The sequence below is a fragment of the Haliotis cracherodii genome, unplaced genomic scaffold (assembly GCF_022045235.1).
Source record: "Haliotis cracherodii isolate W230 unplaced genomic scaffold, xgHalCrac1.p SCAF_2, whole genome shotgun sequence".
NCBI classification, from domain to species: Eukaryota; Metazoa; Mollusca; class Gastropoda; order Lepetellida; family Haliotidae; genus Haliotis; species Haliotis cracherodii.
In genome coordinates this window covers 74,948,883-75,093,061 of record NW_027266275.1, presented here as the reverse complement: position 1 = coordinate 75,093,061, position 144,179 = coordinate 74,948,883, and the positions used below count along the sequence as shown (strand labels likewise).

At 40.1% G+C, this 144,179-nt stretch overlaps 7 protein-coding genes and 1 pseudogene across 9 annotated transcripts; 7 read left to right on the top strand and 1 right to left on the bottom strand.

Moving 5' to 3' along the window:
- Positions 1 to 1,848: 1,848 nt before the first annotated feature.
- On the top strand, positions 1,849 to 17,810 carry LOC139469640 (papilin-like). Its single transcript, XM_071251866.1, has 3 exons — positions 1,849 to 1,930; positions 10,084 to 11,094; positions 17,145 to 17,810. The coding sequence occupies exons 2-3, from the start codon at positions 10,205 to 10,207 to the stop codon at positions 17,725 to 17,727; spliced, it is 1,473 nt and encodes a 490-aa protein (XP_071107967.1). The 5' UTR covers positions 1,849 to 1,930; positions 10,084 to 10,204; the 3' UTR covers positions 17,728 to 17,810.
- A 5,165-nt stretch (positions 17,811 to 22,975) lies between these two features.
- Positions 22,976 to 45,872, top strand: LOC139469639 (high-affinity choline transporter 1-like). The gene is made up of 9 exons (XM_071251865.1): positions 22,976 to 23,042; positions 30,129 to 30,337; positions 31,560 to 31,667; positions 34,491 to 34,646; positions 38,069 to 38,217; positions 38,443 to 38,589; positions 39,526 to 39,655; positions 40,806 to 41,023; positions 44,527 to 45,872. Exons 2-9 carry the CDS (start codon positions 30,175 to 30,177, stop codon positions 45,079 to 45,081), a joined length of 1,626 nt encoding a protein of 541 aa, XP_071107966.1. The 5' UTR covers positions 22,976 to 23,042; positions 30,129 to 30,174; the 3' UTR covers positions 45,082 to 45,872.
- A 570-nt stretch (positions 45,873 to 46,442) lies between these two features.
- Positions 46,443 to 53,218, top strand: LOC139467801 (uncharacterized). The gene is made up of 2 exons (XM_071249308.1): positions 46,443 to 46,511; positions 52,433 to 53,218. The coding sequence occupies exons 1-2, from the start codon at positions 46,443 to 46,445 to the stop codon at positions 53,216 to 53,218; spliced, it is 855 nt and encodes a 284-aa protein (XP_071105409.1).
- A 1,256-nt stretch (positions 53,219 to 54,474) lies between these two features.
- Positions 54,475 to 62,220, top strand: LOC139469638 (high-affinity choline transporter 1-like). Its single transcript, XM_071251864.1, has 8 exons — positions 54,475 to 54,637; positions 55,180 to 55,287; positions 55,483 to 55,638; positions 56,038 to 56,186; positions 57,709 to 57,855; positions 60,938 to 61,067; positions 61,251 to 61,468; positions 61,666 to 62,220. Exons 1-8 carry the CDS (start codon positions 54,475 to 54,477, stop codon positions 62,218 to 62,220), a joined length of 1,626 nt encoding a protein of 541 aa, XP_071107965.1.
- Positions 62,221 to 64,910: 2,690 nt separating this feature from the next.
- LOC139469636 (high-affinity choline transporter 1-like) lies at positions 64,911 to 74,037 on the top strand. Its single transcript, XM_071251863.1, has 8 exons — positions 64,911 to 65,073; positions 66,769 to 66,876; positions 67,365 to 67,520; positions 68,273 to 68,421; positions 70,990 to 71,136; positions 72,739 to 72,868; positions 73,032 to 73,249; positions 73,477 to 74,037. Exons 1-8 carry the CDS (start codon positions 64,911 to 64,913, stop codon positions 74,035 to 74,037), a joined length of 1,632 nt encoding a protein of 543 aa, XP_071107964.1.
- A 7,664-nt stretch (positions 74,038 to 81,701) lies between these two features.
- Positions 81,702 to 86,967, bottom strand: LOC139469635 (high-affinity choline transporter 1-like). Its single transcript, XM_071251861.1, has 7 exons — positions 86,760 to 86,967; positions 85,406 to 85,513; positions 84,717 to 84,872; positions 84,277 to 84,425; positions 83,555 to 83,705; positions 82,883 to 83,172; positions 81,702 to 82,689 (listed from the first exon to the last, which is right to left on the bottom strand). Exons 1-7 carry the CDS (start codon positions 86,920 to 86,922, stop codon positions 82,129 to 82,131), a joined length of 1,578 nt encoding a protein of 525 aa, XP_071107962.1. The 5' UTR covers positions 86,923 to 86,967; the 3' UTR covers positions 81,702 to 82,128.
- A 3,215-nt stretch (positions 86,968 to 90,182) lies between these two features.
- On the top strand, positions 90,183 to 102,994 carry LOC139468516 (high-affinity choline transporter 1-like). Of its 3 annotated transcripts, none has more exons than XM_071250516.1 (10): positions 90,183 to 90,446; positions 95,430 to 95,520; positions 96,505 to 96,719; positions 97,525 to 97,632; positions 97,933 to 98,088; positions 98,527 to 98,675; positions 99,300 to 99,446; positions 99,661 to 99,790; positions 99,947 to 100,164; positions 100,360 to 102,994. In XM_071250516.1, the coding sequence occupies exons 3-10, from the start codon at positions 96,557 to 96,559 to the stop codon at positions 100,873 to 100,875; spliced, it is 1,587 nt and encodes a 528-aa protein (XP_071106617.1). In that variant the 5' UTR covers positions 90,183 to 90,446; positions 95,430 to 95,520; positions 96,505 to 96,556; the 3' UTR covers positions 100,876 to 102,994. The 3 variants fall into 3 exon arrangements, with proteins under 3 accessions (XP_071106617.1, XP_071106619.1, XP_071106620.1); XM_071250518.1 differs by lacking the exon at positions 90,183 to 90,446 and adding an exon at positions 92,647 to 92,924; XM_071250519.1 differs by lacking the exons at positions 90,183 to 90,446; positions 95,430 to 95,520; positions 96,505 to 96,719 and having other exon boundaries at positions 97,550 to 97,632; positions 97,956 to 98,088.
- A 34,605-nt stretch (positions 102,995 to 137,599) lies between these two features.
- Positions 137,600 to 142,347, top strand: LOC139469634 (high-affinity choline transporter 1-like; annotated as a pseudogene).
- The last annotated feature ends 1,832 nt before the right edge of the window (positions 142,348 to 144,179 follow it).

Below are 144,179 nucleotides of genomic sequence, written 5' to 3'. Positions count from 1 at the left end.
CTAACCCTGTGACCTAAGGCATTTGTCGCCGATGATGTCACTGTCAGGAAACGATTTCGGAGGTGAAAGGTACGCAAGTACCGGTCATCATGGGGCGTGGTCACCCTGGGTCTGCCTGTTCTTGGCCTGTCAGCGGTCCGCCCTGTCTGTCTGTAACGTTGCATCAAGTTGGTAACGGCAACACGGGAGCAACCGAAGGTTCGTGCAATATGGGCGTGGGTGGCTCCCATCTGTACCATACCCATGGCTCGTTCACGTTGTTCAACTGTGAGTCGTGGCATTTCTTTCGTGTTTTTTTTATCACTGTGGATGTCTGACTTGCCGTTGCAATCGTTTTATACCCTTACCCGCACGTGCATTTGCAGTTGTCCGTTGTGCACGGGTTTTTCACTTTTTCGCAAACATGTAACGGACGATTAACATTTTCTGCCTACACTATTGTTGTATTCAGGTTATGTGTTTTAGATAGACTTCATCGAAAAATAATTTATACTTTGTCTGAAATTTATATTTTCAGTTGGTAAAGTTTCTTTTGGACGTCAGTTTATATGAATACAATGAAGTCCTCTCAACAGAAACACTAGGGTGTGGGAGAAGATGGATCCGTTCACTCAAGTCGAATACCCGACCGTTGTGCATACCCATATTGCTTCACCTAGCAATATTCCAGCTATATAACAACGGCCTGTGCATAGTCGCGTCCGTACCAGACAATCAAGTCGTTAACATGTGTTTCGATCCAGCGATTGTGATACCACGACAAGCAACCAACCAATCTGTCGCCTCTTACGACAAACACAGGTTTGTCCTACCTCGAATCCCAACAGGCGTCGCATGATTGTAAATATACCATAAACTCAGCCAATCGATCTACACAAGTGCCTGGAATACAAACTTAAGAATGTGTCATTAATACTCCTATCCACCAACGTCCCTCTGGGGTATGTGTGAATTGTGATGTGAGTTGAGGGTTAGCGTTGCGGGTGAAAACGAATTGAATAACCTGGTTATATTAACATAGTTCTCCGCTCTTCAGGGCTGTACCAAGCACGTCACGCTACAACCATACATTCGAAATTTCAAAAGGGAGAAAGCGTGTGCTATGGTTACAAATTAAGATGATTGAACACTTATGGGACGTATAACTTTCTAAGAAGAAAAATTAAAACCTCATTTCATCTTCAGTAGGCATGAGCGTGACGGGGATAATTCTGATCACGAGTACAACTAAAACAGTTTTTATGGATTTTTTTTGTCAAAGGAAATACTGAAAATTAGAAAAAAAGCAATAAATAAATAATTCTTAGGCCTCCGTAGTATTCGTTTGAGCTGTTTGTAACCATTGAAGTTATATCGACTTCAAATGACTTCTCTCTCCACAAAGTGCTCAGCTGAAATTGAAAGTCTGTAACGAGCTTGAAATAATTACCCGATGTTAAGTCCGTCTAGTACACCCATTTCAGAGCCTAACAAACATAAGGGCAGTTCAGATTTCAAGCACAAAGCTTAATGATTCACCCATAACGCCATCTAACCAATAGCTACACCCCGTGCTTGTATTTAATCGCAGCTATAGATAACTGGGTTCTGTGAAAGGAAGGTCGGTAAGAAGAGAGCAACCAGTCACAAAGAGTTGTAGAAATGAGACTGTGCAATGACACAAGAAGAGATCCTTGCGCTGTGTGTTGATACGCCTCCATGACGACACTGTTTGGTGGGAGTCCACCCATGCCATCACAGGCCGTTCCCAGTGCACCGTGCCCCACTATGCTGGTCGGTAAAGGCACGGCCGATCAATACAAAGGTAAACAATCACCAGGTGATTGAACAACAACTCACACAGAACATCATGGGGAATAACAACGCTTGTGGTGGGGAGAGCTGTGCCGGGAGACCACGAGGAAATACCTGGTTCTGAGACACAGAAAACGTAAGTTGAATAAGAACCGTAAAGATTTATTATTCATATCAATTGATATTTTCCTCAAACTGTCAATCACACTAAAATCAGACATTGATTTTCAATTTTCTAACATCTTACTTGACGTATGCCCACAATGAACAGATACAACCGACTGACGCAGAAGGGTTTAGTAGAGGGTTGGGATCACTCGATAAAGGTTCCATAGAAGCCGACTTTGGTAACCGGCATCCCTGGCAAACTACTCTCATTTCATGCCACTACTTATCAAATATTCACGAGTTCTGGTTATATTTGCTGGGGTATCGGTTTTCGCCGCTTCAGTCAGTGACGACAGCAAATGCCAACACTGTTAGCAAGGCGCGACGTGTGGTACTTCCTCAGGCACTGGGGCTGTGCCTCATCCTCCTCTCCTAATTATCTTCATCAACCAGAATCGCGGATCATTGAAGTCTTTCACGTGTACACGGAGCCGGTTGAGTTGTGTTGGTGACCCCAATGCCCGATTGCACTCACGCAGAGGTCGGGTAGACATTGTACAAAGACATGTTGGGATTTATGTTTACCCTGTCATGGTCTGAGTGGACGCTAGCCGCGGCTGTAGGTTGGAACGCCACCAAAAGGACTAATCTTGTGCGTTGACTGCCACGCTGTGATTCTTCAGGAATGGAGGGTATGTTACTGGTTATTAAATGTTGTGCTGATTGGCATTTGTTGTGGGTATTTGAGTTGAGGACATTGCTGTTGGGGCGACGGAAATTGCCATAGGCAGTATTTCGTTATTCCTATTAGCGTTTTTACCGCTGTGGGTGTGACGGAAGAGAGGACAGATGGTATACCTATAATGCATACATAAGGCGAGTAAAATGAAAGATGATATTACACAATGCAAACATGCGATCATTATAAGAATAGATGGTGTGACATAATGCACACATGACGTCAATATAAGGATAGATTGTGTGAAACAAAGCACAAATGACGTCAATATAAAGGAGAGATGGTGTGAAATAATGCACACATGACGGCACTATGAGGATAGATAGTGTGACATAATGCACACATGACGTCAATATAAGGATAGATAGTGTAACATAATGCACAGATGACGTCAATAAGGATAGATGGTGTGACATGATGTACACATGACGTCAATATATGGATAGATGGTGTGACATAATGCACACATGACGTCAATATAAGGATAGATAGTGTAACATAATGCACAGATGACGTCAATAAGGATAGATAGTGTGACATAATGTACACATGAGGTCAATATATGGATAGATGGTGTGACATAATGCACACATGACATCAATATAAGGATAGATAGTGTGACATAATGTACACATGATGTCAATATAAGGATAGATAGTGTGACATAATGTACACATGACGTCAATATATGGATAGATGGTGTGACATAATGTACACATGACGTCAATATAAGGATAGATAGTGTGACATAATGTACACATGATGTCAATATATGGATAGATGGTGTGACATAATGCACACATGACATCAATATAAGGATAGATAGTGTGACATAATGTACACATGATGTCAATATAAGGATAGATAGTGTGACATAATGTACACATGACGTCAATATAAGGATAGATGGTGTGACATAATGTACACATGACGTCAATATATGGATAGATGGTGTGACATAATGTACACATGATGTCAATATAAGGATAGATAGTGTGACATAATGTACACATGACGTCAATATATGGATAGATAGTGTAACATAATGCACAGATGACGTCAATATATGGATAGATGGTGTGACATAATGTACACATGACGTCAATATAAGGATAGATAGTGTAACATAATGCACAGATGACGTCAATATATGAATAGATGGTGTGACATAATGCACAGATGACGTCAATAAGGATAGATGGTGTAACATAATGCACACGTACGTTCATTATAAGGATAGATGGTGTGACAAAAGGCACGAATGAGGTCAATATAAGGACAGATGTAAAACACAATGCACACATAAGGTGAGTATAAGGATATATGATGATACAATGCACACATAAGGTGAATATAAGTACAGATGCTACAACAAAGCACCCACGAGGTCAATATCAGGACAGATGATAGAACATAATGCATACATAAGGTGAGTATAAGGAGATATCATATAACACAATACAAACATAAAGCCAGTTTAAGGATAGACGCTATATAACACAATTCGCACATAACGTCAGTATAAGGATAGATGGTATAGCCCAATGCAGCCAAGGTCAGTATCAAGATAGATGAAACAATATAATGCATATAAAAGGTGACTATGAGGACAGACGATATAGGTCAGTATACACGTAAGGTAATTATGCATATAGCTGACGTACATAATGCACACTCAAGATCACCACAATGAGAGAATATATAACATCATGCACACATCAGGTCAGAATAAAACTATGTAATGTAACAAACAGATTTACTGAAGGAAAAACCGAATATCTAATATGACGTGACGTCATCATACAGTTATAGCATCCATAAAACTCAATACACGTACGAATGTGGCCTTTTCCGTCGAGACACAAGTTGATATGTTGCGCTGCAGCCGCGCCTGCAGGTGGAAACTCGATCTCTTCATCAGACGATTTTTTGTTTTACAACTGTGTTGTAATTCGTGTTTACCTTTCTTCTCTTTTTGAAAAAGAAAAGAAGACATAGACAAATATATAGATGACAGATACTAACATTGAGACAAATAGTATTTCACTTATAAATACAATTATTTAATAGAAACAATTTTTCTTTTAAAGTCTATTTTAGAAGAAAAAAAACAAAAGAGTAAATATAAAACGTTAACGCCAGAGAGTAATCAGCCTCGATTATCTGCCGAAACTGATTCCATTTGGCTTAAGAGGCAAAATAGTGGTGAAAATTACATGAATGGATCACTGAAAATCAGTGATGTCATCAGGTGTTCGCGAAAAGAGTAAGCATGTCCTACCCGCTCTTCTGGTAGTGAGTGAGTGAGTGAGTTGGGTTTAACGCCGCTTTTAACAGTATTCCAGTTATATCGCGGCGTGTCAGCTTAATGTGGGAGGAAAGCCCGAAGTGATGCAGGTCTTAGACGTTTACCACTTCGGTGAAACCCACAGGCACGGGTATGGTGCTGACAAACCTAGAAACATAATCGGGGCGAACCGGGATTCGAGCCCACAATAATAGGTTTCTGGCGTGCCCAAGGGACGCAACTCTGCACAGCGAATCGCGGCGCCTTAGACGACTGGGCCACCCGTGCCCCCTCTACTGGTAGCACCCGCATGAAAAGTAAGTGTATGTTCTCTTATGCCGCACAGCAGTACTCTTGCCATACAACGGCGTCCAGTACACAGTCGAGTAAGCCTGTTTAAAACAACACACCCTTGGATAAATACAGAATAGAAAATATATGGTTTGCCGTTAGGACATAGCGCAGTGTGACCAGCCGAAAATCCTCATATCAGCATGAACATACAATGGAAATGGATGTGCCATACATTGACACAGAATCCATGGCTGCCCTAAGGTTTTACCTACTTGTGGATTTCTGGGCATGCACTACCAAGGTCCCGTGTTGTGTAGCTATCACAGACGTCAAATCCCACGTCATACCCTTACGTCAATGTTTGTGTAATCGTCTTGTGTGCCAAATTAGGCGTATTCTTCGAATCTTAAAGGAAGACCTTCTCGGGCATATTGGACATCCTGGGAAGTTCGATTCTAGTCGATCAAAACACTTCCCTATATCTATCTGTCCGCTAGCTCAATCCTGCAAAACCCGCGGGGACTCCGAGTAAGAGTAGAAGTTTCCGGAAACTTATTGCGACAGGAACCTATTGCTTGTAGTAAAACACCATAAATAACTTTGGTGATAAGATTCGCTTACTTGGTTGGTTGAATGTTGAATATTGCGTGGACCTATGCTCATGATGTCAATCACTGGATTGTCTCGTTCAGAATATAATATATACATACCGCTGTCATATAGCTGGAATGTAGTTGAGTGCGGCGTTAAAGAACAAACAAACAATTCTTTAATTTGCATCAATCTAGTAGAAAGGTTACACCAATTAAACAAAGACCAAGTATAAATATATAAAGTCTAGATAAATGACCTAGAGATGATATTGAGGGCATGTTTGAAAGGTAGTAAACAAATCAGGCAAAGTTAAACCAGTCAGTCCACTGTCCACATACCTGACACTGAAGGGTTTCCCAGCCTGGCGTGGTCTCACATTGAAACCCAGATTTAATATCTCCGTGATCGAAAGTAAAATGCATCTTTCTATCACCGGTGACTTTGTACCAACAGTCAGTTAGGATTGCATCCACCCCAGGGAGCTGAGAATACACTGTACACTAGTCCATTTAGCGGGAAATAAAAGAGGTACTTTTTAAACATGCCTGGCCAGTGTTGGGTTTTCCCTTCATGACCAGATTGATGTAATTACATTGTCACATTAAAAAAATGCTTGTTGGGTAGCCTAGTAGTTATAGCGTTCGCTCGTCACCCCGAGCGCTCGGGTTCGGTTCCCCACATGAGTGCAATGTGTGAAGCACATTTTCGGTTCCCTCGCCGTACCGATACCCATTCAAAATTTAATAATAAAAGTAAATACGTAGTCCTGAAATTAGTCGTGACATAGCTGTCAGTGCCCCTGTGTTAGTCGGGGTCAGATTGGTAAAGGTGCACTTGTCCGCTTCTATCAGACGCGTAGGTGATTCTCGGCTATCTCAAACTCTTCCTGCATATGGCATTCTAAGAATGATCAAGATAGAGGCCTGAATTTCCTTCAGAATTACTGCGAAAAGGCAATCGCTGTGAAACCTCTTTTGTATGAATGATTCATAACTTCCTTTACTACGTTTCAGTAAATTCCCGTCGGGAACAGAACATGATTCGTTCTCCATCTGGAATGTACACGTTCTGACGACAAAGCTCCGGCAGGAAACTGATAGCCACCGGTAATGGAGATGTATATGGAGATTATCACATGGTGTGTGGTTCAGGACATCCGAGTATTGTGACAAACCCGTGGATGTAGCAGCCTCTTTATTGTAGACACTTGATGAAATGAAGCTAAGAAAAATATTCTGTACTTGAAACCGTATCGAGTATCTCGTGGTGGGTGTCATGAATAATTGACACAGCGATAGAGGGTGGTGGCCAAATTTATCACAACTATAAAATAACTTTGATCCAGTGGATCAACACGGCACAAAGACATGTAGCATACCTACTTATTGATGCAACTACCTATACTGTTACAAAGCGGGCATGTGTTATCCACAAGGTAAAACAATTTGTAATTTGCATGTCATACCCATGGTACCCTCAGAATCAGGAATGAGAATATGCCAAATTTTAGTTTAAATATTTATGTCATATAAAAGAAGAAAAGAAACGTATTATGAAAACAAAATTTATAATCTGTTTAAAAAAACATTTGACTTCCTGGAACATGGGGTATAAAGTTGACTCAATCATAGCGGTATACATGATACTGTTGACGTTGATACATCGACAGTGGTAAAGTTATTAATGTTGTTTTCATCCACGGTGACATTCAGATGTTGGGCACATGACACCATGAGAGTTCTGGTCCAGACGATCCAGTGATTGCTATTATGTGCAACGAACCACGCCTTCGTTACTTTGTAATACAGTAAACTACGGTTATAACGAACTAACGGATATAACGAACTAACTTTTTAGTCCCGACTACATGCTGTAATTATGCTGTATATATGCTTATAACGAATTACGGTTGTAACGAACTATAATTAGTAGTCCCTTTGAGTTCGTTATAACTGTACCATGACGAGCTTGTCCAAACGATCCATTTTGTCACCCCTTACGACCAGCAGAGGTTGCTGCGGGCCCTCGAGGTACATATGACACTAATGATGCTAAAACAACGTTTAGCGGATGTGACCGCCTCCGTGGTCTAGTGGTAGTGCGTCCGCCCGGAGAGCGGAAGGTCCGGGGTTCGATCCCCACCCGCGTCATACCAAAAGACGTTAAAAGTGGTACTTGTTGTTACCCTGTCTGGTGTTCGGCATTAAGGTGCTAAAACAAGGACTTGTCAGCTCGGAGTCAGTAAACTGTGTCTGAGTGGGGTATTCATGTTAAACTGCGGCATGGTATCTCAGTGGGCTAGCACTATAAATCGGCATCAGTCCGGACTAGTGCAAGCAGCCACACACACTCACACACAAATACACGTGCATGCACGTGCAATAATCTTGGACGCGACGTTAAAACCCATTTCACCTCACCTTATGCGGATGCCTTCGTCCATATTAGACATGTAAAATATATATTATTATATTTATTTCGATTGCTAACGTGTTTTCTCTGCGATATCAGGAGTATAGTCTCCCTGGTAATGTCTACAACACTTTAAACTGGCTAGGTGAGTTATCTCCCGCCCTGCCTTATGTAAATGTTTTTTTATCAATATTTATTGTGCTGTGTTGGGGCGACCCTGGGCAACACATACAGTATTGAAGCCTGGGTTGGCAGGCAACATCACACGTAGCCATTGTATGATGAGCAAAACAGTTCGACAATGGATTGAAGTAACCTTTTTTGTAGGTGCTACCATGGAGATGATGTAATACCTGTCCCACGGATCCGCTCAATAACAGTCGTGCAAATACACATGACGTAATTCCTTATATCTCTGGCAGAAATAGGAATCGAGTGATTTCAATGTCTACTCTCTCGTGACAGTAATAGCATCCATTTCGCGAACACCTGGTAACATGACCGTGAGTGTAGTTTCTTGAAAGTATTACACCAAAGGCCGACCCAGAGGTGGTGGTGGTGTGTATGGGGGTTGGTGCGGTGCGGTGCGGTGCGGTGCGGGGCGGGGCGGGGCGGGGCGGGGCGTGGCGGGGCGGGGCGTAGCGGGGCGGGGCGGGGCGGGGCGGGGCGGGGCGGGGCGATTCGGAGTGGGATGTGGTGGTGTGGTGGCTCCAGCGGCTTTGCAACTGCCCATTTTGAAAAGCAGATATAGTACGTTGTAGGCAGTAAAAATATCCGAGAGATGATTTCGATATTTTGGACTTTTAAAAATGCTGGATTCGCCCTTGTAACTTATTGCTTCCACTTTGTGTGTACAGTGAAATGGTAGAGTTAATATATGTGTATAGTAAAATGGTAGAGTTAATATATGTGTATAGTGAAATGGTAGAGTTAATATATGTGTAAAGTGAAATGCTAGAATTAATATATGTGTAAAGTGAAATGCTAGAGTTACTCTATGTGCACATGGAAATGCTGGAGAAACTATTTGTATAGAGAAATACTAGAATTAACATATGTGTTTATAGTGAAGTGCTTGACACATACATGAACATACCAACAGTCTACATATTAAAGTAGCCATGGGAACGGTAGTTAAACATAATTTATGTCCATGGCTCCGATGTGCAATGCAGTCAGAAATGTAAATACGATATTCCTGCGACTCCCTTAATCTCCGAGCCGATACTAGCCCACCCCCGACCCCCACCCCTCACCTCGCACCGCATCACTGCCCAACCCCTCACTTCCTCAATCGCTGCTACTACCTATCAACCATCCACCATCATTGCCGCACCATGAAGACTATGCTACCTGGTGAACAATAATTTTTATTTGCATTAATGTGTATATCCATCTATGTCTCAGTGGTCGTAAAATGTTGAATTTGAATAAGGTAGACAGAAACAATTTTTTGTCGTAAAATATTTGAAAGAGTTAGTAACATATAGTTAACTTCCGACTCGTCATTTGTCCGAAAATTCCCTATTTTCCATCGTTATCTTACATAAATTGATATTTCACGATGACTTAATAGCGTTACAATTCTATTTATTTATAATTAATGAACAATAAAATACATTTTTGTCAATGCTGGGCTGAAGCATACGTACATAGTTTATGATGTCTCGTATGAATATATAATATATATCTGTTCTACATTTGCGTTCATCGTTCACACATTGTGTAATAAGATGTGGTTAGACACAGCCAATGCAGCTCCCAGGCTTGCAATACCAAGCGCAGCGGGGAACTGTGGTGTGAAGGCGATGCTTAATGAAACCATCCTATTAATGATTGATGCCTTTATTTTCAGGGAGGTCATGCAACGCGAAACCGGCGATGCCATTCCTCGGCCATGTTCAGAACCTAATCAGCCTACATTTCTCAACATGTGAAGAAGAGACACTTTAGAGATACTTCTTCCTTGTTTCAACATGGCGTCCAATAGAGACCATTTGAGCTTGAAAAAGAAACGTAATGAAGAGATTAAATCTCTGTTGGGTCCCTGTATGATAAGCTTCGCCATCCCCCTGTTCATACCTGGATTGACCATTACCCTCGTGGCCTTTAGTGATGAGACTGGATTTTCGAAATATGGAACTTTACATGTCGTAGGCATCCTTATATTATCAGCAGCGTGTGTTTTATTGGTGGTAGGGTGTGTTATCAAGTGTACGTGTAAGTCTAAAGTGTTTCCTATGATGCAAGTTGCTTCTCATAAAGTAACGACTCATGAAAAACCAAAACAAATGATAGGCGTGACCTTAACCAGAGATCGATTACCTCCCTTGAATCATGGTCCACTTCCAGGAGGGTCTTCCATACCACGTGACCATGTATCCAGAGCCCCAGCAAGGAGATTACCTACAACCGATTCAGGGAGTGATTCTGGAGACATGACAGTTTCTGCCTCGGAGGACGATGAAGACTCTCCTCATTTGGAACCGACTAATTTCGATGGGCTTCCTGCTAACAATTTCATGTTGGAACCGTCCAAAAACAACATTGATAAAACAAAATCTGGGCGAAAAGAAACAACTATATTGATAGAAAATACAGACTCCAGTAAGTCTTATGGTGTAACGAACACTACAAGTGCTCTGCAAGTTCAAAATGCAGCGTTTCTAATGGAAGATGAGAGACAATCAACCAAGGCGAACCTTGCATGTCCTTCCTACACAGACTTACGGCATAATGGCCGAGAACACAGGACATCAGATGACGGGGACACCCCATCGGAGCAAGGCCGTCAGGTATCTCCAGAGATGGAGACGCGATTGCGGAAACCAGCGAGTGGCTGGCTTTCCAGGCAGTCCGACGACAGGTATGTATACAGTTCTTATTTTCTTCACATTATCATGATCAGAATATATAAACGGCAAAAGTCATTCTACTATCGTAAGAAATCTCTATCTAAAGCAGAGCTTATTGTATGATTCTGACTATATCGAAAGCATTGTGTTTATGAATAACTATGAAATAGTGATGACACCATACGAAAAGTTGAGCGTTTCCCGCCCTACCGGCTGAACCCGATAAACAAGACATGCAAGACAATTCACCCGATAAAAAACGGAAACATATGGTAACGTCAATATAAGGAGCTGCATCGGACATAATATTTGTCACTGATGCGTCAAATTTGGAGTTGTCCTCCACGTATCTACCATAATTATGTTTGAAAGCTTTACTGATGCTTTGAATGTTGTATCCCTTATCAAACAACCTTGGAGCCAAAATCGTATGACGGTCTTTGAAATCTTGGTAGAAAGAGAATGATCGATTGGACCTCAAAAGTTGTGAAATGAGGTCACCAAGGGCGGGAGCTGGTGGAATATTGCTCCACATGAAAGGAAACATAAAGTCATTGCTCTTAGTCTTGTGGGTATGTTTTTGTCACTCTGAATCTTTATGCATAGAACGAAATATAAATATGAAACAGACAGATGAGGCGGTTTCTAGTTCAGGTTTGTTAATCAAACAGTGGTGGTGGGGATTGGCTTTTTTACCATTATTGATCGATATGAAGATAATCGAAGTGCCTGAACTACAAACTTCTTGGCCATGTTTCTTTGTTTATATTTTGCCATTCCGAGCAGAAATTCCGATTCAGAAACAATTGGTACCCTACTTGTTGCCTGGGTGTTTATTCCGAAATTTCACATAGATGAGGAAGTCAAGAATTTTTCACATTGTATTGTTAGTCTTTCATCTCTCAAAATTTTCCCGAACCTCTGAAGATATGAAACTGTATATGTGGTCACCTTGTTGAGTAACACGTGTCCCATGCATCAAGAGATAAAGTCTTTAAGTTTGTCGTGTGGGATAGTGGTGCAAAAAGTTGAAAAATCAAATGTTTTAACATAATTAAACTCTTCCCTGAGGTTGCAAAAATTCAAGAAAATCCTTTGAGTTTTTGAGAATCCACCTGCTAGTCATTCCCCTTGCCACAAGTACTTTCTGTGAATATAAAGAAAATCTTTCCTCAATTGCATTAAGGAGTATGGTTAATCTTTGAGACAGGGATTTGATGGTACATTTGCTGGACCCAGCAATATCTCTCTCTTTGTATTGAGTTTTATGGAACTTTGGAAAAGAAATTGTGTTCAGGTTTTAGAGTCAAGTCAAAAGTTGATGAGAGTACTGATGCGTGGTTTTGGCAGATAACATATTTCCCACTTTAACATATTGACCTTACATGATGCACTATAATGTCACGTGAAAGACCAAGCTCTTTGTCTGAACACTAAATGTGGTGATTCCATGCAGTGAAACATGTACATATTATCTTAATGAACTTTCGGTTAGTACTGTCATCTATGTCGATTCAATTGGCTGTGAAGAGATGCGTCCTTCAGGCGTGTCAGAATCCCATACTACAAATTCGCCCTGATTGTGTTTTTTTTGTGTGTCAGCACCGCGAGCGTGCTCGTGGGCTTATGCAAATTGGTTAACGTCTAAGACTAGCCTCAATTTATTTGGGTATTGAAATGTCTGCAATAGATTTACTACCAAATAATTTTAATGAGTGACTGAGTCAAACGTAGTGCGTCACCCATTTTATTTCAAGTGGCATTATTATGTTCGTGTAAATATTTATGTTATTGAAACATTCCAAAACAAGTTAAAAATTCCATAGAGTCTCGTGGTAAAATATACTTCAGTTTAACTGTTAATCATTACAGTACTAACGAGCCAGTGGTCACCGGCAGTTTCTATCTCATACCGGGATTCTTTAGTTTATTTGGTTCAGTGTCAACAATTTGCTACTAATATTTCCTAGGCATCAAATACACCCCAACAATTACAGAGGCATATCACCGATAGACTCCATGTGTAAGATATCCATGTCACAGTGGTGTGATGAAAGTGATATTATTCATGAGACACAAGCAGGATTTAGATCAAATCATTTCACTGCTGATCATATATTTTCCCTCCATGCAATGATCCAGAAATATCACTGTAAACAGAACGGGAGATTCTACTGTTTGTTTATTGATTTTTCAAAAGCTTTTGATACTGTTAAACATGATGTATTACTGCCACACCTTAAAAATGTGGGTATAAATGGCAAAATCTTCAATATTCTTTCATCAACGTATTCACAGCTATCAGCCTGTGTGAGAACTTCAAATGGACTTTCTAGTTACTAAAATAGTAAATACTGTAAACATATGTGAGAGCACGTTTCAGGTTGCACCAAGCACATAGATGGTAGGGGTAGTTCCTATTGTAAATATGGACATATAATGAGCTGTTCTTTTGAAAAACAAAGTTTCTTTTTATCAGTAGGAGGGGCGGTGGGGTAGCCAAGTGGTTAAAGCGTGCGTTTGTCACGCCAAAGACCCGGGTTCGATTCCCCACATGGGTACAATGTGTGAAGCTCATATAACAAAAAGCCTACGCCACCACCCTCTCTGACTTACGAGCATACGAGTTCTCTTAATGTCCCAGGTAGCTTTATGATCATGCAGTTGAAGTCTTTGTCTGAAGATTTCATTACAACTGAAATGAATTAATTCTATTTTTAAATGGTTTGAAACACATAAAATAGACAATATTTGATATGCAGGTCCGATTAACAGGCAACTCTACATGTCTGTACATCTCTAATTAAATATTTACACAATACTCATTTTATTTGTACTCATATCCTCACAAAGCCTATTTAGTTACCGTTTACCATATTCATGCTAAATGATATTGTGTCGCTATCTATTAACAGACTGTATATATAAGGCGCTAGGCAGAAAAGTTGTAAATCTACAACCCCATGTCTGAATGGAAGCCGGGTATGGACACTTAATATAAGATTATGTTGTGCTAATAAATCTGATTTATGCAGGAATAATTCCAGGATTTTGGGTGAAATACATAATTTACATAATTTATACTACTGCCCCATTATGTCGACAATGACGTCAAAAACTGGTAACACTTGAAATAACTGTCTCCAAAAGCAGAGTAAATTGTTCGATTCCGACACTATCATGAGCGTGATGGTACCAAGTGTTCTCGAAAAAATGACCGTAATATCATCCTGCAACACCAGTGGCAGCCGTCACAAGCATGCAAAAGCAAGTCAACATCTATCCAGAAAAAAACAAAACAAAACACGTGAACACACGGAACAAGTCAAAACAGGGAATTGCATCGGACATCACCTTTGTCACTATGCGTCAAATTTGGAAATATCCTCCACACCTCTGCAATGGATGTTGTAACCTTGATCAAATAAAGTTGAAGTCACCCCCCTTGTCATACAGGCTTGTCATACAGTCCTGGAAGGTAATTGGCCATTTGATGGAAATTGAATATATCAAATCATTGACATACCTGAAGCTAACATTAAACTTTTAAACCAAAATACCTTGTTTTGACTTTGCCAATCCAAACAGAAATCCGATTTATGTGCATAAACTGCATAAATTCTGGGCCATTAGAGATGGAATTAGATGAATTAAAAGCGACAAGGATCAAACAGGTAATGGGTTCAGAAGAAGGAATGGCAAAAGGCATGAAAGAGGACATAAAATCCCTGAAATCGGCGAAAGAAGGAAAATCAAGCACAGAAAAACAGGTGATAATAAGACTTAATATTGACGAACTTAACGAAAGAACGGAGAGAAAGGGTGGCTTTAGGGAAGATTAAGAAGCACATATAGAAGATCAAGAAAGGAGAAATCAGCGCAACAACGTGGTGCTTTATAGTATACCGGGTTGCCCGGATGAAACCTAAACAAAGAGTGAAAAACTAGGAATTGCCAACGGCAGTGACACGACCTTTTGAAAGAGCGCATAGGATCTCCTGAAAAAAACCCTAACAAAACAAAAATAACTATCGTTCGAATGTGTCACTTGGAAGACCAATGGTTATCGGTGAAACTGAGAGACATATTGAAACAGCACGGAGTAGAGATAGCAAATGAGACGAGCTGTATTCACTACGTATTTAAAATCCCAGTACCAGATATTATGACAAAGGAAACAAACTTGTACAAGAGGAAAGGGACGACAGCAGCCTGGGGGAAGATGCCAGGACACCGGGTGCTGATACAGACCAGGAGCTGAGACCAGGCATCTGGCAAGGGACAGTCGACGTCATATTAGTGATGTGGCCAGGGCAAGTGGAAGACAGTGATTATACGACGCACCAGGATGATTCCTCTGACACAGCGGGTCACACTGATGTGAATTGTGACAGTTATGTGAAATGTTTTTGTAAGAATTTCTGAAATCTGAAAAGCAGAGATGAGATTCTGAAAAGTATACAATATTTTAAATGTAGCAAATGACATTGAATAGACACTATTCTCCCCGAACGTTTCAAACATTCAGCAGATCTATTACTCCCTTCATTATCCGACACACTTGTGAGAAAACGGAAATATCCCAGAATCCTGGTCAGTTGGCATGCTTAAACAAGGTGACACGGTGACCTGAACATTTTGGATAATTATAGAGGTATTACTCTTCTGAGCATTTGATGCAAAATATTTACCAACATAATAAACAAAAGATTAGTACATTTGGCAGATACAATTAAAAAAATAAAAACAACAGCCGATAAATTCACTTGCCCAAGGTGACACCACACGTTTTGACACTTGTGTTTCGGGTGTACGAAAGCATTCGTTTTTCCACCATCTGGTCATCTACCATCGGACGAGTGTGTTCTTTTGAATGCAAAGGGTGTATGTACTGTACGCTAGGGGTAGTGACAACACTGTAAAGACCTGTTGGTCCCAAGGCTGAATAACAACCCGGTCACTAGCGAGATACGATCTCAGCACCTGGCGCTTGCTAGCCTGGCACTTTGACCGATTGTCCATTTAGCTCTGCAAATCCACGATAATTAGGCACAAGGCATTCAGTTACATCCTGTTATTACTCAGCTGTTCTTGTTCTTATTTGCATATAATTTTATATTATTTTCCAGTATTATTAATGGTTTACAGAGTCAGAGCTTGAACGTTATTGTTATGAATGGAAACTAGGAGTCAACAGAGATCAAACTGAAGACATTGTCTTCACAAGCGGAGGGCAGGGAAAAGAAATGGAAAAGAAAAATGGTTTTACAAAGGGAAATCTTTAGACATAACATTTTAATGAATACCTGGGTGTTTTCTTTATTTACTATCGTCCATGGTATAAACATGCAAAACAAACATCATTACAATGTAAAAAGTGTTAATTAGTATACACAAACATATCAATGTCTTGGAATACATTACCTACAGGGGCGTTCGGGGAGCCTAGTGGTTAAAGCGTTCGCTTGTCACGCCGAAGCCCCGGGTTCTATTCCCGACATAGGTACAATTTGTGAAGCCCATTGCTGGTATCACCCGTCGTGATATTGCTGGAATATTGCTATAAGCGGCGTAAAACCAGACTCACTCACTCATCACCTACAACTCCTGGTACCAAATATTTGATGATAACGTAAGCCCAATACTGCTATATGGATCAGTGGGGTTTAAAATGTTCGATAGAGGAAGTTCCTTTACATGCTTGTATGAAATTCCTAGGTGGTATTATGACATAAGGTGAATGTGGTGGACTCCCATTATATATAAACTCCTAAATCAAGGTTATCAAATATCGGCTAAATTTATTGAACATGCCTTCCCAATTTTTTTTCTCAGCAACCCATGCTTGCTGTAAGAGGCGACTACCGGGATCGGGTGATTAGGCTGGCTGACTGGGTTCATGCATATCCCGTATCACAATTTCGTTGATCGATGATTATGATGTCAGTCACTGGACCGCCGTCATATAACTGAAATATTGCTGAGTGCGGCGTTAAACAACGAACGAACAAGCAAACAAACAACAAACAAATAGTTTTTAATCACCACATTGTCTTTCTAGGTTGATGGTGGCTTCGAAGATTTCATCTGAAACTCTCTCCCACTCGGAATCATCAGAGGTTACCGACGACCGTGATGCTGATGACGATGACGACGACGACGCAACGCTCACTGAAGCGTCACGAAACTGCAGCACTGTGCCGGAGATAGCTGATCTAGACCGGGATGATACTGTGGAGGTCGATAGGTTTAATAATGTATGGAGGGGAGAGAGTCAGAACTCTGTTGAAATATCCAGCGTGTTGTCGCAGGAAGAGTACTCCGAAGAGTCTCTGTCTGTTGTGTCCAAGGAACAGCTTGAGATCGCCGAGCCGAGCGGGTCACGGGGTCGAGCGTCCACTGACAGTGCTATGGAGAGCGGGGGTGACCACTCCAGAGCTCTGTCACGCAGGATCAGTGACAGACCAGAGGCAAACGGTCGGTTGATGGAGGATCTTGAGGGTGGGAGCGAACTACCTAGATCCCCGTCCCGCAGAGTTAGTGACAGAATTGAGCCCACAAATCGGCTTGGGGACGGTCTGGACTGGAGGAGTGCTCATCCCCGGGCTCTGCCCCGCAGGGTCAGTGACACCAGCTTCCGGTGATACTTGTGGAGCAGGAAGACTTTATCCAAAATGTTCTTATGTACTTTCATGCTACGTATAAATGCCCCTATCTCAGGGCAGGGCAGGGCAGGGCAGGGCAGGGCAGGGCAGGGCAGGGCAGGGCAGGGCAGGGCAGGGCAGGGCAGGGCAGGGCAGGGCAGGGCAGGGCAGGGCAATGTTACGATGCTGCATTTAGTTGCCTATCTCAAGGTGTGGTTTCGAGATTACAATGTACTGTAATGCTTCATTTGGTTGTCTATCTCAGGGCATAGCTCCAAGTGGACACTGTGTTCTGATGACATGTACGGGTGCCTGTCTCAGGGCAGAGTTCCGTGTTTTTTATATATGTTCCTGCTCCAGGACACTCCGTTGACATGAGGGTGTGCTTGCTGTGCCCTCACAAACCAGCAGTATTACTTACAACGACACCGCTGTGATACGTAAATTGTATGATAGAGAAACACGTTTGCCGCAGTCTTTTTCTGACTATCTGTAGATACATGTCAACGGATCGTTATGTTTCTGTATACCTCGCATGCTTTGTTCATTTAGAGTCTTGTGAAACCAGTGCTTATTTGTGAATACAAGGTTTCATTCAAAGCATATTTTTTTGTAATGATATGTATACATATTTTTAACATTCCCGCAAATCAAAACTATTTATCTCAGGTCAAAATGATAATGACTCCCCAGAATCTCCATATTTCCCTCCACATTAAACCTGAAACGGCTCAACAGAAGGGGGCGTATACTTTGTGTTATCGCTATTAGATAAACTATCTGCAACGAGAACTTATCAGATTTCAGTAAGTGAACATAATGTCTTTGGTTTCCTCACGTTGAGAAAAAGAAAAGTGTAGAGAACAATGTTCAACAGATCGTAAAGAAATATTCCACCTTAATATTCCCCGTCGCATTAACAAGGATTGAAAGTTAAATGTTTTCTCGACGTGTAGGACTCGAAACAACATCGAGATAGCCAGACATGGAGATGAAGCTATCAATATGTAACCACAAATACAATGATGGAAATTGAGTAATTGGAGATTTGGTTTTACTGCCGTGTTAAGTTAAATGTAAATGGAATAGTCTTTTTGTGAAATATTAATAACTGCTACATCCTCGTTCACTTCTGTTCCACCCAAATCTCCGGAACATACATGAAATATCATATATCAAATACACGTTTAACTTAGTAGATGCTCAGTTCTGTCAATGAGTATAATTCCCCCAAACCCGAATCACCTCTCTCTGCTGGGGTTACCAGGGTTTTATATTTTACCTCGTGGAGGAGCATGCATTTGTGGATCCCCTGCCATTTCACGTCTGGCATTGACATACAACGGACGCATTCAAAGACACTTGTAATTTGTCAGGCTGATTATCATTGCTTATGTGGCAGTTGTGCGTGTTTCTTTCCTTGTGACAATTCCATGTTATACATTGAGATTATGAGTCGGGTGTGTCATAGATAAGGAATTGTATTGTGCTAGTCTTTCATATGTCAACATATATTCGTTGAAGAAGAGAATTTATAGATGTCAACTTCATTATTATGAGGAACACAATGTTTCGGAGTACATGCATATGATTACTCTTTCATCAGGTGATTAATGTCAACTTCTTCATCATGAGGAACACGACGTTTCAGAGTATATGCTTTCTCCTTCATCGGGTGAATAAAGGTGATGAAGGAGTAAGCATTGTGTTTTCCATAATAAAGAAGTTGACATCTATAACTTCTCTTCCTTATGTGTATCACTTCTAAATGCCATCAAAGACTTCATATATTTGTTATTCTTAATGTAAGATACTTATCATACAGAATAACATGAGGGTAAACATGCCTTTTCATAAGATGTCATTGTTGATAGGCGTTACATTGAAGTGACTATAGAAACTGTGTATGAATACAATGTTTGAGTGAACCGTCCAATCTTTCATATAGTGCCAAATGATTTGCAACCGGGTTTGTCTACATCAGGAAACCCTAAACATTTTGGGAACCGTAGCCAATAGTTAATTGACATTGCATCGCTGTATGGAGCTAAAAGTAATCTTAGAGAGATGAGCTTATTTGGATATTTATCGAATCGTGATTTTAATTTTATCGAATGGGTTTATCTTATCGATGACATTATGAATTATGTGATAAATGGTTCATATCCGTATCATTATTTCCAAACGGTCAGTCTACTGCAGCAGCTTCGTGCACCTGACCACAGACATATATCATAAACTACTAATGAATGCACGTTTGTTTCTAAAAATATCAGAATATAATGACATAAATTTGTTTTTGAATGTTTATATGTGCGATGAATTGGTATGCATATGAAGAGATTGTTTTTTGTACTTTATGAATTTACCGCTATTGTGATTTCTCACAAATATCACAAGGTTATTGGGGAGAAGGTTGTCTGAATAGTGAGTAGTCGAGAAAAGTCTAGTGTACTAGTGGACGTCTACTCCACATATCTATGAATTCCAAGTGACTCTGTACATTCATAGGTCATTTACGCAATTACCAGTAACGTCAAATAAAGCGACAAAACCCTTTCCATATCCAATAGAAATCTCTGCACTAAGCAGAGTCGATTGTACGATTCCGACTATATCATGAGCATGTGTTTATGAATCACTATCAAATAGTTATGATACCAGGTGTTCGCGAAAAGGTGAGCGTATCCTGGCCCTAGGGTGGCATCCGTCACAAACACATGCAAGGACAAGGCAATTGTTCAACCGAAACACGGAAACATATAGTACAAGTCAAAAAAGGGAATTGCAATGGACATAATTTTGGTCACTAATGCATTAAATTAAATGTCCTCCACATCTCTACCAAAAAACATTTTGAAAACTTTACCGAGCCCTTGAATGTAACCTAGATCAAACAACTTCTGAACACTTATACCTAGATACCATCGATGCCAATGGATGTCATCCATAAAGGATGCTTATGTTCTAAGAACTCTCGCACTTTGTTAATATAAATGTCAAAAGAAATCATACGTCAAAAATGCAAATATCCAAATACAGCTTATACATTAATAAGCATACTGTTTGTAGGGAACCCGTACGCCAATACTATTAATGACCAAAAGAGCATTTATGCAAATGTTGTTAGTGTCCTTAGAACTTATAGGTGTATACTCTAAATGTAAATGATATACATGTCCATACACATATCATACGTAACAGCTGTTAATGTCAAAAGCGCTCAAACGCAAGCCAACTGTCAATGTCAATAACGCTTATACGTATCTTTTGTTTTTGTCCATTGACCAAAACGTAAGCATTGCTAACATCCAAAGAGCTTTTACATTTATATTGTTTATGTCCAAAAACTCACACCTAAATACTGTTAATGTCAAAGGATATCCTACCCAAATGCTGTAATGTTCAAAGAGCTCATACCTAAATGCTGTAATGTTCAAAGAGGTCATACTTACATACTATTACTGTCCATGGAGCTCATACTTAAATACTGTTTATGTTCAAAGAGCTCTCACCCAAACACTGTTAATGTTCAAAGAGATCGTATTTAAATTGTGTTAATATCCAAAGAGTCCATACCTAAATACTGATAATGTCCATGGAGCTCATACTTAAATACGGTTATTGCCCAAAGAGATCATATTAAAATCATGTTAATGTCTAAAGAGTTCATACCTTAATGCTGTTAATTTCCAAAGAGATCATATTTAAATTATGTTAATATCCAAAGAGTCCATACCTAAATACTGTTAACGTCCATGGAGCTCATACCTAAATGCTGTTAATTTCCAAAGAGTTCATACCTAAATATTGTTAATGTCCAAAGAGCTCCTATTAAATACTGTCAATGTCCAAAGAGCTCTTGCCTGAATACTGTTGATGTCCATGGAGCTCATACCCAAATACTGTTATTGCTCAAAGAGATCATATTTAAATCATGTTTATGTCAAAAGAGCTCCTACTTAAATACTGTCAATGTCCAAAGACCTCTTGCCTGAATACTGTTGATATCCAAATGAGCTCATACCTAAATTCTGTTAATGTCAAAGTGGCTACTACCTAAATACTGTTAGTGTCGAAAGAGCTCATTCCCTAAATACTGTTAATGTCCACCTAGCTAATACCTAAATTCTGTTAATGTCCAAAGAGCTCATATGTCAGTAGTGTTAAAAAACGATTATATTTGTTATGAAATTTACCATATTCACTGTAATGATAAATGTTGTTACATCTTTGTATAATCACGTGTTTTATTGGTTCAGAGAAGTAATCAACAGTAACCTGCTTCAGGTTTGTTATGGAACTAGACTCTATTTTCTGCTTATGGCGTAGGTACGTAATACAAGGACTATTTTCGAATAAAAACTGTAAACACATATTATAGAGGGTGTTATGTGTTCATAATTGCAGCATACTAAAGTACTTTGTCCTTCATGAAAAACACAAGGCAGAGGAACTATGTACATCGTAACTGTATACACCAGACAGAAGAACTATATACACTGTAACTGTATACACCAGACAGAAGAACTATGTACATTGTAACTGTATACACGAGACAGAAGAACTATATACACTGTAACCGTATACACGAGACAGAAGAACTGTATACACTGTAACTGTATACACCAGACAGAAGAACTATATACATTGTAACTGTATACACCAGCCAGAGAAACGATATACATTGTAACTGTATACACCAGGCAGAGAAACGATATACATTGTAACTGTATACACGAGACAGAAGAACTATATACATTGTAACTGTATACACGAGACAGAAGAACTATATACATTGTAACTGTATACATGAGACAGAAGGACTATATACACTGTAACTGTATACACGAGACAGAAGAACTGTATACACTGTAACTGTATACACGAGACAAACAAACAATATACATTGTAACTGTATACTTAAGACAGAAGAACTATATACACTGTAACTGCATACACCAGACAGAAGAACTATATACATTGTAACTGTATACACCAGGCAGAGAAACGATATACATTGTAACTGTATACACGAGACAGAAGTAACTATATACATTGTAACCGTATACACGAGATAGGGAAGTATGTACATTGTAACTGTATAAACCAGACAGGTGAACTATAGACCATGTAGAATAATCACATTGCAACACAACGTGGGCGATTTCCGCACAGATTACAATATGCAACGTGAGGGCAATGTGTTTAGATAGCCTACTTCTCACCCTCGCGCACTAAGATATAGGCCCGGCGGAGCGTTGTGACATCCTGACGTGCCCTAGTTTGGCCCAGTCTTCAGATACGACAACCTTGTAAGTACTGCTTCGTCAATATGTATCTGCAAGGTACAAATCATGAAATGGGCCTGTTTCTGCGATTGTAAACTGTGTTTGGAGTTGTCTAGTTGCCCAAATACTGTGCTATTTGACGTTGACTATTCCGCGCATTGCGATCTTCTGGCTATAGCTGTAGGAGTAGATGAATACTACATAACATAGTTCAACATAGCAACACACCCATCATGAAACATGCAGGCGTGTTAATCACATTCGGGTGTGTGCACGTATATAACAGTGACAAGATAGATTTATTCCTGCGGCGGAGCAGACAGTGTCCTCGTTAGGTACATAGGCATTGCAGATTGAATTCATTTTGTTTGTGTTTGTGGATATGGCTATGGAGTGTTTGTCACACTCATGACGATACACGTGTTTGTGTCTGTATGTATCTGTGTGTGCGTGCGTGCGTGAGTGCGTGCGTGCGTGTGTTTATGTGCGTGTGCGTGCGCGCGCGTGCGTGTGTGTGTGTGTGTGTGTGTGTGTGTGTGTGTGTGTGTGTGTGTGTGTGTGTGTGTGTATTTGTGTGTGTGTGTGTGTTTGTGTGTCTATGCTGATGAGGCCCAAGTATCGCAGCAACAGTATGATTTGGTTTCTTAGATACTTACTAGTCTTTTCATCAGAATTTTAACAAAGTATGATAATATCACTACAGTGATTGTTGTTTGTTGGAATTATTTTAATCCTTTTAAACCCCCAGAGAAGATTATCCTCTGAGGTAATTTTTGTCCGTATATATGTCACAAATTAGTGATAACTTATGAAAAACGTAATTATCTGTTTCGAAAATTATGTACCGCATTATACGCGAGGTACCAAAAATACATGACAGTCTAACATTAGAATGACGTCATGGATGTGTTCAAACCATTGTAATGAAAATATCAATTAGAAATTATAGTATTTCAAGAAGTAGGTATCCATGGGCACCGATTGTGTTAACCTTCTTGATTATCCATTTCTTAATGCATATGAATCGCAATTTCTACTCGCATTGGGAAAGTAAAAACAAGGTATTTTGGTCAAGAAGTTTCACTTAAGCTGATGATCTGATGATCTGATATCGTTCAATAACCACCAAATAGCCAATGTACATTACATACATACATACATACATACATACATACATACGCACGCACGCACGCACGCACGCACGCACGCACGCACGCACGCACGCACGCACGCACATACATACATACATACATACATACACACATACATTACATACATACACACACACACACACGTACGTACCTACGTACGTACGTACGTACATACATACATACATACATACATACATACATGCATACATACATACATACATACATATACATACATACATACATACATACATACATACATACATACATACATACATACATACATACATACATACATACATACATACATACATACATACACATACATACATACACACACACACAAATACACACACACATACATACATACATACATACATACATACATACATACGCACGCACGCACGCACGCACGCACGCACGCACGCACGCACGCACGCACGCACGCACGCACGCACGCACGCACATACATACATACATACATACATACACACATACATTACATACATACACACACACACACACGTACGTACCTACGTACGTACGTACGTACATACATACATACATACATACATACATGCATACATACATACATACATACATATACATACATACATACATACATACATACATGTACATACATACATACATACATACATACATACATACATACATACATACATACATACATACATACATACATACATACATACATACATACATACATACATACATACATACACATACATTACATACACACACACACAAATACACACACACATACATACATACATACATACATACATACATACATACATACATACATACATACATACATACATACATACATACATACATACATACATACATACATACATACATACATACATACATTACATACACACACACACACAAATACACACACATACATATAATATGTTGATATAATACCACAGTTGTTAATAAACTAATAGACATTTTAAATTTAAGTGAAGGGAGGAAAATACAAAATAGAACTAAGCTATGATAATTTCATTGAATGACATTGTTTTATATCAAAATCAAAGTAAAATCGAATACCAAAACTAATAAATGAATGAAATGAAATATAACTATGACTTTTTGAACTGAAACAAGCATGTATTAAATGTGCAAGTCACATATAAAACAAGATCATTTAGAAGCAGCTAGTGATAAATATCTTGTTGCATAATGAGAAATTTAAAATCTGTTTGTTTCTACAATAAATTGATGGACATATTAAAAAGTGGAAGGAATTTGTTTGTTCCTCGGACAGAATTTTGTTACCACTTAGAATTGTTTCTAAATTGATGTTGATAAACAAAGATTGTCTTATTAAAGTCTATTTTTTACATTCGAGAAAATAGTGAAAAGCATTTTCGCATGGGGAACCGCAAGAGCAAAAAATAGTGTCTGACAAATTAACCCTAAATAAATCATCATTTAGATTGCTACATCTATGTCTAAGTCTTGTGTGTATAACATTAGTTGCACGTTTTCCATAACTGAAATAATAAGGAGTTTTAATAACATTTGGATATGTTTTTTGTTTTCAATTCAGCTACAGAGAAACTATTTTTTATTTTTTCATTTTGGGAATTCCATTGTTTTAAGCAGTCTATAATAAATTATTTCTGAAACGTACTTGTTCTCGTAAAAGGTACAGTTATGTTCTGTTTGTTACGTAGCTTATAATTTGAAGCAGCTGATCTATTGTGGGAAAACAAATCATTTAGATAAAAGGGACATTAGTTCATTATTATTTTGTGCACTGTCGTAAGGTGTTTAATTTTTCGTCTCTCTTTTCGTGGTAGCTTGCCGGTTTCGAAATATAAACTTTTTCTCGAGGCAAATTTGGTCAAACCTGTGACAATTCTGGCAGCGTCAAGCTGTAATAATTCAAGTTTATTTTCGTTTCAGGCATAAAATTGTTTAGCCTTTCTTCAATCCCAGCCGTATCAGTTGATGAAGTACATATACATGTGTCGTCGGCGAATAACCTAGTAACTCTTTTAAGCTGATCAGTAATATCATTTATGTAAACTAGAAACAGGAACGGCCCCAGTAGTGAACTCTGTGGGACCCCTGCTTTGGTGAATTCTTTACTTGATAAACTACTATTAATGAATACTCTATGGCATGTAGCTAACAGATAACTACGATACCAAGTTAATAATTTACCAAACAGTTGAAGTTTATGCAATATTCCTTTGTGCCATACCCCGTCAAATGTAACAAATGTACGGATTCACGTACTTTTTTGGGTTGAGTCCCGTCCGGGATTCGAACCCACACCGTCAGAGTGATGCACGATGTGTTCATACCTGTCGAATGCCTAAGAAATATCACAAAGTATCATACAAAAATATTTATGATCATAAAGCGAATTACAAATGTGATGATAAACTTTAATTAGTTGATATGTAGTACGATTTTTTGCCAATAATCCCGATTGTTATTTGTAAAGTAGCTTATTCTCCAGAAAGTAATTATACATTGTTTTAAATATACGTCTTTCAAATATTTTTTCCAGACAAGATAACAGTGAATTTGAGGTTTAACTATTCAACATTTTTTCGATGTCAGTTGTGTTTTTTAGCATGAGTCGTTTGCCACCTTTTTCTTTGCAAGCAAAGATTCAAAGATTCTCCCATCAAGGGTCTAAAATGAATACAATGAAGTGGCAGTGTTTAGGTTCAGAGGTTTTCTCAATAAGTTATGGCGATACTGTATAAGGTCTTCCGTTACAAATATTCTGGAGGAGGGACCCTTTAATTTCCCTTTTGCCATGTAGACCTGTCAGCGAGCGAGGTACAACATCGAAACTAATGTTACAACGGATTCTTCATCATCTGTTACATCCATATTACGTGTGTATGAAGCACTGGTAGAGCCAATAGCAACATGTGGTTCAGAGGTGTGGGGCACCCAACTCATCAAACTCCAAGACATTCTACAAAACTGGCCTAAACAGCAAGTAAATTCATTAAGCATCAAGATTGCAAAGAGTATTTTAGAAGGTCCTCGGAATATTGGCTGTCTGTCAGAATTCGGACTCTATCCCTTTAACATTTCAATATTCATACAATATACAATCATTAGATGTAAAAATGACAGATTACTCACTTCCGCCTTCAATAAAGGTAAAAAATTGAACTCATGGACCTCTTCAATAAACATTCTACTCAACTATGTTTTCCCTGATCTGGCTCACAATAACATCTCTTCGGGAAAATTAAAGGAACATGTTCATGAAGAGTTCATTGCCATCTACCTCGGTGAAACTGACCATGCCCCATCCACTAAACCACATAAGCTCAGACACCTCGGGAAAATTCGAAAGTGAACCATATCTGAAAGTAACAACCTCCTTAGAACAGCTCACGACCTTCAAATTGAGAGAGGAAGATACGCGAACACCCCATTAGCAGGAAGAATATGTACCTTCTGTAAAACCAACGAAATAGAAGATGAGGAACACTTTCTGTTGCCATGCCCTCTCTACAAAGATCTGAGACTGGAACCAAAATCACCACCCACCTTAGCTATGTAACCAATATCACTTAATCCACCAGCGCCTTCTGCAAAAGTTATCTCATATTTCATTGGAGAGAGAGAGAGAGAGAGAGAGAGAGAGAGAGAGAGAGAGAGAGAGAGAGAGAGAGAGAGAGAGAGAGAGAGAGAGAGAGAGAGAGAGAGAGAGAGAGAGCACTTCAAGTATAACGGCGTGTTGTACCCAGCTAAGATCCACTCTTCAGGTACATAAACGTAAGTATTTTCAAGATTTATGTGTATGCAATACGTCAGCGAAGTTCATACATGCGCTTGGAGTGTAATTATGATGCGATTAATTTTGAGATAGTGAATCGTATATCGTTGTATGAGCGCAATGAGTACATTTACATACTTAGCAAGTTATAAAACCAGTGGCTTTGGGTTTATGCATTGTGTGAGAAACTAAATAGTGTCCATAGTTTGTGACAACTTGACATTTTCACGGTTTCACGTAACAAGTGACCAGTCAGTGCATTACAGTGTACACACATCATGTTTTTGTAGTGTTACATCATGCTCGTCGTGGGGACACTTGTACATGTGTTTATTTATGTTTTGTCACGAGTTCATGAGGGAACAATGGGTATTTACATTGTATCATTCTGTGATTTTCAGAACCTGAATACATGTTCTTTTTTGGAAGAATATTCGATATTTTGCTCGATCAATGATTCTTTTGATATCATTCCTACCATTTATGATTGAATCAAGTAAGTTCATTGTCATTCATGGCATACAATATTCATAACTTTTTCCTTTCAACTGTAATCGGGTCTTGAATAGTAAGACTATATATTGAACATACAAACTCACTTCTCAATAATGCAAATAAGCATCTTTTGCTTTTCAAAATGTTTTCCGATGTATTCCGGGTCATACGCCTGAGAACCGTGAAGATCCAAGGTAGAATAGGTCCAGCTTCAGCAACCCATGCTTGCCGTAACAGGCGACGATGCTTGTCGTAAGAGGGTGGTCAGGCTCGCTGACTTGGTCGATGCATGTCATTGTATCCCATTTGCGTGGATGTCAATCATGATGTCAATCACTGGATTGTCTGGTCCAGATTCGATTATTTACAGACCGCCGTCATACAGCTGGAATATTGCTGAATGCTGCGTTAAACAACAAACAGACATTCATACACCTGAATCTAATTCAGCCCCAGCCATCACCTCCCAAACTATGATGCTAATTCGTATAACTCCATCGTATGGACAACTTGTAGGCAGCCAAACACCAGAATCAATCTATTTTCATCTTGTATATGGAATCCCAGATTTTTATCAAAATTAACCAAAGTGGGAAATCACTACAACGCAATATTCGTACCCATGGTCGCAATGTCTGCGTCGAAAAATACGTTTTGTTTTCATGAAAGGGCGACAGTGCGAGAGCGCGACATTTTTAAAGGTCAAAATATATGGTATTATCACGCACTTAAACGCAATTGTTATACAAAATAGTTAGGACGACACGTATTGACCATAAAAATGTCATTTTGTCGCCTGTACCTCATTTGCGTGGGATCGACGCTCATGATGGATAGTCGATCTCGCGGTATTAAACACCAAACCAACAAAACAAATCGGATCAGTAGAAAGTTTGACGGGTCTCGAGCACAACGCTGTGAGTTGTACGATATCAATTGCACTGCAGTTACACTGGCAGCTTGACTGAAACAAAACGCAAACCTGTTAACCTGTCTTGTATATTGCTGGAGCTTATATTTGCAGTTAAAACGATTCATCCTTATTGTAAATAGAAATTTAAACACATATCGAGAATCTAACCTTCTTGTTTCTTAAAGTGTTAAATCAAGTTGTTTTATTAGCTAAAAACTACTAGGACTGCTAATGGCGTCATGCTGCTTTAGATCTACAAACAGTGCAATGGCATTATAAAGCAAGAGAAATGAAAGGTTGACAGTGGAATATGCACCATTCTCTACAAATTGCCTTGGAATCAATTTTTTAGAACATCATTACACGATGGACTCTATTTTCTTCTAAATGTATGCGTGGGACATCATCGACCTTTATACCATCAGGTAACTCGAGAGAGTGATTAATCATAACCAGTCGTGAGGCAATTGCAAAATGAGGGCATTATCACGTTACAGTGGCCCACACTTCCGGGCTGTTTATGATAATTATATACATTTAGCTGTTAATGTAATTTAATCATCAAAGGTTGTGTGATTGTTCATGACGTCAAAACGTTTTGGTCCAACAAACAGCGCAAACGCAGTATAACACAAGGGTTGTCGGTGAAATGCACCCCTCTATCAAACAAGTCTTGGTACTAATTAATCAGACTCTAGACATTGGTTACACGTAGAGTGTGTACAATTAATGTTGGTGAAAATTCTCTACTTCTTTGTTTCCAGTTTCATCAGTTGATGCTAATACCGCACAACTATATTAAGCCTCATCATGGCTGTGAACGTTCCCGGGCTCATCTCCGTCATCGTGTTCTACATCCTCATCCTCGTCATCGGAATCATCGCTGCAAGGAAAAGCAGAAATAAGAGTGCTGAAGACTCATTTGTGGCCAACAGGAGCATCGGAATGTGGCTGTCTTTCTTTACACTGACTGGTTGGTACCGATATATTACGCCCAGGTGCAGACTTCTGATGTTCTGAAATCACCAAGGACCAGGTTCCTTTGGTAAAGTAGTGTGATCATGAAGTCTGATAGTTACCCTTAACGTCACTGTTCTCATTATCTAAATTATACTATTCCACTTTTGGTAGGGATATTTTTTATCTTTCAAAGAAAAATCCTTCTCATAATATGCCAAGTGTATATACTGAGTATACTACCGACAAAAATAAGGGAACTGGTGAAAGGAAAGGAAAGGTGTAATGGAGATAAATGTCGGTAAATGATCCTCGGGCGTGTAGATCATTATCTGATGTGTTCACTATGGTGGGTGATATAAACACGATTTCTTGCTGGTATACTATTGATTAACTTGAATATGGTTGCCCTTGGTATTGCCCGCTATTCCATATGAGAAGCTTCCTCAGACTGGGCCACGGTGTCAGGTGCTAGGTGTCTGGCGAACACTCTCCGCCCGAGAACATCTCATAGATGGTCTATTGGGGGACATGTCAAGGGACCTATCCGGCTAGTCCCATGTCCGTATCTTTCTCGTAGGAGATAGTAGGTGACGGCCTGGGCACGACAGTAAGTACTGTTTCGGAGGCATTTTTTTTATCATGTGCTTAGATCAACTGCATTCGTGATTGTGAGTTCCCCCATAGGCGCACCCAATGTGGCTGCTGTGTATACGTGCATCATATGCTGTTCATGCATGATATGATATTTCATTGTGATTAGATGTTGTGCTCAGATGCATCTCCACGGTATTGTAAATGTGCACTTCAACCTCATCAGCCTAAGTCAGTAGTTTATAAATAGAATGACATATATGATTATCCCTATCAAAAGTTGAGTAGTATATATCTAGGCGTGTCAGTTTCATGCTGGAGGAAAGACTGAAGTGAATTCAACAATCAGGGAATGGTGTCACAAATTAAAGATCATAATCTGATTCGGATCCTGGTACGCATAAGGGACGCAACTTCAACACAGCGAATGGCAGCACTTTGTCCACTTGGCTCCACTGCCGCCTCAAATAGCACAGTCGGAACTGGAAATACATTTGTATACAGATTATTTGTATTGTTACAAATGATAACATTACAAATGTAACTGTCAAACATGATATTGTACATAATAATGCTGTGATTTTATCTTCTGGATCTTCCCTTTGTTATCTCGAGACTGATGATATACATACACGCTTCTTCAGCAACTAACGTCGGGGGAGGCTACCTCAACGGTACAGCGGAAGCCATGGCATACAGCGGCCTCATCTGGACTAATGTGCCCATTCTTTATTGCATTTCCATCATCATTGGTAAGATAAATTTAATGAAACACAGGCGACAAAGGGGATTGAAGATAAATAAAATTTACCCCAAACGTCGTCATTTCTCTTCAGGAAGCCAAACATAGGTGTCCCATTTGATAGCATAATAACATTTAAGAGATTGTAGAGTACATTTTCCGCTTCTAGTACTGATGCTATTCGTAGTGGTCCTCACACGGGTGTCTGTCTTATCAATGGTGGGTAAATATATGACAATGTTTATCTCTTCAGTCTTTGTTCGAGGTTCGTCTGTGTTGCTACCACTTTAACACACTTAGTACGTTGTCAATGACTTTTCTCGAACTCTTGATTTTCAATGATCCATTCCTATAATTTTCATCACTTTTGTGTGGTTTACGCCCAATGGAATCTGTTTCAGCAGATGATCGAGACTGATTATTCTCTGACGTTGGCATGTTATATTTCAACGTCTTCAAAATAATATTTACTGATCAATGAAGAACGTTTTCTCCATGTCTTCCATTCTCTACGAATATTCCGTTAGCTAAAAGGCAGTCTGGTATCTCTGCAACAAGATGTTGTTCTCCTTATTTTGTTCTCTATATTTTAACAAGTAGGAGATGAAGAACAGTTCTTGCATTTTAGGCCTCCGGTCCACATACAAAAGTTACAGAGTAAACACAATATACAGTAACTTACACATATAAACATAATATGCAGTATTACGATGTTTTTTCTTAAGATAATTGCATGCTTTGAATAAAGTCACATGTGTAGAATATCAGTATCATTTCTAGAGGTCATAAAAGAAGGGAATGTTAATTCAGAAGGTTCACGTAAATACTTTTTTGGTATATATTGAACTCTAAAATCACCAAAAGTTGGATATGTAAAGATAAAGTGAATTTCATTTCTATACCTTTTTCACTTAACATACAAGTTCTCTCATTTTTATTGTTACCTATTTTTCTATCTGCATTGATAATAAATTTTGACAAACCACAATCTAAATCTGAAAAGAAAACCACGATATTTTCGAGACATTAGTACGAAAAGGTATTGTTCAGGTTCAAGGAAACGTTTAAACGATCTGTAGGATTCAATATCGTGTTCAATATTGAATGCAAATTTTTAAAGAAATATATTTATGGAGCATTCCCGGAAATCTTTCAAAAGCATAGTAACATTACTCACTGTTATCAGACAATGCCATAACCGCATGGAAATAAAAGGTTTCTAATGTGTGAAGCCCATGTAATCTTACCTATACAATCTAAATGTAAAAACGTATTGCATGCTAGTTTCGGTTAACGTTGTTTGTGTTTATCTTAAAAATGTGTCCAGAATTTATGATAATACGTGTAGAGGATACCTACTATATTCACCGAAAACTGTAGAATTCGGCGTATATAAGATATTTTTAATGCGCCAAAAGATTTTTTTCCCAGACATTCATATCTTTGGAATCTACATACTTCTGAACCACGAAGTACAATTGGTCGTATTTGTGTATCGAAAAGTTTTAAAACGACATTTAGGGAAGTTTAAAAGTTTAAAACAGAACTGGAAGTTCTAATAAATTAGGGAACATGTACACCATGTATACCAGAAGTAAGAATTTCAAAATACAATTCATTGAAAAAAAGGAGAAATGAATAGGACTCAGGATAGATCCCTGACCCAAACCATTCCGACAATCAAAATAGTCTGTGACATCATATCCACTACCAACACATGATTTAACCTCTGCAAACATACCTTTCAAGACGGAATACATTTTCCCACCCAGGTCAAATGTTTTTTTTAAAAATCTACAAATACTACATATAATTTATGTTTTCTTAATGACAACTTTTACCTCAATACCTCATCTACATCATCATAAAGTACACGGGACATATTATTTAACATCAACGTTTAAATTTGGAACACCGTAGATTTCTTCAATTGAAAAATTATTTAAAATGCAAAAAAACAGTGACGACACCAGGCACTGGCAAAATGGCGAGCGCACCCCGTCCTACCGGCGGCACCCACCACAACCACAGGAAATGACAGGCTATCTACTCATCCGAAAAATAAATAAGTGAACGTGTGGCACAAGCCAAAACAGTGAATTGCATCTGACATAATTTTTGTCACAGGTGCGTCAAATTCGGAAATGTCCGTTATCCTCAAATTGACTATTGGAAAGTTGAAGTTATCCCTCTTGTAATACATACATGTGGAGGAGAATGTTTTATCACTCTGAATATTTATGAAAAATGTGAGGCGGCCTCACTGGTCTCCATTATTTCTAGCTTAGGTGTGTAAATCAGTCGAAGAGAATTGGCTATTTGGTGGTTATTGAACGATTATCAGATCATCGACATACCTGAAGCTTCTTGACCAAAATACCTTGTTTTTACTTTCCCAATGCGAGTAGAAATTGCGATTCATATGCATTAAGAAATGGATAATCAAGAAGGTTAACACAATCGGTGCCCATGGATACCTACTTCTTGAAATACTATAATTTCTAATTGATATTTTCATTACAATGGTTTGAAACGTATCTATGACGTCATTCTAATGTTAGACTGTCATGTATTTTTCAGTAATGAACAGTTGGGTGATATTCATTATCTTGAACAATATTTCAGCTAATGTGCATTTGGAATTGACGGATCATATGTAGTTGCCATATTGTTCACCATGTTATGCAGGAAGATGAATCTTGAAATAAAATGGTCAAAACTATTTCCATAATGAAAATAAAAGTTCATGTACGATTCCAACTCTGGTTAGTGTTATTTTAGATCCGCAATCTGTTTGAGTTCAATACATCAACTGTATACTATAAATCCTCAGCTGGGGTGTTTTACGCGCCTAAGATGAGGAGAGGAGGATATATCACCATGTTCGACCCCATCCAGGCAAAGGTGGGGGGTCGTGCCGGAAGTCTGCTCTTCTTCCCCCAGCTTATGGGAGATGTCTTCTGGACAGCCGCCATCTTGTCAGCTTTGGGTAAGATGATGCTAGTATAACTTAAAAGAATTAAAATGCAAACCCGAAAAAGCAGCGTGTAAGTGGTGAGGGTCTCGGACGTTTGCATCGGTATTTTCAAAACACAGCAAAGGATCCATGGTTGTAAAGCTGGTATTTGTTTAATACAACAAAGGATCCATGCTGGTAGAGCTGGTATTTGTGTAACACAGAAAAAGATCTATACTTGTAGAGTTGGTATGTGTGTAACACTGCAAAGGCTCCATACATGTAGAGTTGGTATGAGTGTAACACTGCAAAGGCTCCATACTTGCAGAGCTGGTATGTGTGTAACACTACAAAGGCTCCATACATGTAGAGTTGGTATGTGTGAAACACTGCAAAGGCTCCATACATGTAGAGTTGGTATGTGTGTAACACTACAAAGGCTCCATACATGTAGAGTTGGTATGTGTGTAACACTACAAAGGCTCCATACATGTAGAGTTGGTATGTGTGAAACACAGCAAAGGTTCCATGTTTGAGTTGTAGCTGGTATATAAGTAACACAACACAGGATCCATGCTTGTAGAGCTGGCATGTTTGTAACACAACATGGGCTGTGTTACGACGTAAATTGTAATAAAAAGGTAAATTGTAATACTTGCAGAAAATTGTAATAATTATCACGTAAATTGTAATAACAACGTAAATTGTAATAATATTTGACGTAAATTGTATTACGCAAATTGTAATAAAAATTACGTAAATTGTAATAATCTCAACTTGCGGTAAAATGTCATAAATTCTTACGTAAATTGTATTAACATTACTACCGTAGTTACCAATACGCCAATTGACTAGAAATTATCTTTGTCAGTTGAGCTTACGTTTCACATGTACAATTCGAGAAATACTGTGTATGATGACAAACGTACAAAACTGTTAAGTTAGGGATGGTTGGCATAGGCTTTATCGTACAGTCGTCATTAAAGGGTGGTGTCAACATAGTGAAAGACATTTATTGGATGTGATGTGATGTTTGTGGCATGCTATCATCTACGTAGAAGATACTACTATCTGCGTAGAAAATACTATCATCTACGTAGAAGATACTTTCATCTGCGTATATGATAGTATCTTCTACGTAGATGATAGTACGCCATCTCGATACTATCGTCCACTTACATACTTTCATCTACGTTCATGATACTGTCATCTAGAGTATGTAAATGTGCAGTCATATATGTGATACCAATGACATAGAGCTCACATTTACATACACACCTACATGCACACACACACACACATCTGTGTGTGTGTGCGTGTGCGTGTCCGTGTGCGTGTCCGTGTGCGTGTGTATATGTGAATGTATGTGTGTTTATGTGTGTGTGCGTGCGTGCGTGCGTGTGTGTGTGTTTGTGTGTGTTTGTGTGTTTGTTTTTACTTAAATTGTAATAACCTTATAAGTTTAGGGTCAAAGGCGTTAAATTACTAGAACCTATCCTTGTTAGGGTTGGTACAGGGGTTATCGTACAATCGTAATTAAAGTATGAGTGTTGGGGAGGATTGAGGTCGTTATCATACATTGTTGTATAATTATATGTATATATAAACGCATTGGAATTTCATTTCTATGGTTGTCCAGAAGAGGATTAATTACTAGAATGAACTTAGTTTTCTTATTTATTTGAGAAATATTCTGTGTGTTTTGTATTATATTTTGACGAAGAATTCAAATACAACAAATGAGTGACAGATCTCCTGTGCAATGTCAAATGAAAAAAACCAGTCGTCAGCAAATGCAGCATAGATTTCCCATGCATGGGAAAGGAGAATACTTAATACATAACATTATATACAATGTTTTTTTTTAATATCCAAAGAGGGACGTGGATATTCTTTACCTACATTGCATATACTATTAGATATTATGTATTCTCGATCTCTGTGAACTTCTCACAGATAAAGAAAAATGCAAACCATGTTAACTTATGCAATATGTGTATGTATGATTAACATATGGATTAACATATGGATCATATGGATCATTAATATAACATAAAATATTTCCTTTCATAGGAAGAAGTATATTTAATGAAATAAATGAATAAATGAATAAATGTAACTGTCTGGATTCTTTTCATATGTCATGAAGAACTAACAACAACTTACTGACAATTTTTGCTTGGATAATTACTCCTTGCCCCAACAACAAAAACAGAATCCATCATGATAACGGCACGAAATCATAATTCAAAGAATACACAAATAATATACGGTATCTTTGGGCATGTCTTGTTGAGTTTCAAAGCGCATCAGAATGTATAATAAATTTGTTGCAATCAATTATTGCTGAAATAGATATGTTTTGATCAAAATTGAAAGGATTGAAAATCTATAATGAAAAGGGTTTTGTCACTAACGTAAATATTCTCTTTGACCTTATACGAAGAGTATTCTAAGATCATTAAACTCGGCAATCGTTGGTGGATTGCGCCAAGCAACCTTGATACCAAATTTGGTACCTCGCGTATAATGCGGCACATAATTTTCGAAACAGATAATTACGTTTTTCATAAGTTATCACTAATTTGTGACATATATACGGACAAAAATTACCTCAGAGGATAATCTTCTCTGGGGGTTTAAAAGGATTAAAATAATTCCAACAAACAACAATCACTGTAGTGATGTAATCATACTTTGTTAAAATTCTGATGAAAAAGTTAGTAAGTATCTAAGAAACCAAATCATACTGTTGCTGCGATACTTGGGCCTCATCAGCATAGACACACACACACACACACACACACACACACACACACACACACACACACACACACGCACGCACGCACGCACGCACGCACGCACGCACGCACGCACGCACGCACGCACGCACGAAGAAGATACTATCATATACGCAGATGAAAGTATCTTCTACGTAGATGATAGTATTTTCTACGCAGATAGTAGTATCTTCTACGTAGATGATAGCATGCCACAAACATCACATCACTTCCAATAAATGTCTTTCACTATGTTGACACCACCCTTTAATGACGACTGTACGATAAAGCCTATGCCAACCATCCCTAACTTAACAGTTTTGTACGTTTGTCATCATACACAGTATTTCTCGAATTGTACATGTGAAACGTAAGCTCAACTGACAAAGATAATTTCTAGTCAATTGGCGTATTGGTAACTACGGTAGTAATGTTAATACAATTTACGTAAGAATTTATGACATTTTACCGCAAGTTGAGATTATTACAATTTACGTCAATTTTTATTGCAATTTGCGTAATACAATTTACGTCAAATATTATTACAATTTACGTTGTTATTACAATTTACGTCAAAATTATTACAATTTACCTTTTTATTACAATTTACGTCGCAACAGGCTGCATTAAGTAACATTTTCTATTACTGAAATCACAACTTCCCATGTGCAACAGGGTCCACCATGTCCCTTATCCTGGATCTGGATCCCGTCTTGTCCATCATCGTGTCTAGCTGTGTGGCCGTGTTCTACACCTTCATAGGAGGGCTGTACTCTGTGGCCTACACTGATGTCGTCCAGCTCATTTGTCTTTGCGTGGGACTGGTAAGGGTATTTCACTGTGATAGGGTTCTAACTAAATTTCCAAACCGAAATCATAGCTCTCCTTGAAGTGGAAGAACCTTTGAATGCTAAAACCCCATGCTACCCTGCTTTCGTACCATCCCAAACAAATCAGCGTTTTCAATGTCATCTTACGTTATACTTGATTGAAGTGATTACGATGTCACAACGCAGCTGTCCTCTATGTATTTACAATTTCTTTTTCAGATCGTGGCATGTCCGTTTTCCTTCTTCCACCCTAGTGTGGACCTCTCACGGGTCCAGGACACGTGGCTGGGAGAGCTGCCCACAAACATGATTGGTTTATATGCAGACCTTTGTTGCCAAATCATATTTGGAGGCCTACCATGGCAGGTATGGTATATGCATGATATTACACATGTTCATCATACCCGAGTATTAATTTTGGAAAGTATGATTTAAATGCTAAAATTATTTTATCAGTCACTTATGTCCCACATGGAGACCTGTAGGCTGAAAGAGCTCTGTATACTTTGCAACAAAGTGCAAATCTTTAAACACATGTTATACCTCATGTCTTAATCATGATACTCCTTTGTGTGATATGCCTTCAAGAGTAGGTACATTGTGAGAGTCGTTGATGCCTACGTGGACTTAGCATGGGACATAATGTTTGTTCCCATGACATTAAGTGCTATTTCACTGCAAACGGTTCTGAGTCCAACTTGAGTTCATTAGAATCTAAGCTTCATGGACCGACAAAGTGAACATTTCATCATTTGACATAGGATGTTTCGGTACGTGTGAGTTCAAGGTGTTCACTAATAATACCTTTATATACATTTCGAAACTCAGAGACAATATTAGCGCATGTATATAGGTTCTGGAAATAGTATCACAGGGGAGTAACAGTACCATCGACTTCAAGTACACACGATCTTCGCGACGGGATCTTTTTCCAATGTGTTGAGTTCGGTCGAGTAGCCCAGTGGTTAAAGCGTTCGCTCGTCACGACGAAAGCCTGGGTCCTATCACCTTGTAAGTACATTATCGGAAGCTCATTTCTGGGCCGTGATATTACTCACACTCACTAACTTACCCAAAGTGTTATCTGTTCTCAGTGTGATCTGTTCGATTAGCTTTTTATTGAGCGATTATTTATGCTGAAAGAACACAGTTTACTGCAAGATGACCTTGACCTTTACTGCCAGTGTAGTCACTGAAGTGGAACGGGCCCGTGATAAGATATTTCATCTCGTCCATAAGTTTGGACAGTGGTTGACTATATATTGTGTCTGTTAATTCGAGTAATGAACATTTGTTTTACAGGTGTTCTACCAGAGAGTGTTGGCTTGCAAGACACCAAGCATTGCCCGCACAAGTTCGATTCTAGCAGCATTTTGTAGCTTGCTTCTTGCCATACCCCCAGCAGCCATTGGAATTGTTGGAGCCGCAGCAGGTTTGGATATAAATATACCAAATGAGTTAACCTCTTTAAGGAGGACTTTGTGGTGCATGAGCAAATCGAACTGTCGTGTATATGGTGCTGTAAGGACAAAAGTCGATCGACATGATATCGCCGAGATATAATGAAATTATCGATCATGCGGCGTTTCATGTCAAATGTGTTCCCATTTTACGGCAGGTCGCTGATTACCGTATGTCTTGCGTCAAAGGCGAATGTAAGTATCATCACACCGTTCTAAATCTGTGATGACACTGCACTGTGACGACACTGCACTGTGACGACACTGCACTTTGACGTCACTGCACTGTGATGACACTGCACTGTGACGACACTGCACTGTGATGACACTGCACTTTGACGACACTGCACTGTGATGACACTACACTTTGACGTCACTGCACTGTGACGACACTGCACTGTGATGACACTGCACTGTGACGACACTGCGAGACGTGTAATGTACAGAAGATATATGTATGCACACCCGTTTAAAAAGGGATTCGTCTATACGTCCAGTTAGTAAAGTGCGAATTCGGGGAGGTAGTTAACAAGTGCTTAGGACAAAAATGCACAGTGACCTCCAACACATATAAATGCGACAGTGCAATCATTTAGATTTCAATAACAGCTATCGAAGTAAGTAGTGAGTGTGTTGGGCTTAACACCGCCTTGAACAGTATTCCAGTTATATCATGGCGTGTTAGCTTAATATGTGAAGAAAGCCCGAAGTGATGCAGATCTCAGACCTTTACCACTTTGGTGAAACCCAAAAGCACAGGTATGGTGCTGACAAACTTAAAAACATAATCGAGGCGAACGTAGAAAGTAGAGCCCAGCAGATGTTCTTGAGAACATCTCACATCACAAGGAAAGTTCGTGAAATATTTCAGGACATCGATATAGATTTATTAAGTATTCAGGACCATGCTTTATAAAGGCCAACTTCACAATGAGTTTGTTCAGACGTCGTGTAACATCAGTTGAAAGCGAGGGTAATGTTCTAGTTACGAAGGCGAGTACAATGTTTCAGATTTGACATAATTTGTGTCATTTAAAGTTTTTCGATATTTCAAATATACAAACGGCTTTTTCTTGTAGCCTTGGAATTTGATCTTAAAGCACAAGCATGTTGTTTTCCCAGACTGGAATGCCACATCCTACACAGGCGATATACCAATACCAACTGAATACCACAGTTTTATCCTTCCCATGGTGCTCAACTACCTGTGTCCACTTCCGGTGGCAGTGTTGGGACTTGGCGTGGTGGCTGCTGCTGTTATGTCATCAGCCGACTCCTCTGTCCTCTCAAGTGGAACCATCTTTGCTAAGAATATCTACAAAGATGTCATACGTCCACAGGTACATCGAGAAGGGTTTGAAAAGTGCCTAGAATGAATACTTACCATATATTTATATGCATTTGTGATAATAACACTTCCACATGTATATGGGCAGCCATTCGAAAAGAAAATACATCAGTTGAAATAAAGGATACAAGTACGCATCAGTAGTCAAATGTTACGAATAAAGTATTAAATGTTTCTGACAAAAGTCAAAAGAAAGAACAATGCGTGGGATAGGATATGTTTTATTCCATACTGAAAGGCCAAAGGCCCATAGTACAATTCTGTTTTTGGGAGTTGTTGCAGAATATGTTTAACATATTCATATTCTAATTAACATAACATGATCAATTAACATTGATAGTTGTTTCATGGCTATCTTTATCAGTTGGTGACATGTTCGATGCATTCTTTTGTAGAATCGGATGTACATAAAAAGGCAGTTCTATATAAACTGACGGCCAAAATAAACGTTACCAACGATATTTCTAGGATAAAATATGACCAACACAATTTGAAGCAGCAATAACAATTGTATTGTAGAAACTCATCATTCAGAAAAGTAAAATGCGAATTTACTACAAGTAATTCAACAACAAAGTCCTTGACTTCCAACAGGGACATTTCTTGACAAGGGGTCATTCGTCAAGTATTCGATCAACAACATTGGTTACAACTTTAAGGTGACGACGGTCCAGACCGTTCAATACGGGATATGACCTCCATGAGCGGCAATGCATATTCGAATGCGGCGACAAGCGTCCTCACATCGACTGCAGGTATCTGATTCCAATCCTTACGGAGGGCAACGATCAACGCTTGTCTCGTGAAGGGAGGATGTTGACGTTTCCGAAGACGACGCCCCTGCTGGTCCCAGAGATGTTCTATGGGTGACAGATCAGGTGATCGAGCTGGCCACGGCAGGACAGTCACGTTGTTGGCGTTGAGGAGGTCTCTAGTAATACGGGCTTTATGGGGTGTGGAGTTATCTTGTTGGAACACCGGCCGTTGTTGACGCTGGATGAAAGGAAGAACCACTGGCCGTAAGATATTGTCAATGTAGCGTTGTGCTGTCAGATTGCCTTCGATGCTGACAAGTTCCATCTTCTCGTCCCCGCAAATGCCCCCCCAGACCATCAGACTTCCGCCCCCGTAAAGTTCTACCTCCTGGACACAACAAGGAGCCGTACGTCCACAACGTCGTCGATAAACTCGCGTCCGCCCATCAGGTTTGAAGAGTTGGAACCTGCTCTCGTCACTAAACAGCACTCGCCGCCATTCCCTTTGTTGCCATCGCTGAGTTTGCCTGCACCACGTCAATCTGGCACGTCGATGTTGACGGGTCAAGGTCATGCCCTTGAAAGGGCGATAAGCCCGGAGAACATAATGTCGTAGTCGTCTGGTCACTGTTTGTCTGCTGACCGGATGTCCTAAGCTGTTGGCAGCTGATCACGTCACAGTAAGAAATCTGTTCCTCAGATGAAGTACCCGTAAAAAGCGGTCATCCTGCGGGGTCGTGACCTTTGGTCTGCCACTCCGTGCTCTGTCTGCGGTTCTGCCAGTCTGTCGGAGACGTGCGACCAGTCTGGTAATGGTCATCTTGGACCAATTCATGTTAATGGAAACCTCTCTCTGTGTCGCTCCGATCTGCAGCATACCTATGGCTCTCTCCCTCTGGATAGCGGTCAGTCTTGGCATGTTCGTTGGTGTTAATTTATACCCGGAAATTGCACGATAAATTGGGAAAGAATGTTTTAAAAAAATGCTGAAAAAAACCTATATCTCCCAAAATCCGCAAAGCACGTGCAAAGAACGACAGAGAACATGAAGGCTGTATTCGTGAGATGTGTTCTTTACTGTTTTTTAACAGGTTGGCATCTTTGTTTCAAAGTGGCAAATCAGTTAATGTTGGTAACGTTTCTTTTGGCCCTCAGTTTATTTACTTCTTAGATGGTCGTATTGTGGACAGACTAACAGAAAATGAAACTCATCTTCAATCACATTTAGATCACATTGCTCGCATATTCTCAATTCTCTAACTATGTTTCTATGTCTGCCTACTTTGATCCTAAGTCTATGAGAACTGCATCTAAATTTTGCTAAAGATAGCTTTTTGAATTTCATCTCTTGTCATTGGCGAATCAAGAATTGCAGGAGTTATGTCATAGTCACATTTTCCCTGATCTGATAATTCAATGTATATATCGTGCGTAACACCATCACAACTCAACATATTTTTAAAATAATCACACCATATATAAATTTTATTATTATTTTTATACTTATAATGTGGATTTAGCGTTTTGAGAGTTGTCCAAAATTCTTTTGATAACTTAATATTATCTTCCAAGTATTATTTTTCCTTTTAAAGAAATATAAGTTTCATTTTCCCTGCACGTGCTTTGGTACAGATTTCTAATTCTTGTATATTCCCTTAACGACCACATATCTTTATCTCTTCTCAATTTGTTGAGGCATGTGCATCTCCCTTTTGTGTAACTGACATTCCCAATCAAACCATTGTTGGGGTTTCTTATCAGTGTGAACTACTTTCGTCATTTCTTCATTTCACGGGAGAGTGCCTCTCTCATAAACTCAATATTTGAGAATACGGCATCAACTGCTTTTTCAACATGTGGTAAAAACTTATCAGAAAATAAGTTACAAAAACATATTTCTTCTTTATCAATTCTTCATTTAAAACTCAATGGACTTGCATTATTGATATCATCACTATTGATGCAAGAATGAAGCGTATGTAAAGACATTGCTAATGGAAAATGTTGCGACTCGATGTTGGATGCTTTACATAGGTAGAACATATGGACTGTAGAAATAATATAGTTATTTACACATGCCCCTGTACTACTAATGAATGTATGGTCCCCAATACCAGCGTCACTGCCACAACGACCATTCCTAATATGAATATTTAAGACAGAACAGGTTTAATAAATCATATACCATACGTATTCAAAATATTATCAGCAGAGTATCTCTGTAAATGAAAATGATGTATCAGGAAATCCCAAGACGAATATCACAACCTTCACGATTATCCAAAATGTCGCCTTCCACAAAATCGGGTTCTGTCTCAGTTCTAAAGTTACAGTACGAGTTTACTCCCGAACGTCAGCGTGTACAAGGGACATCAAACAAACAACGTTGACAATAAAGAACGCTAGATGACGCTGCAATTTTTCAACATTCTGATTTTAATTGGCTTGTTCCGCTGTGTATATGATAGATGTATGCAATGTGTAACACGACACCGAGATGCACAATGCATATACATGTATAACGCCATTCCCCGTGCACCCAGTGAGACGTTATATGCATAATACAATTATTTCAAGCGTTTCAGTCACCGTCACATATAGAACGATACGAACAGAGCCTAGAATTAAATACCCAGAACATGTGTGATCTGCCATTTTGAAAATGAGTCTTTAAAAACGTATAATGGACCAGAAAATACTTTCGTTTAACTATATCACATATTTCTTTTCTTCTCTTTAGGCCAGCGATCGGGAATTGATGTGGGTGTTGAGAGGTGGAATACTGGTGACCGGTACATTGTCATGCATCATTGCCATCCTGGTGAAGTCAGTTTACGGACTGTACTACATGTGTTCAGACCTCATGTACGTCATCCTCTTCCCCCAACTCACCTGTGTTCTCTGGATCGGGTTCACCAACACCTACGGCGCTCTCACGGGATACGTCCTCAGTCTCTTTCTGAGAGTCGCTTCTGGGGACACCCTGCTAGGAATCCCAGCTCTTATTCATTTCCCCTTTTACACAGAAGCCGATGGCCAACTGTTCCCAGTCAAGACCCTGGCGATGATAGTCAACTTTGTGGCCATAGTATCTGTGTCAGCGTTCACAAGTCTTGTCTTCCGGCGAGGGTGGCTGTCAACCAGATGGGACGTGCTTAATGTAATGAAGAGAGAAGAGGACGCCAAAAGGGCCGAAGAGCGAGGAGAAAGTCTGATGATGAAGGAACGACATGATGGAAACAGAGACCTGGATTACGCACAGAATGAAAAGATGAAACTTCAGGATAACTACTAGTTTATACAATAATCCTCCATTTATTCATGACGCATGTCCTATCTGATCCACTATCGCTGTTGTATCTGTTTTCAGTTCTATGTGGATTATATTGACATGTGACAAATAGGAATAGTTATTAGTAGTTCCACATGCTAAGCACCACACCACGAAGAAGTACGGCATATACCGGCTGTCCAATGGCGACTAAAAGAGAAATTATACCACGCACTTTCAGTGGACAATTTCTCATAATGAACTAAACGAGATATTCGAGAAATGAGGATGCTACAAGGAGATTAGCATCACCGTGCCATTGAGTCTCACCAAGGAACCACGACGATCAAAATAGAGAATGAGCGAGAAAAAGTACTTGTTCGATCCACAGATATGGGATCGATGACATGCGAGCCTGACCACCCGATCCCGTTAGTCGCCTCTTACGACAAGCACAGTCGCCTTTTACGGCAAGCATGGGTTGCTGAAGACCTATTCTACCCCGGATCTTCACGGATCTCAAGGGGTTTTAAAAAGATATAGCAATATTACTGTAAGAAGGAAACGATCGGTAAGTCAAAAATAACAAAAACCAAACAAATACTCTACAGCCCAAGAGCATTTTTTAATGGAAAACGAAGACTGATTATTAATCATACCATATAACCCATAAATATATTAGTTACGAAGGAAACACAGCGAAAGCTGTTGTCATTATTTTCTTTCATGTGTTCTGCTTCATGTACAGAGGCAGGTTAACGTTATCCGCATTTTACTTTCTGTCCATAAAGTCATAGATAAGCGTGAACGATTTGTTTTACTGAACACTTCTCATCCTTTCTTAGGGACAGACCATTAAATATGCGCGCGCGCGTGTGTGTGTGTGTGCGTGTGTGTGTGTGTGTGCGTGTGCGTGTGTGTGTGTGTGTGTGTGTGTGTGACACATTAGATGACAAACATTACTAGTACATGGTAATATGAAACTAATTCGCATCACATTTATCCCAGGGTACTATATTCAAGCTAAATAGGTTTTGGAATTAATTAGTTTTATATAATATTGACATGAAATAGCAAATGTTAGCCTTAGAACATTGGGCAATAAGAACAACACCCATGAACTATTACATTCATTGTTGCCATAGAGATAACCAGAATGGCCTGAACAAGAAAAATATAAACATGAGTAGTAAAAAACCCACCAGCCAATAAGTCAAGCTATGTTTAAAAACAAGTTAACGATGAACTGTTCAACAATGTACGCCTATTAAGGTACACAAATAAAAGCGACAAAACTCTTTCCATAGTCACAAGAAAAAGTGGATACGATTCCGACTCTATCAGGAGCATGTGTTAATAAATCACTATCAAATAGTTATGATACCATGTGTTTGCGTAAAGGTGAGCGTATCCTGCTCACCGGTAGCATCCGTCACAAACACAGGCAAAGACAAGTCAGTCGTTTTCCTGAAAATGTCAACAACACTGAAACATATGGTACAAGTAAAAAAAGTGAATTGCATCGGACATTATTCTTGTCACTGACTTTTTGAAAGCTTAACTGATGCCTTGATTGTTGTAACCTTTGATCAAACAACTTCTGAGCAAGAATCGTATGACACTCTTTGTAGTCGTCGTGGGAAGAACATGTTCGGCTGTACCTCAAAGATTGTGAAATGTATATAGACTCCAAGGACTGGAGCTGCATGAACATTGCTCGACATAAAGGTCAAGTTGACTATTGGAAGGTTGAAGTCATTCCTCTTGTCATTCAGTCTTGTGTCTTCAGGCACAGATCCAAATATGAAACAAATAAGACGGTGCCATTTGTTTCCTTTATTTCTCATTCAAGTGGGTAAATCGGTGGAAGGCAGTTGACTATTTGATGATTATTGAACGATATCATATCAAATCATCGATATGCCTGATGCTTAAGTAAAACCTCATGGCCAAATTACCTTGTTTTGACTTGGCCAATCCGATCACAAATTCCGATTCATGTACACAAAGAACAGATCAGGAAACAGGGGAGCACAATTGGTGCCCATGGGGATGCCTACTTCTTAATATCTTACCGAACATTTTACATAGATGTCAATGTTTTCTCAGTAAATTTTAGATGGCATTTGCTTTCATTTCTGAGAAATTGACCTGAACCTCTGAAGATAGATATGTATGGTATCCACGTTTTGCAACCAAAGCCCCGTGGATCAAGGAATGAAGCTTTCCCATACGTTTATCATTTGGAAAAGGGGTGTACAATGTTGAAAAAGAAAAGGAGTGACAGAATTGAATCTGGTTCTTTTCTGAGATTGTAAAAAGTCAAGCAAATCCTCTGAATTTTGAGAATCCACTCGGTATTAATTCCACTTATCTTAAATACTATCTGGAAAAATAAGGAAAATCCTTCCTTGATTGTCTTAAAGATTATAGTTAATCTTTGAGACAGGGATTCGGTTGTACATTTGCTGGACCCATCCATGTATCTCTCTTTGTTCGGAGGTTTACGGAGCTTTGGAAGCCATCCCAAAAGAGGAATGGACCTGTCCTCGGGTTTCAAGTACAACCTTCTAAATGTACTTTCCAAACAGAAACAATGCCACAATTTACATTACTTCATAACATAACTTTAAAACACACGTTATACACATTACCAACAAAAGCAATACATAAACATTAAATCTTATTTCATTGTAATGAACTATAAACTTCATGTGACCACAGCAGAAATGTTCTCGAAAAAAGCTGACGAAGAAATGAATCTACTGGGAGGGAACAGCACAGTCATCAGAAGGCCACACTACCAAACTATATATTCACTATACCAACCAATCAAATGAACCCTTGAAAACCTCGTGCAAAGCAAGCTTGTTGTGTTCATGAGATACATTTCAGTGCCAGAAACACTGTTAAAGTTGTGTTTGTGAGGTCTGTTCCATGTTCATCATCATTAGGAAGCCTGAAATACATGTGGTTAGCTGTACTTGACAAGGGCTTCCGTCACACTACCATACTTACAGACAAGGACTCCCGTCACACTGTCGCACTGACAGACAAGGATTCTCGTCACACTACCACACCGACAGACAAGGACTTCCCTCACACTACAACACTGACAGACAAGGGCCCCCGTCACACTGTCACACTGATAGAGAAGGGCCCCGTCACACTACCACAATGACAGACAAGGGACCCCGTCACACTGACAGACAAGGGCTTCCGTCAAACTGTCACACTAATAGAGAAGGGCCCCGTCACACTAACACACTGCCTGACAACGACCCCCGTCACACTTGCAGACAAAGGCCACGTCGCACTACAACACTTACAGACAAGGGACCCGTCACAGTATCACACTGACAAACAAGGGCCCCTGTCACACTACCACACTGACAGTTAATGACTCTCGTCGTAGCACTGATAGACAAGGGCTCCCGTCATACTGATAGACAAGGGCTCCCATCACACTGATAGACAAGGGCTCCCATCACAGTGATAGACAAGGGCTCCCGTCACACTACCACACCGACAGTAAATGACTCGTCGTAGCACTGATAGACAAGGGCTCCCGTCATACTGATAGACAAGGGCTCCCATCACACTGATAGACAAGGGCTCCCATCACACTGATAGACAAGGGCTCCCATCACACTGATAGACAAGGGCTCCCGTCACACTGATAGACAAGGGCTCCCGTCACACTGCCACACCGACAGTAAATGACTCTCGTCGTAGCACTGATAGACAAGGGCTCCCATCACACTGATAGACAAGGACTCCCATCACACTGATAGACAATGGCTCCCATCACACTGATTGACAAGGCCCCCATCACACTGTCAAACTGATAGACATGGGCTCCCGTCACACTACGTCACTGAGAGAGAAATCCCAAAGATTCCCGTGACGTCACATTGTCACAATGACAGACTAGGACTCCCCTCACACTACCACACTTACAGACAAGGACCGTACTTACAGACAGGGGCCCCCGTCACACGAACACACTGATAGACAAGGGCTCCCTTCATACTGCCATACTGACAGAAAAACACTCTCCTTGTACCACCGCGCTGACAGACAAGGGCTCCCGTCACACTAACAAACTCACAGACAAGGGCTCCCGTCACACTACTACACTGACAGACAAATACTCTCGTCGTACCACCACACAGGGCTACCGTCACACTGTCACATTGACAGACAAGGGTCACCCCGTCACACTACCACACTGACAGACAAGGGCTCCCGTCACACCACCGCACTGACAGACAAGGGCCGCCGTCACACTACCACACTGACAGACAGATCTCCCGTCACACTACCACACTGACAGACAGGGCTCCCGTCACACTACTACACGGACAGACAAGGGCTCCCGCCACACTACTACACTGGCAGATAAGGGCTACCGTCACACTGTCACATTGACAGACAAGGGTCACCCCGTCACACTACCACACTGACAGATAAGGACTCCCGTCACAATAACACACTGACAGACAAGGACTCCCGTCACACCACCACACTGACAGATAAGGACTCCCGTCACAATAACACACTGACAGACAAGGGTCCCGTCACACCACCACACTGACAGACAAGGACTTCCGTCACACCACCACACTGACAGATAAGGACTCCCGTCACAATAACACACTGACAGACAAGGACTTCCGTCACACCACCACACTGACAGACAAGTGCTCCCGTTACACTAACACATTGACAGACAAGGGTCCCGTCACACTACCACACTGATAGATAGGGGCTACCGTCACACTACTATACTGACAGACAAGGACTCCCGTCACACCACCACGCTGACAGATAAGGACTCCCGTCACACTACCACACTGACAGATAAGGACTTCCGTCACACTACCGCACTGACAGACAAGGGCTCCCGTCACACTACTACACTGGCAGATAAGGGCTCCCTTCACACTACCACACTGACAGACAAAGGTCCCCCCGTCACACTACCACACTGACAGATAAGGGCTCCCTTCACACTACTACACTGGCAGACAAGTGCTCCCATCACACTACCACACTGACAGAAAAGGATCCCCGTCACACTGACAGACAAGGGCTCCCGTCACATTGTCACACTGACAGAAAAGGATCCCCGTCACACTGACAGAGAAGGACTCCCGTCACACTGTCACACTGGCAGACAATGACTCCCGTCACACCACCACACTGACAGACAAGGGCCGCCGTCACACTATCCCACTGACAGACAGGGCTCCCGTCACACTACCACACGGACAGACAAGGGTCCCGTCACACCACCACGCTGACAGATAAGGACTCCCGTCACACTACCACACTGACAGATAAGGACTTCCGTCACACTACTACACTGGCAGATAAGGGCTCCCTTCACACTACCACACTGACAGACAAGGATCCCCCCGTCACACTACCACACTGACAGATAAGGGCTCCCTTCACACTACTACACTGGCAGACAAGTGCTCCCATCACACTACCACACTGACAGACAGGGCTCCCGTCACACTATCACACTGACAGACAAGGGCTCCCGTCACACTACTACACTGACAGATAAGGGCTCCCTTCACACTACTACACTGGCAGACAAGTGCTCCCATCACACTACCACACTGACAGACAGGGCTCCCGTCACACTACCGCACTGACAGACAAGGACTCCCGTCACACTACCACACTGACAGACAAGGGCTCCCGTCACACTACCACACTGACAGACAAGGGCTCCCGTCACACTACCGCACTGACAGACAAGGACTCCCATCACACTACCACACTGACAGACAGGGCTCCCGTCACACTACCACACTGGCAGATAAGGGCTCCCTTCACACTACCACACTGACAGACAAGGATCCCCCCGTCACACTACCACACTGACAGACAAGGATCCCCCCGTCACACTACTACACTGGCAGACAAGTGCTCCCATCACACTACCACACTGACAGAAAAGGATCCCCGTCACACTACCACACTGACAGACAAGGACTCCCGTCACACTACCACACTGACAGACAAGGGCTCCCTTCACACTACCACACTGACAGACAAGGGCTCCCGTCACACTACTACACTGGCAGATAAGGGCTCCCTTCACACTACCACACTGACAGACAAGGATCCCCCCGTCACACTACCACACTGACAGATAAGGACTCCCGTCACACTACTACACTGACAGACAAGGGCTCCCTTCACACTACTACACTGACAGACAAGGGCTCCCGTCACACTACTACACTGGCAGATAAGGGCTCCCTTCACACTACCACACTGACAGACAAAGGTCCCCCCGTCACACTACCACACTGACAGATAAGGGCTCCCTTCACACTACTACACTGGCAGACAAGTGCTCCCATCACACTACCACACTGACAGACAAGGATCCCCGTCACACTGACAGACAAGGGCTCCCGTCACATTGTCACACTGACAGAAAAGGATCCCCGTCACACTGACAGAGAAGGACTCCCGTCACACTGTCACACTGGCAGACAATGACTCCCGTCACACCACCACACTGACAGACAAGGGCCGCCGTCACACTATCCCACTGACAGACAGGGCTCCCGTCACACTATCATACTGACAGACAGGGCTCCCGTCACACTACCACACGGACAGACAAGGGTCCCGTCACACCACCACGCTGACAGATAAGGACTCCCGTCACACTACCACACTGACAGATAAGGACTTCCGTCACACTACTACACTGGCAGATAAGGGCTCCCTTCACACTACCACACTGACAGACAAGGATCCCCCCGTCACACTACCACACTGACAGATAAGGGCTCCCTTCACACTACTACACTGGCAGACAAGTGCTCCCATCACACTACCACACTGACAGACAGGGCTCCCGTCACACTATCACACTGACAGACAAGGGCTCCCGTCACACTACTACACTGACAGATAAGGGCTCCCTTCACACTACTACACTGGCAGACAAGTGCTCCCATCACACTACCACACTGACAGACAGGGCTCCCGTCACACTACCGCACTGACAGACAAGGACTCCCGTCACACTACCACACTGACAGACAAGGGCTCCCGTCACACTACCGCACTGACAGACAAGGACTCCCGTCACACTACCACACTGACAGACAAGGGCTCCCGTCACACTACCGCACTGACAGACAAGGACTCCCATCACACTACCACACTGACAGACAGGGCTCCCGTCACACTACCGCACTGACAGACAAGGACTCCCGTCACACTACCACACTGACAGACAAGGGCTCCCGCCACACTACTACACTGGCAGATAAGGGCTCCCTTCACACTACCACACTGACAGACAAGGGCTCCCGTCACACTGTCACACTGACAGAAAAGGATCCCCGTCACACTGACAGACAAGGGCTCCCGTCACACTGTCACACTGGCAGACAAGGACTTCCGTCACACCACCACACTGGCAGATAAGGGCTCCCGTCACACTACTACACTGACAGATAAGGACTCCCGTCACACCACCACACTGACAGATAAGGACTCCCGTCACAATAACACACTGACAGATAAGGACTTCCGTCACAATAACACACTGACAGACAAGGACTTCCGTCACACCACCACACTGACAGATAAGGACTCCCGTCACAATAACACACTGACAGATAAGGACTTCCGTCACACCACCACACTGACAGATAAGGGCTCCCGTCACACCACCACACTGACAGATAAGGACTCCCGTCACAATAACACACTGACAGATAAGGACTCCCGTCACAATAACACACTGACAGATAAGGACTTCCGTCACACCACCACACTGACAGATAAGGACTTCCGTCACACCACCACACTGACAGATAAGGACTCCCGTCACAATAACACACTGACAGATAAGGACTCCCGTCACAATAACACACTGACAGATAAGGACTCCCGTCACACCACCACACTGACAGATAAGGACTCCCGTCACAATAACACACTGACAGATAAGGACTCCCGTCACAATAACACACTGACAGATAAGGACTTCCGTCACACCACCACACTGACAGATAAGGACTCCCGTCACACTAACACATTGACAGACAAGGGTCCCGTCACACTACCACACCGACAGACAAGGGACCGGTCACACTACCACACTGACAGATAGGGGCTCCCGTCACACTACTATACTGACAGACAAGGACTCCCGCCACACCACCACACTGACAGATAAGGACTCCCGTCACAATAACACACTGACAGATAACGACTTCCGTCACACTACCGCACTGACAGATAAGGACTCCCGTCACACTACCACACTGACATACAAGGACTCCCGTCACACTACCACACTGACAGACAAGGGTCCCCGTCACACTAACACACCGACAGACAAATACTCTTGTCGTTCCACCACAATGACAGACAAGGATACCACATCGAGTGCCAAGGGGTACTGTAGACATATTATTCCAACTATGTTCAACTATGGTCAGCGTCTGCGGTCTACTATTGTCAACATATGACATCTACTGTTGTCATCTCAGACTCGAATGTCAAAAACATATATGCGACACCGTCGTCAAATTCTCAGACCAAATATGTCTCGTAAATATCACAAGCCAATATTGTCGTTATATCAAACCGGATGCTGACAACATATCTCACACCCACTACTGTCAACATGATATGATGATATAGTGAATGAATACTTGTGTGAGTGAGTTAATAAAAATAAATGAGTAAGTGAGTTGGGTTTAAAAGAAATAATACATTTAGAATATATGAAACCTGTCGACAAAGGACAGGTTATCTCAGAATTGTAATTAAAAAATGCAAGTGTGGTAAACCATAAAAAGACATAGCTAAACAATGCAATACGTTATAAAAACGGACAAAAGATCACCGGCAACCAACACAACCCAAATCAGCTACAACTACAGCAATTATATCGTGAGAAATAGAAGCAGATGTCAATGGAATAGGTCACCTATCCTGTGCTATACAGCAGATACTTCCTGTCGCAATGTCCCAATCTGTCACTCAGCCTTCGTTGCTTGTTCAGCAACTACTGAGGGAACCATTCTGATATATGCAGCTATATTTGGAAAGACTCGGACTCGAACATCTGAGCATCGTATCCGAAAACATTGGTTAGACTATGAATGTAAACTTATATGCAATAAGCATGCACCAGTTCGGACTGTGTATGAGGGTGTTGTGCTGATGCTTATGCAAAGTTGCATTCAAAGGGTGCATTGACTGATTGATAAGATTCGGTTAATGATCTTATTACCACATTGGATTGGCACATCAATAATGCTGGGATTAAACAGTTTGAAAGTTTGCTTGTTTGAGATCCTGATTTTATGATTTTGCTAAAAAACAGTTTGTTTCAATAGGTAAACTAAGTGCACTATCATGGCCGTGAACATTCCCGGACTTATCTCCGTCATCGTGTTCTATATCCTCATCCTCGTCATCGGAATCATCGCTGCCAGGAAAAGCAGAAATAACAGTGCTGAAGACTCATTCGTGGCCAATAGAAGCATGGGGCTATGGCTGACGTTCTTTACCCTGTCAGGTGAGAACAATTTATCCAAAACATATATATTTTGAGTAAACCACATACCTTTACAAAAACCAAGGCAACTATGGTTGATGTAAGAGGCGACTTACGGGATCGATGCATTCAGAGACTGCCGTCAAAAAGCTGGATTATTGCTGGGTGCGGCGCTAAACAAAAAACAATCAAACGAAAATGAAGTATCCTATAGTGCAGGTTCACACATTCACATGTTATTCATCCGCATTTCTAATGTAATTATTTCCAAACCCAAAACCTTTCACTAGACACCGGACGAATTGGAATTTGTGGTACAAAATTAGCCAGCTATTGTTAATTCATTGGTGAAGCCATTTAACCAGTGCTCACCAAGGAAGGCTGAATGTCAGATTAATGCCTAATATTCAAAAATATTTATTATCGATGTCATTACCAATTATGACATTGCAATAAGGGTTTTTTTCAGGCTGGATGAAAGAGATCTCGTTCTTTTATCAACATTTGATAATTTATATTTTCTTGGCTATATGAAATATAATAACACGGAGACACTTCTTCAGCTACCAACATCGGGGGAGGCTACATCAATGGTACAGCGGAAGCCATGGCATTCAGCGGCCTCATCTGGACCAACGCTCCTATACTGTATTGTGTATCATATGTCATTGGTAAGATAAATTCAACTAAATCAATGTATAGAGAGATGGTTGTAGACACCAAGGGTTCATTGTCGCCTCATATTTAATTTTTATCTGAAAACTGAAACTTAGATCCTGACAGCACAATTTACCGTTTAAGACGAGATTATAGAACAGCGCCATCAATTTCACTTACAAAAATCAACTATTCAAATAAATCCTCAGCTGCAGTTTTCTTCGCGCCTAAAATGAGGAGAGGAGGATATATCACCATGTTCGATCCCATCCAGGCAAAGTTAGGAGATCGTGCCGGAAGTCTGCTCTTCTTCCCCCAGCTGATGGGAGATGTCTTCTGGACAGCCGCCATCTTGTCTGCTCTGGGTGAGACTTTGACAGTCCTATCGATATTGCATTTATTCTTCATCGTATTGGAGGTCAAAATTCATGTCATACATGTCATATAGTCTTACCGTCTTGGTTCTGACAAACGAAGATAATGAGCAAATATAAATCTTGCATGACTGGGACATTCTGTTATCCTATCAATGATAAACATCCGTCGCAAGAAAGTATACACCCATGTATGTTTGATAGTGACTAAAACAAGAAATGGTTATTCGATGGTGATGTATTTGATAGGGTGTCATAGGCTATATAACATACATTATATATCAGCCTAGTAACGTTTGTAATCTTTTGGTAAACTCAAATTCCCAAGTGTATACATTGTCTTGCCCGGCAGTTTATTTATTTTGACTTCCGGACGGTGCAATATTACAGGATCCACCATGTCCATCATTCTGGACTTAGATCCTGTCTTGTCCGTCATCGTGTCCACCTGTGTGGCCGTGTTCTACACCTTCATCGGAGGACTGTACTCTGTGGCCTACACTGATGTCATCCAGCTCATATGTCTTTGCGTGGGACTGGTAAGGATATCATTATAAAGTAGAATAGTTGTCTAACGTGAAACATTGTTTTTAAGATGTGTCGGATGATAGATGCCTGTGTCAGGAACACTTGATGGATCTACACTGTTGTCATACAATACATTTCTCTGTTGGACCAGTCAGGATAATAACCTATGACAGGGCGCAAAGGTGAGGATTAAGACAAAAATTATCACACTGTAAGAATATAAAATTACACAACATTATCCCGTGATATGCCAAGGAGAGGCACGGGCCACCGAGCCGTGGATGCCCGTGCCTATAATAAAAACAGAAGATGAGATTGGGTTAAATGGCCGAGGGTGTGCAGGTACCAGTGGGCTACTTAGCTGCTAATTGTGTATACCAAAATGCTACCGTTGCCATGGCCACGCGCGTGGCCAACGGCGATTGCAGCTAGCGCTGCTGGCCTGAGACTGCTACCGCTGTCCGGCCCCCACGGTAGCATATTTAAACGCTACCATTGCTTGGGAACTCCCACGCTGCCAAAAGCAGCTCCACGCTGCTGGCTTAAGTCAGACTACCGCTGCCCGGCCCCAGGTAGCCGGCCAAAGCAGATCCCACTGCCTGGCCCCATTAGCAAAACCATTATGCGGCTCCCGCCGCGGACCCAACTGTCAGCTACCGCTTGACAAGACGACTTCCGCCGCCGGGCCCATATACGTGGCAATTGTTTGCCCCAACGTATGTTATTTTTAGATTCCCCGGCTGAAAAGTCGGGAAAGACAAGGTTCCCACTGAGAAGCAGGTAACCCCGGAAAGGTTCCCGCTGAAAAGCAGGTAGCCTTAAGCACGAGTATTAATTTGGAAGCAAGTTAATTTGTTACTAGCAGTGTAGCCCACAAGAACCCCGCACACCTCGACATAGCTTATTGTTGAGACAGGTATTGCATATATACATATATACAGCTATTAAGAAGTCATGTTAGTTTACATATATCAGAATCGTTTAAAAGTATGTACATATATACAAGGGCCCTGAAAACCAATTTTACATATGTACAGGTTTATTTACATATATACAATCCGCTCTGCTGGTACCTGGAATAGAATAAATGCTGAAGAAAAGAAGTGATTAGCATTCATGGTGAAGAGGACACGTCAGGCTGAAAAAGAAATAAAATGAGTGGCAAGCTGGGTGGGTGGGTGGGAAAGCGATTAGATACAGTGACACACGTGTGTACTTGGAGAAGGGTTGTTCGCGAATGACGGACTAACAAAGGGCGGGATGATGCTTGCGCGGGATTATTCCCCGGGCACGGTGCCGAGTGGTGGCCCGGGGTGATTGAGTTACGAGGGGTGATTGGGTTACAGACGTAATTAGCCCATGGTTTGGATACGCGCGATAAAGTCATTTAGTAGTTAGTACTAAATGTAAATATTCAGTGATTATGAATGTATACATGTTTTACTATGGCGGTTCTCTTCATCATGTGGCTTATAAAGCGTTATAATGTTCCATTTTCTACATGCTATGCCCGAGGATTCTCTTTCCTTTCAGATTGTGTCATTTCCGTTTGCCTTCTTCCACCCATCTGTTGACCTCTCCCGCATCAAGGACACGTGGTTGGGTGAGCTGCCCACAAACCAGATTGGTGTATATGCAGATGTGTCTTGTCAGGTGGTCTTTGGGGGTTTATCGTGGCAGGTATGTGGTTCATACGTTGTAGTTCATATCCACAGATGTATGTCCCAAAGATTTGCCACCCATGAACTCAATTGAGTTCGAAATTATAAGGCATTAAACACCTTTGAACCACTAAAAATAGCAAAGAAAAAGTAACAGAACATTTACTGGTATATTTATATTGTTTATCGCACATGTATATGCAACGTGTTTTTCCATGTATCGCCATGCAACCGCCTCCGTGGCCTAGTGGTAGAGCGTCCGCCCGGAGAGCGGAAGGTCCGGGGTTCGATCCCTGGCCGCGTCATACCAAAAGACGTTAAAAGATGGTACTTGTTGTTGCCCTGTCTGGCGCTCGGTATTACGGGGCTAAAACAAGGACTGGTCGGCTCGGAGTCAGTATACTGTGTCTGAGTGGGATATTCATGTTAAACTGCGGCATGGTATCTCAGCGAGCTAGCACTATAAATCGTCATCAGAACAAACAGCCACACAAACACACACATGTACATGCACGTCGCTGTATAAGTGCAATAATCTTGGACGCGACGTTAAACCCCATGTCAGCTCACCTCACCTATCGCCATGCAAGGCAGGATCAATCTCAGAGGTGCTATAATCAGTGATACAACCAGCAATTCGCGATGAGGGTCAGCATATGCATTCCCTGCTCTATCGTGTGTCTGCCCTTCATATATATGAGACAGCATCGCACTTCACGTTGACAAGTGAAGAGTCGTAGTAAATGACTCTGAATAATCAGTCGTGCCTCGTTTATACGGACACTTGCGTCATTTCACAATTCGTCCGTATAAACGAATTTCCGTATAACTGAAACCAGCTTCTTACTGGAAGAGTTACTTCCCTTCAATTATGCAACTCATGACAAAATTCCTTATACATATTGTTTTTATTAATTTCGGCGAAATCGTGCGTGAAGCGATCGGAAGATCGCACAACTCACCGTTATTAACAGCAACCACGGTCAGAATACCGCTATTGACGCCTTGAAACGAACTTTAGTTGACAGAGAATGGATACATATATCATAAATGACATACTTTGACTCGTTAAAAGTCATATTTGTTTTTGTTTGACGATTCTATGTCAACATGAAATTCTCGCGATCACGCGATCACGTGCGCGTGAGCCTTGACGGTGACTGGTCAGACTGGTTCCATGTAAAAAATAATACCCGAGAATAGCGATCAGCTGCTTCGCTTAGGGTTATTATTATTTTAAATATGTTTAGTAAAGGCTGCATATAATTATTTCGTTTTGAATGAAAATCGTCCGGGAACCGAGGTTTCCGGATATCTGAAGTCCGTATAAGCGGGGCACGACTGTATAAACATTTCGGGAATTAATCAGGTTTCGATGGTAAAACCTTGATTTGTAAGCAAGGTGATGGTGAAGTGAAAGCAAAACGTGTCTTCCCGTTACATTTGACTAAAAGGTTCATGCTCTAATGACAAAGCAATCGAAAAATATAGACACGATCAGCTGCAACTGATGGTATATTGTCAATGGAAATGACAATGGCAATCGTTTATTGTTCTTAAGGCCAATATTTACATTAATGACATAATGTGCACATACGTGCTTGCTATAACTTATTGTTCTATATTTCCATGGATCTTGAACATATTGCACACGCAGTTGTCATGCATAAATATTGTTTTCTTATTATTTGATAATCAAAATGATTTTATGTCATAACAGTTGATCATACTGCTCAACATGAATTGTGAAATCAACCATTGGGAAATTGAAATAATCCATTTTGTCGCACAGCTTTGTGCAGAGGTTGCCATGCATCATTTTAATTTCTATGCCCAAACCTAGAAACTTATTTGGGGCGAACCGGGATTCGAACCCACAATCATCGGTTCTGGCGTGCCAAGGGGACGCAACTATGCACAACCCTGAATAATTCTTATAAGATCATATCTATATCTGAAGCTGATGTATAACTTCTTGACATTGTGTTCTTTCTCTTATTTAAGAATTCGTATGCAAAATGAAACAGATCAGCAAAGAAAAGGACACGGTTTGTAGCAACGGCGATACCAACAACTTTTGTCTATGCTATTTCCTTACGTTGGACAAAGATATTGTCAAACAGGAATTTCTTTCAGTTTTAAGAAATTGACCAGATCCATTAAATTGTGTAATTAAATTCAATTTCGGTATCCCTTACTCGAAACCACAATCCCTCTGTACACTTCAGATAACTTTATTGATTTAAATATTATTATACATTGTTAACTGTCCAAAGATTGTCAGCAAAATACTGATAAATAAGGTCAGATCGCACCTCACCCTTAACCTTGATTTGCAAAATAAAACGACAATTTCAAATATCATTTCAATGTCTGACTTTCACTTTGTGCGAGTTTATAGTGTGTTTCGCAATCACTTGTTGAAGGATTACACTCCACTGGGCTAACACAAACTGAAAGTAATTTTTTATGCATGTTTTATATCCCTGTGGTATCTGTGAAGATATACACATAATTTAATGACGTTAAGCGTGGCCTCATATGTATGCTGACCAGCTACATCGGGGTAAACTAGCTACTCAAAACACGGGACAATATGACCATTTGAATTATCAAAATGCCCTAAAACTACGCCTTTTGTACATGTAGCTTGTTTACAACAAATAGATATGAAGACAAGCAGTAGACGAGCATTTATGTTACGAAATATTACGGAGTTTAGTTATGGTACGTTGTAATACCTTGCCGTCAATATCATGCCGTCAAATGTGCTAACACGATGCTTGGGATAGGTGTGCAAGTGTTGTCATCGAACAAGTGGCTGATTATATATAAGTGGTTTTTATATGTGTTAAATAAGTGCTGATGTGAATCCATAGATCACCGCGAGGTGTTGTTTACTGACACTGTCAGATCGTGACTGCAATCATACAGGTATGAAGGATAGGATATTATTTCCTGCCTTTTTATGAAAATTCTCTATATTTCTGTTTCTTTGCAGGTGTTTTACAAGAGACTGCCATATGTGATATACTACATACGGTTTTCTTTATATCTTGTATCTGTCACGTTGCTAATGCAGACCTTCATTTTCCATGCAGGCTTTCTACCAGAGAGTGTTGGCTTCCAAGACACCCAGTGTTGCTCGCACAAGTTCGCTTCTTGCAGCGTTGTGTAGTTTACTTCTTTCCATTCCCCCAGCAGCCATTGGAGTAGTTGGGGCAGCAGTAGGTCAGTATGTCAATTATATTTATTTACCTAAAAATTGGGATGTCCCCTAATAAGTCATTTCTGAAATGGGTCAGGTATTATCAACGTATGGCCCTTTAAGATCAAATTGACTAAAATGGTCAACTTTTATACAACGTTTGTACTCCAAAAAACCCTTAATTGCGTTCATGTTGTCGTTGTCAGATTGGAATGCCACAACCTACACTGGCGACATACCAATACCTGCTGAATACCACAGTTTTATCCTTCCCATGGTGCTCAACTACCTGTGTCCTCTTCCGGTTGGAGTGTTAGGACTTGGCGTGGTGGCTGCTGCTGTTATGTCATCTGCCGATTCCGCTGTCCTCTCAAGTGGAACCATCTTTGCTAAGAATATCTACAAAGATGTCATACGTCCACAGGTATATTTAGTTATAAAGAATATGGTTACTTATTTACTTATTTCTTTTGAGTGTGTTTTACGTTACACTGAAATGCTAAAGAAATAACATTTTAGTACAGTTTTGATAACGTTTTTGTTATAATATTAAATGCCATGGGTACGGTTTTTCTCATTACTAGCTTCTAATGTCTAAATGAAAGCATTTTCCTTCTCTAGGCCAGCGATCGGGAATTGCTGTGGGTGATGAGAGGTGGAATACTGGTGACCGGTACGTTGTCGTGCATCATTGCCATCCTAGTGAAATCAGTTTACGGACTGTTCTACATGTGTTCCGACCTCATGTACGTCATCCTCTTCCCCCAACTTACCTGTGTTCTCTGGATCGGGTTCACCAACACCTACGGCGCTCTCGCCGGCTACGTCCTCAGCCTCCTCTTGAGAATATCTGGTGGGGACCCTCTGCTCAGCATACCATCTCTTATCCACTTTCCTTTTTATACAGAAGCTGATGGCCAACTGTTCCCTTTCAAGACCCTGGCGATGATAGTAAACTTTGTGGCCATCATATCTGTGTCGGCGTTCACAAGGCTTGTGTTCCGGCGAGGGTGGCTGTCAACCAGCTTTGATGTGTTTAATGTAATGAAGAGAGAAGAGGACACCAAGAGAGGTGAAGAACGAGGAGAAAGTCTGATGATGAAGGAACGAGAGGGTGGTTACAGAGATAGTGCACAAAATAAAAAAGTGAAACTTCGGGATGACTATTTTCAATAATCCATAAAAGAAACTGTGATATACGAGCTATAAGCCCGAAGCGTACTGGCGTTCTTCATGCTACGAGCTCTACGCCTATGGAGGTTCAGTCAATGTTTAATTGTGATAGTTAATGAATTTTCATAATTAATTATATTCATTTTGTTACATTGTATAAAAGTGTTGTTTTGTCAGTGTGAGAAGTTCAATTCAATTCCTTAAAATGCTAGCAACGTTATCTGATAGAAACAGTGTATAATAAACATAAAGAAGATGGTATTTCATGGAAGCTGATGTATCATTAAGCCCATGCGGACACACAGACACACGAATATACCTGTTAGAGAACGAGAAGCCGAATGTATCAATGTACATTAATCGACACTGACTACCAACTACCTAATTTATAAACAACAACAATAATACACTCCTTCGCACATTGCCAAGGGTCAGGTGCTTGTTTATATTTCTTCTCACAACGAAGTAAGATATGTCCATGATACCAGTGGCATCTGTAGTTTTCCGCTGTTCATTTGCGAGGTACGAACTTGATCATTGTATAGCCTAATGTGCCCTCTTAAAAATACATTCGTGTATCTCCTTCTGTCGGTACCTTTCAAAAATCTAAAGGTATTTCTGATTAATTCTAGCATCCAATCAACCTCCAAATGAACCGTTCATATAAACTACAGTTCTCGTCACCGATGCAACAATTTAAAGGTATTATTGACATATTTTCTGCATGTAACACTTGTCACGTCATTTTAAATATGTTGTTTATACATTTTGGATATTTAAATCATTTTTAAACACTTAAAGAGTGTATTAATAAATTTGTTAAAAGCTGATGACAATATCTAACACTGTTTCATTGTCAGATAAAATTTACATATGTATCGTTGAATATATAAGTATGAGCGTGTGGATTTATAGATAATTCACTGTAGAAAATAGAAGAATGTTCTCAAGATGTAAGTATCAATGGCTCGGTTTCAGGAACGTATCAAAGAAATCACTAAGAAGCACTTTTAATTAAAATATGTTCTTTGGAATATGATAAATCTTATATTTCAAACAGTATGCTGAAGGATGCATATCGAGAAGATCCTTGTAAAACAGTTGGATGTGACATGTATAAATAGTTAAGGGCTCAGTATTAAATTATTCCTATATTTACTGAAATCTAATATCTTCCAAAACCTTTTTGATTCGTTTAGACAAGTGCCAAGAATTTCTATTGACGTTGCCACATATTTCAAAGCGTATTCGAATGTTTTGCAATCATCAGAGCTTCGGTCTATATGGAAATTATGTTATACCGTTTCCGACACTGCGATATGAAGATCATATTTATTAAATTCATGAAAGCCTATTTGGGCTTTCGTCACCATAAAACAGTGAGTGAGTGAGTGAGTGAGTGAGTGAGTGAGTGAGTTGGGTCCAACGCCGCTTCTAACAGTATTCCTATTTTATCACGGCGTGTCAGCTTACTGTGGGAGGTAAGCAAGAAGCGATGCAGGTCTCAGACGTTTACCACTTCGGTGACACCCACGAGCACGGGCGTGGTGCTGACAAACCTAGAAACATAATCGAGGCGAACCGGGATTTGAACCCACAATCATATGTTTCGGGCGTGCCCAAGCGACGCAACTCTGCACAGCGAAACGCGGCGCCTTATTGACGACTGGACTCCCCGTGCCCCCCCCTCTCAACATGTAACCTCACAATATTCTCTCTCTCTGCAAAGGTATTTAGTCAAAGAAACCTATCGTCTTCCTTCCTCATTCGTGTATCATTCGTCCATTAATTGTCATCACGGTCAACTCAATGTACAGACACAGACCGCCGTCATATAGCTGGAATATTGCTGAGTGCGGCGTTAAACAACAAACCAACAACATACAAAAACAAATCATACAGTCCAAAGTGATGTTAGATCAAACCCACTCTCTCATTTCGACCCGGAGGCGTTAGCGTGTAATGTTTATCTATCACTTTATTCATTTTACCAAAAGTGGATAGAATTCCGATTTGCGCCAAGTCTCTCGTCTTCTTTATGCCGACCTGTTCCCTTTGGAATAAACTTAAGAGAAAAAGAAAGTATTCACCCTTGTTTGATGGTGGCTCTAAATGAAACAAACAAGAAAAGGTTCTTCGATGATGATGAATTTGATACGGGTATCACAATTGTGTTTTGGTGCTTAAGTTTGCAGCGTTTCGGCGACTGTTTACAGCCTTGTAACGTTTTGATAGCGGATGTAATTTGTTGGTCAAATCCGGTGTTCAAGTATATATTTTCTTTTGTCCGGCAGTTTATATGGTAACTTTGTTAAAAGGAATAGGAATTGGAATATCTCATTATTATAATTATAATAAACAACGCATTGCTAGTTCACTTAAAAATCCTTCAGGGGCGGCGGGGGAGCCGAGCGGTTAAAGCGTTCTCTCGTCACGCCGGGTTCGATTCCCCACATGGGTACAATGTGTGAAGTCCATTTCTGGTGTCCCCCGCCGTGATATTGCTGGAAAATGGTTAAAACCGTTCTCACTCACTCAATATCCTTCAAAAAGTAGTGTGTGACGTTCATGAGAATTACAATGTTATAGGAACGTGCTGTTGACTAACCTAACAGCCGTGACAAACCCCACTGGAAATTGGGACAGGTCATGTGTCAGAGAATTCACCACAAAAGGAGATCGTCATCGACATCATGGCTGTGAACGTCGCTGGACTCATATCCGTCATCGTGTTCTACATACTCATCCTCATCATCGGCATCATCGCCGCGAGGAAAAGCAGAAATAAAAGTGCTGAAGATTCATTTGTTGCAAACAGGAGTATGGGACTCATTCTTTCATGTTTTACCCTGACAGGTAGGTTAAACATGACCTTGGTGACTAATGACGCTAGACTGAGTTGTGCTATATCAAATTTATGAAAACAAGCGACAAACCCTTTCCATAATCACCAGTCCATTGTACGATTCCAACTAAATGTATCCCCGGCCGCGTCATACCAAAAGACGTTAAAAGATGGTACTTGTCGTTACCCTGTCTGGCGCTCGGCATTAAGGGGCTCAAACAAGGACTGGTCGGCTCGGAGTCAGTATACTGTGTCTGAGTGGGGTACTTGTGTTCAACTGCGGCATGGTATCTCAGTGAGCTAGCACTATAAATCGGCATCAGTCCGGACTAGTACAAGCAGCAACAAACACACACACACACACGTGCATGCACCTCGCTATATAAGTGCAATAATCTTGGACGCGACGTTAAACCCAATTTCACCTCACCTCACCTCACCTACTAAATGTGTTTATGAACCGCTATCAAATAGTGATGACACAAGGTTTAGTGTAACAGCTTTGATGCCACTTCTGGCTTAAAAGACCACATCGCAATAACTGATAACATTCTGTCTTTGCCAGTTTAGTTGTGATACTTCATATGTAAAACATTTCCCGTTTGAGTTATTTGCGGCAGATTTGTTGAAGTGTGCATTCAGATTTCCAAAAATGATACATTTGCACAAGCCACACAGCTAAAAAGGATAAAGACCGTCAGTTATTGTGTGTTTTGTACAGACATCATGGTCTGAAGATATCAAAATAGCTTTTCACTTTGGCTACAAGCAGCTTTGTTAAATCAGGTTTTTGACAGGCATTTGGAAGTGATACACATAAGGAAGAGAATTGATGGATGTCAACTTCTTTACTATGAGGAACACAACGTTTCGGAGTATATGGTTACTTCTTCAGCATGTGAATGAATGTCATGAGGCAGAGGGCATATGTATGTACCTGTAAGGGCAACAAAATTAATAAGATAACAAAAGGTCGAAAATAACAGTGGGTGGAATTGATGGATGTCAACTTCTTTACTATGAGGAACCCAACGTTTCGGAGTATATGCTTACTCCTTCAGCATGTGAATGAATGTCATGAGGCAGAGAGCATATATATGTACCTGTAAGGGCAACAAAATTAATAAGATAACAAAAGGTCGAAAATAACAGTGGGTGGAATTGATGGATGTCAACTTCTTTACTATGAGGAACACAACGTTTCGGAGTATATGCTTACTCCTTCAGCATGTGAATGAATGTCATGAGGCAGAGGGCATATATATGTACCTGTAAGGGCAACAAAATTAATAAGATAACAAAAGGTGGAAAATAACAATAGGTGGAAACTAACAAGAGAAGCCAGCAGATGATTGGCGCTACTAGGTGACTTGCAGCCAAGATTATCGCCATGTGAAAGAGGGCATCGCATTGATGTACGGAGCTTGAAAGTAGTTTCTGCTGCATATTTATCAGATCATGATACCAAGTTTATCGGATTGGTTTATCGCATAGATAACACTAGTATCCAACATACGACATAAAACATCATATGCCATGGTAATCTAACAAAACATTTTCCATAACTACAGCCAGTAGTGATAATTACAGACTGAGGTGTTTACATCAGGATGGGCGATACCAAGTTTATGGTTGATGGATTTTTTCCCTCACTCACCGATAATGCCTAAGAAATTGTCTGAGTGTCAGACAACATGTGTCTTCAGCTACCAACGTCGGTGGAGGCTACATCAATGGTACAGCGGAAGCCATGGCATACAGCGGCCTCATCTGGACCAATGCCCCCATTTTGTACGCCGTATCAATTGTCATCGGTAAGAGAGCGGATGATGGATGTATTCATTGGAGTTTAACTGAAATGCAAATTTAACTGTTTCATACATTATCCCTTTATGTTGCTTTCGACCTTTACTCTTAAAGCATGACGTTCCTTATAGAGTCATGCCAAGCAAATGAATGCGATATGCTTAAAAATCCTAAATCAGAGTAAAGGACAATACTTAGGCACATTTCACACTGGTGAAATCAAAAAGCGCAAGGATCGTGCTGATCAATCGAGTACTCGATCACACGATCCTGGCATGGCCAGGGGACGTAACTCACCACAGGAAAAAGGGACACTTTAGGCGACTAGGCCATTATGTTCTCTCGTGTACTATGAAAGAAAGATAATGATCATATTTTCGGCCTATAAGTTCGTTCGTAATATAACATCAAATGATGCATGCAGTTAAACATTCATATTTACAAGTAAGTAAACAAGATATATCAACTGATGCTAATAAAATATGTCAAACTTCAGCTGGAGTGTTTTACGCGCCTAAGATGAGGAGAGGAGGATATGTCACCATGTTCGACCCCATCCAGGCAAAGTTGGGAGATCGTGCCGGAAGTCTTCTCTTCTTCCCGCAGCTGATGGGAGATGTCTTCTGGACAGCCGCCATCTTGTCAGCCCTAGGTAACTTGTTGGATATGTGAATTCAAAGAAACCTTGATATGACATTGGGTTGCTAAAATCCTGATATTTCTATTTGACATATAATAACTTTCTTATACCGTGGAACTGCCTGCGTGGTTTGGTGGATAGGGTGTCTACCCGAGAGCAGAAAGTCAGGGGTTCGATCCCCGTCCGCGTCATGCCAAAAGACGTTAAAATATGGAACTTGTTGTTACTCTGCCTGGCCTTCGGCATTAAGAGGCTAAAACAAGGACTGGTCGGCTCGGAGTCAGTATACTGTGTCTGAGCGGGGTATTCATGTTAAACAGCGGCATGGTATCTCGGTGGGCTAGCACTATAAAATCGGACTATATACAAACGTGAATGCACGTCGCTATATACATGTAAGTGCAATAATCTTGAACGCGAGGTAAAAACCCATTTCACCTCACCTCTTATGTCACGCACGTGTGGCCAAGTCGCCCAAGCGCCGCAATTCGCTGTGCCGAGTTGCAGCACTTGGGCACGCTACCCATACTCGTGGGTTTCACCAAAGTGGTAAACGTCAGACACCTGCATCGCTTCGAGCTTCCCTCCAACATAAAGCTGACCCGCCGTGATATAACTGGAATACAGTTCAAAGCGGCGTTAAAATAAACTCACCTAGCCACTACAATACCATCAACAATCATCGCAAATAACATAACTGACCAGAAAAGAATGTGTTTTAATGTGTCCAAAGAATGGTTTAATACAACAAAGTATCGTTACAGGATCCACAACGTCTATCATTTTGGACTTAGATCCTGTGCTGTCTATCATCGTTTCCACTTGTGTGGCCGTATTCTACACCTTTATAGGAGGGCTGTACTCTGTGGCCTACACTGATGTCATCCAGCTCATTTGTCTTTGCGTGGGACTGGTAAGGATATTATATATATAAAGAGCCACGAATGGTCCAAATCGGATGATTCTGGGGAACGTATGTGGCTCAGGAGAGATGGTCACCTGTACCAAGTATGATTGGTTTGTGATATGGTCACATCTCTCTCTCCAATGGTTCAGGGCAATTATTCAAAAATGAAAGCAAATGTCATCTGAAGATTATTGAGAAAACAAAAGGTGATATTTGGGGATAATACATTTAGGCAAGGGGTAGACACACTCATAAAAAACAGTCATGCCCCCTTCTTATAAATTTCTTTATACACACGAATTGCAATTTTTCAAAACAAGGGAATTATGTCAACATAAATTTCAAGTATATCGATGATCTGATATCGTTCAGTAACGGTCAACTAGCCAATTCCCATCCAATGATTTATGCTTCGTTCCCTTCATGTCGAACAATTTTGCAGCAACACCAGCCTTTAGAGTTTACATTTCACAACTTTTGAGGTACAACCGAGCATGCTTTTGTTACCATGATTTCAAAGAACGCCATATGACTCTTGCTCAGAGGTTGTTTGATCAGGGTTACAACATTCAGGGTCTTGGTAAAGCTTTCAGAATGCTTTATGGTAGCAATGTGGAGGTCATTTCCAAATTTGACGCAATCGTGTGTCTGTTAAACGGTGAAAGACTTATTATTTTGAGACATTGGCATTTTTGTGTGAAGGTTACCTAAGGGCTTGTCCATATCCATCTCCAGAGGCTACCCCCGACTCCAGCTGCACTCAAATACCACAGTTTGCGGGTTTACCTCCAAGCCCTAGAATGGAAAGACAGATTCGCCACCAGCACCAGAGGAATTGATTAACATCATCAAATTAAACTGGAAATCAAACGTGTAACTCCTAGCGACGTAGCTTTAAGAAACATTAATGTGTCGGGTGTCATTGATGTGCTGGCTTGAATGTCCAGATTCCTGATCTCAGTGATGAACGACATTAGACCAACACAGATGAAAATCAGAATGACTTTTGTACAAGTTAAAGTGGAACTTTATCAGTGTGATTTACCCTGATTTGATGTGCAGGATCGAAACACTTGAACCGAGTCGTGGTAATGACGGTATAACGGAGAGTAAAGTGGTTGGTTGGTTGGTTGGTTGTTGTTCAACGCCGCAGTCGGCAACTTCAATAACTGCAGCCAACTTATATATCATTTGCTTATTATAAAGCACTTACAATAACTAGAAACTAAATTGGATGTTGTATTTCAAAAAGGTACAGCCTGTTTAGATTTAAACATGAGATGAAATGTCAACTTTCTAAAGACAACGCAAGTACATTACTTTACAATTTAACTAAATATATTTAAAAATATTGCTCATTATTAATTGAACTTAAAAGTAAGTACTTTTCTTAGACTAATCATGATGTTGTTTTTGTAAGATGTATATATCTTACATTGATAAATTATATATTTTTGAAAAAAAAATTTATGAAGAGAAGTTTCATTTGATTTGCACCATGACACAATTTAAACAAAAAGAATCTAATCTCACATAAGTGCTTCACAGTCACCGTGACCCCCTGACCTTTGTTCTCAAATTTGACAGTATTCCACCACTCCGATTTTGGTAGACTTTATATATGTTATGGAGTGATGGATTCTGCGTGTAAATCAGTTCTATTGCAACTTGTGGTGGGTTGAATATATATTGTGCTGGAATGACTGGACTACATAGATGACAAAAATTGTCTGATGCAATTCCTTATTTTGACTTGTGCCCGTGTTTTTCAGGGGCCTATTGATTTGCTTTTGCATGTGTTTGTGACGGGTGCCATAGGTGGGGCATGTTACTCTCACCTTGTCGCGATCACCTGGTATCATCTCTGTTTGATAGCGATTCGTGAACACGGTTTATGTTCATGCTCATGGAAAAGTCGGAATCATACCCTCGACCTTGCTTTTAGCAGAGCTTTTTTTTCTTAAAATACATATGTTAAGTAATGATTTTGGAAATGTTTTGGTCGCTTTTATTTAGTCTATGTCCCACACTAAATGTTGTTCGTGGGTTTCACCGAAGTGGTAAACGTCTGAGACCTGCATCACTTCGGGCTTTCCTCCCACATTAAGCTGACACGCCGCGATATGACTGGAATACTGTTAAAAGCGGCGTTAAACCCAACTCACTCACTCACTCACTAAATGTTGTTCAGTAAACGGGTACACAGTAGGATAAGGTGGTAAAGTTGATGCAAAACATTCTTGACCCTCACCGTCAGTCTGGGCTGTATATGGCCGGAAGCGATATCGCTAAAGTATGAACGTACACTTCCTTCCTGACTTTAATGGATTTAAAATTTTTTAACATACTTTATTAAATGTAACTTTACCACACAAGGGTGTATTATTAACGTCATTGATGTATCCACTTTTAGAAAATAATATCAGATGGTTCTATCACCACATCTGTCGCCAAAAACTTTCTTCATTTGGTTTCACCCACTTGCTTTCACTTGAATCTGATAAGCATTTTGTCAGACTTAGTGTTTACAAACGATTCACAACCTGTATTTTCAGGATGATGTTTCTTTTTCAGATCGTGGCATGTCCGTTTGCCTTCTTCCATCATTCTGTGGACCTCACTCGAGTACAGGACACGTGGGTGGGTGAACTGCCCACAAACATGGTTGGTTTATATGCAGATCTCTGTTGTCAGCTCATCTTTGGAGGTCTATCTTGGCAGGTATTTATCTCACTTGCTCTTTACTAATACATTATAACATATAACGTCAATGCCAGAGAATAACCTCGTCAGATTCCATTGGGAGTAACAGACAAAAAACAGCAAACTACCTTTATAGCGAACATGCTTATAACGAACATGCCGATATTCCGAACTGATTTTTTAGACCCGGACATTTGTTGTATATATGCTGTATATATGCTTATAACGAACTACGGTTAATACGAACTAAAATTCGTGGTCCCTTTGAGTTCTTTATAACCGTAGTTTACTGTGATGGTAAAAATGATATGAATGGAATATGAAAATCAGTGATGACACCAGGTGTTCGTAAAAAGGGTAAGCCTGTAAGGGTACTCATGTAGGAAATGACATGCAGAATGATATTCATATTATATCTGCTTATGCCCCTATAATCAGTTTAAACTAAACATAAACCATGTCTACTGTCATAACACTAGACAAGTACAATACTACATGATAATTACAAAGATATACGACGTCAGCATATATATAGATACATACATTTATACATACATGAATAACACATACTGTAAACAATACATACCAGATTGGTGAAACCTGTGCCGTGTCACCAAGGCTTCCAAGATTGTACCAGTTACATCTGCATCGACAAAGTATAAACTAATGCAGATACAATTTACACTATAATTATACACAACACATAAGTAAAATAGGTATTTAAAATAAGGATTGATCAAATTACTTAAATAATGCACTTTCACACATACACATACATTCTTATGCACAATTAACACGATTACCTTAATGTGATTTGAGGTATAGAATTACTACAGTTTATTTAGGGTTTAGTTTTATTTAGTTAATGTTCAAGTTAAGATGATAATAGCCTAGGATAAATTAGCTATTTATCAATTAAAGAAACTGCTTTATAATACTTTATCATATAAAATAATTGTAATCAGAATACACTGAACTGTGGATTCAATACACAACCTGATTAGCAATAAACCAAGCACAACTTATTTCTAACTTTAAGAATTAGAAATACACGAATACGTATAAAGTATCACACAAGAAATATACTACGACTAACTTTCAAATCCATGAAATAATCACATCCATTGGATCCATGAATACAAGACAAGATCCATTCAAAATATATACAAAATGACCGTGAAGTACATACGTCAAGTGTAATCTGGCAACTGCCCCAGATCACAAGCAAACAAAGGTATACCTGTGGTCAATTGTGAGTGACGACAGAGAACAATAGAGTACTCTATGCGCGGGGTGGAATACTAAGTGCTGTGGGTGAAAAGCATGCAGTGGTATGGTTAGTCAAGGCTGGATAAATAATAGACTGAATGAAACAGATAAGCTATGGTATTAATGTTTAAGTTGAAATACAATTATGTGGCAAAAGTAAGACATAGTAAATAAACTATGTACTTAATTCAAATATAAAATAGAATATGTATAAAACTATAGCTAAAATAGAATTAAAACCTAACTTGTATGTACAAAATATTACTCTGCCACATATATGATATACAATATACGTTTTTTTATACTTTATATCTATGTCTTAGGGAATGCAGACTTTCATTTTCCATGCAGGCTTTCTACCAGAGAGTGTTGGCTTGCAAGACGCCTAGTGTTGCCCGAACAAGTTCAATTCTGGCTTCGATTGCAAGCTTACTTCTTGCCATACCCCCAGCAGCCATCGGAATAGTCGGGGCAGCAGCAGGTCAGGATGTGAATCTAACGTCTTACTTTTGAAAGGAAATTGGAAAAATAAATTGAAAATGAAAATGATTTCTCAACGTTGAACCTTTCCCAACCTACTTTCCATGAGCTATATCAGATATGTTAAAACTGGTAACCGATTGCCTCCATGTTATTTTTCCCAGATTGGAATGCAACATCCTACACAGGCGATATCCCAATACCTGCTGAATACCACAGTTTTATCCTTCCCATGGTGCTCAACTACCTGTGTCCACTTCCGGTTGGAGTGTTGGGACTTGGTGTGGTAGCTGCTGCTGTTATGTCATCTGCCGATTCCGCTGTCCTCTCAAGTGGAACCATCTTTGCTAAGAATATCTACAAAGATGTCTTTCGCCCACAGGTAGTTTCAGAACTGTGTCAATCCGAATATGAAATACCATGGTAATGAATTTATGAACGATTGTTCAAACAACTTATGAGAAAACGAGTGTAGTTTAATGTGGTCACCGAATACAAACCCCCTATGGATTGTTTACTGAAATATTGTTAAAACGTTTTAAATGTTACTCAATCATTTAAACATATCAATTTCGTTTTCTTGATAATATAAATGAATATTATTCTCAGGCCAGCGACCGAGAAGTGATGTGGGTGATGAGAGGTGGAATACTGGTGACCGGTACGTTGTCGTGCGTCCTTGCCATCCTGGTGAAGTCAGTTTATGGACTGTTCTACTTGTGTTCCGACCTTATGTACGTCATCCTCTTCCCCCAACTCACCTGCATTCTCTGGATCGGGTTCACCAACACCTACGGCGCGCTCACCGGTTACGCTCTCAGCCTCTTCCTGAGAGTGGCAGCTGGGGACACCCTTCTGGGAATACCAGCTCTCATTCATTTCCCCTTTTACACAGAAACTGATGGCCAATTGTTCCCAATCAGGACCCTGGTGATGATAGTCAACTTTGTGGCCATCATATTTGTGTCAGCGTTCACAATGCTTGTGTTCCGACGAGGATGGCTGTCAACCAGATGTGATGTGTTTAATGTGATGAAGAGAGAAGAGGACTCCAAGAGGCCTAAAGGGCGAGGAGAAAGTCTGATGATGAAGGAACAAGATGATGGAAACAGAGACCTAGATTACGCACATAATGAAAAGATGAGACCTGAGGAATACCTTTTGCAATGACACTAAAAAATAAGTTTTATAATATAAATTATGCACAAAATTTAAACCTTTGGGATTTCTGTTTTCCACAATTCGATATAGACATCCTATCAATTAATTCAGTACTTCATTTTCAATTGTTTCCACTTAATGCACATGTCGGAGACCACATAAATAAAAGAGTGAGTGAGTAAATATTGCTCTAAGCCGCATCAGCTATTGCAGCTATTCACGGCTAGAAATTTATACAAAAGAGCATTGAATAAAAGTGGTAACAAAGGGCACTAAACCTTCAGTTCACTATCGCAGTAAACGGTACAAACTGACATTTAAAACTTAAAACCTACATCTTCTCATACAGTTTAATTCCCTTCAAATCGGCTTAAATTAAGTGGTTTGAAACAGTAGTGATATAGATATTCATATATAGTTTGATGAATCCACACATTCCAATAAAAGATTCTTGACAGCCAGAGGACTATGAGAAGGAATACATCTCTCTTCAATAAAAAAGAATGAGTATAATGATAGTGTCCAATGCGACACCTTCGGGTTAACAACTTCATCCTGACAACTTAAATCAATAAAGGTACAGCTACATGTACATTGTTCTTCTGTTTGATGTAAACAGCTACAATATACATCGTTCACTGTCTGGTGTATATAGCTACAATGTACATGTATGTAGTTCCTCTGTCTGATGTATACAGCTACATGTACATTGTCCCTCTGTTTGATGTATACAGCTACACTGTAAATAGTTCCCTGTCTGGTGTATACAGATACAATGTACATAGTTCCCTGTCTGATGTATACATGTGCAATCTACATAGTCCCTCTGTCTGGTGTATACAGCAACAATATACATAGTTCCCTGTCTGGTGTATACAACAACAATATACATAGTTCCCTGTCTTGTGCATGCAGCTATAATATATTTAGTTCCCTGTCTGATGTATACAGCTACAATATACAAAGTTCCCCTGTCTGGTTTATACAGTTATAATGTACATGTATATACTTCCTCTGTCTGATGTATACAGCTACACTGTACATAGTTCCCTGTCTGGTGTATACAGTTAGAATGTACATTGTTCCCCTGTGTAATGTATACAGATACAATGTACATTGTTCCCCTATATTGTGTATACAGATATAAGGTATATAGTTCCCCTGTCTGGTGCTTACAGCTTCCATGTACATAGTTCACTGTCTGATTTATATAGCTGCATTACACATACTCTACATTTACATCAATTTAAAACATTGAACAGCTGGAAATAAAACTGTTTTTTTATTGTCATCGTTACAATAAAGTCTCACCGAATAATAATAATAATAATAATAATAATAATAATAATAATAATAATAATAATCTTGTCAACATGATTCTGATTCCCTAATAAGAGTGTGTAGAGTTTACTTTTTGAGCATCTGCATAAAGGACAATTAGACACAATCTCGTGGCTCGACTGTCACGGCTAAAACTAATTTTAGCCGCTGTCTTAAGCGGTATGCTCCTATGTCTTCCCTCTTTGCCAACGGGGTGTTCTCATCAAGTTCAAAATTGAAATTCAGGTCCCGGTTTAGGGGATTGGGGCTGGGGGATTATAGTCTGTTCCTAAACTGTGTTATCCTATATCTCACAGTCTATGAACTGTAAGTCTATATCTTTGATTTTGATAGTGTCGTCTTGTAAATACAGTCATTATTCTGATATTTTGTAAATACAGTTCACTTTTACTCAATAAATTGAGTACTTATCAATGATTAATGGGAATTAAGTATGGTTATAAAAGTCTTTAGTCAAAACGGTTAATGCTAATGTACGTATCGAGTTTGTACCAACTTCCACTGGAGGTCGAATGCCTGTTCATGCTGGTCATCAGTACACCAAGAAGAAAAAACACAATGGCTGGCCCTGTACATAGCATAGACGGGGTTGTCCATCTACATTAAATACCAACAATGACATTCCTGTGAAGTTGGTAAGACTACACAACCACCAATCAGACCTACGGATCTTTTCGACGCCTGATGAAACGGAATCGGGAAAAGGGCCAAGACCATTCCAACAATTTATAGGGAAGAAATTGCAGGTAAGAATAGTACTCTGCAATCCAATTATGTGTACAATGGAAATACTTCTCAAGTGTATCTGTTATGAATCCATCACTAATTTGTAACATTCTGACTTTTACTTTTGCTTGTAAAGGTTTGCGGACTGAGGAGTGGACAGATGATTCCGGTGAACTGATGTCCAAGATTCCACCTCTGTATTCTCCCGGTCGACATTATGCCGTGAACGACTGGAGCTGCTACGACCACTCCCCACCAGTCGTGTAACACAATCATTGAGGGTGCTTGTACATTAAATGACATTAAAGCTATCATAACATTTACAATTTACGTTCATGTTACCATAACGATGAAATAAAATATAATATCCAAATATCCCTTTGTTTTATATTATATTACATCTTCATGCCAATTAATCTTAGTTATGTCTTGGCAAAAAAAGTTCTGGCAGACAGAACTTCATCGAAATTACCTGAAACAGACCACAGCCAACCAGGCTTTAGAAATATCAATTCACCGCTTGGTTACCCCCCGCTGACTTTGACTTTTGAGCTGGCTGAGATGAATTTCTGATTGTGCAATCACAGGTAATGTAAGCTCAAGGTAAACAATGGTGGGGTAAGAAATTTCATTTTCAAAAGTTGTCTGAAATGTCACCAAACAATTGTCAGACACACTATAAGTTCATTGTCGACACAGTTGCCTTCAATAGCGTGTATGACCTCCAGCTGCCTCAATGCATGCTGTGATACGCCGCCTCATCGATGACGTCAGTCTTCTGATCTCCATAAATACCGCCCCACACCATGACACCTCCCCCGCCGAATGGACGGACCTCCCGAATACACGCCGGGGCCAAACGTTCCCCTCTGCGTCGATAAACCCTGCCGTCATTTCGAAACAAGTTAAACCGACTTTCATCAGTAAACAGCACTCGACGCCAATTTCTCACTTGCCAGCGTCGAACCTGCCTCGCCCATCGCAGTCTCAGGCGTCGATGTTGAGCAGTCAGTACCATTCCTCGAAAAGGACGATACGTTCGGATTCCAGCAGCAGGGTACTCTACGTTGGCTAATGGGATGTCCCAACGCTGTTGCTGCCGTCGCCGTCGCCGTTACGAATCTGTTTCGCAGTTGAATGAGCCGTATCTGACGGTCTTCTAGTGGTGGTGTCACTCGGGGTCGTCCGGTTCTAGGCCTGCCCTGTGTCCTCCCTGTCTGCCTGTACCGTTGAATCAGCCAGGCTACTGTCAGTGGTGTACACCCAATAATCTGGCAATTTGGACCTGTGTTGCCCCCATTTCGGCCATACCGATGGCTCTCTCTCTTTCTGCTCCTGTGACAGTCGTGGCATTTCTTTTGTGTGCTTTCATCATGTGCGGTTATACCCTGCAGACGAACGCATTTATACAACTAACGTGCACGTGCAGTTTAAGCCATAGGCGGGAAACCTGTTTCACCATTTTTTTGTCACCACACGAGCGCCGTCAAAGGCGGCGCGTTCGGGTGAGGTGTTTTTTGGTACCTGTTCCTGGGCAGTCATATTCCCAATACCCACTTTCCACTAGTTATCGCTGTTTTTAGGAAAATTACAAATAGCCAACCTACACTTTCTTTTGCCGCTTAGTTTATTTTACAATGTTGACTATGGTGTGAATCTGGGGAAATAGTTGATTAATTGAAGGTGAATATATCATTGATGCTTGATGTTTAGTATTGTCGTATCTGCCTTTGGGCGTCCAGTGCGACCCTGCTACAGTTACTAAATGTATTGCCGTTCCTGGTCCATGTGGTCAATTAAGCCATGACATTGCCCTCGCCTTGTTTACCGCGGCATGGCTCCGTCAAGGAGTGATTGGTCTAACGACCCTTACTCCAGGTTGTCTCTATCAGCATTCACACCCGCATAATAAAGAAACGCAACACCAGTTTATACTCACATAGTTTTACTTCCTCTCAGCCCATCTATCAATACAGGACTGGATCAGACTGGCCAGGCTCGTTACTAGCTGGGGGAAACTTAGAACGATCGGGATTCGACTCGATCGATTGCAAACCGCGCTCTCCTCTCCTAATGTTGAGGGTATCATTTTATAGTGTTCGAGATTGGCCTGTCCTTGTCACATGTCTCAATACCTCCATTTGATTCGTTACAAGTTAGATCTGACCATGAACTCATGTGTGTCGTAATCGGAAAAATACCCGAGCCTACGTGCCACATTGCTCATCTCTCTATTGATTTTGTGACCCGCGTCCGGAAGCTCCAAATGAATTATGCCTTGAAACTCCGCATTTGTTTCATTAACTCATGGACGATAGCCAGCAACCAATCCAATGATAAATGTGAAATGTCCAGAATACACTTGTGATAAAGGTGAAATGTCTTTTCTCTATTGATTCCTTTCAAACTAAAAGTTCTGTCACAAACTATATCTAATGCAACTCCTCATTGCAGCTATAATGGTTCTCTTTGTTATCATTAGTTTCTGAGATGCAATTTTTAACCTTATAACAGTATGTGAGAGGGAAAAATAAGTTACCACGTGTAACTAATGTTATACACACAAGACTTAGACATAGATGATATATTTAGGGTTAATTTGTCAGACACTATTTCTTGCTCTTGCGGTTCCCCATGTGAAAATACTTTTCACTATTTTCTTGAATGTAAAAAAAATACTTTAATAAGACAATCTTTGATTATCAACATTAGGAAGATAGGGACTCAAGCCAATTGAGAAACAAATCTTTATGGTAACAAAAAGCTATCCGAGGAACAAAATAACTCAATTTTTAAATTCGTCCATCAATTTTTTGTAGGAACACACAGATTTAGATTTATCTTAATTAAACAAGAATTATATTTATCACTAGCTGCTTCTAAATTATCTTGTTTTACGTGTGACTTGCACGTTTAATGCATTGTTGTTTCAGTATAAAAAGTCTTAGTTATATTTTATTTCAGTTTCTATTAGTTTTCATGTGCGTTATAACTTTGGTTTTGATGTAATACAATAGCATTCAATGTAGTTATCACAACTTAGTTATAGTCTATATTTCCCGCCCTCCACTTAAATTCACTTTTTAAATGTCTGTGGTATTATATGAATATATTAAATATCTTTTACCATTGTATACAAATAAAATATAAATGTTTCACACGTATATATGTATACGCGTGTATATGTATGTCTGTGTATGTCTGTGTATGTGTGTGTGTGTAGGTATATATGGGGTACACAAAGTACGTGATCTAGACTACCAGTTGTCGGACTTTCATTTTAGTGGAAGCCTCGGTGGCTGAGTTTGTTAGATCGCTGACTTTGTGTGCTGGTAATTAGGTGCATCACTCTGGCGGTGTGAATTCGAATCCCGGACCGGACTCAACCAAACAAAGTACGAGAATCTGTGCTTTACCAAGATAGTGTTATCCAAATATTTATTTTACTATTCTACAAGCATTAATATGGGTGGATAAATATGACAATGAAGACCTCATTTCCGCTGTTTCATTTTTAGTCGTTATGTCTATTGATCCTGGAGTTAATGGGTCCAGAAATGACATATTATACGTAATTTTGAAACTGGACACACTTTTAAACACTAAGCATATCTCATAGGATATTGTGGTCCAGCTCATGTCGGTTTGCAGGGATCTAAAACAGCAGATTATCTTGTCTTGGTAAGCAAGGTTTGCTAAAGGATGAGGCCAAAGAAATTTCAAATATGCCGTGAAGTCGGTACTACAGAGGCAATATTTGTAGGATGATGGTTCTACTGGAAGACATATGCAGGAAGACAAAATAGTAAAAATTGCCCGTCTTAAGAGAGGAAGTCGTTTTAACTAGATTTCGTCTTGGTCACTGTCCACTGAACACCGACATAGGTGTTGTTGATAAGGAGGAATACTCTCTGTGTGACCAATGTAGTCACAATACGCCGGAAACAACTCAACATTATTTGCCGGAATGCCGTCGTTAAGATAACATAAGACTACATCTTAGAAGTGCAGTGATCGAGAAAAGTGAAATATTTTCTCTGGCTGCAATACAGGGCCCCAACATGCCATATACGGTTCAATACAATTGCAATACTATAGTACGAGGGGCGTTCAATAAATTTTGCAACTTCAATATAAAACCAAGTCGTAGAATATCTTTTCCACTTTTATATTTCAAAATAATCCCCATTCCCCATCAATACACTTATTCCATTTAACCTTCAAGCTTTTAATACCACTTTCATAGAAACCCGCAGATTGGCCCTCTAAGCACGCCTCTCTGGCAGCCTTTATGTCCTCGTCATCCTTGAAGCGTCTTCCACTTAGGGCATATTTCATTTGCCGGAACAGGAAATATTCTCTGGGGGCTAAGTCTGGGCTGTAGGGTGGGTGATTTAACTGTTCGAATCCACATTCACCATAATATGGTGGTCATTACCTTGCCAGCCGATGGTTGTGTGCGAAACGTCCTCGGAGGCTGAGAATTGGGGTGCCTCCATTGCATGGATTCCAATTTAGTTTCTTGGTCCCAGTGGTGGATCATCACCTACCACAAGCAAGAAATCCGACTTCATCAGCAGTATAGAGATCCAGGAGTTCTCGACAACTATCAGACTCTGATTGCAATCTTGTGCTCTGAGGTTTCAAGGTACCCATATTGCAGATACCTTGGACATACCAAGATGCTCACGAATAATGGTGACAACAGTTCTGATGTTTGGAATTCCCTAGAAAGTTCAGATACTTTCACTCGTCGGTCAGACAAAATTCTTCTTTCTATAGCAGCAATGGTTTCCGGTTGGGTGGCATCTGAAGGCCTGCCTGACCTTGGGTCATCGTCTATAGACTCCCTACCCCTTTTAAACTGTAGAGACCAACGGAAAACTGTGGAATAGTCAGGAGCATCCTTACCCATCACTCTGCACATGCGATCATGGATTTCTTTTGCTTTGCATTCCTCCTTGGTAAGGAACTTTATAACAGCGCGTTGTTCATGTTTGAGAGAATCCACGATTGTGACCACCCTCAGGTGAATGAAGCCATCACTTCTAACTTATTGTTGTGTCTGGGACTTGTTATGACACGTGTCAACCTGATGTTATGACTAGTGTCACACTTGCCACAAGTTGACATTATTTGTGTAAACACAAATGCCAGAGTTTCAAAACTTATTGCACGCCCCTCGTATGTAGCTGCATAAGACCAATGATATGTCGTCTGGTAGATATAAACATTGATATGAAAAATAATGTCAGAGTAATTTTTGTACAATGTCATAATTTGTTTTCTTGTTACATTCCGTTTCGCAGTGAATATGATGTGTTAGGCACACATATACCTTCTTTCTGGTTCAAGTACCATCACCACCACCACCACCACCGCCACCACCACCGCCGCCATCTCCATCACCATCACCACCACCATCACCACTGCCATCAATACCACCACCACCATCACCAACACCACCACCATCACCAACACCATCACCAACACCATCACCAACACCATCACCAACACCATCACCAACACCATCACCAACACCACCACCACCACCACCGCCGCCATCTCCATCATCATCACCATCACCACCACCACCACCACACCATCACTACCATCACCACGACTTCATCACCTCCACCAGATTAGATTAGATAATTGTAAGGACGCTCATGTCTTTCGGTGAAGAGCTTCTGCTGGACATTAATGATCGACGACCTTGTAGTAAGTAGCAAAGTAACATTTCTTTCACCAATTAACACAGAGAGTACACTGTGTGAAGTAACACACGCTTTCGGTTGTACCATTAGGCTGCCGGTATTTCGAGAACTAATGCCTGGCAAAAAGCGTATTTTACCACAAAGAACACTTGGTTGGTTCTCGGAATGCCGACAGCTTAACGATATTGTACAGTCAATAATAGCAACACAACCCTTTCCACAGCTACAAGAAATCTCTGCAGATTAGAGTATACGATTCCGACTATAATTATCACATAATAATGTTGGAGTACACCAATAACGTAATTATTTTGAGCTATTGAAAATGGCTATCCATTAGTTTCATCTTTTCATTCTGTTCGTAACCAGGGTCTCTGTTACTACCCTCTCGCTCCTTCATCATCAGACTTTCTCCTCGCTCTTCGGCCCTCTTGGCGTCCTCTTCTCTCTTCATCACATTAAACACATCACATCTGGTTGACAGCCACCCTCGCCGGAACACAAGCCTAGTGAACGCTGACACAGATACTATGGCCACAAAGTTGACTATCATCGTTAGGGTCTTGAAAGGGAACAATTGGCCATAAGCTTCTGTGTAAAAGGGGAATTGAATAAGAGCTGGTATTCCTAGCAGGGTGTCCCCAGCTGCCACTCTCAGGAAGAGGCTGAGAGCGTAGCCGGTGAGCGCGCCGTAGGTGTTAGTGAACCCGATCCAGAGAACGCAGGTGAGTTGGGGGAAGAGGATGACGTACATGAGGTCTGTACACATGTAGAACAGTCCATAAACTGACTTCACTAGGATGGCAATAACGCACGACAACGTACCAGTCACCACTATACCGCCTCTTAGGACCCACATCACTTCTCGGTCACTGGCCTAAAAATGATACCCATATCAACTATTAGAAAGCAATAATAAATAAAGTGATATTTGTGAAAATGCATTCTCATGAATCTTCAGTAACCTGATTCAGCAATAACAACCTCATCCGTTTCTTGTTATACCATTATTTTCAGACAATACGTGACCATGATATTTCAATTTGGTAGTGACGCATTTTCGAACCTACCTGTGGACGTAGGACATCTTTGTAGATATTCTTTGCAAATAGTGTTCCACTTGAAAGGACAGAAGAGTCGGCAGATGACATAACAGCAGCAGCCACCACACCAAGTCCCAACACTGCCACCGGAAGTGGACACAGGTAGTTGAGCACCATGGGAAGGATAAAACTGTGGTATTCAGTAGGAATTGGGATATCGCCTGTGTAGGATGTGGCATTCCAGTCTGGGGAAAACAATATGAACGCAATTGAGGTAGGTGTTCGGGGACGAAAAGTACCTGAAACAGTTGATGAAACTAAAAAGTGGTCCACATTATTGTCATGTTTATTCAATTTTATATTAATGACTCATACGTTGGTACTTCTTTGCCCAGTGCAGAGATGACGCTTGGACGGAGTTTTCAAATGATCATTGTTATCCTGACCTGAATATACAGATCTAGATAGACCTTTGGTATGCCCAATATAATGATTATTACCATATCATATAATATAGCGTCTAATCACATTGTAAAGGTTATATTTACAGATGTCATTGGCTGCTACCACAGTACAATGAACTTGATGGCGATTCATAAACACAGGCTTTAACATATTACGAATCGCACAATCGACTATTGTTTCAGCAAAGATTTCTTGTAAATAAAGGTTCTGTCGTTTTTATTCTAATTGAGATACATACCTGCCATGACATTCCTCCAAAGACAAGCTGACAACAGAGGTCTGCATATAAACCAATCATGTTTGTGGGCAGCTCACCTAGCCACGTGTCCTTGATTCGCGAGAGGTCAACAGATGGGTGGAAGAAGGCAAACGGACATGCCACGATCTACAAAATATCAATTTAAAGTACATCATGTACTGAACACAGCTGTATCGTGCTACATCGAAATTACTTTATACATTGTACACATATGGGAAATGAAAGTAATGAGGTAGAGGAGGTTGGTGTATTTCAATTACAACTTATTGATAACGAATATTAACTGTCAATTACTGATTGAAATTGTTTTGAAATCCACCACAATGCTACTGTCACAAACAAAACGATAAATCCATGTTGCCTGTAAGCAAACATAGAGAATCTCACCCGAGTGTTTATTGATATCAGATATATCATCACGAATCTTGCTTACTTGAGGGTCTTGAGTGTTAAGAGTAACTAACCTGTTTGACTGTGACGTTTTGGCAAGCACTGCGGTGCTTTTTCATAGTTGTGATATCTCCTAAGAGATAGTGCTCTTCTCTGAATAGTCCTATATTTCCCTATGGGACACCTCTTTGAACCCCCACAAACCAAACTGTCTCACCACAGATCGTACATAATAAATGTTGCTCAACAATATCAGTTTCATGTTGGTCAGCAACCATTTGTGTCTATTGCATTGTGATCTTCTTACCAGTCCCACGCAAAGACAAATGAGCTGGATGACATCAGTGTAGGCCACAGAGTACAGCCCCCCTATGAAGGTATAGAACACGGCCACACAGGTGGACACGATGATGGACAAGATGGGATCCAGATCCAGGATAAGGGACATTGTGGACCCTTTGATGTAACACATAGGTCCAGGTCAGTTAGACATGGTTTCATCGTTGTATGGATGGGTCAATGAAAGAATGTTATCACATAAACGCGTTGTAGTTATATAAACACATGCGAATTCTTTTTGTTGAGCTATGATAGTATTCACATCTCAGATAATGATTTTTGCTTTGTCAGCAACACCCTAGTGATCGAGAGTTTAACCAAAGCAGAACAACAATGTTCAAAGTACTCTTACAAAATGACACCAATAATATGGCGCATCGACAAATGCTGAAATTGTCACAATTTTACCCAGGGCTGACAAGATCGCGGCTGTCCAGAAGACATCTCCCATTAGGTGTGGGAAGAAGAGAAGACTTCCGGCACGATCTCCCAACTTTGCCTGGATGGGGTCGAACATGGTGATATATCCTCCTCTCTTCATTTTAGGCGCGTAGAACACTCCAGCTGAGAATTTATTTGTATACAGTTGAGTTTTGTGAAACAGTTTAAATATCCAATCTTGAACACCGTACATGTTGCAACTTCATCGACTGTGCATGAAACAAAAGCTATTCATTTCTTTCTAAAACAGCCTAATGATTGTACTGCCCGTAAAATATATTTGTAACATTCACATCTATACATAATGAGTGGTTGTGAACAGGATATGTCTTAGCCAGACATTTCACTGGATCAACGATGTTAAGGTAATGATGTTAATTGATGCATAATTACATCCTATTTGGTGTCCAGGGGAGGTGGCATATGAACCGACAACACAAAATCGGGTGGTCAGGCTCGAGTCGTAACTGATTTACCTCAAATGGTGTATATAATATCAATCACCGGTTTGTCAAACATGGAGTTCATTTATTACAAAGCGCCACGACAAAACTATAATAATGCTGACTGTTGAACAACATTCATTAGTTCATCAAATACTAGTAATTACATAGCCGTACATTATCACTGTGTATTGTAAATTAAAATCCCCTTACCAATGACGATGGAAAAGCAGTACAAAATGGGAGCATTGGTCCAGATGAGGCCACTGAAGGCCATGGCTTCCGCTGTACCATTGATGTAGCCTCCCCCGATATTGGTGGCTGTAGAAGTGTGAACATTCATCACCATTAATTCTTTTATATTAGAGATAAATATCCGTTATAATCATAGGGCACATGTTTACCAAACAGTTTTATGCAGACATGCGAACAACTTCGTTTGTAACACCAGTCTGAGAAACGTCAGGTTGAGTGTCATTATGTTTGAATAGCTTCATTCTGAATCTTGATATCAAAACAAAACAAGTGATTTATGTTCTGAAATAAGGAGCCGAACTATTTCAAACTGCACAGCGAACCATTGGCCGTTCTTGTAAAACCTGAGACAATAAAGTGTGTCCCAATACTCTCGTGAAAAAAAGTTATTATTTCCCAACAATCACACCTCCATTCCCAGAATATCACATTGGTGGTTGCTCAGACATATTTATGTCTGAGCCTTATGCTAGCTAGTGCTTACATTGAACCTTTCTGAACAATTACAATTGTCACGATGGAAATAGTATTTCCATGTTATTTTACATGGTAATACCAGTATCAGTCATGACAATAGTAGTACCTATACTATCAGTCATAAAACAGTAGAACCTACATGTGGCTGTCAAAGTAATAATAGTTCACATACGTTTCAGTCGTGTAAAACGTTTTAGCATAACTTTTAAGGTAATAGTAGTTCGGAAATGTTCTCGCTGACTTGGTTGATGAATGTTATCGCATCCTAGTTGCGTTGATTGATGCTCATGATGCCAATAACTGGATTGCCTGGTCCAGACACCAGATCACCGACATATAGCTGGAATATTGCAGAGTTTGGTGTTAAACAACAAACAAACATAACAACCGAAACAGTCCTATATGAAAAGGAATGAGTGCAAGTTGTCGTTAGGAAGATCCACATCAATCAGAAGCTATTGTCCTCATGACAGTAGTACGTAATGTAACTCTCAGGGTAACAGTCGTACTTGGGACCATCGGACCCGTGAAGATCCTGGGATGAATAGGCCTCCAGCAACCCAGGCTTGCTATAAAAGGCGATTTTGCTAGTCGTAAGAGGCGACTAACGGGATCGGATGGTCAGGCTCGCTGACTTGGTTGATGCGTGTCATCGTATCCAAATTGTTTGGATTACCACTGGATTGTCTGGATCAGACTCGATTATTAACAGACCGCCGTCATATAGCTGGAATATTGCTGAGTGCGGCGTTAAACAATAAACAAACAAAAATCGATCGACATGGAAACAGTTCTATCTACATGCAGGAAAATAGTAATTAGCTTTTGTACTTACCAGTAATTGTAAAAAAAGACAGCCATAGTCCGATGCTTCTATTGGCCACGAACGAGTTTTCAGCACTGCTGTTTCTGCTTTTCCTAGCGGCGATGATTCCGATGACGAGGATGAGGATGTAGAACACGATGACGGAGATGAGTCCGGGAATGTTCACGGCCATGATGACGTACACGATGTCTTGGTGGAGTTTCCTTCTGAGCTTGGGTCTTCTTTAATCAACGTTGCAGTACCTTCAACAAGCTATGCCTAGTTCTAAGACCATGAGAACTTCCTCTCCAGGAATGATGGAACAATTATACTACTGCCGACATCCTGGATACTAGACTCAGTAAACAACCAAAGGGCGTCTGTTTCAGAGGCTGTGCTAGGAACGACTGGCCTCACTCTAGATTCTGACGTCGTCCACAGATATACTAAGGATACCGCCATGAATGCCGTTGGAGATATATAGAATACTAAACGAGCTCCGGTGTAATACCATTTTTTTTTATAAAACGAGTGAATAATACCAGAACTATTCACGAGTTGCATTAAATTGGTACTACACGGGGGCGAGTTTAGTATTCTATTTATTACTTGCCGTTTATAACTTTGTTTTTAGAATTTCAATGTCGTGTGGCAGAAATAGGCAGACATCTAAGCGATCAACAGCATAACAAAACAATACTTCAAACACGTCAAAAGTTGACAAGAATTAATTCAATACCATGCAACGGCTCACCTTAAGAATTCGGGGTTCCTTTCCAGAAAGTTATCGTAGCGCTTAGGTTCTCAATTACTCCCATATACCTAGACGTACAAGTGTCGTGGCGTTACGATCACCTTGTGGAACGGGGTCCTGCACCACATGTACAAAGTTGACAATCACGTCACAATACCCTATGACGTAATTTGTTAAATTTTGTTACAAGATCCGCCGGCGAAACAATGCCATGTGACGTCAGTATAGCAACAGGGTTGCTGGGTCATAGGGTGTGCATAAGCTCCTTTCAGTGATCTATCATCTCTCAATACGCAATGTCGTTGAATAAACCCAGGGATGTTGAGAGTTTTCAATATTTGTTTGTAAAACTTGTTCCCGCAGTACATTAACACGCGCTTTGGTATTACACAATGTGTAATACAGCTGTATGTTTATCAAACGGGTGATCTCTTCACGGGCAAGTGATAAATCCTGATACTGTTCACAATGGATTTTTCTTCCACTCGACACATGTCATATGGAAGACAGTCCAAAGTCTTGAGATGACCAACCAGGGCCATGGAGTTAACACAGCGGTCCGGCGTGCCGCGTCTCGCACACTACCTGTGCAACTAGTTCAAGACACATTGGTCCGACGTGCTGCGTCTCGCCCACTACCTGTACAACTGGTTCAGGACACATGGGTCCGACGTGCTGCATCTCGCCTACTACCTTTGCAACTAGTTCAGGACACATGGGTTCGACGTGTAGCGTCTCTTCCGCTACCTATGCAACTGGTTCAGGACACATGGGTCCGACGTGCTGCGTGTCGTCCACTACCGGTGCAACTGGTTCAGGACACATGGGTCCGACGTGCTGCATCTCGCCTACTACCTTTGCAACTAGTTCAGGACACATGGGTTCGACGTGTAGCGTCTCTTCCGCTACCTATGCAACTGGTTCAGGACACATGGTTCCGACGTGCTGCGTGTCGTCCGCTACCTGTGCAACTGGTTCAGGACACATGGGTCCGACGTGCTGCGTGTCGTCCACTACCTGTGCAACTGGTTCAGGACACATGGGTCCGTCGTGCTGCGTGTCGTCCACTACCTGTGCAACTGGTTCAGGACACATGGGTCCGACGTGCTGCGTGTCGTCCACTACCTGTGCAACTGGTTCAGGACACATGGGTCCGTCGTGCTGCGTGTCGTCCACTACCGGTGCAACTGGTTCAGGACACATGGGTCCGACGTGCTGCGTGTCGTCCACTACCTGTTCAACTGGTTCAGGATACATGGGTCCGACGTGCTGCGTGTCGTCCACTACCTGTTCAACTGGTTCAGGACACATGGGTCCGACGTGCTGCGTGTCGTCCACTACCTGTGCAACTGGTTCAGGACAGGTTCGAGGTGCTGCTGTTTCAAGACTCCACGGAGCCCAACGACAACGCCACATCAAATCTGCTGGAGATCCAGTTTCTAGATGCCACATTACACTTAATTAAATCAGATTCAGGACTGTAGATGTTAAAATTAATAATTATTGAACAATGTACCAGTGTGCAATCTTGAACAGTCATGTGTCATAGCACAATATTGGAATGGAGAACAATATATGTTTATTACTTGGGGATTTGTTTTAATTAAATAAATTTCAAAAGAACGTTGTAAACATTTACAGATGTAATTTGTTGATGTTGTCTTGGAATATTTTATGAGAAATAACTAGTCTACGTTAAAGTGAACTTTGTATGAAACATTGGTATTTGTGTCGTCATGCTATATGCTATTAGTCAGTTCATTACGGTAATCACTGAACTTTGCATTTTTGTGACAATAGGTAATATGAGACGTTTGGGAAATCTCGCATTTCTGAAAGGAAACGAACTACTATATTTTCGTTTGAATGTGTACAAACCACAACATGTCGTTTGGCCAAGACATTTAGCTTGATGTCTTTGATGTCTACATTTAACAAATGTTTAGGTATAATCGAGCATGCTCTTTCTACCAGGATTTCAAATAGCGCCATGCGGCTTTTGCTCAGAAGCTATTTGATTAAGGTTACAACATTCAGGGCCTCAGAAAAGCTTTTAGAACGTTTCATGGTGGACATGTGGGGGACATTTCCAAATTTGACGCATCAGTGACCAAAATGATGTCCGATACAATTCCCTACTTTTGTCTTTTCACGTGAACAACAGACTTGCCTTTATAGGTGTTTGAGGCGGGTGCTACCTGTGGGGAAGGCTCGCGAATACCTGGTATCATCACATCAGCTTTTAGCAGAGATTTCTTATGAATAGGGGAAAGTGTTTTTACTTTTTCATGTAAACTTCAAACGAACTCGATAGAAGTTGAATACTTGGAAGATCGGTTCATTAAATAGTCGGGTAGATTGTATGAATTAACCATCAATGAATAAACTGACGAATCAAGAATCAAGTGACGATCAACATATTAGATTAAAGGGATAAATGTCTACTTTCGGCAAATCGGGCACAACAGTTTGTCATATGGGTGCGTGATCATGTTTCCTACTGCTTTACACGAATCTCCTTCTACTGTTTCACAAGCAATGGTCAACATCAGACAGCATAGTATTTCTCAAACTATTACGATGCAACAATGCTTATATTCAAACACAACAATCGCAGTTACGTATGATGACTGTGCAACATTATATACTCAGTATACACAAAACAGCTGTATTTAATACTGTGTACATTATGTGTATCAATATATAGCAGTACTTACACGCAGATGGACGAGCTGAGCGGGGAGCGAAACTAGAACATGCGGGTATACCACAGGCAGCGTATTGGTTATACGATACTTGAAAAATGAAGGGCACCCGAACGTGAACCACACGAGTTCACAATAGACTACATTATACTGTAATGCGTCTCTCGGGTGGAGGGTATTCACAACATTGGTTGTCTCAACAGACGCGGTGGACTGACATCTAGTGAACAAGAAAACGCATGTGTTTTGCACTTAAAAGTAAGTAAATCCTTCTAAAATATGTTTCACTGTCCGATGTATACAACTACAATATATGTGGATGCCTGCCCTTTGTGAGTACATTTGTCCTTATAATTAAAGGTCACATAAACCCGTTTCCCACTCGAGACCGATGATCAACATATATTGCAACTGTATATATCAGACAGAGGGACTATGTACATTGTAGCTGTATATATCAGACAGAGGGACTATGTACAATGTAGCTGTATACATTAGACAGAGGGACTATGTACAATGTAGCTGTATACATCAGACAGAGGGACTATGTACAATGTAGCCGTATACATCAGACTGGGAACTATGTACAATGTAGCTGTGTACATCAGACAGAGGGAACTATGTACATTGTAGCTGTATATGTCAGACAGGGAGCTATGTACAATGTAGCTGTGTACATCAGACAGAGGGACTATGTACCATGTAGCTGTATACATCAGACAGGGAACTATGTACAATATAATATAGCTGTATATATCAGACAAAGAATTATGTACATTGTAACTGTATATATCAGACAGGGAACTATGTACAATGTAGCTCTGTACACCCGACTGTGGGACTATGTACAATGTAGCTGTATACATCAGACAGGGAACTATGTACAATGTAGCTGTATATGTCAGACAGAGGGACTATGTACCATGTAGCTGTATATATCACATAGGGAACTATGTACAATGTAGCTGTGTACATCAGACAGGGAACTATGTACAATGTAGCTGTATACACCAGACAGAGGGAACTATGTACAATGTAGCTGTATACATCAGACAGGGAACTATGTACAATATAATGTAGCTGTATATATCAGACAAAGAATTATGTACATTGTAACTGTATATATCAGACAGGGAACTATGTACAATGTAGCTCTGTACACCCGACTGTGGGACTATGTACAATGTAGCTGTGTACATCAGACAGGGAACTATGTACAATGTAGCTCTGTAATCAGACAGAGGGAACTATGTACAATGTAGCTGTATACATCAGACAGGGAACTATGTACAATGTAGCTGTGTACATCAGACAGACGGAACTATGTACACTGTAGCTGTATATGTCAGACAGGGAGCTATGTACAATGTAGCTGTATACATCAGACAGAGGGACTATGTACAATGTAGCTGTATATATCAGACAGGGAACTATGTACAATGTAGCTGTGTACATCAGACAGAGGGAACTATGTACATTGTAGATGTGTACATCAGACAGGGAACTATGTACAATATAATGTAGCTGTGTACATCAGACAGAGGGAACTATGTACACTGTAGCTGTATATGTCAGACAGGGAGCTATGTACAATGTAGCTGTATACACCAGACAGAGGGACTATGTACAATGTAGCTGTATATATCAGACAGGGAACTATGTACAATGTAGCTGTGTACATCAGACAGAGGGAACTATGTACATTGTAGATGTGTACATCAGACAGAGGGAAGTATGTAGCTGTGTACATAAGACAGAGGGAACTACGGACATTGTAGCTGTATACATCAGACAGGGAACTATGTACAATGTAGCTGTCTATATGAGATAGGGAACTATGTACATTGTAACTGTATATATCAGACAGGGAACTATGTACATTGTCACTGTATACACCAGACAGACGAACTATGTACATTTTAACTGAATACATCAGACAGAAAAACCTCGAATATTGTATGATGACAGTGTATACAGTGAGTAGATAGATAGATAGATAGATAGATAGATAGATAGATAGATAGATAGATAGATACAGCATGAAAGACGCCTGTTTCTTATTACCCGAGTGTAAGAGCAACTTTCGAGTCTTCGATTAGGAATAAAGCGACAAAACATTTTCCATAACAATAAGAAATATCTGCTACGGGCAGTGTCCAATGTGCGATTCCGACTATATCAATATGAAGTAGTGATGACACCAGGTGCTCACGATAAGGTGGGCACTGTATGTAAAGAATCTCTATAAAAATACCCAAAGTTGGGTATATGAACATGTACATGTATGTACATTGAATATTACTGCATATACAATGGGAAGTATTATTATATTTATCAGTTTACTGCTATTGTGAAGATTTGGCTTATTCCTGTTTGTGATCAAGGGTAATAAAAACGAATGCACTTATAACTAGCAGCTATTCACACGCATTGTATATGTTTACATCTGTGAGGGAAACTACAAAAAATGAAAGGAGGTACGAACATTTAAGTACAAAACAAGAATTTCATGTTCACGAGATGATAGTGCACCGCGCCTGTTTACACGGCTAATGCTGTGAATACCTCAAACCCAACACGATGTGACCTTCTTCCAGACCGTATGATTCTCACGGTGTGTTTGAGCGGGTGCCCTCATTTTTCACCGTCAAACAGCGGGTCACCAGTCCCGGCCTATTATTGTGGTGAATCCGTATTCTCCAGCTAATTCCCCTGTTCAAGTACATCCACCTGCGTGTAAGTACTGCTATTTATTGATACATATAACATACACATTATGAAATACAATGGCCCTATTCGCCGAAGTCATTTATCAGTTTAATAGTCTGGGTTAAAGTCGTCAACTACTGCCGTAGGTTCTGATTCATCGGTTTATTCATCGATGTTTATCCAAACATTCTATCCAGGTTATCCAACGAATGGGCCTTAACCTTGTCCTACTTATTCAACTTATATCGTGTTCTTTGAAGCTCTACATAACAACATGTAATGTGATCGTTGAGACTCGGTCGGATCAAAAGTATCTAGTTGTTCAGAAATGCGGGGATCGCCTTCAGGGTGTCTTCTCCTCTTCACCTATTGTCAAACACAGTGATCCGAGTCGGAACTTGTAATCCCTGCAGCTCAAGGAACTGACCTATAGCATATGGCATGTATGTATGTATGTATGTGTGTATGTGCGTGCGTGCGTGCGTGCGTGCATGCATGCATGAATGCATGCATGTACACTACTGCCTAGAAGTCCATCCCCCTTACACGCATGGGAATCGCGTTACGCAACCCGTGTGCGACCCGTTGGGCACTCGTGTGGAACCTGTTCGCCACGCGTGTGACACCCGTGTGCAATTACCTTCATAGTGGGAGCTACCATTGAGTTGTGTGATAGCTCGTTTTAATAACTCGTTTATATGCACACCTAAAGCTGGACTCAACAAAGAAGGTATTATAACGTTTGCATTGGAATAAAACGTTCCAGGACAGTTGATTTCCTTCTAATCGCCCAACAATTGCTCCAAAGAAAAAGTTTGTGAGAGATCCGATCAAGATTACATGGACGTTTATGCAATGTAACAGCACTTGCCCATTGGCGAACAGTAGGCTGTATGCAGCCCATGTCACCACTAACAGCATTACTTGGCACACATTTCGTTAAACCTAAAAAGTAACGCATTGCTGTATTCTGGAGGTAATTAATACTGGACGTATCAGAGGTACCCCGAAACGATATACCATACTCAATAACAGACAATGCCAAGGTGTCATATTTTTTGGTAAAAGTTCAGTATTCCGTATAACCTAATAATTTAAACTTTACAAAGAATAGACAAAGTGCTCTCCTGGCCGAGCTTGCTGCAGACTTTGCTATACTGTTATGATGGAGGTGTAAAATCAGATGTAAGCCTAAATAATTATAGTTAGAATACCACTTCTAAGAGTTAACCACCACAAATGAATACAACGTTGACATCAGTCGTTTATTTGAAGGCGATCTAACATGAATTATTAATTATGTTGTTTTATATACAGTCATTTTGTTTACCACAAACCAGGTGTGGAGGTAATCAAGCATAACAATAAGACTTGCCTCCATCTCAGCTAAATTAATAATATCATCCGCATAGGGTAATATACTAACTGCAGTACATGTACCATCAATGGGAACTACTAATGACATACGGGCAGTCGGGTAGCCTAGTGGTTAAAGCTTTCGCTCGTCACGCCGAAGACCCGGGTTCGATTCCCGACATGGGTACAATGTGTGAAGCCCGTTTCTGGTGTCCCCCGCCGTGATATTGCTGGAATATTGCTAAAAGCGGCGTAAAAGCATACTCACTCACTACTAATGACATACAATATATTTCAGTTATTAAATCATTGCTATATATATTAAAATAATGTATTAAAATACAGCGGCGATAACAGTCATCATTGTTTTAGCCCACAATTAGCATCAAACCATGGCGTATAATCCATTCAATCGGACACAACACTGAACATTTCTATAAAAATACCCATTCGCGTTTCACATCTTTCCTGTTACACCATATGAGCATAGCTTTTCTCACAACGCCTATCTATAGTATTATACGCTTTTCTATGCCAATAAAAGCAACAAACGTAGATTTTTCAAACTAGGTATGAAGAGTATAGGAATATATGCCTTGGGGAGAAGTACAATGGGACAACGGCATTAGGTAGGTAGGAACAGTATGAATATCTTAGGTAGATGTACAATATGACAACGAAAAAAGGCCGTCGGGAACAGTATGAAAATATAGCTCAGGAAGAGCTAAGGAGATGATAGCGACAGTGACTTAGTTGGGTTAAATGCAGCTTGGAACAATACTTCAGCAATATCACGATACGTAAGTTTAATATGGGAGACTTGTGGAGCACGTCTTAGACATTTGATTATCTACAGCGAGACTACTCCACATTTCAAAAGACAGTCGGTTTATCTCAATTCCCTGAGCGCTTTGGGGACGGTGCTCATTCGTACTTACACCTCGGCAAAAAGAATTCGTATCTACCCACCGGGGAATAGGCCAGCTTTCTTAGTCGAAATAGCTGTATAGATAGACAGTATGCACAGTATAGATAAACATAACAGATATTATTCAAATTCAAGATTAATTACTTACATTTATGAGTAGTTTAAAATAATGGTTTCAAAATGCATAGTTTTCGAAACGAATTGATGGAATAACCCTCCATAGATACCTAATCTGTTGTATATTTCAGGCGAAGACGAGTGGCATTGTATGACACGAAAGACACTGAGGGACCTGGGTGGCCGCGACTCATCGGTTGGTGTGTGTAAATTGTGTTAATTGTGAGTGTTTTGAGACAGATTTCATAATGTTTGATAATGTGCTGTTCTGATTGCTTATGGAATTTTTTTGTTATACTCATCGACGCGTAGGTTATCGATAGATGTTTTCACACATAGGTTTCGGGGTATCAAAGTCCATTTAATACCTGTTTTTAATGAAATATCTAATATTTTGACTAATCAGAATCAAGCGATCTTCAGTGTCATGGTATAATTATGAGCGGATTGAGAATACAGATACACAATAATAACCAAAAATCAAACAATATGGATCCTGTAAATATACTGTTGCATAACAATATAGTATGGTTGTTCTGGTGATTAATGTTCTGTTCTGGTTCTTCTGGATCTATTTTGGCAGATAATCGACATTAATTATTCTCTGGCGTTAACGTTTTGTATATGCTATTCCTTGTAGAACCTAGTAGAGGTCAGTAGATGCTGATTCGATCACTGCTTCGTAAAATACAGTTTTCAGAAAGGTCAAAGACGAAGCCGAACTATTTTAAATCAATTATTTTTGTGTGTGGAAAATCCAGGTTTGCCAGCATGCTCCACTCAGTAGGGAGTACATTTTTGTTAGGATCCATTAAAAAAAATATGATCATCAGGACATGTTTATAAACTAAACATAAAAAATCCATATTCACATATTTTCATTATGACAACTGAGTGTAAACGTTTTTAAAGGAATAAAAATAAAAATATTGTTTTAATAATGCACCTCTTTTATAATGATTGTTTCTGCGATTTATGGACTTTTATGGACGTGAAAAGTATCTATGTGCAATGTACTATGTGCAGGGATCAGTGTATTAGTGTGAAGAGAAGCCACGTGTACATTTACAGGTTCGTGGTATTGGTGTGCGGAGCGTGCACAACTCCGTATTCTGTATTGAGCACGAGGTATAGCTAGGATGATCTTGTAGAAGGCATTGCAATGTTGACCAAATGAGATGCAATCTCAGAGTGAAACATTTCCAGCTTCAACTAGAAGTGTGCACGTGTACTACGCCAAGACATCGGGGACGTCATCATGGCCGTGAACATTCCCGGACTCATCTCCGTCATCGTGTTCTACATTCTCATCCTCGTCATCGGCATCATCGCCGCTAGGAAAAGCAGAAACAGCAGTGCCGAAAACTCGTTCGTGGCCAATAGAAGCATAGGATTATGGCTGTCGTTCTTTACAATTACGGGTAAGGACAAAAGCTATCTATAGTTAGGAAGGTGCGAATTGCAAGTAGGTACAAAGATGTCCATGACGATCCCTCCCAAGTACAACCATTAATCTTACAGTTGCAAGTAAGTACTGCAATGGACAGGACAGCCTCTTGTAGGTATTACTATTACCTTGACAGTCACGTGCAGGAACTACTATTACCTTGACAGTTACGTACAGGAACCACTATTATCCTGACAGTCACGTGTAGGTACTACTATAACCTTGAGAGCCACATGTAGATACCCCTTTTACATGACTGACATGTGCAGGGGCTACTTTACCAGGACTATCACCATGTCAGTAACATGAAGGTACTAATTGATCGTCACACTCAGATGAAAGTTCACATTTATCTAAAAGGTTACATGCCGCACTAGCTAGCACAAAGTGCAAACATAAACCAAACTTAGCGACCGCTGATGTGATATTTTCTGGGAGCTGGGGTTTGATTATTTTGAAAAAATATCTTTTCCCGAACATAACTTTTCTATTGTCTGAGGATTTTCAACAGCAACCAGTTGTTCGCTGTGCATTTTCGATGTCCTGGCAAAAATCTATGTTGTGCAGAAAGAAAGAGGTCCTCATTTCAGAAAACAAATTGCATGTTATGTGCAAATGTTTTCACATGCAACCTTACCTTTCTCAGATTGCTCTTGAAAACGAAGTTGTTCACTCATCTGCACTAATGGTCGGTCAAAATTCATATATGATATATGATTGTTTTAGTATATTACATGATTATACATTATTAATGGTGATAAATGTTCACACTTTTACAGCCACCAACATCGGGGGAGGCTACATCAATGGTACAGCGGAAGCCATGGCATTCAGTGGCCTCATCTGGACCAATGCTCCCATATTATATTGCATTTCCATTGTCATTGGTAAGGGGATTTCAATTAACAATACACAGTTAAAATATACAGAAATGTAGTTATTTGATGAACGAATGAACGTTGTTTAACAGTCGCATTTTTAAATGGCCCCTGAGTAATACCATTCATTATTTGTAAATATGGAATGTAACAAACAAATTTAACGGGCAGAACGAACATTAAGGTTTTTTTTAGAAAAAAAATAAATTTTGGAACTTGCATAGTTATTTTTTAAAAAACATTCTGATTGTTCGGGAGAGTATATTTCACTCACAACTAACAACTGTATACATACATATAATTTATCAGCTGGGGTGTTTTACGCGCCTAAGATGAGAAGAGGAGGATATGTCACCATGTTCGACCCCATCCAGGCAAAGTTGGGAGATCGTGCCGGAAGTCTTCTCTTCTTCCCGCAGCTGATGGGGGATGTCTTCTGGACAGCCGCCATCTTGTCAGCCCTAGGTAAAACTATGACAATTTAATAAAGACCTACCAGGTTAGTGATTGGTTTGGGTGTCTACCACCGCTTTTTAGCAGCGTTTATAAATGCGCCATATATGTCATTTTGTAAGAATATTTTGAATATTGCCGTGTGTCATGACTGATGTTCAATGATCCATCCATATGATTGGCACTTTTATTTTGCTATGGATTCTGTTTCGATTGATAATTGAGACTTCTCTAAAGTTAACGTTTTGATATTTACTACTTTGGTTAAACTCTCGAGCACGAGGGTGATGCTGACAAAGCAAAGATCATTATCTGAGATATGAATACTATCGCTTTTGTCATCTTTGTAAATATAACGAAGATTGTATGGTTATAAGTTTCTTTAACTGAACCAGCCATACAACGATGAAACCATGTCTAACTGACCTGGACCTATGTGTTACATCACAGGGTCCACCATGTCCCTTATCCTGGATCTGGACCCCGTCTTGTCAATCATCGTGTCCACCTGTGTGGCCGTGTTCTACACCTTCATAGGAGGGCTGTACTCTGTGGCCTACACTGATGTCATCCAGCTCATTTGTCTTTGCGTGGGACTGGTAAGGATGTTACATGAAGACCATCATGAAACTGATATCGCCATGATAATTTGTGGCGCACAGATTTGACTTTGCCTCATGCTGAGATGTGGGGCTTCTCAGTCAACAGCGGTTCAACGTTACGAATACTTACAGGCTACGTGGGTTGTATACGCCTTGTTCTGGGGACTGGTAGAGAATGTTGGTTTGTGATGGACAAAATCAAGCAGGCATTGGCAGTTAAAATATTTCATCAATAAGCTCAACAACACCAACTTCCACCCCACAATGTTTACAATGTCGATACATTGTTGTAAGTAATTACAATGTGGCACAATGCATCTGTATTCGGTACATGCTGAAGAGAGCTTTCACTACAATCTGAAAACACACTTAGTTGCCTACTTGGATACTCATTCATCTTAAAGTATTACTGTCATTCATTTAATGTAAATGTATTGTCCAAGGGTGGAGTTTTGTGAGTAGCATATGATGTATCAAGCTAAAAAAAATAACCTGCTGCCAACAACATACATTTTTACATAGTTTCACTCACTTTCTGTCACTTGGATCTGATCCTCACCTTAACCGTTTACAACGATAGATTCTCAACTCGCTTATTTGAGGGTGTTGTATATATTTCAGATCGTGGCATGTCCCTTTTCCTTCTTCCACCCATCTGTCGACCTCTCACGAGTCCAGGACACGTGGCTGGGAGAGCTGCCCACAAACATGATTGGTATATATGCAGACCTCTGTTGTCAGCTCATCTTTGGAGGTCTATCTTGGCAGGTATTTATCTTACTTGCTTTGTTCTAAGACAAACTTATCATCCCGTAGCATCCACCTATATGAATACGATCTGTATATCTGACCTTTTCACTTTGATAGAACGCTATACATAACATGATATGATATGGGATAATCATTATGATGAGGATACCAGGGGCATATCTATATTTTGTGTTTGCTTGTGTTTATGAGGAATTTTAATTCTTTTATGCAGGTTTTTTATCAGAGGGTGTTGGCTTGCAAGACGCCCAGTGTTGCTCGTACAAGTTCCATTGTGGCAGCGTTTTGTAGCCTTCTTCTCGCCATACCGCCAACAGCTATCGGAGTAGTCGGGGCAGCAGCAGGTTAGGATGTCAATAATAATAGTTACCACCTATCTATTTATGAATTATCAATATATGACTCAGATCAAATTGAATAAAAATAGTTATTAAGGTCAATATTGTTGTTAATTGTTATCAGTTTTATCTGATACGTTTATGTTTTATGATTCTCCCCAGATTGGAATGCCACATCCTACACAGGCGATATACCAATACCTACTGCATACCACAGTTTTATCCTTCCCATGGTGCTCAACTACCTGTGTCCACTTCCGGTGGCAGTGTTGGGACTTGGTGTGGTGGCTGCTGCTGTCATGTCATCTGCCGACTCCTCTGTCCTTTCAAGTGGAACCGTCTTTGCTAAGAATATCTACAAAGATGTCATACGTCCACAGGTGGGTTAGAAAATGCGTCTCTACAAAAATAAAATCGCAAGGTCATGTATTCTAAGAAATTAATGATATAACAAGACACGGATGAGAGGTTGTTATTACTGAATCAGGTTACTGAAACTCCCTGAGAATGTTATGAGTGCACTTATCATATAATTGATATTGATTTGTTATAGTCATTATGGATATCATTCTTAGGCCAGCGACCGAGAAGTGATGTGGGTCCTAAGAGGCGGTATAGTGGTGACTGGTGCGTTGTCGTGCGTCATTGCCATCCTGGTGAAGACAGTTTATGGACTGTTCTACTTGTGTTCGGACCTCATGTACGTCATCCTCTTCCCCCAACTCACCTGCATTCTCTGGATCGGGTTCACCAACACCTACGGCGCTCTCACCGGCTACGCTCTCAGCCTCTTCCTGAGAGTGGCAGCTGGGGATGCCCTTCTTGGAATCCCAGCTCTTATTCATTACCCCTTTTACACAGAAGCTTATGGCCAATTGTTCCCTTTCAAGACCCTGGCGATGATAGTCAACTTTGTGGCCATCATATCTGTGTCAGCGTTCACAAGGCTTGTGTTCCGGCGAGGGTGGTTGTCAACCAGATGGGATGTGTTTAATGTGATGAAGAGAGAAGAGGACGCCAAGAGAGGTGAAGAGCGAGGAGAAAGTCTGATGATGAAGGAACGAAATGATGGAAACAGAGACCCGGATTAGGCACAGAATGAAAAGATGAAACTTAGGGATAACTATATGCAGTAATTAAAATCGATTACATTTTTGGTGTACGGCAAAATAATATGACTTTTTATGCACAAACTAGTATTAACTTACTCACTCGCTGTTATTCATTATTACATGTAACCAATAAGCACCCACTGAAAGTTTCAGAGAGCTGTTTTCCTATCTGTATTTAACTTGATGCTGACCTCTGTACTTGGAATCTACTTGTCCCCTGATGTTTCTCTGTGTGTCGTGCACCTTGCAGGGTCTCTCCGAATGCCGGCTCCTATTAAGATATGGAAGCCGTGTTAGAATTTGTATCTCCGCGTTTATGACATTTAACCTCATATAATACAATACATATTTTCGTGTATATATTTTCATTACACACCTGATACTTCTTCCTGATAAATAACACAAACTGGTCTGGAGTCTTCTTGGAATTTCATCTTCATGTTGGCTGAGAAGTCATCGACTTTTATCTGAATCTCATCCATACGATGGTTATCACTGCAGCTGGAAATGGTGTTGTTGGTGGTTATGATGTTGTTCGCTGGACACCCAGTATCGCTGCATTGCTAATGACAGAACTTCGGGGCTTGCACATAATAGACAATGGTAGTCTACAAGGCAAGGCAAGGCAAGGCAAGGCAAGATTTATTAAGTAATTAGGCCCCACAGTCCATATCCAATATATAATACAATAATATATACATGTCATATAACCTGCATGCATGTAGGTATGCTATGTATGTAGCCATGATTTTGACACATGTAATGTGTATAAATAAATACAGTCAAATACTCATGCTTAAACAACCAAAGGTTCTTCTCTTATACTTCTAACTTCCAGCAAACATTTTCTAATAGGTAATGTTTTTATCTGTTGATGACATTACTGATAAAAATGGAAACATATCTTGAGCAATGTGTTAAATATTGTGCTAGGTATTGATTTCTGACAGTCTGATATCTTGGACATATAATGAGAACATGATATTCATTGTCAATAAAGGGTTTATGAAGGGAATTGAAGACGATACAGTCTATTTCCATAGGGAATATTATATAGGGAATATGTCTACCTGTTTCGACTGTAAGTCTAAAATAACTGCATCTGTATTTTTAAAGTTTTATTTAGTTGATCGGTAAGTCATGAGAGAGATATTATTCAGGGGTTAATAAGGATTTATACTCTTTGTAATGTTTACATTTTTGTGCTAGTGGTAGTCTACAAGGAAGTGTAACCAGCCAAGTTTTGTTTAATGTCTTGATCAACGAGTTTGTCACTAATCTTCCTTTCAATGTTTACGCTGCATAGTCTGTAGATCAAGCAATCAAGTTTATATAGGCGTCCGGCCCATAACAAAATACAAACAAAATATATGTCCGCGAGGCACGTGCTCCTGGCAGAAGGTGACTACAGGTTACTCTTTAAAGTGCGCTTCATACACGCCGCACACTTCAAGTATTTTACAGTCTCATCGCACATTTACTATAAAAGTGACATTCTATAGTTGAATTCAATGTGGACATACACGGCAAAGTTATACATGAAATCATTATTTCCAGAAGCCATCAGCAGGATCAAGTCTTGTAGATTAGGATATGGCCAATATTTAAAAGGAATGTACTTTTGATACAAAACAGAAAATGAAATTCATCACTTTCAAATTAATGTAACACTCTCAGAGAAACATCAGTTTCCCAAAATGTCCCACAATATTTCAGATTTCAGGAACCAACGATTTCATTTTCCTATACGAACTCATTTCATCCAGGTTGTTCAATTATAAGAAGGTACTGAAGAACGTTGACTTGGCAGCTCACGATGTAGACATTTTGCTACTAACCTGTAGATAATATAATCACAGGTGGCTTCTCTATAGCTGACAACCAAACCTTCGTCAATTATTCAAAAATGGACCAAAATATCGCGTGCAGCCTCCAACCAATTGGGATAACCATTTTGAAATCATTATGGATGCTGTAGAAAGCATATGCCAATAAATGGGCCAAAAGAGAAGAAGAACCTGTTGATTGTCTTTCAGAGTGGATTAAGTAAGGGCGTGATGTTGTCACTGGTAGAATGAACAAACTGAAAAAATGGGAACAGAATGGGATTTAACCCATTCAAACCAAGCCAGCTGTCATCCACAGTCTGGCTGGTCAACATGAAACATTTGTAGTTGTTCTCACTGACAAGGCCTCTAATACCATAACCATTATAAGTAAGCATCACTTCATTAATTGTCTGATCAAAGAACTCGGTATCAGTGCCAGATCAAATAATGTCACATTTAAGGTCAGTATGCTAACTGAAGAAGAAAACCATACATCAGTACCATCAACTTTTGGCTTGACTGGGTTCCAAAGCTCCATTAAAATCCTGCACCAAATCCCTGTCTCAACGATTAACCGTAATCCTTAATACAATCAAGGAAGGACTTTCTTAATAGTCGGAAAAACTATTTGAGACAAGTGCCGTTAAAACGTGTCATTTCGTGCGAAATGGATATCACGTTAATTATATACTAACTGCGTTAGTTGCATGTATCAGAACAGCTTCGATTTAATTGTTTTTTCCCCAGTTCTGTCAACCAGGAGGGTTCGAGTAAAAGCTAGATTGTGAAACCAGTCATTTCATGAAACGTTTAAGACTTTCAGTTTACACTTACTGTCCAAGTAAGAAGTACTTCAGTGTGCTAATGTTGAGAAGTTAATCAAGAAGAGCCAATCACCAGATGAACCTAAACTCTACTTCGTCACAATAGAAGATACCTTCCACATTATTAAAATCGTGAACATTTGCACTGTACATGGTGGTCGCAACAGAATGATAAATGATCTGCAAACCAAACATGCCACCATCTTGAGAGATACTGTAGAACTGTTTAAGTCCTTTTTTTGAAGAGTGCCAAAGCATGCGAAAACGACCCATGGCGTAGCCTCAGGTATCGATCTCATTGACGTGCAGTCCATGTGTCAGGGTATATGTCCGAATTCACTGCATATGTCATCAAAGAAATGCGCGACATCTGGCCTAAACTGGGGTTAGTACATGGTAAACGAAGGCATCCACAGACCCAAGATTCTGTGGAAAGAGCACATGGTGACATTCTAGTGGCTTGGATGAGTGACAATAAGTCTCAAGAGTTGCCGACGAGCACTACGTTCGTGCATTTGGCTAAGAACTCAGCTCATCCTTCCGGTATCAAGCGCAGTCCGTATGCAGCTGTTCGGTACAAAAGCCAAAGTTGGTCTGATGTCTACATCCCTTCCAGATGAGATTATTAAGACCATCAGTGAGTTTTGCTCATACTAAAACACTAGAGCTAGCACCTTCATCTGAGACAACTGAACCATTTGATCCAGAGGCAACTGAACTGTCTGATCCTGAGACAACTGATTCACCTGATCATGTGACAACTGAACCATATGATCCTGAGAAAATGATCAATCCTGAATTGCATCTACTCAAAAAATCAGTTTGAAACTGAAACTGACATCAGCAGAACAACACTTGTCTCACTCAGAGAAGCAGTGCGACATATTCATCCATTTGTGATAGAGAAGACTTTGTCAAGTGTGTGACTGCAGATGACCCGAGTAGTGTCGAACAAGTGTTAGAAAGCAAGCCTGAAATGCAACAGCCGCTGTCACCATAACTCATTGATAACTCTGTGATCACCATTGCTTGAATTGCTCCAATAAAAGATGTGAAACGTACTTATCTTCGTATGATTTCACATATCAGTTCCAGTCACATATTAGTGACAGTTTGGTCATTTCGTCAAATGTCTGCCTTTAAGTTTCAGTAATTTCATGAAACGACCGAAAATTACATTATCTGGCTGTAACATATACATAGATAATATATTTTATGAATGCTTCACTTGTTATCATGATTGTGGACAGGAAGGGGAAGGAAGCAAGGGAAGCAGGAGGGAAGCAGTCAGTTACTTCCGTTTCTTGCGAAAACAATTGATCCTGTTGTTATTGTTTGTAACATTGTTTTCAAGTTTACTATTATCTGTCATCATTTCAATGAATGAATTTTTTAATACTTGAGTAATAAATGATATTTTTGCTAGGAGAAAAATATGGGCAACAACATAGTCATATGTACACAAAACATGACACTTCCATATTAATCTGGCATGTGCTAAAGAGTTAAGCATACCCCGTAAAAGTAATAGTATTAAACACGAGCGAAGCTTGACCGATCTCTGAAACTCTTGATCAGATATGTCTATATATAGTGGGTAGAATAGATGTATCATTTCTTTACAAATGTACATTTGTCATATATAGAGGTTAAGGTTTAGAAAGGGTGTATTCTCGTACTTTTTGGAGTATAAGAAATTTGTATTTGTCTTTATAATTAAGAGAAATATTTACAAAAATCCTCCTCATTTCAAGAACAAAGAATTACAACGAAAACAAGCGGGAAACTATCACTCATGGCCCATCAAATAGGCGAAACACAAATGGTCTTTTTATTTTGAAAAATAAAATAAAGCAAAACAACATATTATACCATGTGTACATGTAGGCCCTGCAAAAGTTTAGACCCACTCAAATAAAGGTGAGGCATTTATGCACGTAAAGAATGCCAATGTCATGTTGAAAGGGAACATCAGGTTACACTATGGCAACGGAAAGTGTAAGCATGAAAATTGGATATGGAAGTATTGCGTTTTACAGTTAGGTGTTTTTATTAAACAGTCTGTTAACCTCTCCTATCGCGTCGGTGCATACTCCCAATCAACTTCCCCAGGGGCGGTGGGGTAGTCTAGTGGTCAAAGCGTTCGCTCGTCACGCCGAAGACCCGGGTTCGATTCCCCACATGGGTACAATGTGTGAAGCCCATTTGTGGTGTCCCCCCGCCGTGATATTGCTGGAATATTGCAAAAAGCGGCGTAAAACCATACTCACTCACTCCAATCAACTTCCATATCTGACGTTGAGGGATATTCTGCAACTCTGGGGGAAGAGCTGTTTCGAGTTGTTGAAGTGTAGCAGGGGGTGGTTGCCAGCTTGATACACGCTTCTGTAAATCATCAGGGCTGTCTATCCGATTGACTCGATTATGTCGTAAACAGTCTGTAACAATGTTTGCACGGTGTGGTCTGGCGTTATCATCATGAAGTAGGGCTCGCCCAGGCACGTTCCTGAGGTATGGTAAATGTACCGACACAACGACACAACGTCTAATAGTAGACGTCCTTTTTCTATTATTAGTCGTTACTGTCTACATTGTTCAGTCGGTTCTGTCTATCTCCTTGTTCGATTAGTAGTCGTTACTGTCTACATTGTTCAGTATGTTCTGTCTATCTCCTTGTTCGATTAGTCGTCGTTACTGTCTACATTGTTCAGTCTGTTCTGTCTATCTCCTTGTTCGATTAGTAGGCGTTACTGTCTACATTGTTCAGTATGTTCTGTCTATCTCCTTGTTCGATTAGTAGTCGTTACTGTCTACATTGTTCAGTATGTTCTGTCTATATCCTTGTTTGATTAGTAGACGTTTCTGTCTGCAGAGCTCAGTATCTCTTGTCTAACTCCGTGTTCCATTAGTAGTTACTGTGTATATTGTTCAGTATCGTTTGTCTATCTACTTGTTCTATTAGTCGCCGTTACTGTCTACATTGTTCAGTATGGTTGGTCTATCAACTTGTTTTATAAGTCGTCGTTACTGTCTACATTGTTCAGTATGGTTGGTCTATCTACTTGTTCTATTAGTCGCCGTTACTGTCTACATTGTTCAGTATGGTTGGTCTATCAACTTGTTTTATAAGACGTCGTTACTGTCTACATTGTTCAGTATGGTTGGTCTATCTACTTGTTCTATTAGTCACCGTTACGGTCTACATTGCTCAGTATCTTCTGTCTAACTCCTTGTTCCATTAGGAGTCGTTACTGCCTACATTGTTCAGTAAGTTTTGTCTATATCCTTGTTCGATTAGTACACGTCACTGTTATGGGTTGCTGAAGACCTATTTGGGTCCAAAATTGTGGAGCGATGTCAGTGCCGCTTTTAAAGGCTTTCAAAAATTAAGGAAGCAGTATCTGTCCAAAGAGTGATGAAAAGAAATCGTCGAGCCCACACCTTCACCCTCCTATAAGAGGCGACTAACGGGATCGGGTGGTCAGGCTCGCTGACTTGGTTCATGCATGTCATCGTATCCCAATTGCGTGGATCGATGCTCATGATGTCAATCGCTGGATTTTATGGACTAGACTAGGGACGTTCTGATTAGTGTGACCACACAGTTAATGTTGATATCAATATGGAGTGCATTACATGGACTCCTACAAAACTGATTATTATGTACGCATTTGCATCAGACACATACTTTAATTCCCATGTTATTTGTATAAAAATCAACTATGACATATGGATCTTTCTGTGAGTAACATATGCTCAGTGTCATTCTGATATAACAGTAGAACGTGTCATTCAAATACGTTTTACACATGCTGTGCAGGGTATTACAATCAGACAGCCGGTCAGTAAGACATTTCATTATCTCGTATTAGTTTGTAATTAATGTCTTATGTTCTATTATCAATTGTCGTCAGTGCATCTCTGTGATATTAAACAGCGCATTCAAGTAATGCTTTCGTGAATATGTGGGGTGGTAGATAAAGCATTATTTTGTCACGTAAAAATTCGGTTTGATGTCCCATATGAGTACAATGTGAAACCTGTAATCAGGTGCATCTTCATGTATACGTATCCTGTCGATAAATTGCTGGACTATGTAATGACCGAGGTCTATCGATATTACCAAATGTGGCAATGTGGCAACATAATGTACATACTGTGTACAGCTCTCAAGCGAAAATAACTGTATTGTGATTATAGTTTCGCACTTCCCTCATTTATATTCCTAGGTGGGATAAGCCTTGGAACTTGTTTTGTGATTCAGTAATCCTCACCACCCTTATATGACATTTGATGTCACAGACACAGGTGACAACAAAATCCAAGTACACTGGGGTTTGAGTTTTCTTATGTAGAACTTTACATTGAAGGTATATACCATATACAAAGGCAATATTTGGGTTCGGGGGTGTTCGGAAATTAGTGATATAGTATCCCGCCGATTGATGAAAAATTGAATGAATACTGGGACACAAATGCAAACACAAACTTTTAAATGCATGGCCACTTTTGATTTGAAATTGGGAACAATTCAGACAAAACAACAGCCTTCTTATGATAATGTCGTATACAGTCATCTAATTTGAAAAAAACCCCCAGTAAGATAACTGGTCGATCAACTGGATGTTACATTCCTTAGATCAGCTTTCGGCCGTGTTTGTGATCATATGCACTAGACATAAGATTTAAATCTAATAATATCAATTGTAAGACCGTTCAGACAATAAATACAAATGAAATATGTCTTGGCATCATCTGTTGTGTTTTAGATGATGGTTACGATTTGAAATTTTATAATGTTAGATAAGGAAGGAGAAACATTAAAGTGAGTTATGGTACTCGAGATTTGGGAACACTGACATGGGCAATAAGATTATGCAACATAAACATGCAAGGGTATAGAGAAAATGGTGGAAACAACTTGAAATGGATTATAATAATAAAATATTGTACTATCCAACATGCCTGGGCACAAGCGGTTCCCAAGATAGGATATTGCATAGAAAACACAAACGTGTTTGACTCAATTCAGTTGTTGTAGACAGGCGAATAGCAAGTGTTTTTCATACTATGCGTATGCTTCCATATGCACAATACAAATTCAGATATACCACCTGCGTGAAGCATTATTAAACTGAGGACTGAGATGTCAGGTACTACGTGCGTTCACACAAGGAAGCTATATAATTCTTGTGTGTATGCCCTTTCCTCTGAAAAATGTAACACTAAAGTATTTTGAATTGTAGTGAATATAGTAATGAATAAAACTTGGTAACTCAACATTATTTGGGGTGTCTCCGATAGATATGTTTTTCGGTTTATTGACAGATTTGAGTAATAGGGATGACGTACTTGTAGCCACTTTCTCTAATTAATCTGCTAATTAGAATTTTCGAATTGTCATGTAATAGCAAGGATTCTAAAATCCGGCTGTTTTTTGTATCGGGTATGAATATACGATTCGTCTAGTCATACATTTCACGATGCTTAGATGCTTAGAGAGTTGTTTTATTATTTGATTATATACATGTATTGTTAATTGGAGCAGGTACGTACACAACTGTATCTCAGAACGCAGGACTGATAACATCCAAACAAGTAATTAGTACATAGAAAATTGTGACATACCATTTCCTGTACATTCATGCTTGAACAAAGAGCCTACACGTATGCTGTAATCGGTGCAACCATGTGTCCACATATACAGTCTCAGCTGGCTAACTTCACATCTCCCATCAAATCCGAAGACATTTTGAATGAAAGGAATTAAAATGAAATTCGATATATATTCATGTTTAAAAAAAACCTACGTGTATTTTGCCAAATTCAAAAACATATAACCCGTTCTACATTTCGTTCAAATGGACATGGACCATTCAACTCGCTCGCGTTGTACTTAACATTTGAAGTCATTGTAAAGTTTCAATGAGTACTGTAATGGTGTGGGTTTATGAATGAAATTATAATATGAAAAGTGAAAAAACATATAGGTTGTACATTTATAACGTGTCTTCAAACAACACGCATGTGCCGCCAACGCCCGGAGGTCATAAAATTATTGGTCTAAAAAAAATAATGTAAGTCAAATGTGAGAACTCAGTAGGTTATCTTCTTATTCATGGAATCGGTTACCTCAGTGAAACCAGAATCCGGAGAATGCAGCCGAGACTATTGTTGTTCTTGTACTTCTACCTAAGCCTTATATTCATGTTGTTCTTACCTGACGTCTATTGCTATTCTTGTCCTTCTCCCTTAACCTTATACTCATGTTCTTCCTACCTGTCTACTATTGTTACTCTTGTACTTCGGCCTTAGCCTTATATCCATATTGTTCCTACCTAACTACTAGTTTTGCCATACTGCAGTTCTCCCCGAGTCTTATATTCCTTTACTGTTCCCACCTTACTGCTATAGTTGTTCTTGTAGCTCTTCCTGAACTATATATTCATACTGTTCCTACCTACCTTAAACCGTTGTCACATTGTACTTCTACCCAAGACATATATTCCTATACTCTTCATACCTAGTTAGAAAAATCTACGTTTGTTGCTTTTATTGAATTTAGAAAAGCGTTTGATTGTATAGATATGAGTCTGTTGTGGGGAAAAGCTATGTTCATATGATGTAACAGGAAAGATGTTAAACGCGATTATTTCTCTTTATACAAATGTTCAATGATGTGTCCTATTGAATGGATTATATGCGCCATGGTTTGATGTTAATTGTGGGTTCGAATCCCGGTTCGCCCCAATTATGTTTCTAGGTTTGTCAGCACCATACCTGTGCTCGTCACCGAAGTGATAAACGTCTGAGACCTGCATCACTTCGGGCTTTCCTCCCACATTAAGCTGGCACGCCGCGATATAACTGGAATAATGTTAAAAGCGGCGTTAAACCCAACTCACTCACTCACTAATTGTGGGCTAAAACAAGGATGACTGTTATCGCCGCTGTTTTTAATATGTATAGCAATGATTAAATAACTGAAATAGATTGTATGTCATCAGGAGTTCCCATTGATGGTACTTCAGTTAGTATATTAGCCTATGCGGATGATATTAGTAATTTAACTGATATGTAGGCAGATCTTATTCTTATGTTCGATTGCCTCCACACCTGGTGTGTGGTAAACAAAATAACTGAAAATAAGCAAAATAAAAAATAATTCATGCTAGATCGCCTTCAAATAAAAAGACTGATATCAACGTTGTATTTATTTGTGGTGGTAAACTCTTAGAAGTGGTAGTCTAACTATAATTATTGAGGCTTACACCTGATTGAACCCCTAAATTATAACAGTATGGCAAAGGCTGCAGCAAGCTTGGCCAGGAGAGCACTTTGTCCATTCATTGCAAAATGTAAATTTTAGGTTATATGGAATACCGAACTTTTACCAAGAAATATGACACCTTGGCATTGTCTGTCATTAAGTATGGAACATCTATTTGGGGTACAGATGATCCTTTTTTAATGACCTTCAGAACAGAGCCTTGCGTTACTTTTTAGGTTTAACGAAATGTGTGCCAAATAATGCTGTTAGGGGTGACATGGGTGGATACAGCCTACTGTTCGCCAATGGAGCTGCACGTACTGCACGTGCAGCAATAACTATGAACGGTATTAAAGTGCAGGGTTTTTGATTGCCTGGCATCTGCGTCAATCGAACAGCGACAGTTCAACAACATGCCAATATTAACAGAAGTGCAAAGAAACAACGTCATAGGCCGTTTGCAGGCAGGGGAATCCCGATCAGCTGGAGGCAAGGTTTTCAATGTAGCGCCCAGCACCACCACAAGGCTATGGGATCGGTATCAACATCATGGGCCAACACGTGATCGGCCAAGGTCGGGACGACCGAGAGCAATCACCCTCTTACCTAAGAAATGTGTGTGTGTGTGTGTGTGTGTGTGTGTGTGTGTGTGTTAATGCACTGGGTGCGTTTTTTTCCGAATCACACGTGATTCCCAACCTCTGGTTTACATGTCCTTGTTGTGATCATTTTGATCAGGTAAATGTGTCACTGACACTATAACACATTAAGTCTTCATTTTGCACCTCTTGGTCCGCTAATCTTTCTTTTACGGCCAAAAATAGGGACAGGACGTCGATGTTTCTGAAGCATTGTTTTCACACAACGGCCGAAAATGCCCAAGCTTACACGGCTGTACTCGCCTTATTCCGCGAGAGAATATAAACACAGTAACTTCTAAAAGCGGTGCAAAACCATACTCGCTCACAGTAACTTTTTATCCTCTGCTGTGTGCTGGCAAAGTGGGGATAAACGTCTGTATCAAAGATGATCAAACTAAGTTAGCATTCTTGTTTATCTGTGACATCTTCCAACTGGTGATGATGAATTTTAATATTCATGTTATTATAGTTTTATTAAACTGTAAATAAAACTGTGGTACATTTCAGCGAAAAATATGTTGTCTAAAAGTAAGTTTAAATGTCACGTCACATTTTCTCAGTTATATTGCGACGAAATAATTGCCAGCTTTTTGGATTTCATGTAGCATGGCGGCTTTTACATTTCTGATACAGGTGCTTGACTGCCTCAGTAGTTCATGATGAATTAGATTGTGATTGTGTTAACAAATCAGTCAAGTTTGCAACGATAGATGAATAAGATGATAAATTTGGACCGCAGTTACCGATTAACAACTTTGGACATAGAGACAGGAAATCTAAATGTAACCAAGGTTATGGTCCTGTTGAGACGATTGACAGTTAATTGATTAATTGATTGACTTTAACATCCCCTAGTAATATCATAAACTACATCATTACCCATAACAGTCTGAGAGACAGCTTCCAGTTCTATATTTGTAGGGGCAATCGCTTTTGACATGTTTAAGAACAAACTCACTTTAAGAGACTTGGCAAATCAAAACTGGCCGTTTTTAGGTTTGACAGCAACATTGCTCGTGGATTTCACAGATAGATATGATTTGTTAACTAGATTCTATACGATCTGGCGACAGTAAGCGAAAATGTCTTCAAAGTCCATAGTTCTTTTAATTGTACAAAATTAAGATTAGAAATCTATCAACTTTTTCTTTTATTGAACACAAAATTTGCGTTGTATTTCTGTAAATAATCTAGCCTGCTGCCCATGTAACTCCAACCGTTTTAAGTATGATCTTTATATGCTACGGTCTGTGGCTAGAAGAAAAGTAAATAATGTTATGTCTTATGACCTCTATTTGTCTTATGACCTCTACTATCCCTGCTAACGCTATCATAATGTTCAATTTCAGTCTTTCACGCCAAGAGTAAAATAAGCGTTATACATGTGTTGATAGTGAGTGAGTGAGTGAGTGAGTATGGTTTTACGCCGCTTTTAGCAATATTCCAGCAATATCACGGCGGGGGACACCAGTAATGGGCTTCACACATTGTACCCATGTCGGGAATCGAACATGTGTTGATAAACAACATTGACAATTAAGCAAATAAATATTTGGTGCGAGCAGATATCTAGATTGTATATACTTTTGTAGATATGAAACATTCTGGTTAGTTGTGGATACACTAGGCTACACATACATCCCTTGACAGATGAAGCGGTGCCTTAATAATGATATACAAAAAGAAATATGTTTATTTCCATCCCAAACATCGTTTACTTCTACTATATGCATAGTTGGCGGCAAGATCAACCCGCCGCCCAGCATTTATTACTATAATTATTAGACAACAGACGGGGTTGCCCGTTTCGCTTTCAACCACCACCCCAGCCTGTCGGTAGGAGTTATCTATTCGGTGCGCAACTAACTGTGTCCAGTCTACTGCGGGGTTTGATGCGGTGTCAATGTCAAATACTAACTATCCTTCTTTTATTTGTTGAAAGAACAACAGTAAGCCAGCTAACTGAAAGATTCACTGACTACTACATTCCGGGATTGCCTAAAAGTCGGGCCGGGCCGGGCCAAAGTTGTATTGGCTAAGAACGTGCACCATAATTAAGTGATTCGGAGTAAATCGCTTGAAAACCAGAAAATGGAGCTGTGTGTAAGCGTCGCTGATCTAGTTAACATGTAAAAGGGCAATCGTTAAACGAAATAGGATTTGAAAAGTATCAAATACTTCTAGCTATCGTGATACAAATTTCCATCTGTCGGCATAGCGTTAACATTTATAGGACAATACTTTATCTAAGGAAATACCACTTAATAATGTCACTGTTCATCGCATTTAAAGCAGACACGTTGGTTTAAAGTAGACCTCAACAGTCTCACACGTGTTTGGTCCGACTTGGTTCGGGCTGTCAAAATCAACTTTAGACACACAGATGTATCATCAAATGTGTTTACATCTATAGACTAGTATTATATCTACCTATATACCATTTTATAATGTCACGTTACGTCGCATCGAAAGAAAACTGATCCGTTAAAGTCAAACACTTTTACTGTATTTTCTTAAGAAAATCTCTGTCAGAGTGTCCGTTCCGATTCGGCCCGGGCTGTCAAAATCAAGGTATTTAAAGGAAACAGTGTGCTCAAAGTGATGCCCTTTTCCTTCTCCATTCTCAACATAGTCTCTATCAGAAGTGTTTGGCTTGTGTTGGGTCCGACTTGGCCCGGGCTGTCAAAATCAACTTTAAACACACAGATGTAACCTCAAATGGTTTCACATCTATCAACTAGTATAATATCTACATATATATCACTTTGTAATGTCTCAGAACGCGGTATTTAAAGAAACCAAGGTGCTCAAAGTGAAGCCCTGTTCCCTGCACATTCGCAACATAGTCTCTATTAAAAGTGTTTGGCGTGTGTTGGGTCCGACTTGGCCCGGGCTAAATCAACTTTATACACACAGATGTGACATCATATGTGTTTACATCTATAGATTAGTATTATATCCACCTATATACAAATTCATAATGTCACATTACATCGCACTGAAAGAAAACTGATCCGTTAAAGTCAAACACTTTTACTGTATTTTCTTAAGAAAATCTTTGTCAGAAGTGTTCGTTCCGACTTGGCCCGGGCTGTCAAAATCAACTTTATCAACACAGATGTATCATCAATTGTGTTTACATCTGTAGATTAGTATTACATCTACCTATATACCACTTTCTAATGTCTCAGAACGCGGTATGTAAAGAGGATAAGGTGCTCAAAGTGAAGCCCTTTTCCCTCTACATTCTGAACATAGACTGTCAGAAGTGTTTGGCTCAATTCTCATATTGTTTTCACATCATTATAATACACTTGTTTTAAAATAAACTTGTTATAATGTGCCTTCTCTGTATGTTGAATGTACTTATGTGTTTTGCACTTATTGTTCATATATTTTGTAGTTTGTGATAGTGTAATATTGCCACTGTTTCTTCATGGAATGTTACGGAACACATATCTCGTCTTCAACATCTCTGTTGAATGATAGTTTGTTACAGTTATGTACGGGGGCACGGTTGGTCCACGTCGCCTTATGCGCTGCAATTCGCAGTTGTGTCCCTTGGGAACGCCAGAAACCTATGACAGTGTGTTCGAATCCCGGTTCACCCCGATTATGTTGTCAGCACCATAACCGTGCTCACGGGTTTCACCGAAGTGGTGAACGTCTAAGACCTGCATCACTTCGGGCTTTCCTCCCACATCAAGCTGACACGCCCTGATATAACTGGAAATATACTATTCAAAGCGGCGTTAAACCCATCTCACTCACTCACTACTCTTGTGTACGGTTCCGTTTGGTTAACTGGGTTTGTGTTGCGATTACTTCCGCTTTAAATTTGAAGTATGTTTAGAAGAATTATGCTTCAGGAAAATAATTGCAAACTAAGGGCCAACATGTTGATTTCCAATGTATTCAGAAGCAAAGAACTTATACGGGTGTATAATATCTGCAGGAAGTTAAAGCAACTGCCAATACAATAAACCATGCAGAACCGTAAACCGCGGTATGACGCGGTATGAATCATATTCTACATACAGTGAACTACTTGAAAATGTGCTCAAATCTGCACAGCAAGCACCATACATGTGATTGTGAAGACAACTTATTACAATTTTCTTATATCAAACCCGTTGTTTTACATGTGTTGTTTATTGAACAAAGTCATGCTTCATAGAAGCCTGGTATTTTATCGTGTTGAACAATAAGTTGCAATAGCAGTGTGAAGGGTGAAAGACTGAGTGCGCGTTACATGCTTGACCTCAATTCCTCCTTGGAACCATTCTCGCTGGCTGCCTGAGTAACATACGATACATTGCAAAGGTAGTGCGCAATGGAGCGATTCGGGTAAGGTAAATCATCACTCACTCTCGGTGATACAGCTTGAATAAGATACGATGTACAGCATTGCAAGGTCACGGTGATAAAGCTCTATACTGCACATAGAGCTAAAGGGGATACTAAAAGGTCAACTTTATCGAAAGGAGATATACATTCTTCGAAAAAAGAAACGCACAGGTAGATTTGTAGTAATTTATTGTACCTAATAAAGTCGATATGTTTAATTTAATATCATAGATACAAATATTAAATTTTGGAGTCCGATAGTCACATGTTGTCGTTGTACAAAGGCATTGCAAAATGTTCATTGCCATTTCACATAAGGCCACAAGGGTGCGCCGAACTCTCGTGGGACCGCCCTTGGCAGCAATCACGGCTCTGCATGTCACCAGCTGTCAATATACAAAACAGAATAATACATCAAGATGGCAGTTTTCATGTAAAGATTAAGTATTTCTAAGGAAATTGAAGATACATATATCTAGATATTGTACATATCTTTAAGTTGCTTAGAAATACTTAATCGTTACATGGAAACTGCCATCTTGATGTATTATAATGTATTGTATATCGACAGCTTGTGATTAATTGTTACCAGATGGCTCCAGCTGGGGTAGCAGACGACACACTTTCCAACAATGGGGAACAGGGTAAAAATATGAGCAGGCTGGTTATCATCGAACTGTAGCTGGGCTAGCAGACGACTCACCAGTCTAAGGTGTATTGAAAAAAATACAAATGATTCTCAACCTTATCTGATGTTAATTCAACAATTTATCATATACTTATCAGTGGGATATTCTGTTAATAATATCTCATTATTCTATTGAATGGTTATGTACATTGTATCAGTGTTCATTTGTACAAAGCTGTTTTATGTATGTACAGAAGTGAGACACTAATAAGTTATGGTCTGTCTGTCTGTCTACAATGTATGCCGTACAATTAAACCGATTACACACAGATGCTTCACTTTGAGCTCCTTGTTTTCTTTAAATACCGCGATTTGAGACACTACAAAGTGATATATAGGTAGATATTATACTAGTTGATAGATGTGAATCCATGGCATGATATATATATATGAGGTTTAAGTTGATTTTGACAGCCCGGGCCGAGTAAGGGCAATCACATGTGACAAATTGTATTGAGAAAATTCAGTAAAAGTGCTTGACTTTAATGGACCAGTTTTCTTTAAATGCGGTGTTCTGTGACATTATAAAGTGATATATAGGTAGATATAATACTAGTCTATAGATTTTTAGATATTTGATCATACATCTGTGAGTTTGAAGTTGACTTTGACAGCCCGGGCTAAGTCGGACCGAGCACAGACCAATCACTTCTAATAAAGAACGTTGAGAATATAGAGGGAAATGGGCTTTCCACAAAGCACCGTGTTTTCTTTAACTACTACAACATGAGACACTAAAGTGATATATAGGTACATAAAATACTAGTCTTTAGGTGTAAAGAATGTTCAGTAACTTTACTTGCTTACTTAAATTAGGAATTTAACGTGCGCTTTCCGACATATGCGTATTTCGCGCACGGGCCCGCCAGGCCATTTGGTGTTTGGTCGAAAAGGGTAGAACTTTAGGGTTTACTGGCAACTTGTTTGTTGTACTTTTATTTTTAAATGCGGCTAAGTAGGCCTGTTTTGATTAGGTATGTGCCTAGTGCTTTAAAGGTTTTTAAGTCATTTAGGAGGTTCAGTACAGTTGCTAGTGTAACAGCGGTACTCTGGTCTGGAGTACTTATTGGGTTCAAGGGATTTATTTTCAATGGGCGTAGAGAACTACACGGTAGTCCGGATCTGCCCTAAAACATACATAACTTGATATAAATATCATGGATATCATTATAAAGGCACTAAATAACAACAATACTAATTATACATTTAGATCTATAGTTCCTTACTTTTGGCATATATATATATATATATATCAAATCCTTCCAGATAAAATAATTTACACTCTCTATATATTGTTAATCATGCATAATTAATAAAACATAAATAGCATACCTCGTCTCAGGGACGCAGGCTGGAAACTCTCTTATAAAGATCTAGACGTGCAGTGAAATACCCCTGCACAAATATGTATACTACATATAAATATATTACATAGCCACAGTTACACTAGCATGTATGGAATACAAGCATTATAAATTCTACAAAATGCTATACATATATACATGATACATATACATATATCACTTCTAACCAATTTAAATCTATTTTATAAAATGTACATTTGGCTATTACCTCAGTCAAATACACAGTTAAGTTGAATTATGAATACATTACAATGTCATAATACAATGCTAGCTAAAATACTATATCCAACAACAATGATTAAAATATATAACCTAAGCTTCCAGATAAATAAAGTAATAATTAAATGAACTTACCCTATATGATTCAGTGTAGAGAACGTGTTGAGAAATATGTGCTGACTGACCAGTAGAAGTTGTGATCAGGGTCCCCACATAATTGCAGAGAACATGCAAAAATGCTAGATAACAAAGAGCACCTAATCACAGGCCAAGCCTGTGACCGACCCATTGACAATAGCCAAGAACGAAATGGCTGAACTACCCAAGCTATATACAGAACTAGCTTACCTGTGAATTAGTTGATTTGTGCAAGTGCTGAAGTTAACACAAGTACTTAGGAAAATAAATGTTAAATATTTAGGTTAGCTTATTAATTTAATTCATGTTTGGTTACTATGATGATACTTAAAATCTAACAATATTCTATTTACAAGCATACTGCTACACTAGTGTCATTTGATTGTTGCAATTTAGTGTGGATTGGAGTGTTGTTCTGTGTTGCTGGTAATGTGTGCAATATAGTATTACGTGTTCGGGGGTTTCTTTTAAGTTCCAGTGGGGGCATTTACCGGTTTGGTGTTTTTTAATTTGGTGCAGGTGGGAGTTTAACTTAGTGTGGCCTGTTTGTAGTTTAGTTATTACTCTGGATTGGATTGGAAGTTCGGAGATTTAACGTGCGCTTTCCGCATGTAATACATTACACTATAGCGTATCTCGCACACGGGGAAGCACTTATACTAAATAGGAAATAAAGCGTAATGAATAAATAAGAAGTGCGACCCAAAAAAATGTAAATGAAGTAAACCTAGAGGGGTGGGTTTGGCTGGGTGGGGGAGGGGTTTGTAAAAAGGTTATAATAAAGTGGAAAAGTTGGGCTTGGGGGGTGGGTGGGGGAGGGGTCAAGCGTGGGAAGGCACGGCGTCGGCTGGCGAGCTGAGGTGGCGAGGAAGTTACTGTATCTGCCCAGCCAGGAGCCTCCTGGCTAGGTCGAACTCTCCTGGAGGAAGAGCTCTGAACAGTGTTCGACCAGAGTGTTCGACCAGAGACATCGACGCAGCCGACTTTTACGACACTCGGTTATCACAGATATCCACCTACCATGTGCAAAATATTAGCTATATATATGGTGATATTAACAGCAGATGTGGAAATCTACTGGACTATATTGAAGGACTGGATGTTCTACCACCATGAGAAACTATTGATTTAGTGAGAAATAGTTATGGACAGCTTTTTATAGATTTCCTTATCAGTGCTAATTTTTGTATTTCAAATGGTAGAAATAATGTAAAGAATGATTTTAATTGTGTTTCATGCAAGGGGGCATCTGTTGTCGATTATTGTATTTATCCATATGAGAATGTGAATAGTATATCAGATTTCAAGGTGACACGTGTATCTGACCTGGTGGAAGCAGCGGGGTGTGTCAGTGGTCAAGCCATAACCAAACTGGACCATTCGTTTCTATCATGGAGTGTGAAACTACCTTCTGTGTCTATAAGTGATCATGTTCAAGAATGCGTGACCAATTCTCTGTGCATGACTAAATATGATGTATCAACTGTGCCTGACACTTTTTAGGAGGAAGTCAGCCCAGGTGAAGAAGAGGGACCTTCTCATGATGCAGACAGCCTCGAGATGAATAAAACATTTACATACGAGGAAGTGTCTGAGGCGGTAAGATCAGCAAGCAGAAATAAGTCTCCTGGTTGTGATAACATCCTCACTGATGTTATGAAAACTACCAACTGTATCCAGTTTCTTCATAAACTTTTTAACCTGTGTTTTGTAAATGAAATAATGCCTACAGAATGGACGAAAGGTATAATAAACCCAATCCCAAAATCATCAATTGCTGACAAGTACGACCCGTTATCATACAGGGGGATATCACTCACGAACTCAAGCTATAAACTGTATTGTTCTGTTTTAAATGCCCGATTGTATAAGTATGCAGAAACAACGACATCATAGCAGACGAACAGAACGGTTTCAAGAAAGGACGATCTACTGTAGAACACCTATCATCACTCACCTCATTAATGGAGTCACGGAAATCACTCAAGAAATCAACGTTTTTAGCTTTTATAGATTTTAAAAAGGCGTATGACACCATATACCGAGATATTCTATGGAAACGACTGTCACAAGCTAGTATTAATGGAAGAGTATATGTTGCTCATCAATCGTTATATAAGAACGTGAAATCATGCATCAGGATAAACGGGAACCTCTCCCAGTGGTTTAATGTACAGTGTGGTCTTAAACAGGGGTGCCTACTATCCCCTTTATTATTTAACATGTATATAAATGACTTGATTATCACACTGAAGGGACTGGATATCGGTGTAACTATAGATGGAGACAAGGTATGTGTGTTACATATGCAGACGATAAAGTGCTCTTAGCGGAGAATGAAGCGGACCTAAATGTTCTATTAGACTGTCTCAATAATTGGTGCTGTGTTAACAAGATGTCGGTGAAGCAGGAAAAATCTAAAGTTATTCATTGCAGAAGTTTATCGACGCCAATAACTGATCAAGACTTTCACTGTGGAACAGTTATCTTAGATCTTACGGACAATTATTGGTACCTTGGACTCCTGATTACAGAGTTTTTAAGACTATTCACGCATGGAGAACGCTGTTTTAAGTTCTGCCACACGCGCACTGGGACTACTCATCTCGAAGTAACAGGCGATTGGAGGGATGCATATAAGTACATATACCAAGATGTACGACACCATGGTATGGTCGTCGGTTGAGTACGGATCAGCTATATGGGGGACAAGGAACCAACCATCTAAAAAAACTGTACAAAACAGAGCAATGAAGTTTTTTTATGGGCCTTCGAAAATCAGCTCCTAACGATGCCGTTGAGGGGGATATGGGATGGACACTCACGCCTGTCAAGCTTTGGGGAAGTGCAATACGTGTATATACTAGAATGAATAGCCTCAGCAGAAATCGTCTTACATACAAAATCTTCCAATGGACAAAGACACAAGCCCATAGAAATAAAAAAAACATCTGGATCAAGCGGATACGACACAAACTAAAGGCACTCAACTTATTGGAATTAGAAGAAGTTTCAAACGGCACCTACATTAAACAGAATGTCGCCAGGGTCAGGGAAGCAGTTTACGACCAACATATGCTGGAAGCAGACGATAGCTTGTACTCACAGTAAGACTGGCAAGGGAGGTAACAAACTTAGTCACTACTCTACTTTAAAGACCGAGTTCACTGCTGAGCCATACATTACAGAGAGAATACCCCGACGCCACAGAAGAGCCCTGTCGTTGTAGCCCCCTTACATGTGGAGACAGGGCGATATAATAATACACCCCTTGTTTTAATTATAAAGATGTTGTGGAACATGAAGCACATGTACTTTTACAGTGCCCCCTGTATAAAAATGTTACTAAAAATATGTTAGTTTTATGTTCAACGTTAAATGCCAATTTTTATGATATGTCTGATGTTGATCAGTTAGCTTTTATTATGTCATGCCCATATATTTTTAAAGTTACTGCCAAAACCTGCATGGATGTCTTACATGTTAGAAAAATACTTTTATATACATTATAAACTTTTATAAATATTTTATGCTATTTACCCTTTTTACTAACGTATATATATTTATTCCACATTTTAGGTCTGTGTATCATTTTACGTTCTATAGTCTCTCATAATCCCATACGGGATGGCTGATCACATGTATTGTATCACGTGACCTGTATATATTCTTTTTATTTGTATGAGGTGAGACATGAAATAAATTACCTTACCTTACCTTATCTACCTTTGACATCACCAAGCACCCCCCAGCAGTATCATTTGGGCAATTATAAAAATCCCACCCCCCAATATGAAACCCCGAGTGATTGTTAACATAACAAATCATATCTGCAGTCAGACAACATGACAGTCTATCTTCATTTTCAATATCCCCCAATAAATAGTGGGTAATGTCAGAATAACACCCTCTAAAAAGATGCCTCTAGTCCCCCACCAAACATCCTCTTATTAGCTTGGACCAAAAAACAAACAAGAAGTGGGGTGTGGGGAAATATCCAGTATTGAATATCAAGAGTACTTTCGTTTCGTAACGAGCTACGGTACTTTTCTAAACACCCTTATGGACTACTGTTGTAAGAAATACATCTTTCTGTAGCCATTTCAAGTTTAAGCGCTACATGCAACTGAATTTTAAATGTATCTAACTTTACCGTTTAAAAAGGTGTTGTTAATATGTCAAACGTGTTTAAATTTATCTTCACACGCAGCGCTTGTTGCGTTAACATTCATATATTAGCGTTATCTATTATAGGTTTTACGTCGACTTCACAGTCCTGTATTTCGTCGACGGGCTATAAAATACTAGAATCTATGGATTGTGTTACAGAGGGAGAAAGTTTTAAATAACGATAAGATTAAGGCCTGATATAATAGTAATGTATAGCTTTGTTAGATGTAAAGCATAGCAGTATAAGGTTATATAAGCATTTAGGCTGTTTTTAGTATGAGGGGCCTGCTACATAAAGGAAAAATATACAAAGACAGCCATGTGATCATACGTACACACTGAAAAGGTAGGACGCTTGTGTATTGATCTGTCGTCTTAATCACTGACCCTTCGGGAGTGCCAGTCAGCATGTATCAAATCTTTATCTTTATGTGATAACTAAAACGTCTGAAAAGTAATTCGGGGTAACTATAAAATCAAAGTACCGTTGTGCTACCGTATCACCTTGTTACAACCTCCAAGTTCAGCTTAAAATGGGTCCTCCTTTGGTCAAAAGTTTGTTCCCCCTGTAACAAGTGTGTCACGCGTTGCACCGCGAGTGACTTACGGGGTGCACACGGGTTGCGTAACGCGTTGCCCATGCGTGTAAGGGGAATGAACTTCTTAGCAGTAGTGTACATGCATGCATGCATGCATGCATGCATGCATCCATCCATCCATGCATCCATCGTATCCATCAATCCATCCATCCATCCATGCATCCATCCATCCTTCCTTCCATCCATCCTTCCATCCTTCCATCCATCCATCCATCCATCAATCCATACGGATCACTGTGTTTGACAATAGGTGAATAGGAGAAGACACCCGTAAGGCGATCCCCGCATTTCTGAACAACTAGATATTTTTGATCCGACCGAATCTCAACGATCACATTACATGTTGTTATGTAGAGCTTCAAAGAACACGATTTAAGTTGAATAAGTAGGACAAGGTTAAGGCCCATTCATTGGATAACCTGGATAGAATGTTTGGATAAACATCGATGAATAAACCGATGAATCAGAACCTACGGCAGTAGTTGACGACTTTAACCCAGACTATTAAAATGATAAATGACTTCGGCGAATTGGGCTATTGTATTTAATAATGTGTATGTTATATGTATCAATAAATAGCAGTACTTACACGCAGGTGGATGTACTTGAACAGGGGAACTACCTAAAAAATGTGGATTCGCGACACTGATAGGCCGGGATTGGAGACATCATGTTGTGTTTTGAGGATTCACAATATTAGTCGTGTTAACAGGCACTGTCATGTGTTGAACATAAAACTCTTGTTTTCCACTCAAATGGTCGTACCTCCTTTTAAATTTGTGTGTGAATTTTACCTGTCTTGCGTGTGAATACCTGGTAGTTATAAGTGCATTAGTTTTTATTACCTTTGATCATAAACATTATTAAGCCATTTCTTCAAAATATCAGTAAAATGATAAATATACTCACACGGAAAAGAAAAGCAAGTGGTTTAAGCAAATAGGTAACAAACACGGAACCATAAATTGATACGAGATTTAGCATGTAGTGAAGCCTGATGGTGTTATCAATATTTTTGGTTGCATTTTGGAAGTCCCGAGTAAAAACGCAACATAAAAAACAAATCGCCAAAACGCACCATTTCAATGAATATGTGAGTATCATGCAGCCATTTCTCGCGAAATCGAAAATGCACGAACTGTTGCGAACTGTAGTGGGTATAAAACTGTGGCCGATTCTTAGACCTACCACTCCTTGGTCAACAATGCCACGCCTAACTCAAATTCAGAGAAACCAGGCTATCGGACGTTTGGAAGCTGGGGAGTCTGTCCAAGATGTTGCCCGTCATTTCAACGTGAACATAACCACAATTTACCGTCTCCTGCATCGATACAATGCTACACAGACCACAGATGACCTTCCTCGGAGTGGTCGTCCTAGGGTCACCACACCTCAACAAGATCGGCAGATTACCCGTCAACACCAGCGACATCCTATTGCAAGTGAAAGTGCCCGACAGACCATAGGAACACATAATCGACACATTAGCCGGGACACTGTGATCCGACGTCTCCGTTCCAACAACCTCAGATGTCGCCGACCAGCACGTCGTCCTGTTCTACAACCACGGCATCGACAAGCACGACTTCAGTGGGCACAGGGTCATCGCAATTGGCGTCTTCGTGAGTGGAGGCGTGTCATCTTCTCTGATGAAAGTCGCTTTTGTGTCTCCCATGCAGACGGAAGAGTCCGAATTTGACGGCGTCGAGGTGATCGTTTCGCTGACAAAAACGTTATGAAAAGGGATCCATGGGGTGGACCTAGCGTCATGATATGGGCAGGGATTGGACTTAATGCGAGACTTGAACACATGTGCTTTCTGAATGTTGGTCAAGGTCGGGGACACGGCGTCAATGCTCAGCGGTATATCGACCAAGTGATCAGACCCCACGTTGTTCCATTTTTGCACAAGATCAACAACACATTTTCCAGCAGGACAACGCTCGCCCCCATGTTGCCAGAGCTACCATGGCCTTTCTGAAACAAAACAACCTCCGTGTTCTACCGTGGCCAGCCCTCAGCCCTGATCTGAACCCCATCGAACAGTTGTGGGATGAGGTTCAAAGGCGTCTGCACAATGTGCGCCCAGTCCCTACAACTGCCGATGAACTACGCACAACTGCTCTGGATGTGTGCAGGAGGATCCCTAGGGCCTTCACAAAACGTCTGATCCACTCAATGTACAAGAGATGTGTGGCAGTGATCAATGCTAATGGTGGTCACACCAGGTATTGGCTGACATTTTGGGTATTGATCCGAAACTGTGTAAGCCCTTAACATTTGAAAAAACAACAATTATGTCATCTGCCTTTTAATCCATTAAATTGTCTTCAGTCAAATTTTTGTCAATCTTGCCCTATTAGTATTTCTTGTCTTTACTGTTGAAAATAAATAACATGTATACTGCATACTCGACTTGTGTTTCTTTTGCGTGTGAGTATATATAAATACTTTCCATTGTATATACAGTAATATTCAATGTACATACATGTACATGTACATATACACAACTTTGGGTATTTTTATAGAGAGTCTTTACATACGATGCCCACCTTATCCTGTGCACCTGGTGTCATCACTACTTAACATTGATTCATAAAGATGTGCATATGATCTAGTCGAAATCGCACAATGGATTAGATTTCTGAATGTTATGTTTTGTCGCTTTATTCCTAATCGGGGACTCGAAAACTGCTTCTACTCACGGGTAATAAGAAACAGGCGTCTTTCGTGCTGTGTACATTGCCTATGTATAGGTAAAGCAGTTCTTACACGGGAGATGGTTGTACAGGGAGTCTGAACCAACTAGGTCATGCTAATATGTCACGCTGTTCCATCAATGTCAGGTACACATATAACATGGTGAGTATCCATGAAAGGGATGTAACCTCCGTGCTCTAGTTAACAGAAGGCCGTCTATTTTTAATCTTCACTGTACATAATGTCATCGTACAATATTCGAGGTTTTTCTGTCTGATGTATTCAGTTAAAATGCACATAGTTCCATGCCTGATGTACACAGCTTCATTGTACATAGTCCCTCTGTCTGAGGTATACAGCTACATTGTAGATAGTCCCTCTGTTTAGTGTATAAGCTACATTGTAGATAGTCACTCTGTCTGATGTATACAGCTACATTGTAGATATTCCCTCTGTTAAGTGTATACAGCTACATTGTAGATAGTCCCTCTGTTAAGTGTATACAGCTACATTGTAGATAGTCCCTCTGTTAAGTGTATACAGCTACATTGTAGATAGTCAATCTGTTTAGTGTATACAGCTTCATTGCAGATAGTCCCTCTGTCTGGTGTATTCAGCTACATTGTAGATAGTCCCTCTGTCTGGTGTATTCAGCTACATTGTAGATATTCCCTCTGTTAAGTGTATACAGCTTCATTGCAGATAGTCCCTCTGTCTGGTGTATTCAGCTACATTGTAGATAGTCCCTCTGTCTGGTGTATACATCTACATTGTAGATAGTCCCTCTGTTAAGTGTATACAGCTTCATTGCAGATAGTCCCTCTGTCTGGTGTATACATCTACATTGTAGATAGTCCCTCTGTCTGGTGTATTCAGCTACATTGTAGATGGTCCCTCTGTCTGGTGTATACATCTACATTGTAGATAGTCCCTCTGTTAAGTGTATACAGCTTCATTGCAGATAGTCCCTCTGTCTGGTGTATACATCTACATTGTAGATAGTCCCTCTGTCTGGTGTATTCAGCTACATTGTAGATAGTCCCTCTGTTAAGTGTATGCAGCTACATCGTAGATAGTCAATCTGTTTAGTGTATACAGCTTTATTGCAGATAGTCCCTCTGTCTGGTGTATTCAGCTACATTGTACATAGTCCCTCTGTTAAGTGTATACATCTACATTGTAGATATTCCCTCTGTTAAGTGTATACAGCTACATTGTAGATAGTCCCTCTGTCTGGTGTATAAGCTACATTGTACATAGTCCCTCTGTTAAGTGTATACATCTACATTGTAGATATTCCCTCTGTTAAGTGTATACAGCTACATTGTAGATATTCCCTTTGTTAAGTGTATACAGCTACATTGCAGATAGTCCCTCTGTCTGGTGTATAAGCTACATTGCAGATAGTCCCTCTGTCTGATGTATTCAGCTACATTGTAGATAGTCCCTCTGTCTGGTGTATTCAGCTACATTGTAGATAGTCCCTCTGTTTAGTGTATACAGCTTCATTGCAGATAGTCCCTCTGTCTGGTGTATACATCTACATTGCAGATAGTCCCTCTGTTTAGTGTATACAGCTACATTGTAGATGTCAATCTGTGTGTTGTATACAGCTATTTTGCGGTTAGTCCATCTGTGTGATGTATACAGCTACATTGTAGATAGTCTCTCTGTCTGGTGTATACATCTACATTGTAGATAGTTCTGTCTGATGTATACAGCTACTATATATGTTACCCGATGGGGACACGGGTTGATATACCCGCTTATAATAAGGACGAATGCACACACAAAGGGCAGGCATCCACTCACATTGTAGTTGTATACATCGGACAGTGAAGTACATTTTAGAAGGAGGTACGTTCATTTAATTACAAAACACAAGCGCTTTCTGGTTCACCAGATGACGGTCCACCGCGTCTGTTGAGATAACCAATGTTGTGAATACCCTCCACCCGAGAGACGCATTACAGCATAATGTAGTCTATTGTGAACCCGTTTTGCTTACGTTCGGGGGACCTTCATTTTTCAAGTATCGTGTAACCAATCCCGGCCTGTGGCATACCCGCATGTTCTAGTTTCGCTCCCCGCTCAGCTCGTCCATCTGGCGTGTAAGTACTGCTATATATTGATACACATAAGGTACACAGTATTAGATACAGCTGTTTTGTGTTTACTGAGTATATAATGTTGCACAGTCATCATACGTAACTGCGATTGTTGTGTTTGAATATTCGCGATCCTACCCCACAGCTTGAAACCGCCACAAACACATAAAAGCAAGTCATTATTCACATGAAAAAACAAGGGATCATATTGTACCATATGATACCATGTTTTTTACGTAATCCAAATAGAAAATTGTATCGGATATCGTTTTGGTCACTGATGCGTCAAATTTGGAAATGTCCTCCACCTGTCAACCATGAAACGTTTTGAAAGCTTCACTGAGGCCTTGAATGTTGTAACCTCGATCAAGCAGCTTATGAGCAAGAGCCGCATGGCGCTGTTGGAAATTCTTCTAATAAGAGCATGCTCGATTATACCTAAACATTTGTTAAATGTAGACATCAAAGTCTGGAGCTGCTAGAATATTGTTCGCAAAAGAAGGGAAAGTAGACTTTTTAATGTTGAATCCATCTTGTCATACAGTCTTGTTGAGAGGTTTTGTCACTCTGAATCTTTTTGAATAGATATACATATGAAACAGATGAAGCGGTCTCACTGGTCACTGTCTGTTTCTAGTTTAGGTGAATAAATTAGTTGACTGGAATTTCACTGTTACTGAACGGCCATCGATATATCTAACGCTATATGTCGATAGATCCAGATAAGTGTTCTTTTGGGGCCCCACGCATGATAATTCCAGACTCCAAGTAGGGAGGGAAGAGATGCAGCAAGTCGGATCCATGTGTCCTGAACCAGTTGCACAAGTAGTGGAAGAGACGCAACACGTAGGACCCATGTGTCCTGAACCAGTTGCACAAGTAGTGGAAGAGACGCAACACGTAGGACCCATGTGTCCTGAACCAGTTGCACAAGTAGTGGAAGAGACGCAACACGTAGGACCCATGTGTCCTGAACCAGTTGCACAGGTAGTGGAAGAGACGCAACACGTAGGACCCATGTGTCCTGAACCAGTTGCACAGGTAGTGGAAGAGACGCAACACGTAGGACCCATGTGTCCTGAACCTCCTGCACTTGTGGTGGACGAGATGCAGCACTTATGACTCATGTGTTCTGAACCAGTTTCACAGGAAAGGGAAGAGACGCAGCACATCGGACTCATGTGTCATCGGGAATCTGGTCGAATCTGTATGGTACTAGCCAATACGGCATTCTGGTTCACTAATCATCAATGCACACGTCCTTCTGAACATGGATTTGAAGACCTAAATGAATGATTTCTTTTATTTTTATTGTTAGCTTTCACAAATACGATTTTCCTACGTGATATAGTGAGTTGTTTCAGTGAGTCTAAACTTTTGATGGGTAGTATATATTCGGAATCGTACACTCGATTCTGTTTTTGGCAGATATTCCTGGCTTCTCTTGACCTTATCAGTTTTAAAATGTCACATAAATAAAAAAGTCTTTTCCTGAAAGTCTTTCATAACAAATTTTTTAGGGTAAGGAAAAGTTCAAAATATATTATTTAGTTTTGGAATTAAGCACTTTTAAAACTGTATTCTAAGCCAACGAAGTAAGGTTACGGGATGACCACATAGATATTAATGTCTCACATTATCTTAATTTTGTCTTTGTAATTTTCATGAATGATATTGCCATGATTTAAGGTAAATGTTAGGCAAAGATGGTCAAAAGAACTTTGGTCCCAATTTAATTTCTAATTTGGACATAGTTCTTTTGTCGATTGTTTCTTAAATCCTATCCAAATGACTTTTAAACGTGAGAATCTTGCATAGAAATGAGTACATTGTAATACAGCAATAAGGCAACCTTTACATCTATAAAGGGTACAAGTAGTATAATCGGCAAACTGTTGGAGCAAATATTCTATATTACCTATTCTATGCCGTTGATATTTCTTGCTATTTCTTACCAGTATTTCAACCTATTAAATGAATATGTACGGCGAAACGGAATCGCCTTGGTGACACCCTCTAGTGCTATCAAACATGGTAGAACCATGGCCATTAACAAGCATATTAGATGTCCCTGTTTCAGTAAACTCGCATAACGAGGAAATATCCACATTCCACTTGAATGTAAGAAGTCTCTGATATAAACTACCTCGTATTTCTGAGCAAATCTCTGAATATGACATTGTATGTTTTACAGAGACACACCTTGATGATTCTGTAAACACAAATGGCCTGAAAATAGACCTTTATCATTTTCCTTATAGGAGGAATAGGAATTGTTTTGGTGGTGGTATTATTGTATATTTCTCGGCATTGTTGTACGTTGAACGTACGGAAGATTTAGAATCATTTAATTATGAAAATATGTGTTTCGAGGTTTTCTTGCTTCAGAAGAGAATATTATTATATGCGTGGTACAGACCACCTAACACCCCTGTGTTGTACTGGGATCAACTAGAACACTCACTTGAAACTGCTCTAGATTATACGCTTACATTTTTCTACTCGGGGATTTTAATGAAGATTTACTCAACAGCAACCTTCACCATCTGCACGATATTATCATCAATTAATTGAAATTTACCATCACATTTGTAATTCACTTGATGATCATAAATATTTTTGCATGATATTCTGTGATATTTCTAAGGCATTCAACAGGGTATGGCACAAAGGTATATTGCATAAACTTCAACAATATGGTATAACTGGTAAATAATTAGCTTGGTGTCGTAGTTATCTGTCAGCCCGTTGCCAAAGAGTATTTATTAATGGTAGTTTATCAAGTAGAAAATTCACTAAAGCAGGTGTCCCACAGGGCTCTGTACTGGGACCGTTCCTATTTCTAGTTTACATAAATGATATTACTGATCAGCTTCAAAATATTACTAGGTTATTCGCCGACGATACATGTATAGGAACTTCCTCTACTGATATGGTCGTAATTGAAGACAGACTAAATCAAGACCCCCTCTCTCTCCACCAGTGGGCAAGCAAACTTTAACCCAACCAAGACAAAATACATGCTTTTAAGTCACAAACAGGTACAGGGTTATCAAACTACATGTATTTGCTATGCTAACAGTGCCATTGAACATGTTGAAACCCACAAACATCTGGGGGTCACGTTATCTCAAGATACGAAATGGACTGCACATGTTTCCATTATTGCTAGGTCAACAGCGAAAATGGTTTCAGCTATGCGTAAACTTAAATATAAATTAGATAGATATAATCTGTCAAAAATCTATCTGTCATTTATAAGACCTATTCTGGAATACTCATCGGAAGTATGAAACAACTGTTCTGCTTATAACGAAAATATACTTGAATTAATTCACTTTGGCGCTTCCAGAATTGTGACAGGCTTACACCAAATTTGCCTCGAGAGAAAGTTTATATTTTTCGAAACCGGCTGGCTACCACTAAAAGAGAGACGAAAAATTAAAAAACTTACGACAGTGCACAAAATAATAATAAATGAATGTCCCTCATATCTAAAGGATTTGTTACCCCAAAATAGATCAGCTGCTTCAAATTATAACCTACGTAACAAACAGAACATGACTGTACCTTTTGCCAGAACAAGTAAATTTCAGAAATCATTTATAATAGATTCTTTCAAACAATGGAATTCACAAAATGAAAATATTAAAAATAGTATCTCTGTAGCTGAACTAAAAGCTAAAATTTAACCAGTTGTTATTACATGTCCAAGTTATTTCAGTTATGGAAAGCGTCAAATTAATATTATTCAAACAAGACTTAGACATAGATGTAGCAATCTAAATGATGATTTATTTAAGGTTAATTTGTCAGACACTATTTCTTACCTTTGCGGTTCCCAATGCGAAAATGCTTTTCACTATTTTCTTGAATGTAAAACATATTCTTTAATAAGACAATTCCTAATGTTTTTCAACATTAGGAATATAGGGACTCAGCCAAATTTAGAAACAATTCTTTGTGGTAACAAAAAATGTATCTGAAGAACATAATAACTTTTAAATATGTCCATAAATTTATTGTAGAAACAAACAGATTTTAAATTGTATCCTAATACAACAAGAATTATAACAAGAATTATATTTCACGAGCTACTTTCAAATTATCTGGATTTTACAAGTGACTGGCACATACAATACATGGTTGTTTCAACACTCTGATTTTGATATAAAACAATAGCATTCCCTGTAACTATCACAGCTTAGTTACATTCTGGATTTCCCACCCTTCCCATAAATTTAAAATGTCTATTACATGTAGTTTATTAACTACTGTGTTGTTTTATAAATATATCATGTACCATTGTATACCAAAAATGTAAATTCACCATATGTATATATGTAGATGTATGTGTGAGTGTATGTAGGTATATGTGTTTGTGTGTAATACTGTATATATAGAGGTTATCACGCGAGTGTGTTTGGGGATGGTAAATATCCTGCATTAGGAATAAACATTGTATTTAGCGAGCCTTGGCGAGCTAAATACATAGTGTTTATTCCTAATACAGGATATTTACCATCCCCAAACTCACAAGCGTGATAAATTCTATATCATATAATGTCATTCTTTAATTCTGTGCTTCAAAATCGCTTTCCCTCTCTCACAAACATTACCGAAACATTGCGAGTTTTCCTGGAATGCGCGCATTAGTATTTATTACGTCACAAGGTAAGTGATGTGTCAGTCAGACAGTGACAGTAGCCAATATAGTTACAACTGAAATCTGTTTCTTATACAGTGGCGAATCAACATATACGCAAAACAACAATTGTCTTTGATTGCCTTTCGCGGCAACCCATCGGTCTGTCCGCTAGAGTAACTGCCCTTTGCCAAAGGGAAGCTACTCTAACCCTAGTCTATAAGACGTCATGGCCACGGTCAGACGTTGTTGACAGTCGGTCTGTCCCATCATAACGTTAAGAAGTGTAGTCAGATGTACACACAGCGACAAAACGAAACAAGGTAACAATTCAAACATATTTCGGCCAAATCCAACTATTTTAATTTGTGGAGAAGGTTTCAAGCCACAGAGGTCTACAAGCACAGATATGACTAATGATCCCGCTTGGCTAGTCCTCGTGCCCTCGCAAAATTGTTTCGAAATTTATATCTCCAAAGTTGCCAATGCCTTAGCTACGTCACAGTTAGACACTGATTTTCAGTATATTAGACTGTTCTTTTAATAATGATAGCAATTACCCCTGTAGTTTATCCAGATTCCCAATGGTTAATTCTGACTCGATCGCCGAATGACGAGGGCGACGCCATGTTTGTTTATAAACAGTGAAAGTAGTCCCTACTTGACCTTTGAAATATGCATCTCTATCCGCATATGACCCCAACGGATATAGTTTTTATCCGTTGGCTTTACGTTGCTGCTCCATATAAACATAACTTAGACATTGCAATATGGTATGATATGTCATCCAGGGTAGGTTGATAGGTACGTGTACAGAGAATGTTCTTTCTGATTGATAAAATGCAACAAACACTGACAAAATGTACAATAAAAAGACTAGTACGAGTACGCGTGATCGAATACCCACAGGTGATTCTGACGGACATATAATTAATAAATCAACATGTCAACACATTTTAATTATTTCAGTTAAGTCCTCACTTCATTCAAATAAAGGTCTTGCACACCTTACTGTCGAACACATGTAGCGAAGTGCGCTTTGCACGAAAACCACGTGCGTGTGTACTCGAACATGCGCGTTGTCTCACCACTGATAATCGATATATGAGTTCAAATCAAAGTTTGTAGGTAATTTTATCCTCAAGTTGAACATAGAATATAAAACAATCACGTTATATTGTCAACATAACAATAACCTCCATTTGGCTGGAAAGCAATTGTCACATATCAGTTTGTTAGGTTTAACATAGTTCTGTTTTAGCTTATTTCTGAATTTCAAATGCGAACTTTTGTTTAAAAAGAAACATATGACATGATGGACCGGCACATGAAATTTAGGTGGATTCGTAAGATGCAAACCAAACCACAACCACCCTGCAGAACATGAAACTGAAAGAATCCATAAGTATCCTACAACGGAACCCAGTATATTAGACAGATCAGGTGAAATGGAATATAACTTTCATAGCGAGACGAAAAACGGAAGAGGAACACCCCCGACTTTCACGTACTCTAAAGTACTGTCGGAAATGCTTTTTGCCTGTTAAAAAAGGATATAATTTTTCACAGACTGTTGTTATTGAAATATGGAATAACTACCGATCGCCGGCCCTACCTGTGGTTTGAAGTATTTCAGTCACAAGGAGTCATATCGACAATTTTACAGGAGACAAATTCGAACGAAAACAGGAAGTTCACATTTATTCTAAGTCCAATGATGGCAGTCTGAAACGGACTATAGAAATATGCGCACGTGACTCCGTTACAATGATAATAATGTAGTCTTCATAAAACATCTACTCCACAAACAAAAATCATTTTGAGAAAATTCTAGATGTGCATCTTCTAAAATGACAAAGTGGCTCTGCGTTTTTTGTGTGAACATTGCTCCCATGATGCATGTTACATTACACTTGCATAGCCATAACCAAGGTACACGATATGTAATCTGTACTTTGAAATGCATACAAGTTCTTTACACTTTAGAGAGAGAGAGAGAGAGAGAGAGAGAGAGGGAAACCATTTATTAATTTAGATTTAGATAGGGTGAATTACCGAACTGCCCAAGCTATGGTGTTTTCAATTCATACCATCAAGTCTACGGTATGATAAGAAGACAAAACAGGTATAGGGTGGGTCTCAAAAACAAAACTGGGGCGTAAAAGGATATTAAACAGCTTTGATGCAGGGTGATTAGGCGTATAGTGTACAACCTTTATGAGCAGAAGGTAATCCTGACTTGCAGTCGAATTTGTGAGGAATTAAAGATACGATTAATGTTTCCCGGACTGCACTATTGCTCCCCAAGAGATGGGATTTCGATACACTGCGCGTGGCGATGACCGAGCACTTTTCAGGGGAAAATATTCCTTCCTGTCAACATGGTCAACCCTGTTGTGTCTATCTTGGCTAAATGTACAGGGTTCGTGGCAAGACATAACACAAAATTCAAAAGTACAGATTCATATACGTCATCAGCGGAGATAAATGCTACCTCAAGAAACCATCTGTAGAACAACAAATACTTCTGGATTCCAAAACCGCAACCTTCCAATACTCGTTTCATAGCTCTTAAATAGTCCATCACCAAGCAAATATAATGCAGTACATATCCTAAATTACTACCTCATCAACTCATGTCAATTAAGTACAATAACAGCAATATTTTGAGACCCCCCCCAACTCGGTGACATTTGCACCTGGGAGAATGCACGGGACTGTGTGAGGTCATCACCTCGGGACAGGTGTTAGGTAATTACCTCAGGTTATAGGTCATTTCATACATGCACGACAACACACGAATATTTTCTAAGTTGATCATCCTTTTGCCTGTAAAAGTACATTTTCAGGGTAATCACGGTGTCAGTTAGGACAGGCTAGATTAGGGCAATTCGTGTTATTTTGATATATGCTCTTTTTACAGTGCTATGACTCGTATTTGTTAAATGAAGCCAGAAAAGCAGTTTTCTAGCATTTCCGACAGTACTTTAGGTAGATGTACAAGAATTAAAGTAGTGGTCAGGTAGGAACAACATGAACATAAGGCTTAGGTAGATGTACAAGAATAAAAATAATATTTTTTTGAGTACAATATGAAGTTTAGGCGTACGTAGAAGTACAAGAATAACAATAGTAGACAGGAAGGAACAATATGGATGGATAAAAGGCTTAGGTAGAAGTACAAGAAAAACAATAGTAGTCAGGTAAGAACGGTTAGGTCTACTAATGCCTACAGTGACAAATGCCTACAGTGACTAATGCCTACAAAAGTTGTTGTTTTAGTGTAGACACTGTTTCACGCACCCCTGCACTCAAGTGGTCTACTCTACTTAGTGTTCACTTATGCCTACACTGTAAACACAGACTAATTAATGCCTTAGAAATGTTACTGGGATTGTGAAAATATTTGAGAGCCCATCCGAACATTTTTGCCTTCATCAAAGTGATCCAGAGACTAGAGAAGACGGAAAGAAACAAGCTTGCTCAGTATCTCCATGGCGCCCGTCCACCACCCCGCAAGAGAATCTACCTAGATATCAACCAGAGACTAGAAAGGCTACAGGAGCAGCTTCGACTGGGTATCAAGTCTCCCCCAGTTCCTTGATGCAGCTGGATGTGTTGTAAAACTGGGCTATCAAAGCAACTAGTTTGTGCAACTCTGTGACACCTGAAATATGATAAATGAAAATGAATGATACATATGGATGATGTATGAGATGATATATGATGAATGTAAGTCTGATATGTATATAATGTACATGAAATATGATAAATGAAACTGAATGAAATGTATATATGGATAATGTAAGATGTGTGATAAAATGGTAGTGTGAATGTGATGTTTGAATCATAATGGACATGAAATATGATAAATGAAACTATGGATGATGTATGATGTATGACATATCAGAAGAAATGTATGAATAAAGAAAAAACACAAAATATCATTTGCTAGTGTTTGCCATTTGTCACTGTAGGCAATAGTACACTAAAATGGGGCAGTTCAACTCTGCAGAGAGGTAGCAGGGTATCACATGTAAAACCACTGAAGCATATAAATGTTTGTTTTAGACTGTAGGCATTTGACACTGTAGGCATTAGTGGACATCTCCGTAAGAACAATATGAATATAAGGCTTACGTAGAAGTACAAGAATAACAAGAACAGTTTGGCTTGAATATAAGTCTTTGTATAGGTACACAAGGTATAGGTATAGGTACACTATAACAACGTTAGTTGTGAGGTCGGAACATAAGCCACAGGCAACAACAATAGCAGTTATATACCAGGTATTTAATACTATTTGTAACGAGTGATTGAAATGCTTCATATATGGCCTCTACATAAGAAGTAAGCTGTGTGCATAGCTAAGGAGTTGACAGCGACAGTGAGTTAGTTGGGTTAAATGCAGCTTGGAACAATACTTCAGTAATCTCACGATTTGTAAGTTTAATTTGGGAGAAATGTGGAACACGTCTTAGATATTTGATAATCTACAGCGAGACTACCCCACATTTCAAAAGACAGTCAGTGTATCTCAATTCACTGAGCGCTTTGGAGATGGTGCTCATTCGTACTAACACCACGGCAAAAAAAGAATTCGTATTTACACACTGGCGAATAGGCCAGATATGTTAGTCGTAAGGGGGCCAGATTTGTGACTAACCTTACAGATATTATTCAAAATCAAGAACGAATTGATAGAATAACCCTCCATACATACCTAATCTGTTGTCTATATCTGAATACTGTCGTTTTCAGCTGAAGACGAGTGGCACTGTACGACACGAAAGAGACTTGTGTGGACGTGACACAGTGGTTGGTGTGTGTTAATTGTGAGTGTTTTGAAATCTATTTCGGCAGATAATCTACACTGAATATTCTCTGGCGTTGACGTTTTGTATATGCTATTCTATGTATCATGTGTAGGGAGCAGTGTAATAGTGTGAGGAGTTGCCACGTGTACGTTTACAGGTTCGTGGTATTAGAGTGCGGAGCTTGCACAACTCCGTATTCTGTGTTGAACATGAGTATAAGCTAGGATGATCTTGTAGAAGGCATGGCAATGTTGACCAAATGAGATGCAATCTCAGAGAGAAACATTTCCAGCTTCAACTAGAAGTGTGCACGTGTACTACGCCAAGACATCGTGTACGTCATCATGGCCGTGAACATTCCCGGACTCATCTCCGTCATCGTGTTCTACATCCTCATCCTCGTCATCGGCATTATCGCCGCCAGGAAAAGCAGAAGTAGCAGTGCCGAAAACTCGTTCGTGGCCAATAGAAACATCGGATTATGGCTGTCGTTCTTTACCATTACGGGTAAGGACCAAAGCTAACTATAGTTAGGCAGGTACGAACTGCAAGTCGGTACAAAGGTGTCCATGATGATCCCTCCCAAGTACAACCATTGCCCTTACAGTTACAAGTAGGTTCTGCAATGGTCAGGACAGCCTCTTGTAGGTATTACTGTTATCCTGACAGTCACGTGCAGGGACCACTATTACGAGTACCTTGACAGTCACGTGCAGAAACTACTATTACCTTGACAGTCACGTGCAGGAACTACTTTTACCCTGACATTCACGTGCAGGAACTACTATTACCTTGACATTCACGTGCAGGAACTACTTTTGCCCTGACAGTCACCTGCAGGAACTACTATTACCTAAACAGTCACGTGCAGGAATTACTATTACCTTAACAGTCAAATGCAGGAACTACTATTACTCTGACAGTCACGTGCAGGAACTACTATTACTCTGACAGTCACGTGCAGGAATAACCATTACCCTGACAGTCACCTGCAGGGACTACTATTACCCTGACAGTCACCTGCAGGAACTACCATTACCCTGACATTCACGTGCAGGAACTACTATTACCATGACATTCACGTGCAGGAACTACTATTACCCTGACAGTCACCTGCAGGAACTACTATTACCTTAACAGTCACCTGCAGGAACTACCATTACCTTGACAATCGCGTACAGGAACTACTATTACCCTGACAGTCACGTGCAGGAACTACTAATACCTTGACATTCACGTGCAGGAACTACTATTACCCTGACAGTCACGTGCAGGAACTACTATTCCTCTGACAGTCACGTGCAGGAATTACCATTACCTTGACAGTCACCTGCAGGAACTACTATTACCTTAACATTCACGTGCAGGAACTACCATAACCCTGACATTCACGTGCAGGAACTACCATTACCCTGACAGACACGTGCATGAACTACCATTACCCTGACAGTCACCTGCAGGAACAACTGTTACCCTGACAGTCACGTACAGGAACTACTTTTACCATGACATTCACCTGCAGGAACAACTGTTACTCTGACAGTCACGTGCAAAGTACTAATTGATCGTTATGTAAAAGGGTACATGCATACACTAGCTATCACAAAATTCAAACATAAACATAAATTGTGATATGAGATTCTGGTAGCTGGGGTCAGATTTTTTTTAAGAGGTTACTTTTCCTGGACATAACTCTTCTTATTGTCTCAGGTTTTATATCAGCAACCAGTTGTGCACTGTGCATTTTGGATGTCCTGGCAAAAATCTATGTTGTGCAGAAAAAAATCGTAGGGGTCATCATTTCAGATTTTTTTGGGGTAGGTATTGTGCAAATGTTCTCACATGCAACCTTACTTTTATCAGATTGCTCTTGAAAACAAAGTAGTTCACTCATCTGCATTACTGGACGGTCAACATTAAGTTACGCTAAATACGATTATTTTACTATATTACATGATTATACATGAATCATGGTGATGAATGTTCGCACTTCTACAGCCACCAACATCGGAGGAGGCTACATCAATGGTACAGCGGAAGCCATGGCATTCAGCGGCCTCATCTGGACCAATGCTCCCATTCTGTATTCCATTTCCATTGGAGTTGGTAAGGGGATTTCAATTAACAATACACAGTGAAAATATACAGAAACGTAATTATTTGATGAACGAATGAACAGTCGCATTTGTCGTGGATCTTGTACTTTCATTTTGGCCCTTGACTAATACCATTCATTATGTGTAATTATTGAGTGTGACAAACATGTTTAATGAGCAGAGCAAACATTAAGGGCTTTTTTTAGAAAAAAAAGAATAGATTTTTAAACATGCAAAGTTGATGAAATTTCAACATTTAAATTGTTCAGGTGAGTGTATTTAAACTGTCTCACAACTGTATACATACATATAATTTCTCAGCTGGAGTGTTTTACGCGCCTAAGATGAGAAGAGGAGGATATGTCACTATGTTCGACCCCATCCAGGCAAAGTTGGGAGATCGTGCCGGAAGTCTTCTCTTCTTCCCGCAGCTGATGGGGGATGTCTTCTGGTCAGCCGCTATCTTGTCAGCCTTAGGTATATCTATGACAATTTAATTAAAAAACAAATCCCACCAGGTTAGTGAGTGGTTTTGGTGTCTACCATAGCTGTTTAGACGCATTTTCTAAGGATATATTGAACATTGCCGGGTGTCATGACTTATTTTCAGTGATCCATCAGCATAATTGTCAATGTTATTTTGCCATGGATTCTGTTCTGATGGATAATTGAGACTGTTTATTCTCTGGCGTGAACGTTTTATTTTACTACTTTGGTTAAACTCTCGAGCTCGAGACCTTACTGACCTTAACCTGTGTGCTACATCAAAGGGTCCACCATGTCCCTTATCCTGGATCTGGACCCCGTCTTGTCCATCATCGTGTCCACTTGTGTGGCCGTGTTCTACACCTTCATCGGAGGACTGTACTCTGTGGCCTACACTGATGTCATCCAGCTCATTTGTCTTTGCGTGGGACTGGTAAGGATATTACTTGAAGACATTACATCATGAATCTGATATCGCCAAGAAACATTTGACTTTGCCTCATGATGAGATATAGGTCTGTTCAGTCAACAGCATAGTGTAGGGCACAGTGGTTCAACGTTACGAATAAATACAGGCTACGTGGGTTGTATACGCTTTGTTTTGGGGACTGGCAGAGAATGATGGTTTGTGATGGACGTCATAAGAAAATCAAGCAGGTGTTGACAGTTAATATATTTCATCAGTAAGCTCAAGAAACCCCCCAAATCCACACCACTTGCCTCATTACCTTCATATCCCCTCAGTGTTTACAATGTCGATACATTGTTGTAAGTAATTACAATGTGGCACCAGAGAGCTTTCACTTCAATCTGAAAACACACTTCGTCGGTAACTTGGTTATAAATTCATCTTTAAGTATTACTGTCATTCATTTAACGTAAATTTATTGTCCAAGGGTGGAGTTTTGTGAGTAGCATATGATGTATCAAGCTAAAAAATAACCAGCTGCCAACAACATACATTTTTACATAGTTTCACTCACTTTCTGTCACCTGGATCTGATCCTCACGTTAACCGTTCACAACGATAGATTCTCAACTCGCTTATTTGAGGGTGTTGTATATATTTCAGATCGTGGCATGTCCCTTTTCCTTCTTCCACCCATCTGTCGACCTCTCACGAGTCCAGGACACGTGGCTGGGAGAGCTGCCTACAAACATGATTGGTATATATGCAGACCTCTGTTGTCAGCTCATCTTTGGAGGTCTAGCTTGGCAGGTATTTATCTTACTTGCTTTGTTCTAAGACAAACTTATCATCCTGTTGCATCCACCTATATGAATACGATCTGAATATCTGACCTTTTCACCTTGATATAAGGCTATACATAACATGATATGATATGGGATAATCATTATGATGAGGATACCAAGGGCATATCTATATTTTGTATCTGCTTGTGTTAATGTGGACTTTTAATCCTTTATGCAGGTTTTTTACCAGAGGGTGTTGGCTTGCAAAACGCCCAGTGTTGCTCGTACAAGTTCCATTGTATCATCGTTTTGTAGCCTACTTTTTGCCATACCGCCAGCAGCTATCTGAATAGTCGGGGCAGCAGCAGGTTAGGAATACCTACTGAATACCACAGTTTTATCCTTCCCATGGTGTTCAACTACCTGTGTCCACTTCCGGTGGCAGTGTTGGGACTTGGTGTGGTGGCTGCTGCTGTCATGTCATCTGCCGACTCCTCTGTCCTTGCAAGTGGAACCGTCTTTGCTAAGAATATCTACAAAGATGTCCTACGTCCACAGGTGGGTTAGAAAATGCGTCTCTACAAAAATAAAATCGCACGTATTGTAAGAAATTATTGATATAACAAGAAACGGTGGAGAGGTTGTTATTACTGAATCAGGTCACTGAAACATCCTGAGAATGTCATTAATGCATTTGAAAAATATCACTATATTTATTATTGCTTTCTAATAGTCAATATGGATCTCATTCTTAGGCCAGCGACCGAGAAGTGATGTGGGTCTTGAGAGTTGGCATAGTGGTGACTGGTACGTTGTCGTGCGTCCTTGCCATCCTGGTGAAGTCAGTTTATGGACTGTTCTACTTATGTTCTGACCTAGTGTACGTCATCCTCTTCCCCCCATTCACCTGCGTTCTCTGGATCGGGTTCACCAACACCTACGGCGCGCTCACCGGTTACGCCCTCAGCCTCTTTCTGAGAGTGGCCGCTGGGGACGCCCTGCTTGGAATTCCAGCTTTTATTCATTTCCCCTTTTACACAGAAGCTGATGGCCAATTGTTTCCTTTCAAGACCCTAACGATGATAGTCAACTTTGTGGCCATCATATCTGTGTCAGCGTTCACAAGGCTTGTGTTCCGGCGAGGGTGGCTGTCAACCAGATGGGATGTGTTTAATGTGATGAAGAGAGAAGAGGACGCCGAAAGGTCCAAAGAGCGAAGAGAAAATCTGATGATGAATGAACGTCATGATGGAAACAGAGACCTGGATTAGGCACAGAATGAAAAGATGAAACTTGGGGATAACTATATGCAGTAATTAAAATCGATTACATTTTTGGTGTACAACAACATAATGTGATTTATTATCCAAAAACTGGTGTTAACTTACTAACTCACTCGCTGTTATTCATAATTACATGTAACCCTTAAGAACCCACTGACAGTTTCGGAGAGCTGTTTTCCTATCTGTATTTAACTTGATGCTGACCTCTGTACTTTGAATCTACTTGTTCCCTGGTGTTTCTCTGTGTGTAGTGCGCCTCGGAGGGAGTTCTCCGAATGCCGGCTCCTATTGCTTAACATATGGAAGCAGTGGATTGTTATAATCTCTAAAACATAACCTTATGGGTTCGTTATATTCTTTTATGTCCTTAACCAAAAACATCAATTCCTTTCATATACACATCAATATACATTTTACTCCAGCAATGTAATTAGACCAATAATCTGAGAGCTGCAGTCGGCATACTGAAGTGGACTCAGGTCTGAGTATTACTTAGAAATGTTCTATATGAATAAACTTATTTCGTGTGGAATGGAAGAATTTGTATCCCCACGTTTATGACATTTAACCTCATAAAATACAATATATATTTTCTTGTATACTACTCAAAAGAAGTTAGGGAACACTGATATGTTTGCACTTAAAATAAAAAAACGAACAGAAGATGAAGACATGTGTAGTAAATTCAATAATGACCGAGTATACAGTAAGAAAGAATCATGAACAATCCACTACATTTCATAACGTGAACAAGTGTTGATGTCAATAATGTCACTTGGGTCAAAATTGGAAATCCAGGCCATGAGAGAAAAGTCAGTAACGAGTGTGTCCCCTAGCAGCCACACATGCAACACAACGACGCCTCATGGATGTCACTAATATCTGTAGTGTGTTCTGTGGGAAAGCATGCCACTCCAAACTCAGCCATTGAGCAAGCTGGTGCAGATCTTGAGGTGGGGGGTGGTTCTCCCTAACACGTCTCGTTAACAGATCCCATACGTGTTCAATGGGTGCCATATGAGGAGAATATGCTGGCCATTCCATGCGAGTAACATTGTTTTGTCCCAGAAAGTCAGTGACTATGCGTGCACGATGAGGTCTAGCGTTGTCATCCTGGAAAACCGCCCGTGGGCCTATTCGATGAAGACAAGAAATCACCATTGGTCTCAGAATCACATCCCTGTAGCGAAAAGCATTCAAATTCCCGTTGATGACGTACAGATTGGTTCTGTGATGAAATGAGAAGGCGGTCCACACCATGACACTACCGCCACCAAATCGATTTTGCTCACGGACGTTGACGTCAGCAAAACGTTCCACACGCCGTATGTAGACAAGAACACGACCGTCATTATGCTGCAGTGAGAACCGAGATTCGTCAGAAGAAAGAACTGCTGTCCACTGTTGTCTTGTCCACTGTCGGTGTTGCCGTGCCCATGCGTCTCTGGCTGCTCTGTGACGCGGAAGAAGAAGCGGTCTAACGGCTTGACGTCGGGGCCTGATGTTTCTTTCCCTCATATGGTTTCTTATGGTTTGGTCCCTGACATTTGTTCCTGTAGCAGCCCTCAGTTGCCTTCGAAGATGGTTTGCTGTGACTGTTCTCCTCAATGCTTCAACAACGACGCACCGGTCTTCTCTTCCTGTTGTCACACGAGGGCGTCCTGACCTTGGTCTATCACATACTGTCTGTGTTTGTTGGAATCGCTGACGTATTCTGCAAATGACGGATGGACTAACATTTAACCTTCGAGCAGCTTCCCGCTGTGAAACATTCTCATTTAGCCACCTATATCTCTGGTTCGTTCTTCAATCGTGAGGTGTCGACGTTGTGGCATGTTGAACACAGTGATGCAGTTTCATAGCGA

Coding starts and splice junctions, on each gene's coding strand:
- LOC139469640 (XM_071251866.1), top strand. CDS start 10,205: ATGGCGTCCAATAGAGACCATTTGAGCTTGAAAAAGAAACGTAATGAA. Junction 11,095..17,144: donor TCCAGGCAGTCCGACGACAG/GTATGTATACAG, acceptor TTGTCTTTCTAG/GTTGATGGTGGCTTCGAAGA.
- LOC139469639 (XM_071251865.1), top strand. CDS start 30,175: ATGGCTGTGAACGTTCCCGGGCTCATCTCCGTCATCGTGTTCTACATC. Junction 34,647..38,068: donor CGCCATCTTGTCAGCTTTGG/GTAAGATGATGC, acceptor CATGTGCAACAG/GGTCCACCATGTCCCTTATC. Junction 41,024..44,526: donor AAGATGTCATACGTCCACAG/GTACATCGAGAA, acceptor TCTTCTCTTTAG/GCCAGCGATCGGGAATTGAT.
- LOC139467801 (XM_071249308.1), top strand. CDS start 46,443: ATGTGTTTGCGTAAAGGTGAGCGTATCCTGCTCACCGGTAGCATCCGT. Junction 46,512..52,432: donor ACAAACACAGGCAAAGACAA/GTCAGTCGTTTT, acceptor TCACACTGACAG/AAAAGGATCCCCGTCACACT.
- LOC139469638 (XM_071251864.1), top strand. CDS start 54,475: ATGGCCGTGAACATTCCCGGACTTATCTCCGTCATCGTGTTCTATATC. Junction 54,638..55,179: donor GACGTTCTTTACCCTGTCAG/GTGAGAACAATT, acceptor ACACTTCTTCAG/CTACCAACATCGGGGGAGGC. Junction 55,639..56,037: donor CGCCATCTTGTCTGCTCTGG/GTGAGACTTTGA, acceptor GCAATATTACAG/GATCCACCATGTCCATCATT.
- LOC139469636 (XM_071251863.1), top strand. CDS start 64,911: ATGGCTGTGAACGTCGCTGGACTCATATCCGTCATCGTGTTCTACATA. Junction 65,074..66,768: donor TTCATGTTTTACCCTGACAG/GTAGGTTAAACA, acceptor ATGTGTCTTCAG/CTACCAACGTCGGTGGAGGC. Junction 67,521..68,272: donor CGCCATCTTGTCAGCCCTAG/GTAACTTGTTGG, acceptor GTATCGTTACAG/GATCCACAACGTCTATCATT.
- LOC139469635 (XM_071251861.1), bottom strand. CDS start 86,922: ATGGCCGTGAACATTCCCGGACTCATCTCCGTCATCGTGTTCTACATC. Junction 85,514..86,759: donor GTCTTTTTTTACAATTACTG/GTAAGTACAAAA, acceptor ACACTTCTACAG/CCACCAATATCGGGGGAGGC. Junction 84,426..84,716: donor CGCGATCTTGTCAGCCCTGG/GTAAAATTGTGA, acceptor GTTACATCAAAG/GGTCCACAATGTCCCTTATC.
- LOC139468516 (XM_071250516.1), top strand. CDS start 96,557: ATGGCCGTGAACATTCCCGGACTCATCTCCGTCATCGTGTTCTACATT. Junction 99,791..99,946: donor AGTAGTCGGGGCAGCAGCAG/GTTAGGATGTCA, acceptor GATTCTCCCCAG/ATTGGAATGCCACATCCTAC. Junction 100,165..100,359: donor AAGATGTCATACGTCCACAG/GTGGGTTAGAAA, acceptor TATCATTCTTAG/GCCAGCGACCGAGAAGTGAT.